General features: G+C 46.0%; 2 protein-coding genes, 1 non-coding gene and 1 pseudogene across 11 annotated transcripts; all 4 read right to left on the bottom strand.

Annotated features, from left to right (window-relative positions):
- Positions 1-1,984: 1,984 nt before the first annotated feature.
- On the bottom strand, positions 1,985-40,688 carry SLC35H1 (solute carrier family 35 member H1). Of its 6 annotated transcripts, none has more exons than XM_088481899.1 (12): positions 37,912-37,998; positions 37,079-37,108; positions 30,034-30,087; positions 13,677-13,814; positions 9,918-10,068; positions 9,358-9,421; positions 9,151-9,223; positions 6,061-6,229; positions 5,026-5,109; positions 4,661-4,836; positions 2,456-2,585; positions 1,985-2,349 (listed from the first exon to the last, which is right to left on the bottom strand). In XM_088481899.1, exons 3-12 carry the CDS (start codon positions 30,073-30,075, stop codon positions 2,258-2,260), a joined length of 1,119 nt encoding a protein of 372 aa, XP_088338025.1. In that variant the 5' UTR covers positions 30,076-30,087; positions 37,079-37,108; positions 37,912-37,998; the 3' UTR covers positions 1,985-2,257. The 6 variants fall into 6 exon arrangements, with proteins under 6 accessions (XP_088338025.1, XP_088338026.1, XP_088338027.1 ...); XM_088481904.1 differs by lacking the exons at positions 1,985-2,349; positions 4,661-4,836 and adding exons at positions 37,727-37,803; positions 40,559-40,688 and having other exon boundaries at positions 2,462-2,585; positions 37,912-38,011; XM_088481900.1 differs by lacking the exon at positions 30,034-30,087 and having other exon boundaries at positions 13,677-13,845.
- Positions 38,105-38,259, bottom strand: LOC148512625 (small Cajal body-specific RNA 16). Its single transcript, XR_015880187.1, has one exon.
- A 19,527-nt stretch (positions 40,689-60,215) lies between the features above and the next one.
- LOC148512623 (5S ribosomal RNA) lies at positions 60,216-60,333 on the bottom strand (annotated as a pseudogene).
- A 26,036-nt stretch (positions 60,334-86,369) lies between these two features.
- Positions 86,370-143,501, bottom strand: ELMO2 (engulfment and cell motility 2). 4 transcript variants are annotated; one of them, XM_088481895.1, is made up of 23 exons: positions 143,420-143,494; positions 126,842-126,975; positions 116,438-116,567; positions 113,645-113,685; positions 99,833-99,905; positions 99,673-99,723; positions 99,319-99,500; positions 98,496-98,595; positions 97,354-97,505; positions 97,173-97,251; positions 96,985-97,020; positions 96,717-96,767; positions 95,030-95,152; positions 94,447-94,581; positions 93,601-93,705; positions 93,065-93,173; positions 92,522-92,658; positions 91,823-91,986; positions 91,542-91,654; positions 91,331-91,438; positions 90,336-90,418; positions 90,177-90,254; positions 86,370-87,324 (listed from the first exon to the last, which is right to left on the bottom strand). In XM_088481895.1, the coding sequence occupies exons 3-23, from the start codon at positions 116,513-116,515 to the stop codon at positions 87,124-87,126; spliced, it is 2,199 nt and encodes a 732-aa protein (XP_088338021.1). In that variant the 5' UTR covers positions 116,516-116,567; positions 126,842-126,975; positions 143,420-143,494; the 3' UTR covers positions 86,370-87,123. The 4 variants fall into 4 exon arrangements, with proteins under 4 accessions (XP_088338021.1, XP_088338022.1, XP_088338023.1 ...); XM_088481896.1 differs by lacking the exon at positions 143,420-143,494 and adding an exon at positions 143,355-143,374; XM_088481897.1 differs by lacking the exon at positions 126,842-126,975 and having other exon boundaries at positions 143,420-143,501.
- Between the last annotated feature and the right edge of the window lie 678 nt (positions 143,502-144,179).

Here is a 144,179-nt window from a genome sequence, read left to right as displayed (position 1 = left end):
TAATGTGAGTTGCCCAGCAATGGCACCATCGTTGTCGTAGTGATTAGTGCTCATAAAATAAATTAACCTTCTCTGTAATGATGCGATAGCTTGGAAAACACTACATTCTTGCCTGTACTAGACATTTAGGCCTGAACCAGTCTATTGGCCCGTTTTACGGCATCCACAAATGCACCAAAATAACGCTCATTCTGTCTGTCCAACAGGGGACGGAATCCTGGGAAACTGTGGCGATAGTAGGGATGGACATCGGAAGCCCACCATCATATGATGGCAGTGCTTCCACCATTGAATATTTCGATGCGATGGTAACTAACCGTCGCATCAAAAGCATTCAATGGTAAAAACTATTCATATGAATAGTAAAGGGGTGGGGTTAGGGGAGGGGCTCGGACACAAATAAAAAAAACCTAAGGCAAGTCAGGCAGAGCTGACTGAGGACTAGGAGGAGGATGAGAAACACTGTCACTGCCATGCTGCTGCTGCTGTGGGCACTTAAAGCAACAAGAAAGTGAAGTGTAAAAACATTATTAAATATACTAATAACACACAGAAAAAAGGAACCTCTTACAGCACCAGCAGAGAAATCACTCCCCATCTCTGCTGTGTAAACGTTGTTAGCTGTCACTCTGTGTGTGTCTGTGAGTGACTGCTGCTGCCGGGCCAGGGCTGCACACTGATTGGCTCTCACTGTCTCAGAGAGCCAATCAGAGCTAGCAGAGAGGGGAAGGCCAGGTCGGAACCAGTGAGAGATAGCCTCCAACGATCCCAGCAGCATGAGCCAGGAATGTTATCAGAGGCAGAGACACAGCACACAGCAGCCATGGGAGGTATAACTTTTAGTATTTAAAGAAAAGAAACCACCATGGAAACACCACTGAATGATTACCATTCGATGGCAGCAAACATCGGAATGCTGCCATCGAATGGTAAAAACACTAACATTGGAAGAAAAACATCGATGTCCTTCCCTAGGCGATAACTGTGCGAATGATGAAGATTGCACAGATGGTATGAAGTGCTGCCCTAACACCTGTGGGCCAACATCCTGTAAATATATAGGTAATCCAAGTGAAGATTCTTAGCTCTCAAGCTGGCCACACATCTAAGGATTTTCTGTCCAACCTGCCGACTAGTTGATTGGTTGGAATGAAAATCTGGTAAATTTTGAAAGCAAATGACAATCAGCAAGTTGCTCCCAAACGCTGGAAAATGGACAAAAACTGTTGTTTTCTGCCATTTAGGAGCAAATTGCTAATCATCATTTACTCCCATACCTTACCAGATTTTTATTCCAACCAATCAACTAGTTGGCTGGTTGGACAGATAATCTTTAGATGTGTGACCAGCTTCAGTGTAATTCTTAGGAAACCACACTTATTTTCCCGTTTTCTTGTTCACAGATATGTCACTCTTCACGACACCTTTTGTTTCCTCCATGCCCAATTACCCTAGCATTAAATAAACGCCACTCTATACCCTGTATTCACCATATGTTGTGGGATCAGCTACATATAAGACAGGGGCCTGTGGAGTTTGAGTTCCAGCCTTGAATCAGAGTTCCGGCTGTATGTTCTGCAGTTAATGAGGAACTGGTGTGGAAAGAGATAAGACTCTGGTGAGGTACTGGAAATGCTGTGATTTACAGAAGAAATAAATCTCTGAGTTACTGGTAATGGTTGAAACCAAAGTACTTCTCAGCACATAAAAAGATCACACAGCCTGCAGGCTTAAGATAAAACGCTGACTAAAGATCTTCTTTATATACACATCCACCTCTTCCCAGATAGGCACTGCATAGGACTAGTTCATTAGTAGAAACTGCTTCACATTAACAATAAAAACAGACAAATGATCCACCTGTGACAAGAATATATGGTGCAATCTTTCTGTAGTGTGTTGGCAATGAGAAGAAATGGTAGAGCAGAATCACTATAAACCCAATATATACAGCAGAGGAACTGTGATTCTATGGCAGAAGTAGTGAGTAGAAGAGAATCTTTTAATTAGTGATGAGCAGAGAGAAGCCAGCTCTCAGGGTCACAGCACATGAAGAGCTTTGTCCATACGTAAATACATTTCACAGCCAGGCCCAGCGCCAGGGGGGCACAAGGAGGGATACATTTCGCAGCATCTGTTCCCTGCCCACTTGGAGCGAAGAAACGTGTCCCTCCTCTACATTTAGCACAAGGGAGATTCCCATTATTGTTCCATTTTCAGCTAGAGAGGTATCTCAGTTAGTCACACTATACAGCTGTCATGTTTCCTCATCCTCTTCATCTTCACCTCCCCTGAGTAACAGCTCCATGTCTGTGTTTAGTGATACTCTATGTTCTTTGTGGATCACATCTGAGAAATGAGGAAACAAGGGGGAGTAAAATTAAATGTGTACATTACTAAATATCATTCTCATCCTATGTATATGTTAAATATTTGTATATTTGCCTAGGGTTACCTCTGGAATTGGTAGTCCTTAGAGCAACATGCAAGGCAATGCCAGCGATACAGACAGCAAACCCTGACCAGTTCAGTAGGTCCATTGTATCACCCAATAAATGTGTCGCCAACAGTAGAACACAGAGCTCCTGAGGGACAAGAAAAATAAATTAAGAGTTCAGAAAATATTCTATATTTTAAATATATTATTATGACTTGGATAAACTAGTTAAGGTCCATTCACATCTTTGTGCATTTGGTGCCCTCTTCCGTTTTAACCAGATCACACTTACAGGTAACAGGGGAAGGTGCTTGAAAACGGGGAGTGGTGATCCGAACGCAGGCGTGCCAAACGGTCAAAACGGGCATTTTAAGGGTGTGCATAATTAACAAAGCAGCGTCATCGGCCACGTCACTTGGTTGTCTCTTAGCCTGAACTGTTCGCATGATTGCGGTAGGAAAATCCTACCACAAGCACTGCGAGCAGTTCAGACGCCTTTCGATGTACTCGATTAATCTAATAAATAGCGGAGATGACGTAAGATGCGAGCGGCCAGGGGGCGTCTTTACAAAATAGCGAGCGCATGTTTCGTTTGCTCGCTCAGATATAGAGGAGTCAACAGACTGCAAAGAGCGAGCGCTCAATTTAAATAGCCGGCCCCTTTTTCTGAACGAGCGAGCGCAAATAGCGTCCGGCTCTGAATCAGGCCCATTGTGCTTTCTCACTGGCACACCAGAACTGGTCACTCATGAACGAGGCAGGGTAAACACAAGATAATACAAAGGGTAAATCACTTATATTTGTTCTAAATGTAAAGGCAGAAAAGTGTTTGGAAGCTTCCACAGAGACACCTCACAGTACAAGGGAGGCATGGTTTCTCTATTACTGCCACTTTATAGCAGCTACAGCACATCCTCCATGACAGGCAAACTGTGGGCCTGATTCAGAGCCGGACGCTCTGACCAGAGCGCTCGCTCTGAATCAGGGCCCTCCTACCTAAAAATGGAGCGGCCTCCTGGCCGCTCGCATAGCTGTGGGTGACCACCCACAGCATATGCGAGCGGCCAAAAAGATGGTCGCGATGGTCAAGACCATCGCGACCGTCGGGCTTGCGACGAGACCCTGCGGTAGGGTCTCGTGGTCGCAAGCCCTGGAGTGATTTTGGCTCTATCAGAGCCAAAATCACTCCCACTGACATGACTAGTGATGTCAGTGAGGCCGGACCCAGACGCTAGGCGTTCCCATGGGAACGCCTCCGTCTGGCAGCCACGCCCCCGGCACACCCACCAAAGGGGGCGTGCTGTCAGTCACCATCGACAGCACGCCCCCTTTGGTGCGAGACCCGGAGCGACAGCTTGGCTCGCGCATGCGCACAACGGAGCTCCCTCCGTCGTGCGCATGCGCATTGGGGTAACATCGTGTGAGGTTCTAATACAACAGCCTGAGGCTGGCTCACATGGGCCCACACTGCTGCTCATCCCATGATCGAATAACAGGATTACTGATCAATGGACCTGATTCAGCAGTGCACTGCTGAATGCAGATTCCCGATGTTTGGGAATCTGCGCAAGCGCCAGACCTGTTCTGCGCATGTGCGGAATGGGTCTACGAGTCCGTTTGCAAACTGGCAGCAGACTGTCACTGATTGACAGTCTGCTGCCGTTTGGGGACGGGGAGGGGGCAGTGACAGCCTCCGTTACCATAAATAGAGGCGTGTCACCGCCATTGGGGCGAGGGAAGAGGCCAGGATCTCCGTCGGGTGACAGAGATTTCCTGGCCTCTTCCTCTAAACGCCGCGGCTGGTTGCGGGATCCTATGGGTCACCGCAGCCGTCCAATGTAACGCAGATTAACTGATGCTGCGTTGAACAAGGCAGCTCAGTTAAGTAATGCACAGGGGGCATGATGCCTCCAGTGCATTACCATATCTGCAAAGATCGCAATTGCAAAGCTGCCTGAGTGCATACATCATATATCTATAGCCTGCCTGCAGTTTCGCAATTATCATCCTTACAGAATCAGGCCCAATGTGTCCATGCACATGGTGGACTATTCAGACAAAACCTGGCTGTGGGCCACATCAGACTCGGCCTAGTGTGGTGGCATGAGATGGTAAGTGCAATTTTCCACCATGTCCAATAACGGTCCTATAGAGTTTGGAAGTATTGCTACTGGCCATCAGTGAATGAGAACATTAGAAAAAACACAGTATAGAGAATACTACCTTGAAGATGCCAGCAATAGAAAGGGTGAGACTAGATGTTTTTGACACCAATAGAAACTCAGAATATCCCAGACCAAATGCGAGCAGTCCTCCCACACTGAGGGTACCCACGAGAACAAGCAGCCCCTGAACATCCTCATAGCGAAACAGTTGCTGTGAGGTGGACACATGCAGCCCTGGAGAAAGGGGGCATATAACATGGCATTATGAAGCAAATAACTGATGTTTGTCACTGGTAATAACCATTACTGAGAATTGACATTCAATATACACAGTCCACACAAAAAAAGTGATCGCTGCAAATTACGTTTATTAAACAACATAATAATGCCTGAAAATACTACATATATATCTCATTATCTCACCTTCAATGCTAATGAAGAGTGGGAAGAGGCTGAGGAACATGGCAGGCTGTAAATGAAACATTGTGTCTATGGGATGTTGTAATCCTGGGAGAAAGATCAGTAAACAAATCGGGATTAGAAGAAATTTTCAGTTCTCACATTAGTCTGTTTTTATTTACAACTTTCTATAGGACAAACCTTCTTGAGGCAGGACATTCATATGATCCCAGAGTAAAGCTGGGTACACACCATAAGACGGTGCAACCCAGCAATGCGATGTAACAATAAATCGCATTCGCCATACAAACACTGCACAATCTGGCGTACATTGGCGTATTGTTACATGCTGCATGTTACAGCACCACGTTCCCATGCAGATGGGAAGATGTGATGAACTACCGTCGTCGGGAAAGACGAATCGGGCGTACACACTATACGATGTGTACAATATATCCGGGTCAGAACAATACATCCTTGAAGCATGTGCAATGGCAAAATATTATCGCTCCATTGGTGAAAACATCAGCATAGCTTACATCCCTGCATCAGGCTCTTAGCACATTACAGTTGCATTGGAAAATGGTAGATAAAATTAACTTGTGTGCTGGACTCCTGTATTGATCCACACCAATGAACACTTAATTTTTTTTCTACAAATTGATTGGTCTAGTGCTTCATCTTCATAAAGAACATCGTATAGTTAATATTAAACTGACCTACAAAAGAATAACGCTTTCAAGTCATAGACCTACAACAAACAAGGTATTTTTTGGCCACAGAGAAAGAAGCACTATCCTCTGTAACAGTAGCTTCTAAATTAGTAAATGATGCCAGGCAGGAAAATGCGGCTTACTGAAACTGTGGTATTCCAGCATTTTACTGTCACTATAACTGTAATACCATAGTCACAGTGTTCATAAAATGCAAAAAATCCCATAGTGCCAGTAAGCCGACACTAGAATTCCAGCAGTTACTGACATCATATGATTTCTGAGAAAGTATAGAAACTGCACAAACAATTGTTGCATAATAATTAAGGTCAAAGCCTTCACTTACCCAGCTCTGCCTTCTGCATTAGGATTTGAGTGAGGGTCCATCTGATCCCTCCTAGGCAGGAAGCAGCAAGAACCAGAGTGAAACCTCTAGCATCAAACTGTGTGGACTTGAATGTAAACATGAAGAGGCCTCCAGAAATGAGCAATACCACTATGATAAGAGCTGGTTTCTGCATAAAACAGGAATAACAACGACGGTTATATTGACAAGGACAATTTATCTCGGCAAAAAATTTACATTTTCCCAACAACAAAGAGAAAATGAAGGCTGTTTATTCATCAGTAATGATACAGTATCACAATGCTTGTTATATATAATAGAAAACCTTTTGCTGGCTTATATTAGTGAATCTCCTTACCTCCTGAAATAATTATTCAATATTATATTCTCCAAAGACGCAGCTGCTGTGCAAAAGCGTCCATCTCTGAATCAGGCTAACATGTGCTGCTGCTTCTAAAGCTGGGTACACACTAGACGAGATGTCGTCCAATCCGACATATCGGGATCATCGGCGCCAACGATGTACGCCCCCGCGGGTTTGTCAGCGATATCCTCAGTCGGCCCTACATGCTGGGCAGACGAGGAATGCTGTTAGCGAGGGCCATGCTGCCGAATGGCCCCTGCTGTCATTCCGTCACTGACCGCCGGGTACACATCGCTAAGTGTACCCAGCATTACTCACAGGTTATATGGATACAGATGCAATTAGTGACATTCAATGTATTAATGTTTCTCTTTCTTATTGCTGCCAATCATTAGTTTGAAATCCCATTAGTATTTTCCTAGTGAGAGCTTACAATAGATCTCTTACTGATCCCCATCCATATAAGATGGATTTTCCTCAACATTATCACCCCAGTTTTAATACATTGATTCTCATATAACATTACTTAATTAAGGCATTGTCCTCAGATTTGCTCTTTATCCAGAAATACAAAGTCGCCGGTCTGGATGCCTTTGGCCGGAATACCGGAGCCAGAATCCCGCCAGTAGTCGGAATCCCGGCTCCAGAATCCTGACATCCAGACGGTTCGGGTACTTATCTAATTCTGTCGGGTTTCTGACTATCAGGATGCCGCTGTCTGTGTCTGACTGCCAGGGTCCTGTACCCAACCCACTTGATGTAACTATGGTATCTCCAATTGGCAATTACACCAAGAGTAATATGTAAAGTATCAAAAGACTATGGGGTATATTTACTAAAGTGCAGGTTTTTAGAAGTGGAGATGTTGCCCATAGCAACCAATCAGATTCTACTTAACACCATCTAGAAGATAATAGATGGAATCTGATTGGTTGCTATGGGCAACATCTAAACTTCTGAAAACCAGCACTTTTAGATGACTATTTTTTTTTTTTATTAGATATTTTCTTGCTTGCTAATTTTTTTTACTTAGGGTGAGATTTAGCAAATCTTTAAAGAGGACAAATGGAGGTGGTGCCACCACAGCCAATCAGCTTCTAGCTATTATTTTATAAAATTTACTAGATAAATAATAGCTGGGAGGGAGTGCTCCGTCGGACACCCTTAATTATCACAACACAAAAAAACAATTGAATTCCCCCCTGGAGTCTGACTGCTTGCTATAGACGTGTCCTCCTTAGAATATATGATAAATATCCTCAAAGTATTTTGCAAGAGTTATGTTATACCTTGTCAGGAGATAAGGAAACTCTACAATATACCAGCAAAGGATATCGCATTCGGTCAGTGTAACGACCAGTGATATTACCATTGTCATCAGTTACATAGCCCTCTGCTGCGATGACCTTATACTAGGGGGTATGGCCGTAGCACTCCCAGCATATTGAGCAATATTGCCATTTCTTTATATCAGAAAACAAACTGATATTGGTAAATAGCACTGGAGAAGAAATGTGATATAACTTTGCATTTACAATTTGTGACAATTATTCTGGTGCAGATGGGATATCCCATAGTGACACAAAATGATATGTAATATTCCAATGGTAAAACAAGGACTACAAGGCAATAAGTAAAATGTTTATCACTAGTCAAAATACCAAACCCTATTTCTAAAGCCTCATTAAATTGCCCATGAGTTACTAGCAAAAGTACCCAGTATTGCCCGGGTTTAAATCTTCAAGTTATTATGGTAGGCATCCCAGACCAATTGCCACCCATCTATGAAATTTTCATCAAAATCCATCCAGTGGAAGGTCCAAAACAGGCTCCTGGGTCAAAGTCCTGCCCAGTGTACACCAATGGGAGGTCCGACCGGGACCTCTCCTCCTAGTATATCTTCTGGGATCCAATGTCACCACTCTGTGCAGTTTTCGTCCAAATCCGGCCAGTGGAATGCACAGAACAGGCTCCCCGGGTCTAAGTTCTGCCAAGTGTACACCAACGGGAGGACCGACCAGAACCCTAATGCCCCCTAAAACCTGTCCAGGATCCAACTGGACCACCTTGCGTTCGTTTCATCCCAAACGGTGGAGGGGTATCCAAATGCATAACCGGATGAACAGACAGACCAATTCATTTTATATATAAGATAAGGTACAACTGAATCCTTATTTCTAGCTGCAAGAAGAGACAAATTTAAGTCCTGAGCATACAAACTGCAGGGAAACCGGAATCCCATTTCTAGGGCTAAATGCTAAACATCTGGCTGAACCCAAATCTTCTTAAGCACCTGTAGTATTCATCCATATCTGACAATAAACTCTCAATTTGATGTATTGCTATTTTGCAAAGTAAAAAGGAGAGAGATGCTGTATGTAAAAGTCACATACAATATTATTATTAGAATAGTTGTTGGATTTTAATGATTAAAGGTGATGCATTGAACAAAAAGGCAGTTCCCATTGTTATTTATAAATGCTAAACTTAGAGAAAATAAATGGCATGTATGCCATAAACTATACTCTGCTATCAGTTACAATTGCATATATTTTCCTTAATTTATGTATTTATTAGCATTAGTTATTCCCATCATACTTAAAATTACCTGCCCTATAATATTCCTTAATTAAAACCGTTCATCATAAATGCTTCTGGCAGATCAATTTAGCTGTTTAAGATCTGGTACACTCCGTCCCTGCCCTGCGCCAGCCCCAACGACTCACCAGCTCCTCTAACTTGAAGAGCAGCGAAAAGAAGAGGATGAAGAGAACGGCTGAGGACTTTGTCATGGTGTACCTGGTAACCAGAAAATATAATGCAGTGTTACAAAGATATTGTCATACAACCACAAAAAAAGATTTTTGCTCTGCCGTCTACCCCCAGGTTTACTATAGATCTAGTTCATCTATTGAGACACTCTACCGACTTACAGAGACACTGTGATGTACAAGAAGCTCCAATTGGAGAGTCCAATGTCCAGAGCCGTGGCCAAAGCTGAATACAGAACACAACAGTAATTATTAAACTTCTTAATGATATTAATAAAATGCACCATTAATCAATCTCTGCTTTCAGTGACATCCCATGTACCTCGCCATTGCTGAATGGTTACCATGCGCTGCCAGCAAGGAGGGAAGAGCCATTAGTGCTGGAGGTGGAAACTGGGTCAGATTTACTCTCTCAATTACGTAGAGAAAGAGGCGTCTGTTGAACAGAAGTTATGGCTGACTGAATCAGGGATTGTCATCTATGCTGGACAAGCGGCAACAATTCAGTAACAGTGAGAACATTGGCATATTCAAATAATCCACAAAGAGATCTACAAACCCATACAAAATTAATATAGTTAAATCTCAAAAAGCTTGCAGCCTAATATTAGAACTACATCTAGCTCATCACAGCTATATACCGATAAACAACCAATCAAGACAATGAAACAGAAGGTCATCAGACAAGGTCAAAATCACAAAGGAGAATATCATGTTTGTACCTGTGGGGGCCAACTTTTTGAGGTAGTCTGACCATGGCAGGATAACTCGTGCATGGCCACTGAAACAGGTCATAAGGGCCCTACTTAATGCCGACAAGACAAAAATCATCAGGAGGTGTACTAGGGTCATAAACAGTGGGAAATGAAATTTCTGCAAAAGACCAGAGTGGGGAAACATATTATTCATTGTGCATACAGCTCAATACACTCATAAAACATTTGTATGAGAGTTTCTGATAGTATGTGTTTATTACCTATAGCATGTCATTTTACCCCCATCATAAATCATTTCAGTATAAGTCTGATATTGGGGATGTACATTTTAGCTTTGGGAATGTTGACTAACACGTTAAATTCTTTCAGTGCAGTAAATCTGATGTGTATTAATTTGCATACTAAATAGTCTTATAATTGGGTTTGGTGATATTTTCTTTCTGTGCAACTCGTAGGTCCTCAACATCAGTTCCCACAATCTAGATGCACAATGGGCAGAAAGCACTTAGGGACTAACAGAGTTGAACACGTCAGTTTTGCAGATTGATTTTCCCTATTTTTGCACTGTGTATGTTCGGGAGCCGTACACATGCATCTAGGGTCAATGCTGATTCGTCGTATTGCAACTGAATCGTATTTTCACTTGTGGCTGAAAGGGCATTATTGGCTGATAGATTACGTTTAGTGAGGGCATGTCAACAGAACTGCAGGCTCTGTAGAGCTGTGCATACAAAAAGACATGCCTGTTTTCAGGCCCCAGCGATTCATCAGTGGAAGCTGGATGCTAGGACTGGTGAGGGTTTAAACCACCTGGATTAACCAGGAAGCAGCGGTTACAGCAAAGGACTGCGAGTACCAGCAATCTTCTTCCTTCATTGTAGCTCTCTATGGATCTATGTGCCCGCCAAATGCAGGATGACAATGAAGCAGGATCACTGCTTTGCTAGCTGTCGGAGGAAGAGAAGCAACACTAACAATAAATTGAGACTGGTGTGGATTCCCAAGCATAAAAAATAGTATTGCATTGAATTGTTTTCAGCATGTGTTATATTAGAATTGTTACAGTGTGATTGATTTAAGGTAATAGGATAAGAGGTAACCTGGTAAAGCGATGACTTGTTGCAGGAGTCTTTGGCAGTTTACATTCTCCTCCTATTGGTGCAGGCAAACAGCCTGCGAGTGCCCTATATGTACTGTTAGTTGTCCCTCTTAGTACCACTTCTTTAAAATAGAAACTGTCATTACATTGGAGGTGGCATTAAAAAGAGGGTGACACACAATGGAATTGATATATTTTAATATGGAAAGAACATGCTTTGGAACTGGATACATACTTGTCGATATATAATTCGATCGACAAACGATATTCGCGAGTATATCATCAGGTATATATACCAGATATGTTTACAAACGACGTTCACAGACATATTAAGTCGGCCTTGCAGCACAGCTGATGCAGTTATATCTGAAATAAATCGTGCATACGTGTACATACACTTGCTGAAGGGGCTGCAGACACTGACATCTCAACTGGGCAGGCAAATTTAAATGCCTGCCCAGTTGTGATGTTATCCCAGACATATCGAGCACCCATTTGGAAAGTGTGTATAGCTTACCAATCGGATGGTTTGGGGGCGGATCGGTCTACTGACCAGTCAGTCATTTCAGTGTGTACCCAGCATAAGTCAGGCTTTCTGCAGTCTCACCAGTTTAAACGTGGACTCAAAACTCACCTTTTCATCACAGCCTACAATCCCTCCTACTAAATCTCCCATTCTGCTCTCCTCCCCAGTACACCATCCAACTGTTCAACCCTCCTTGTATCATGTAAGCTCACACAGGCAGCAGGGTCCTCCATCCTCAAGTTCCTTACAAGCTTTTCCCTTGCTTCTAGAGCTCCTGATCTTGTCTCCTAGTCCCTTTCGATGTTCCGGTGACTGTCTGTGTGTGGTCATCCTGCATTGGGTACAGACTCTGAGTGTTCACTGAGTGAGGAACTGCCGTCCCTTCCCAGGGACTCACCTCCACTTGCCTATTAGATACAACGAGATACCCAACCTTCGCCACTTGTCCACATCCTACCTAGTTTGTTAGTTTATTTCTTAGTTTATTGCTGTTGTTCCAAAGATACATCAACCTACATTTACAGGTTCACTGATATGTCATGTTTTATTGTTACTTTGTATATTCCCTGTATAGCGTTGCAGAAATTATGTAGCATTTTAAAAGTAAAAGAAAAGAACATGCCTTCAGTTAAGTGTGGGTGGCACTATGAAGAGGGAGCACTGTAATACAGTGGTGTAGCTACCGAGGGTGCGGCTGCTATGGGGCCCGGCCTGCCACCAGGGCCCGCCTCTCCCCTTGCACATGGTCACGCAGATTAGGGATTTAGCCACCGGGACAGTTCCCGCTGGGCTAGTGACAGGCGACCGCCCAGCAAACCCTTCAATGAATGACTGACCCTCCCTCCCCTGTCCCGCTGCCGGAGCTCTCCGATCAGGCAGCTGCACGGCTCAGTGACAGCAGCTGCCCAGCCCGCCCTTCACTAGTCTGATCCCCCTCCCCAGGGCCTCTACTCCCCCGTCCCGCGATCGGAGGAGCAGCTGCACAGCTTCCGCGCAAGTGCAGAAGCTTAGTGACGTTTAAAAAAGAAAATGGCCGACAGGGGAGCTGCTGCGCATGCCCAGCCGCAGCAGCTCCTCCCATAAGCCTCTGCGGAGCCCAGGGCCATCAGTCAACAGCCCCACCTCCAGCCCCTCCGCGTCCTGCTTCCTGCACAGGCTACCAGGCAGCAGGCTAGCTGTGCGTTGAGCTGCCAAAACATGAGGAAGCATTGGCGGCTGCCAAATAGAACTGTGCTGCGACACCAGGCAGGCTGGCACCAGCAGAAAAACTAAATAATATTTATATATAACATAATAAAGTAAGTCTAATCTGTATTATTTATATGAGATAGTCTAGCCCGGGATTGAGACCCTAGTTGTGTATAGATCCCCTTCAGTATTTGTACCTGGAAGTGACGTGGAGTGAGGGCGGAAGTGCAGTCCATTCCCATAAAGTCCACCAAAAGAAGAACCTTGTCTGCTCGCCACGCTTCCGGTTCGGTGGCTCGCCACAGTATTCCACTTTTATGTCCACGTGGATGGTAGGGAATGACGTTGGAAAGTAACTGATGACGTCAGGGTACATCTACGGAAGGGGATCTATCCACAACCCTGACGTCCCCTGTCAGACCAAGCCAGAGGCACCAGACCAGCCAGAGCTGGAGGAAGAGTGGCACATGGGGTTTGTAGTTTAACTTTAACTGCTCAGAGTGTGAGCAGTAAAAGATAAACTACAAATCCCATGAGGCCATTAAGCCAGCCAGCAGATGGGCTGCATGACGACTGCTGTGTACGCTTCAGTGGAGGAGCACGGGCTGTGCAATCAATGAGGCAGTTTAACACAAAAAGTGACAGCTGTCTGTGAAGGTAAGTGGCTGCCAGGTAGCTCTAGACTTATGTAGAGGAGCATAGACTGGTGTACAGCAGTACTCTGGGTATGTTTTCTTTGTTCATGTGGGGGCAAATGTTTTTTTTTTTTTTAACGTCTCGGTGCCAATGAGGGGAGGGGGTGAGGAAGCTTTTCAAGATTTTGCTATGTGGCCCACAAAGTTCTAGTTACGCCCCTGCTGTAATACATTTCCTCATATAAGTCACTAAATACTACTCAACTTAAATACCATGATATACATCCAAAAGTTGTCCTTCACACAATATTCCGCACCTTTAGTATCCACTTGTTGTAGAAGGTTATCCCAATGGAGAAGGAGTAATAGAAAAGCACCAGTCCCACTGTGAGAAGAATCTTCCATATTATGGCCCAGCAAGGTAAACTCATCTTCCCGGTCACTCCAATGGTTTGCTGCAATACAATGTATGCAAGCAAAATGCAACTGAGAAACACAGAGTAAAACCAAATTAGGCGATTGCGGTTACTGATCCTGTGACCTAACACCAATTACTAATATTTATGACGACATGTCATATATTATATGCATGTTTTATATAGAACATGCACCTAATGTTAGTTTGTTCTCTTTTCTGTCCTGTTATTTCTGCTTAAACAATCCTTCTTCCCTGGCATTCCAGGGCAAGCACAATACCACAAGTTTAAATGTTCATACCTGGATGCTTTGAGAATTTTGAATAAAGTGAGAGCTGTGTAGTTATGTGTCAGCACACAATAGATTATGGTGTGGCCCATTGCACCCAGACACAAGACAACAGATGATATGACTAATCTGATTGGGCAGAGGAAAGTAGAAGGACCTTACAAAATGTCTAATTTTGACAGCACTGTCCAATTGAGTAATCACATTATTACCACTATTTCCAACTGAAAAGAGGAGCTAAACAAAGAAAAACAACGTTGCAATGAGAAACATCCATCAAAAGTGTATCTATAGAAAAGGTCAAAAAAATCTTGTAGTCTAGCATCAAAAATAATTGCAACGCATGGATGGAGTGAACAGAGGGCCTGATTCAGCAAGGAACGCACGGATGCAGGTGCACGCACCCATTCACTGCGAGAATATGCTAATCAATGCATACGCACGGAGACCACAACACAAGTTGCAGACGCCCAGCCCCATACTAAGCCATCCATCTCCCTTTACTCACAGCCTGATCAGCATGCAAGATAGTGTAAACATCGGTAACATCGAGACCCATTAGCATAATAGTGGTTGACTTGACCTCACCTGCTGCAGGATTTTTCCCGCTTCCTAGGTACAGCTTACGGTATGGCTGTGTATGCCACTGCACTGCCTTAATTATGCACGCCCCTACAACAGCGTCATAACGCCTGCGTTCGCCTGACCACCCCCTACAAACGGCACTTCCTGTCAATCAATTTCAGAAGGGTCTACATACACACTGCATGTGGTTTGCGTACCATAACCCGATCGCTCTGGCTAGTTCGCGCACGCACCGTGCAAAAACATTGGCCAAGTGCATGTTCTCTCCTTTGCGTTCCTTGCTGAATCAGGCCCAGAGAGCAATAGAAATTAGTGATCTATCCTGTCCATTAGTGTTAAAATAAATTACCTGATTTTTGCCCAAGACAATGTTAAAACACCACATCAACATCTCATGTTACATGGATTACTAACATCACCTTTCCAGATAACTTACCCAAAATGTGTCCACGCTTATTTTGATGTTGCAGTCAACATTTGCAGATTTGCCCTCATTTAACACTTCATAGAAGAGTGGCAGCCCAGGAACACCCTACTAACTGAATAGTAACAGCTCATTTCATGTGATACTCTGGAGAGAAAGCTCCCCTTCTTGTGTTTACAGACATTTTATTTACTTAGATTACAGATCCTGTTCTATAACCTTTGTCTGCCAGCCTTGGAGCCTTTTAGATATGTGGACTGTGAGCCAGGGCTTGTACAGGAATATAGCTATTTTCTCATCAGTGTTTGTAACAGATGGGACGTATACAGCAATTCTCTAGGCATTAGTACATTTATTGCAGCAAATAACAATGCAGCATTATGGGTGCACGGTACCAAGGCAAAGCGTAGCCGCCCGGAACGCTGGGTACAATGGGTACTGGTATGCAGTCGGGAAGTCGGCTAACCTAATGCCGACAGCTGGCTTCCCGACTGCTTAATCCTGGCGAGGGTTAAATGACAGGTGTCTAAATCTAGACACCTGTCATTTTACCGATGTCGGGAGACCGGTGCCCGGCATCCCGATCGAAGGGACGCCGGGCACTGACAGCCGCGGGGGGGAGGGTTAGGTTTAGGGTTCCCGGGGGGGGGGATCCTGGGGTTAAGCACCCTGCCAGGTTAGGGTTAGGCACACCCGGGGGGGGATTAGGGTTAGGCACTTGTGGGGAAGGTTAGGGTTAGGCACCCCAAAGGGAGGGTTAGGGGGTAGAAATAGGTTAGTCAATACTTACCTTAGGACGATCGGGATTTCCTCCTCTGCCGGGATTCCAATCATACCGATTCCTGGGTACTAACCCCATTTCCTCCTCACATACAGATTACAGACATCCCATTCTGGAAACTAGTACCTTCTACATTGCACATTATCCTTATCCAAAACATAGCTCACTACGCCGAGCATTTGCGGGTGGATTTGGTGACAAGGAGTGTCTCTCATTTCGTCATCTTGGTAGTGGCAACAGGTGGCTTTTTAAATAAATGTGTCTCCGTATTTGTGAAGACTGTGGGAAGCAATGATGCTACTGTAACGTAGGAACCACCAGCCCATGCATCACAAGCAGAATACACCTTTAAGACTTACATTAACACATTATTTTATTAAAGTATATATACCAGACAGGTATAGTTATTCAAAGACATAGCTAAGGTAATGCTTTCAAATACAGATCAACAGAGCCAGCGCTTCTCAAACTGAGTCAAGATGCACTAACAGTCCAGGATTTAAATATTTTCCATACTCTGTCATTTTGATTTAACCATTTGTGCTCAAGCATGGATATCCTTAAAACCTAGACTTTCTGGTAGTGTGTCTTGAGGACAGTGGACCTCATTCAGAGGCGGTTGCTCGGGAGCGATCGATAGCACCCAAAGTGATGGAGAATATGCAAAAAGAGCGCTCAGTGGCAACGTTCATCGTAAGTGCGGAAACACCCACAACAATGAAAGCACACCTCCTATCTCTACGGCCTAATTCAGAGTCGGTTGCAGGCGGCAACCTACGCCAGCACGATCAACACCTGTGTGATGACTCGCTCAGTAATATATGCACGCCCTTGAAACGCCCTTTTTAAGGTCAACCACGCCTGCGTCCGCACCACCACACCCCCGTTCACAAGCACCTTCCCCTGTAACCACCCACAAACGGCACGAAATGTCAATCACAGCTACAACCTCGTGACTAACGAGCAAGAGGATTGCGGTCGGATAGACAGGCTTGCGCACGCACACTGCCATGTACACGCATGCGCAGTTGAAAAAAACATTGCTCGCTACGACCAATCGCTCCGTGTTCGACCGCCTCTGAATGAGGTCCAGAGTTTGAGAAGCAGTGCTCTGAGCTATGCCTATTTCTCCATGCTGATTTGAAACAGTAAATTTAAATAAATAGGCCAACATTTTAAATCAATTGTGGTTTACATAGGTCTAAAACTTGTGGCTTTTTGCCAATGGCATTTATGAGCTAAACCAGGTGTAGCCAACCCGGTCTTCGAGAGCTACTAACAGTTCACGTTTTTCAGACACCCAGCAGGTGCACGGTTGGGTTCATTACTCACTAAAGGCCCCCATACACGGTGCGATATGCACCTTGCGATCCGACGGCCGACATATCGGGCTGTCCCCATACATGGAGCGATCGGGTGGCTGACTGCTCGATATGCCGGCACACCCCTTCCCCCTCTCGCATAGCACTGCATGGGTTCGTACATCGCATCCCCAGATCAAGTGAACATGCAGTAAGATCTGCAGGTGCGATGTACGATCCCACGGGAGCGCACACTGGCCGATATCATGCTCACACACGGTACGATATATCAGCGATATCGTACCAATCCGTCGGATCGGCTACTATATCGCACAGTGTATGAGGGTAACCCATTTTAAAAGATCCACAGGTGGAGCTAATTATTTCACTTGCTATTCTGTGAGACCTGGAAAACATGCACTGATGGTAGCTCTCGAGGACCAGGGTTGGTTACCCCTGAGATAAACAGATAATCTTTAATGTAACTCATGTGAGCATAAGGACATCTTCTAAAAGCAGCAATGGGCAATAAGCTGGTATTAAACAATATAGTAATTTGCAAAAACGTACAGGTTATGAATTTGCAGAGAACGCTGTATGCTGCAGTTTACCCTGCTACCATGGAACCGCTCTTAAGATATTGATTTGTGGTATTATCAGAAAAAAATTATTAAAAGTTACAAATAGAAGTTGATAGAGACTACCAAACAGGAAAAAGTTGTATTTGGTGCTGTACAGTCAAACTCCATGAAACCTAAAGCTTGCATTTCATATCTTTTATCACTAGGAAGTTTTGGACACCGGGGCTTTTTCTTGCTGCTCCTACTGTGCTCTACATTGACAATGGCTAAAATGATTATTTTCTGCTGAAACAAATATATATATATATATATACACACACACACACACAAGATTAGATATCTCAAGGCATACATGGGATTTATAGCGATGGACCTCCAAATGTGGTTAGATATCATGAACCATGCAGTGATGGTCAAGAAAGTGTTAATGCATAATAAAATTTATTTTTATGCGTTAATGGTTGCCTTTGCGCACCATTGTAGTCAGCACACGTTAGGGTATAAAGAGCCTTCTGCATTGTGAAGTTTTTAAAAACAAAGTTAACATTATAAAAAACAGTCATGTGTACTACAGAATTAAAAATAGTGGGTTCTATTTTTATATGTCACCTAAATGCAGTGATGTACAGTTATTTTTTAGCTAGGACCCCAAGCGTCAGAGTGACGTTTATTCTGGATCCAAAATAAAAATTGTTCCCAATAAAAGTAATTGCATATTTGACCCTAAAAGAAAGAAAAATCACAATAGAATAATTACCATTAGATGACCATAACCTTATAAAGCAACCAGTTTCAAATACATTTTTCCTGCTTGTATCAAAGTAAAATGATACATACACACGGTCAGATTTTCCTTCAGATCTGTACAATAACGATTTTAAAAATCGTTCATATCTGAAGGAAATCTGACGTTTGTCAGATGAACGATGCGCGTTCCCGTTTGTCAGATAATAACAATATCTGACATCTGATGTGTTTGCAGTCAGATTTGGACGATTCCATTCATTTTAATACAGGCAAAATTAGTTCAAATTGTTGGTTAATCGTTCATCTGACATATCTGACCATGTGTATGCACCAAAAGTTCATTAATTAAAGTGCAGAACTGCAGCACAAAAGCAGTTGCGTTCTGTGGCACCGATTATGTATATTAGATCCTGGGGAGGAAAAGGGACGACAGTGGTTCAGTAAGAAAGGTAAAAGACTTCTCACGTGTGTAATTTTCTCTATTTCATTCTAAGTTCCCAGCAGGCCAGAGCAGGTAGAGCACTGCTTGCCCTCACAGCCATTAGACTGTCCCAACATCAGCTGTAAGATGGTGGGGCTGGCAAAAACATGGTCAAACATTGAGGTGTGTAGTTTGATCATATTTCTGCATCTAAAAGGCAAATCAGCAGCTGAAATTCATCGACCAACTTGTCGAGGTGCACAATGATAATGTCATGTCACAGAAACAGGTTTGGGTTCGCTGCACTGCTTTTGATAATAGCAGGACAGACGTTCAAGACGAGCAGCAATCAGGTTGGCCAAGCACGTCCACCACAGATGACAATTTGTGCTACATTGAAGGTCTAAGAACAGACGCATTCGAGTTAGTGATATTGCTGATGAATTGAACATCTCAGTGGGTACTGCGCACATTGTCGTTCATGAGCTACAGAAGTACATTAAAAAAAAAAAGTGTTCACGCTGGGTACTGAAGTAACGCACAGAAGTTAACAAAACCAATAGTATGGATTGTCTCTCCTGCACTTGACAAGGTACCATGAGGAGGAAGTGCAGTTCCTCCATTGTTACAGGCGATGCAATGTGGGCGTATCATGTGACATCTGATAAGCAAGCATCCATGACATGGAAACACACATCGTCCCCATCTTCAAAGAAATTCAAGACAACTCTATCAGAAAAGGTCATGGCGACTGTGTTTTGGGACCACAAAGGCGTGCTTCTTTTTGATTTCTTCACCAAGGAAGATACTAAGAATGCCGTCTGCTAATGTGACACTTTGCAACTATTTGTCCTCTGCAAGCGTCTCAAACAACCTGGGTTGCTGTGATTGCGGCACGAGAACGACAGGCCACACTCAGCCAACTGCGAGTTATTTGTTATGGCGCTACCATTGGGAGGTACTCAGGGGTGTATCTATAATTGGTGCAGGGTGTGTGGTGCACATGGCCCTCACATCCAGGGGGGGGCCCGCACCGCACATTATTTAAAACTTACCTCTCTGAGGTCCCGTGCTGGGTGTCAGCGCTGTACAAAAAGCCAGAAAAATGGCTGTCACGGCCATTCTTCCGGCGTTTTGCGCATGCACAGTAGACTACGGGCACACTCTAGTGCCCAGAGTCTACTAATGCTCCGGTAGTCGGCTGCCAGGAAGAGAGGAGGGTGCCCCGGAAGGGAAAGGCACACAGGCCCCCTTCCTCTCTAAGAGACGCCTCTGGAGGTACTGGACCATCCTCCCTAAAGCCCTGACCTGGCACAGAGTGATTTCCAGCTCTTTGGACTATTGAAGCACCTGGGTGGAAGGCAATTCACAACCAATGGTGAAGTTCAGCAAGCAGTCATGTCCTGGCTTCAGGCACTTGACATTGATTTCTTCTATGCCGGGATAGATGCCATGGTGTATCGTTGGAACAAATGCTTAGACAAGTATGGTGACTATGTATATAAATAATCTGTACATACTATTGATTAAAGGTGTATGTACGAGTTGAATACATTTACGCAATGAGAGGTCGTTACCTTATTAACTGAACCACCCTCGTAGGAAGCAGGCAAACTATATATTATGGCTTTGTACCAATAAAGCTTTACATGTAGCCCTGTCATTTGAACTGCAAATCAGCATAATGGTAGCACCATTTAAGCATATGGATCATTACTCTGACCTAGCATACCCTAATGGTGCGTACACACAGTGCAGCGGGGGGTGGGGGGTGTTGGTCGTCGGACCATCAGATAACGATTGTATCCTGATCGTACTGCATGTGTTGGATGATAGTTATCGAACATCCAACACATGCTGCAAGCGATCGCGGGTCCCTACAGTAAACAGGCTAACCTGTTCGATATCGACCAGGAATGCCTGCTTGCACGGACTACCGATGATGGTCAATAACGACCATACGTGGGCGCGCATCGACCAACGTTTGGACATTTGCAGGGGCCAGAAGCTGTCAGATTTAAACGATAACGATAGGATCGTTATCGTACAAATCTGACAGCTTATCTGAGTCCATGTAGTATGATCCACTGAAAATAATGCATGAGCTTATCAAAACACATAGATCCATTTAGTGATCATTTTAGTTGCCGTTTCCAAAAGGTTTAATGAGGTGCAGAATACAAACTTAAATTAAAGAATCCTAGTGTATAATGTGCTTCTCTGGCAATAATGTCCATTGATAGTACAGGATGGAACATGCTCTGTGCTAGTCTGGTAGATAAGGGTGTTTAGGACCCAGAGAACCTTATTACAAATGTCCCTTATGTGTAAGCAATGAAATGTAACTACCAGGCCTGATGTACTCAAGTGATTGAACTTTTTGCGTAACCCTGTTATGCAAACGGTGACCTGCAGAATATTGTTTCAACAAAGCTGCCTATTTTATCTAGTTATTTTTCTTCAATTATTCATTGTCCCGTAGAGTTTCCATCCCCCCCTTCCCCTGTGATGATATTTTGCGTATGAGTTGCAATCTGTTTCTCTGCATCTCTGAAGTGAGTAAATCAAGAAAATGTAATTTTGGTAGAATATATTGCTGCAACAGATCTTCATATGTAAAAATAAATACAAGACAACACTAGAGCAAGTCATTACAAGTTTAATGAGTTAAAAAAAAAAGAAAGTAGCACAAAGATAGATCCCTGTTCCACTCCAGCACTGCTGAAGCAAAGGCCAGGAACTCCCTCAGTGGTTTCTATCTTCACACACAATAACACCCACAAAGACATAGGTTTGTTGCAATGTCAGCCCAACATGTAAATGAATGTGAAAAACTATCCCCTTCATACAATTTCAATTCCTTTTCGACATACTATTTGTTACCAGTTATTTATATAGCACACACATATTCCAGAGCACTTTACAGAGAATATTTGGCCATTCACACAAGTCCCTGCCCCAGTGAAGCTTACAATCTATATTCCCTATCACATGCTCACACATATTCACACAAGGGATAATTTTGTTAAGGAAACTGGAGTACCCGAAGGAAAACCAAGCAAGCACAGGGAGTATATGCCCACTCGACAGAGTTAGGGCAGTAGTGGGAATTGAACCCACGACCTCAATGATGTGAGGCAGTAATGCTAACCATTACTCCATCTGTGCTTATTCAATATGGACTAGTAGGAACAGTATGCCCCATTCACTGGCACACTATGCTAAGAGACCATGGGCCTGATTCTAAGTCGCATGCAAAAGCACATAGAGCAGCGTCTATTTGCAGGTGCCTGTCTGCAACTTTATGCAAACGGCTTAGAAACTCCTTCGTCCCTTGTGTACATATGTGTGGCCAGACAAGAGATGCTCACTTTTCCTATGCAATTACGTTTGGTGTATCCTTATACACCACCATTGTTCACACCAGCCCAATAGCACAGTTTCTCAGTCTGACTACGGCCTCCTATGCTAGCTGCTGTATGTCTGGGAACGCAGCTGCTTGCATGGACATGCCTGCGACACTCCCATAATAAGCCCAATGAACAGGCCATTTCTGCATGCACTAGATGTCACATCCCAATCACCGCCGAGAACCATCGATTACTTTTCCGCCACATTTCTGATACTATTTGAATTGATTGCAACAGCAACTTTGCGCATGCACCCTGTAACACATGCGTCGTAAGGGTTCTCCATAATTTGCAGCTGCAAATAATCACTGAATGACTATTGCACTTTGCGTCATAAAGTTGCCCAGGAACGTCCACTTCACTTGTAATTAGGTAGTGGCAGCAGTGAGTGGCCTCCAGGAGTCTTGCTTACTTTTCTGGGTGCCAGACGAAGCCACTCGACATTCGGGACTCTCACAAACTTTCCAGTAGAGTAGGCACGTATGCTATGTAAGCACTGAGTTTAGTAAATCCATTATTTTGAGTCAAATGGTAAATACTGGGAACAGGTTGGGGTATAGTGGTGCTGGAAGAGTGTGGGTACTTTAAATTCCAAACAGTCGTCCAGATCCTTTCCCCGTGCCTGCCAGGCGCACTGCAGTTTGTGCACTTGTGAACAAGCCACTGGGTGAAATGCTTGTCGGCACTCACCTGCAGATACCAGTCAGTGCACATACCAGCATCCAAGGCTGGCTCTAGGGGTGTTCGACCAGTGCGGTCGAACAGGCGCGCCACCCAGAGGGCGCATCACTCCCCCACATCCCGATTTCAGCGGGACAGTAGTGTCCCGCTGTTCCACCCGTGGGCCAAAGTGGCCAGCAGGTGGTCAAATCGGGCTGTTGGGGACCCCCACCACCGCAGCTGTGCCAGACTCAGGAGTCTGAAAGGATGCTGCGCGCATGCACGCAGCCATCCATTTTATGACGGGAGAGGGCTGGGGGAAGCCCAGCTAGTTAGGCTGCCCCCCTCCAAATAACGTCACATAGAAGGCGTGACATATGGTAATAAGGCCATGCCCCCATTTTCGGTCGCAGGCGGCTTTGACAAGTGCGATGTAGAGGCGTCGTGTAAAGAGCCGGCAAAGGGTGCTCAGACCCCTGGAGCCAGCCCTGCCAGCACCAGAATACCGAGAGATTGAGTATCACTTTTCTGTTGCATCTACTACAATTTTATAAATATACTTGTTACTATATAGGAGATGCTCTGGGCTCGCTGAGACATGCACATACTATTGTCTACACCTACTTTAAAACAGGCATTGATAGAGGTGCATATATTTTTTTGGGACTCACACCCAACCCCTTCATTACATCTTATTTGGGGTATTTATATGGAGTACAGGGGTTCACTGCAAGTTTTGTACACTCCGCCATACTGGCACATGTCTGAATATCAAAATATATAGTTTTTGTTTTATTATACAATCAAAAATGGTGCATTAATTTGCTTGTTCAGGATTCTAATAGAAATTTATGTGATGCTGATATGATAAGCGACATAATGAGCAAACTTTTAAAGTGTACACTCTTTTATAATTGTTACCACAAATTTGGTAATCAGGTGCACTTTGTTTATTTCTACCATTATGATTTGAATTATCCTCAATTGGCATCTCTGTTCTACATATTACTTTTAGGTTCTGTCTTTTCAAGGGATCTCATTGGGTTGGAAGACAATAGTCTTGCACTGCATTGGTCCACTATTATCCAAAAGCACCTACCTTATCTTTCTAGTTTGAAGTGCGTCACAAGCATGCTCTCACCCCTCTGTTCACTGCAATACTTGCACACAGAAAGGCAGTAGAAACGCTCATGTATTTCACCTTACCCTTTCAGAATTACTCTCCTTACTTTTGAAAAAAGTGGTGATCAATGTACTCCTAAAGAACAATATTCTAGGTTTTATATGCCTTAGTGGGTGTTATTCATGTGCATGGTCTCTGAACTCCTTAAAGATTATATCACACACATTCCATTATTCTTAGTACAGTGCCACAATGCTCTGGCCACACACACATCTATATATCTATATATCTATATATATATATATATATATATATAGAACAAGGGTACTGTTAATAGCGCTACACCAAGAATTATCTGTGTTTAAGTCCTTTAAAATTAATTCTTCCAAAAATACACTCCCCGTGTGACAGGTGGCCGCCAATTTTCTCCTGAGAGACTGTTGTTGTATCATCTCCAATAGTAGTAGAGTATCTAAAAAAGGAGGTGAGAAAAGGCGCTCTCTGGTGTAGTATTTTAGAAATACTTGAAATACTTATCTTGAAAATTCAAATACCTTCATCAATTAAAAAACAGGCACATCAGGGGTCTTAGTGTGGAGCCAGCGTGTACTCGTTCTCAAAAAGAATCCCAGAATCGACATTAAACTTTATCAAGTGTGCCCTCGGAATTCTGAAACAATCACTTTGGTTCCGCTCTTCCCCGTACATTCAATGGTGGAACCTCCTCACACCTCCTCTCGCCCTGCCGCATCCAAAAAGGTACTTGAAATACTTATCTTGAAAATTCAAATATTTCTAAAATACTACACCAGAGAGCGCCTTTTCTCACCTCCTTTTTTAGATATATATATATATATATATATATATATATATATATATATATATATAAATTTGTCCTAGAGGGGCACTAGGTGAATATTAGCAGCAGTATTTTATTAGTTACTGAAGAATATAATGAATTTTGATAAATAAGAGTAGAAACCCAAGACTAGCAGCACAGTCAGCAAGGCTGGGTTGTTCTATTTGTTTTCAATAGAATATCATTGTTCTCAGACAAAAAAAAACCAAAAATGCCACTGTAGTTGTATAGTGAAACTGAAGACTGTGACCCTTAATGTAACCCAAACACATGAGAGCAAGCTATACAAGAATAGCCACGGGCTGTCCAGTCTCCAACATGCACAGTGAGAGCTGCCACATACAACCTCTCCCCACCAACAGCTCCCACTACAGTAACAGGAAGTGTACCAGGGAGGAGGGGGACAGCAGTGACCATTAACTAGTGATACTAATGTCAGTAGTGGAGTTGTACAGCACAGGGGATAGCTGGAGTACTAATAATGCTGGTACAGCATTGTGCATTAGTTATTGGAGAACACACTAATTACTGGAAATATTCTAACAATAGTGCAACTAATAAGTAATGCATTACTTGTTGGCAGAAGTAGTCATTTTACATGTTTGAAGCACTGACTCTACAGCAGTGGTCACTGCCCATCAACACACATTTTTAAAAACTCTACCATACAATCTCTAGTTTCAATTAAATTTGGTATAATATATGCTGCATCAGGTGGAAAGAAAACTCCCCAAATAAGTTGATAAGTACACTGGTTTTGACACTATATGCCTTTAAAGCTGCAATTTAATGAAATATTGGCTATTAACATTTTTTATACTGCATTTGCAGCTCACACAATTGAGCTAGAGAGTTGGGCAAGGTCTCATTTTAAACCTCTTTACAGGCTTTCCTGTTATATACTGCTGTGCTATGTTTCAATATAAATGAAAAACATTTCAAAATCTTGATTCTCTCACAGCCAATTTTTTATAAAATTTTGAAAAACCTCAAAACATGTTTCACACTATTGTTAATAAATCCCCAAAGTTTTATTTTGGGTTCATCTGCTACAAGAAGTTTCACTTTGGACTGTTTATTTTAACAAAGAAAATGAGAACTATATAGGCCTGTTAATTACTTTTAATGAATCTCCTTAAACAATCCATTTGCTGTATATTATGCATAATGACAGTATGTTGATACTAAAATAAAAATTTCATGATAATTTAGAAATGAATGAAAGCTTACTACAGATCATTACCATTTGGTGGTGGTGCTGCTCTGGATGGATACAACACCCATATGATAGTCAGATTTTGAAGCTGGGTATACACTAGACAATATGTTGCCCGATTCGGCAGATAGGGACAATATTTCATCCATGTCAGTAAGTGTGTATGCCCTATGACCATCTCGGTCATAGTGCTATGAACGCCGCATGTGGTTGTTCATCACATTGACAGATCGAGCCCACATGCTGCTCAATCTGTCAATTACTCCATGCTGGTGAATGACATCTTGCAGTCGTTCACCAGGTCGTGAGGTGTCAAGCGACCTCACGATAGGTCGTTCATTGAATCATGCGTCAGCCGGGTACACACATTGTCTAGAGTGTACCCAGCGTTACACCACATCAACTTTTTGACTGGGCAAAGGTTAACATTACAGGAATGCATTTTACTTTCTCAACACAAGAACATATGGAGACAGCAATATTTCTGAACAATCACTTGAAACACAGTAACAATTTCTGGGACCCTGAAATCCCATACTTACATACCTGCAGCATCCACAACAAAAATCTTTGTTAAGAAGTTTTCCTTCTCAAAAAATTAATTGAAACAGACTGACAACATCCCAAGAAAACCTCACACTTTGACATCAGACGGTATGTAACTGCTGTCTATGACAACAAATGGTGGCTCATTTATTCGGGAGAAAGATGAAAACATCAATGAAGTGAAAATGACATTTCTCCCTCTAGCTGGTCCATCACAATCTTTTTCACACCCAAGGAAGCCGGATGTTTTATGGATTTCTATTGTAGATGTTCTGTGTAAGGTGAATCTGTTAACTCCCACTGGTTGAATGTACACCCTTTCTGAAATGGAAATACTAAAACAAACTGAAAACTCCTGTAGCAGATTATCCTATCATGATCCAAAAATAATACGGGATTTATTATCAGTGTGAACAAATTGTTTTCTCACAATTTAAACAAAAAAACAAAAACAAACATACACAAAAAATATAAAAGCTTGCAAATGAGAAATGTTTTAAATTTACTTCTGTTATATATCATATGAAAGCCCATTTTAAAAAAAAAGCCAATTTTTTGTTAAAATATTGCAGCTTTAAAAAGGCATACAACTTTAAAACCAGTGTACAGCCATGGCCAAAAGTTTTGAGAATGACACACGTATTGGTTCACACAGTTTGCTGCTTGTGTTTTTAGACCTTTTTGTCAGATGTTACTATGGTATACTGAAGTAAAATTACAAGCATTTCACAAGTGTCAAAAGGTTTTATTGACAATTACATAAAGTTTATGCAAAGAGTCAATACAGTGTTGGCCCTTCTTTTTCAAAAAATCTGCAATTCACCCTTGCATGCTATCAAACAAATTATGGGCCACATACTGAATGATGGCCGCCCATTCTTGCCTAATCAATGCTTGGAGTTTGTCAATGTGTGGGCTTTTGTTTGTCCACCCGCCTTGAGGATTGACCACAAGTTCTCAATGGGATTATGGTCTGGGAAGTTTCCTGGCCATGGACCCCAAATTTTCGATGTTTTGTTCCCCAAGCCACTTAGTTATCACTTTTGCCTTATGGCAAGGTGCTCCATCATGCTGGAAAAGGCATTGCTCATCACCAAACTGTTCTCCATCCTCAAGGCGGGTGGACAAACAAAAGCCCACACATTCTGACAAACTCCAAGCATTGATTAGGCAAGAATGGGCAGCCAACATTCAGTATGTGGCACATAATTTGTTTGACAGCATGCCAGGGCGAATTGCAGGGGTCTTGAAAAAGAAGGGTCAACACTGCAAATATTGACTTTTTGCATAAACTTAATATAATTGTCAATAAAATCCTTTGATACTTGTAATTTTACTTCAGTATACCATAGTAACATCTGACAAAAAGGTCTAAAAACACTGAAGCAGCAAACTTTGTGAAAACCAATACTTGTGTCATTCTCAAAACTTTTGGCCATGGCTGTACATAGCCTAAGATTTTTACGTTTTCCTCACACCCATCAATGTGAAATTTTTTTTATTACAATATGAAATGGTCAGTTTGAAACCCTGTGTCGATTTGGTATGAAAGAACCTGTCCCAACAGATGGCACCTTGCAGCAGACAGAAAGGCCACACAGAAGCTCCCAAAACAGATAGTGCTTTTGTCAGGCTTCTACACCATGAGAATCTGCCAGAGAGGACATTTTTGAGGAATGGGACACATCCTCCCCTTTCCAGCTACACAGGGTCCTTGCTGGACTAGTTCTTCTGTTTCAGCAAAGGCTACAGCATCAAGAGAGGGGATCAGACAGTGGAGCTTCTCCAGTATGTTCCCATCCCTGAGGAAGACCAAGAATAGGAAAAAAGAAAGTGCCCGCACTTGTCAAACACCTATTATACCCCAATGTGTTCCCAGTGTCCCAATGGTATGAACAATTTTTAAATATTAAAAACAAGCATTTGAGTCTAGAGTGAATATCAAATGCATTACAGGTTGAGTCTCCCATATCCTAATATTCCGAAATACAGAATTATTTTGGCATGACAGATAATGAAACCTTTGATTTTTGATGGTTCAATGTACACAAACTTTCGCTAAGGCACAAATTAAAAATATTGTATAAAATGACCTTCAGGCTATGTGTATAAGGTATATATGAAACAGATTAATTTCATTTCTGTATACAAACTTTGTGTGAGCCACACAATTATCGAAAATATTGTATAAAATGACCTGCAGGCTGTGTATATATAACACAAATGCATTCTGTGTGTATATTTGGGTCCCATTCCTAAGATATTTCATTAGGATATGCAATTATTCCAAAATATGGAATATTCGTTATCCAACATACCCCTGGTCCCAAGCATTTTGTACTTTCTGCAGGTCATCTTACAAACTTTAAAAAAAAAAAAAAAAAATTGGCACATTACAGATACCCCAAATTTATTTTGGTTAAAGTGAAGTTTTAGGAATTTAGTGTAATCACTGTAAGGACGACTCAATGCTCCTTTTATTTGTATTAGTAGGACGGGATGTGGTTAATTTACCGCCGGCCATCGGAATACCGACCCCGGACTAAAGATAGGCCTTGAAATGTCGACACTTATCTTTAGCCCCACACCTAAATCCCGATGACCAGTATACTGAACGAGGTAAGCCAGAGACAGTTTAGGTTGTGGCTGTGTGGGGGGAGGGGGTTTAGGGTTAGGCACCCACTGGGAAGGGTTAGGCTAGGGTAAGTTAACCCCAGGGAGGTTTAGGGTTAAAGGAGGGGGGGGGGGGGTGCTTCGGGGGGAGGAGAGAGGGGGGGGCGTTAGGGTACTTACATGCCCCTGTCAGGCTTCCGGCATCGGTATGAGAACCGGCGGCTATTCAGCAGTCGGTATTTCATACATATTCACCAGGACAAACAGATGCATCATTTAAGTTTATAATGACACCTCTAGATGTTTACAAGCATTGAGTTACATAAACATGCTAGCTTGGTCACCAGGCCTTAACCTCATGTATCAAGCACCAATTGTACATAAGATTAAATCTCATGCCTTCTTACCTTTGTGGGGAGATTCAACTATACACCATGTTTAATTGGCAGGAAAATCTTACTAATTTTTTGCCCATACCACATAAAGCTGCTATCGAAATCTAGCAAGGATCTACTTGCAATGTGCGTAGACAGCACCTTGTGCTTAACTGGATCTCTCCCTTTGTTAATAATGTCTCCTTTTAGTATGGTCTCTTTTTTCCCCAAACTAAAAATACTATTAAATATGACGGGGCTACATAAAAATAAAGAAATATTAAAATTGTCCAGTATGGTTTCCAAAGATTTCCATACTGACCCCTACCTCCAATGCTAGCTGATCACAAACCATCTGTAAACTTTTCATAGGTTCTGTATACTGAGACAAAAATATGAGATATGGTAAGAACTTACCCTTGTTATCTCTATTTCTACGAAGTCCATAGGGTTCCACAGGATACCTTGGGGTATAGGTGTGACGTCAGTCGCAGGGCACCAAAGAGTTAAGCTTTCAGCCTCCCAGGATGCACTAGGTCCCCCTCCTATACCCCGCCCCCGAGCCAAGGCACCTCAGTTAGTTACCAAGCCATAGGCCGGAGGAGGAGAAGGAAGAGAGAGAACAAAGATCTGGACACATACAAGAATCACATTCTCACCAGAGGGAGACGGAAAACCGGTGACCAGAGCAAAGCCCATCTGCAGCACAGGTGCGACAGGGCGGGAGTCCTGTGGAACCCTATGGACTTCGTAGAAATAGAGATAACAAGGGTAAGTTCTTACCATATCTCATATTTTCTACTTCAGGGTCCATAGGGTATCCACAGGATACCTTGGGGATGTCCCAAAGCAGTATCCTTTAAGGGTGGGGACGCTCCTGTGCAGAAAGGAGAAACCGCCGCCCGAAGGAAGCATCCTGAGAGGCGAAGGTGTCAAACCTGTAATACCTCACGAAGGTATGGACAGAAGACCACGTAGCAGCCTTGCAGATCTGAACTGCCGAGGCACCACGTCGAGCTGCCCACGAAGGACCCACAGACCTAGTGGAATGAGCCTTCAGAGAAGGAGGGACCGGTAGGCCTTCATGAAGATAAGCTTCAGAAATAGCCATACGGATCCAGGCTGCCAAAGTTTGCTTTGAAGCAGGCCAACCCTTTTTACGGAAGCCAAAGAGGACAAACAAAGCGTCCGACTTCCTAAACGAAGAAGTGCGGTCAACATAAGTCCTTAAGGCCCGCACAACATCCAAAGAGGCCTCACCCACGGAAAGACCCGGTGAGTTAAAGGCCGGAACAACTATTTCCTCGTTAATATGAAACTGGGAAACAACTTTGGGAAGAAACTCGGGCCGAGTGCGGAGCACTGCCCTGTTCCCATAAAAAACCAAGAAAGGGGGTCTACAAGAAAGAGCCCCTAACTCAGAAACACGTCTGGCCGAAGCAATGGCCAGAAGGAAAACAGTCTTAGCTGTTAGCCATTTAAGATCCACTGAGCCCAGTGGTTCAAACGGCGGTCCTTGGAGAGCCCTCAGGACCACAGCCAAATCCCAAGGCGCCACAGGTGGAACAAAGGGCGGCTGAATGCGGAGAACACCCTGCATAAAGGTGCGCACATCCGGGATTGTAGCAATCCTACGGTGAAACCAGACAGATAGGGCCGAAACCTGTACCTTCAAAGAAGCAAGGCGAAGCCCATGATCTAGTCCCGCTTGCAGGAAGGCGAGAATCCGAGACAGACGAAACTCCCGCGGTGCATAACCTCTCGGTCGACACCACTGGAAGAACGTATGCCACACGCGATGGTATATCCTCGCGGAAGACGGTTTCCGAGCTCGTAACATGGTACGCACCACAGAGCTGGAAAACCCCCGGGACCTCAGCATGGCCGTCTCAACAGCCACGCCATCAAAGACAGCCGAGTTAGGTCCGGGTGAAGGCAAGGACCCTGAGACAGAAGGTCCGGTCGTAGCGGCAACCGCAGAGGAATGTCCACGGACAGACCCTGAAGGTCTGAGAACCAGTGCCGTCTGGGCCACGCGGGAGCTATCAACAGGAGCGTCCCTCCTTCCTGTTTGAATTTCCGGATTACCCGTGGAAGAAGGGAGACCGGAGGGAACAGGTATGCGAACCGGAACGTCCACCGGACGGACAGAGCATCCACCAGAGACGCCCCTTCGTCTCTTGTGCGAGACCCGTACACCGGCAACTTGTTGTTGTGCCGGGACGCCATGAGGTCGATTTCTGGAAGACCCCACCTGTCCACCAGTAGTTGAAAAACGTCCGGGTGCAGGGACCATTCCCCCGGATGAACGTCCTGGCGACTTAGAAAGTCCGCCTCCCAATTGAGCACTCCCGGGATGAAAACCGCTGATATGGCCGGAAGATTGCGCTCCGCCCAAACCAGGATCCGAGAGACCTCTACGAGAGCCGCCCGACTGCGAGTTCCTCCTTGCCTGTTTATGTAGGCCACGGTGGTAGCGTTGTCCGACTGGACCTGCACCGGGCGACCCTGGAGAAACCGCTGTGCCTGCTGGAGAGCATTGAAGACCGCACGGAGTTCCAAGATATTTATTGGAAGCTCCGCTTCTGTCGGCGTCCACCTGCCCTGGAACAAGTGTGGACCCGAAACTGCTCCCCAGCCCCGAAGACTGGCGTCCGTTGTCAACAGGACCCAATTTGGAACCCAGAACGGACGTCCCTTGTTGAGGTGGGTCGTCTGTAACCACCACGTAAGGGACAGGCGAACCTCCTGGGTGAGCACAATCGTCTGGGACTTCAGAGACTGAGTCAGCCCGTTCCACTTGGACAGGATCAGGTGCTGCAGAGGTCTGGAGTGAAACTGGGCGTATTCCACCATGTCGAACACCGACACCATGGAGCCCAGTAACCTCATCGCCGAGTGTAAGGACACCCGGCGGCTGTGCAGACAACTGCGCACCCTTGACTGTAAAGCAGAGATCTTGTCCTCCGTCACGAAGATCCTTTGCTGTCCCGAGTCCAATAAGGCTCCAAGATGCAGAATCCTCCGAGACGGGATTAGAGTGGACTTCTGCCAGTTGATTAGCCAGCCGTGCCGTTGCAGCAGTGCAATGGTCAGGTCCAAGTGGCGTAACAGGAGCTCTGGAGATCCTGCCACCAATAACAGGTCGTCCAAATACGGCAACATGCGGACTCCCTGCAGCCGCAGAGAAGCCGCCATGACCGCCATCACCTTGGTGAAAACACGTGGTGCTGTTGCCAGGCCAAAAGGTAACGCCCGAAACTGGAAGTGGTCGCTGCTGATTGCAAACCTGAGGAACTGTTGATGGCGCCAAAGAATAGGGACATGCAGGTAAGCGTCCTGTATGTCCAATGACACCAAGTAGTCCCCAGGTTCCAGCGCCAGAATGATGGACCGTAGGGTCTCCATCCGAAACTTCGGGACCCGCAAAGACTTGTTGAGTGCTTTGAGGTTGAGAATCGGACGATATGACCCATTGGGTTTCTGTACCAAAAATAGATTTGAATAGAAACCCTGGCCCCTCTGGGAGAATGGAACCGCCACTATAACTCCAGCCTGGAGCATAGTGTGCAATACCTTCCGCAGCTCCGTAGCCTTGTTCCGGTCTGATGGGAGACCCGTGGTGAAGAAGCGAGCCGGGGGTCTGTGCCGGAAGGAGAGGGCGTATCCGTGGGAAACCACCTCCAGAACCCAAGTGTCTGTCGTAGTAGTCGACCAACACTGGGCGAACTGTAGCAGGCGGCCTCCCACCCTGGGATCCCCCAAAGGGAGGCCCGGACCGTCAGGCCGCAGGCTTGTCATCTGGCTTGGGGGCCGGACGTCTGGTACTCCATGCCTGCTTCCGGGGCTTGACCGATTTCTTAGGGCCAGCCTGTCGAGGAAACGACTGTGGTTTGGGCCTGCCCTGGGCCCTAGATGACCGAAAGGACGATGGTCCCGAACCAGAAGGAGCAGCGGCCGACGGGAGACAGGCAGATTTGGCTGCCGCCAGCGTGGCCACAATCTTATCCAGATCCGGACCGAAGAGAACTTCTCCGGTAAACGGCAACGCTTCCAGACCTTTCTTGGAATCTGCGTCCGCCTTCCAGGATCGCAGCCACAAGGTGCGACGAGCAGCTACCGCTGCTGAAGAAATTCTAGACACCAGAGTACTAATGTCTAGAGCCGCCTCGTTGATGTAGGTGGCCGAATCACGGAGATTGCCAATCAACTCCGCCTGATCGGCCGGACAGTCGGATTCAAAAGAAGCCTCTAATGAATCCGCCCAGCGCTCCATCGCTCTGGCAACCCAGCAAATGGCCATAGCCGGCCGTGCTGCCCCCCCTGCAAGGGAATAAGCGGACTTCAGGCAGATTTCTACCTTGCGGTCCGTAGCATCCTTAAGGGAGGACATGGATGGCATCGGCAATGTGGCACTACGGACAAGACGGGTCACGTGAGAATCCACCTGTGGAGGGGATTCCCACTTCGCAAAATAATTATCCGCGAACGGATAAGCCACCGCCAGGCGTCTCTGCGGCTGGTATCTTTTGCCAGGTTGTTTCCACGCCTCCTCTAAATGGTCCACCAACTGACCCAAAAGAGGAAAGACTGTGGCATCGCCCTTCACATCTTTGAAAAAGGCATACTTAGATTTAGCCGCTGGGGGAACTTCGTCCTCAATCACCAAGGCTGTGCGGACCGCCCGAATAAGTCCAGGAATATATACTTTGGACTTAGCATCAGCGTCCTTAGTATGGAGAGGTTCCTGATCGTAAGGATCTAGAATCTCCCCATCATCAGACGTCCCTTCGTCATCCTCATAAGGAGCGGACAGAGACGCCACCGGCCTTTTATGAGACCGCATCACAGACTCCCCTTGCAACACATCCGACAAGTGCTGTACAGAACTCGTCAGGGAGTTAACCCACGCTGGCTCCTGAGAACCCGGGAGCGGGGAAATAGGGAGACTGTGGGGTACCACCAATTGTCGTGGGAACCCCTGCATGGGTGACGACACCACAGACTGCTGGGACAAACCCATCGGAGTAAACGCGGGCTGCGGAGCTAACTGGCCCACTAAAGCTGTTAACGCCTGAGCGAAACAAGCCCAGGGCGGCTCCTGTACCGGTGCTGTAACCATAATAGGCCGCGCCATGGACAAACACTGCCGGCAAAGGCCCTCCGCGCTACCCTCCCCCTCCGCTAACGGTACTTTGCACGTGGTACACTGTAGCCGGAGGGGAAAATCACTTTCAGACATGATGGCACCACGTATGTGACCTCTCTCACCAATTAAGTATTAAATAGGCGAGAGACCACCCTGCAGCACCGCACCGCAAGGGCTTTAGCAGAAAGAACAGGGACAGTAATAAAGCTGACAGTTTAGAGAAGAAAAGATTACAGGCAGCAGCGCTAGCACAGTCACATACAATGCAGAAAAATAACAATTCCTGCACTAACAGCGCTGATCACTCAACTACACAGACACAGGGCCTGGTAGGACACAGCGCTGCATACACAGACCTGACCACAGCGGAGGAGAGGTATGCGGGGGGACCCAGACCACGATGCTTCCTTCCAGCGCTTCCAGCAGCGTTCACCATGCATTCTGGAGAAGATGGCCGCCGAGGAGCAGAGAGGAGGCTGGCCTGGGGGAGGAGCGCTGCCACAGGACCAGTCGGCAGCATGCAGAGAGGGCTGTGTGCAGCGGGGGAGGCGCCGGCTGTGAGACAGGGAAGGCGCGCTCCCCTGGCATGCATTTAACCCCTGGGACGCCGCAGCGCTACCGCTCTGCTGCGGTCCGCTGTCCCAGGGGGTAGTGGAAGCGCAGGTTGGTCGCCTGGCTCCACGCTGCAGCCAGTCCCCAGGGAGCCCCCTGCCTGGGGACTTAGGACCATGTGATCAGCGGGGACCCACCGCGGGACCCCGCTGCTTACCTCTGTCCCCCTTGAATCCGGCCATGGTCCGGAGCATCTGGGGTCACCGCTAGCTGTGACCCCAGACGCCCACCAGCATCCCCGGATCAGTACCGGCGTTCTGGTACCGGCGGGGTGTAGGGAAGACAGCATGGACGTCAGGACTGACTGTCCATGCTGTTCATCCAGTTGTGCAGCCACAGCTGCATGAAGAATAAGCTTCAGGGGCTCTTCTAGCCCCCACTCCAACAGGTGCACCCGACTCCGGCCGGGCACCAAACTAAACTGGGGTGCCTTGGCTCGGGGGCGGGGTATAGGAGGGGGACCTAGTGCATCCTGGGAGGCTGAAAGCTTAACTCTTTGGTGCCCTGCGACTGACGTCACACCTATACCCCAAGGTATCCTGTGGATACCCTATGGACCCTGAAGTAGAAATATATTTCTTTATAAACATGTTATATATCCGATAGGCTGAAATAATTGTGAATTAGAGCACTGACCCTAACAGACCATATAAAGCCTAATCATTTGTTTCAAATGGCAATTACCAGTTTGTTTGTTTTTGAGCCAAATAAAGCCGGCCATACACTGTGCGATAGGCACCGCGATGGGGATCCAACGTCCGACATATCGAACAGTACCCACACACGGCGCGCTCGGGTGGCCGACTGCCAGATGTACCGGCTGCCCCTCCCCTAGCTGCATAGGATCGCACATCGCATCCCCTGATCGACTGAACATGCAGTAAGATCAGGGGGTGCAATGTACAACCCCATGGGTGCACGCTCAATTCGACATCAGACCCATACACTGTGCGATATAGCAGCCAAATCGTACCAATCTGTCGGATCGGCTGCTTTATCGCACCATGTATGTGCTGCTTTAGGGCCTAATTCAGCATTGCGCGTGCGCAGGACCAGTTATGCAAATGTGAAGAACGGATCCTGCGTGATCGCACACAGACCCTTCTATGCCTCTGACTGATTGGTAGACTGAGGCATTTAAGGGGCAGCCTATGTTCCCAGAAACGGGGGAGTGTGTCCCGTTTTCCGGGAGTGTCAAGGTCAGGGGCTGCGTCCACAGACGCAGTTTCCTGGCCTCGCAAGCCGACAAGCCAGAGTAAACAGGCTTACTCAGCTGGACGGCGGCCTGGCGCCATCCACCATTGCAGCAGATGGTCATCCCAACCTGCGACCTCAGTCGCAGTGCTGGTATCGCAAATGCAGCAGAGAGTGTCCTACAGCACCTGCTGCATTTGTATGTTTGCAAATACAGAATCGCAAAGCTGCTTGCGTGCAGCTTTGCAATTCCATCAGATACGGAATCAGCCCCTTAGATCCTATGATACAGCCCAGCGCTCACTCAAAAGCAATAAGAAAGTAAATGCCCTGGTGTCCTGTCCTACACAGATAGGTCATGTGCAAGATGCAGATTCCAAAATAAAGCTTCTCCATCAAGCTGTAGGCATACACTTACTGTTACACAACACAGTTCGTCTTTTTCCACCTGCAAGTTAGAAAAATATAAAAATAAAAGTTAAGTCTCTTAAGATTTCATATGGAACCTAAAGTTAGCAAGTGAACATATATTTATATAATACTAATTTCACAGGACTGATTTAACAGCAGCGCACCAACTGCCAACTCCATGCAGACATGTGAAAAGTCATTCGATAAAATAGTGTGATAACAGTAAATAGAATATTTAAATTGTATATTCATATGCTTGATGAAGACATTAGGAGTATGGGACAAGTTTATTTTAAGCCATTCATTGGCTTGGGGAAAAAGCATTCATCCACTAAATGTTTTAAAACATATTGCCCAGCAATACGGAGACCCGAGACCACACACACACAAGGGTTCTCTGCGCCAAGTGGGCCTGTTTATTTAGCACTCCGGTTTGAGGAAAACCAACAGGCATCAGATTCCCTTTGTAATTAGGAGTGCATAAGCTTAAAACCATGTGTTAGCAGACACTGTACAGCCGTTAGAAATCAACAACTAGAAAACACAAGACTACAGGCTCAATTCAATACAAATTAAATAGCGCCGGGAAAGAGCTCCTGGGATGCAAGCAGAAATCCGACAAAACTGCTGATGCGATGCAGTTTTCTGCCCTTACAGCATTGCGCCAGGCACTTAAGTTGGAGAATGCCGGTTCTCCTGACCAAGCACCACAGGTCCTCACACGGTATAAGGCTGGAGGAGAAAGGTATAAACCAGGATCATTTTCAAGTTTACCAGGATTTTCATCCAGCCAACTGAAGTACAAGAGGATAGCTTTGCAATATATTATACAACATGTACCTAACCACTTCCTGGCATCAGCATCATCTGGAGTGCACATTGTACATTCTCAGTCACAGTAGACATATTGGGAAGGAATCACAAATGCAGGGAGCAGAATCTGTAAGGAAAAAAAGACAAGTCAACCCCAACTAATCCTACATGAGCTGCACTGCAACATCTATTGTGCTAGAGAGATAGGCTACTCTGTGAAAACTGTGTGCAGTATCATACATGGGCATCATGCACTTGGAGAGGCCCACACCTGTTACTGCCCAGAGGGCCCTAGCGAGGGCCACCCCTGGGGGTTTTCTTTAGGTCATGGCTAGGCTGCCAGGTACACCAACCAAGAGCCTTTGCCCAGACCACATACCGCAATTACATCTACAACATGCCTCAATTCTCTGCATGGCATAGTACTAATATGTATGGAATGAAGCCACTTGCCCACATCTCTACTTATGTAGCAAATGAGGAAATTCATCAAACCTTCTAGACTGGTTGATATGGGCAACTTGTCCTCTTCTCTAATCAGCATTCATCAAGTGCATCCTATAAAATATGATAGAAGCGATGGACAGCTTCTACACAATTTAGAAGGTTTGCTACATCTCCCCCACAGTTCTTTATTACAGCTCACTTCAAGTACATAAAGCATCCAATTATACTCAGTAGCACAGATGAGTTACATTGCAGCTGAGCCATGTTCTTATTTCAGTCCAACCCTCTAGCTCTCACCTGATAGAGGGGAGATGCTACAATTAGGTGCAATGTCACAGCTGTGCAATAGAGCTGTAAAATCAGAGGCAGAGGGAACAGTGTGCATGGTGCATACACTGACAGACACCAAGGGGCTGATGTGCTCACCAGATAGGTGTATGCAGTAGCTTGCAATACCGCAGAATGCGTTATTGTGATTCACAGCAGGAACTGTTGCTTGTTAGTAGCAAATACTAACAACCCACTACATCATTCATAAACAATATACACCCATCAGCCATAAGATTAAAAACACCTGCCTAATATTCTGTAGGTCACCCTTGTGCCACTAAAACAGCTTTGACCCATTGAGAGACTCCACAATACATCTGAAGGTGTCCTGTGGTATCTGGCTCCAAGATGTTAGCAGCAGATCATTTAAGGTAAGTGGTGGGGCCTCCATGTCTCAGACTTCTTCTGCATTTGTTGGATGTGCTGGAAAAAGAAGAGTTGGGGAATTTGGACGCCAAGTCAACACCTTGTTCCTCAATCCATTCCTGAACAGTTCTTGCAGTGTGCAAGGGTGCTTTATCCTGCTGGAAAGAGGCCTCTGCCATCAGGGAATACAGTCGCCGTGAAGGGGTGTACTTGATCTGCAACAATTTTAAAGGTAGGTGGTATGTGTCAAAGTAACATCCACATGAATGCCAGGACTCAAGGTTTCCCAGCAGAACATTGAACGGAGGATCACACTGCCTCTGCTGGCTTACCTTCCTCTCAGAGTGCCCTGGTGCCATCTCTTTTCCAGGTAAAGAATGAATACGCACCTGGCCATCCACATGGTGTAGAAGAAAATACGATCAAACAAGGCCACCTTATTCCATTGCTTCATGGTCCAGGTCTGACTCTCACATGTCCATTACAGGCACTTTCGGAAATGGGCAGGGGTCAACATGGGCACTATGACTGGTCGGCAGATAGGCAGCAAGCTAGGATGTTATGACACCTTTCCATCATTGCCCGTATTGACTTTTTCAGCAATTTGTGCTGCAATAGCTCTTCTGTGTGTTCAGAACAGACAGGTTAGCCTTTGCTCCCCGCTCACATCAATGAGCTTTGAGCGTCCATGTCCCTGCCATCGGATCCCTAGTTGTCCTTCCTTAGACACTTTGGGCTATTTTACACACAATAAAACGTATGGTCTTTTTCCATTGTTTCATTTCAATGGAAGGTGCAAATACCTTAGGGCTTTCACACTGCATGAACACAGCACAGTCGCCATGTAACAGCCATGATAACCACAGTTACAGCCACGATAACCACCGACTAGTGAAAGTGACTGATCCATGGGGAAAAAAAAAAGACAAAAAACACCATGCCATCTTGGAGTTGCTCTAACCCATGTGGCATTTCCCAAATTAATTATTATTATTTCTAAACAGAGTCAGTAAAGTGATAATTCTCATGCAGTCAGAAAATGCCTATGTAGGGCACATGGCTGCATGACAAGCCGGTGACTATACAGGCAGCATATTACATCTCAGTGTACACATCACATACCCTACAGCAGTCCTCAGGATCCCACACAGGTCACATTTTCCAGGTCACCCCGCAGGGACACAGGTGCATTCATTACGCAATGACCACAGGTGGAGCTAATTATTGGACTTATGATTCTGCAAGGAGACGTGGAAAACATGCACTGTTTGGGGTTCCGACACCCGTGGACCGAGTTTCAAAACCTGTACCCTGCACTGCAGTACTAGTGAACTGCACCCCCCATCTCAGCAATACCGGAGCAGCGCAGGTCTCCGCCTCTTCTTACTATCACACAGCAGCACGGGGGGCGCATACAGCACACAGGCGGTCCCTTACCCAGCGCTAGGCACATCAGTACACGGAGGCCACTTGTTACCCGCACAGAATAAGTTCATTTCTTATATGACCACAACAGGGCCTCTCACCTTACCGGTTATGGGCTCTCTCTTGTCCGCAGCTGTGACACCAGCCGCCAACACATCATGTCCGACATAGCAATAGCACGCGTGGTAAGTGTAACCTGTGGGTGCATGACGTCAATTATTTGAATCCTATGACCCGCCCCATCTCAGCAGCTGCTCACGTTCCATGGCTGGTCACATGGTTCCGGGGGGAGGTCTCAGGCGCATTAGACGGAAGGAGGAGCCATTAGAAAATGTGTGCGCGTGGCGCCGTTTGCCTCCTGTAGGATGACGTGTAGTTATATGAGCCCGAGGGAGTCCTGTGGGGGAAGAGTATATCCCCTTCACAAGCCGTACCTGGAAGTGACGTGAGTGAGGGCGGAAGTGGAGGTTTCTGCCCACACTTTCCACGAAAATAAGAAAGTTGGCTCCTTGCGGGCTCGCCCCAAGAATATTTCCCCCTCTATGCCCATTTGGATGGTAGGGAATGACGTTGGACACTGGCAGATGATGTCATCGTACAGAAACAAAAGGGGATCTTTCAGTGTATAGATCCCCTTCAGTAGAGGTAGGGTATAGTTCCCCTTCAGATACTGTACCTGGAAGTGCCGTGAACTGAGGGCGGAAGTGCAGTTTCCTGCCCACACAGTCCAGCAAAAAAAAGAAAGTTAGCCGCTCGGCGAGCCCACTTGGATGGTAGGGAACGACGTTGGACACTGGCTGATGATGCCAGGGTCAATCTGCGGAAGGGATCTAGCTACTTCCTAGGCCACCAAGAGAAGAAGTTTGTACCCTTGCGTTGGACACTGGCTGATGACGTCAGGGTCAATCTACAGAAGGGATCTAGCTGCTTCCTAGGCCACCAAGAGAAGAAGTTTGTACCCTTGCGGGTTCTATTTGTTCGCCCGGCTTCACTCACCACAGGTTACTATTCCCACTCTATGTCCATGAGGATAGTAACTGATGACATCAGAGTACATCTACTGAAGGGGATCTATCCGCTACCGTTTAAAGTTTTGTCTAGGGTCAAGACATTCGACATCAGCTACCAGTTGAACACATTAAAATAGTCCCACTCACTACCGAGCTGTCATATACTTAGGATAGCTTAATTATTTATAGAAATCGATTTAACTGGGCTTAAGCTGGGTACACGCTTGCCGATGTGTGTACCCAGCGATGCTACGCCCGACTGTACAATATATCGGCCAGTCGGTACACACTGCACAATGTGGTGACCGACTGGCCCTACATACAGGCTTAACAGTCAACAATGAGTCAACTGATATGTTTTAAAAAAAAAATATATATATATATACATATATATATACTGTTGGCATGTGCTCCGTTTTCCTCAGTGTACAAAGGAAAAAACCACCAGATCGCACATGATTTGGCTAGCAAGTTGGGCAATGTTCTTATAGTACTGCACTCAGGTGCCGATGCAGAGTTTTGCAGAGAAATATTGCACTCTATAACAATGGACATGCTGTCTCTTACACCAAGTATAGGACAGTTAATGATGACGGCTATTTCCACACACATTTTAAGCAGTGTAATCGCATAGATGCATTGTGCGTACAACGGAGATTTACGTAAATTTGCTGTTTACGTAAATCTCAGATGTTTGCAGATCTGCTAGTAATCGCGCTGCACATGTGCAGATCTGTTTCTGCAATGTTGGTCACAGTGACCCAAATCCACAGCATGATTGACATGCTGTTGGTGTTTGTGAGTGGCGACAGGGAGCGCTTGGGAGTGTCTGGGTGTGCCGAAGCCAGTGGCACAGCTTCTCTGGCCCTGGCAGGAGATCAGAATCTGTAGTCAGCATCCCAACAGTCAGGATGCCTGGGGGTCTCAATACAGACAGCAGTATCCTGAATTTAATAAGACCATCATCTCCCCACTCTGTGCACGCGTGTGGTGGCACAAAGGGGGCACAGCTTTGCAGCCCGAACACCCAGTTTTAGTCACTCCAGAGATGCGGACTGCCCCCGGGGACCAGTCTGTGTGCAGTGCCGGCTCCCTCACTGTGTCAGGAGCCGAATGCTGCATGTAATGCTACAGTGCAGCACCCGGCTCCTGTCACTGAGGCGGAGTCTGCACTTTGGTGTCACCCCTTGGTGGGTGACTCCCGGGTGGGACCCACACCCCCCTTGTGACGCCACTGGTCAGATGGCCATCTGTAGTATTGAATGACAGTGCGGAGATAGAGGCAGTGGCCTGTCTGTGACAGGGCAGCTGTGTTAAAGTCACTTCGGTATTCGGGGGTGAATCGGATGGCTGCCGAATGGACCTGCCCACAATCTTTGTTCTTCTAGACGACTACGCTGCCACTGCCTGCCGCTGTCACAGGGCAGACAAGAGTCAACAATGAACACTGTCTCCACACAAAAATTGTTGTTAGCACTCGTTAATAGTCATAAATGGTGCAAAAGTTAATGAGGGCCAGTGAACTTAAACACTGTTTAGAGCAGAATTTAATATTAGTAATGTGTGCCAAAAACAATATAATAATTTGTTCTGAAATATGCACCGTACTGTATAATTGGTTTGAAGGTAAAACCCCAAAAAGTGTGTAATAGTAAATAAAATATTACTATTCCTACACATGGTATGCAGTCGGGAAGCCGGCGGACGTAATCCCCACAGCCGGCTTCCCGACTGCTTTATCCCGGTGAGGGTTAAATGACAGGCATCTAAATCTAGACTCCTGTCATTTTACCGAGACCGGCATCCTGATCGAAGTGATGCTGGGCGCGCCGCTGCGGACAGCAGTACGGGGGGGGGGGGGGAGAGAGTTACGTTTAGGGCTCCCGGGGGGGACTTGGGGTTAGGCACCCCCCGGGAGGTTACAGTCAAGCTAGGGGAAGGGAGGGTTAGGGTTTAGGCACTTGGGGCAAGGTTAGGGTTAGGCACCCCTAAAGAGGGTTAGGGGGGGAGGTTAGGTTGGTAAATACTTACCTGGGGACGATCAGCATTTTCACCCATGTCGGGCAGCCGCTGTCGGGATTTGACCGATACCAATCATACCGATTCCCTACACAACGTCGGGGACTCAGGGCCTGATTCATTACAGATTGCAATTGCGATCGCAGGTCCGTAATCTCACACAGGTCTGCTGTGAAAATATGCTAATGATTGCAATCGCAATGTCGTCACACTGCCAGCATAGAGACGACCACTGCCTCCCACTACCGCTATCTCACACCCGTAATACTTTGCAATCCTTCACAAACATTGGTAACAGAGTACCATTGGTCCCTCACGTAGAATTACAGCAGCCCTGACCTAGAAATTGCTAACCTCGTTGCACGCAGTGATAGCTCAAGTTGCTTATGCCATCACAGTGGCTAATTTATGCACGCCCCTGTAACAGTCTGCTTTTCGCCGACCACCCTTCCGTTACCACCCCCTAACGTTCACTTCCTGTCAATCACTCTACGATGGGTTTGCGTAGATCACAACACGATCGAAGTGGAGTCTTCGCGGACGTGCATTGCGATGCATGCGCAGTATGCAACAACCAACCATCTGCTTGCATAATCGCAATAACGCTCCGTACTGAATCAGGCCCTCAGTTTGTTCTGCAATCACTGTCCCAGAAGTGGATCCTCCACCACATCCTCAATGATATTGGCGACAGGGTCCTCCATGACAGCCAGCGAAACTGTGCCACTGATTTCTGTAAAGCAGAGGTTCTCAAACTCAGTCCTCCGAACCCTACACAGTTCACGTTTTCCAGGTCAGGTGTACAGGAGTATTCATTGCTCACTGACACATTTTAAGAGATCCACAGGTGGAGCTAATTATTCCACTTGTGATTCCGTGAGGAGACCTGGAAAACATGCAGTGTTTGGGGTCCTGAGGACCGAGTATGAGAACCTGTGCTGTAATGTCATCAAAAAGCATTAGTGGCATCAGTGGGCTGCTTTGGCTGTTCCCCGGCGTAACACTCTGAGATGATGCACAGCTGGATGATGAGATGGCAATTGGATTAGCCAGTGTTGAATTGTCAAAAACTTCACTGCACTGGTCGTAATGAATCTAGTCCATTCTAGCAGCACCACTCTTTCTGCCATTATGATCATGGACTTTGTTGTAGGGTTATCTGAGAGCCTTCAATTTATTGTTGCTGTGCCTTGTGTCTGCACTAAAGGTGTAAGTTCCGGGTCTGATCCGGATTGGAACCCTGTTCAAACCCCCAGGTCAGCCCAGAACTTTGGTACAAAAGTGGTATACCAGGGTCAAAGTCCCGGGAATTTCGACCTGGGTTGACACTTTCCCACAGAAAAACGACCCTGGATGACACTTTCCCACAGAAAAACGACCCTGGATGACACTTTCCAACAGAAAAATTAGTCTGAAAGGGGTATAGCTGAATAGAAACATCTCATTTCATGCTATACTCTGGACCGGAGCTGTCCAAGCTGTGTTTGCACAAACATTTTAACTAAGGGTGTGTGCACACCTGACAGATATATCTGCAGATGATGGTCGTTCATACACACTGAACGGCCATCATCTGCTTCTGCTTGTGCCTTTGGGTCCCGGCAACCGGTGGACGGGTCCCGCCCCCTTCTCGTGGCTGCCGCTGTGTGTGTGTGTAAGGGCGGTCTACCGACCGCCCGTACACACCTGCCAATGGACAGATATGTAGCACAGCCAATGCAATGTTCATCGACATATCGCGGGTACATACTGGCTGACAGGCAGCAGATATATTGGCCGATCAATTGATCGGCCAATATATCTGTCAGTGTGTACCCAGCATTAGATTAGAGATCTTGTTTTTCAACTTTTGTCTGTCTGCCCTGGAGCCTTTTAGATTTGTGGCCGTGAGCCAGGGCTTGTACTATATCACAGGAAAATATATATTTTCTCATCAGTGTTTGCAACAGATGGGACGTATACAGCGTTTCTCTCGCTTTGTACGTCTTATCTGTTGCACACACTGATGAGATACATAGTACATTTACTGCAACAAATAAGAATGCTGCATTATGGGTGCACTGTACCAGGACAAAGTGTCGCCGCCCAGAACTCTGGGCACAATCCCCATTTCCTCCTCCCATACAGATTACAGACATCCCACTATGGCCACTACTACCTTTGATACTGCGCCCTTTCCTTATCCGTGTCCTCTGTGACTCTATCTACTACTTCTTTGACTCTATTTATTATCTGTCGCTGAGTATCATCACCTGCGGCGCCGCAGCTCCCACACTGTACACCAGTGGCATTTCTAGTTGGGGGCACATGCCCTGGGGGGCCCGACAGAGATGGGAACCGTTAGCCAGGGCAGTACAGATGCCGGAGCTGGGATCAAATGTCAGATCCCAGCAGCGGCAGCCAGTGCTGGGAGCAGGTGTCTTCTCCCTGCGCCAGCCAAAAAGCAGTGGCGGCAGCAGCATGTGATACTTGGTGCCGGGCACGAGCTGATTGAAGCTTGCAGCCCGGCAGCCTTGATTGGGCCTGTGGCAGCAAAGGTTTCACTCAGGACAGGGCCATATAATAAGTCAAGCTAACTCATCCTTAGTATGCAGCTGCTATGCCATTCCGCCGCTTCATGGCGAAGGGGAAATGGCCCATTCGGGGGATGAGTAAGTAAAGGCATACTTACCTACCTTTATAAATCTCTTCCCGGGAGAAGTCCGGGTAAGAGAAGCAGCAGGAGGCCGATGGGGGCGGGGTCTAACGATTCACGTAATTAAGCCCCGCCCCCTCGCGGCAAAACTGCCGTGATTGGGTCAAATTTACATAGGGGGTGGGGCCAAATGCTGTGATTCGTGCAGAATCACATCTTAAGCCCCCCCCCTTCACGGAGACCCGCGATCGCCGCAGGTATTCTCCTCATTCTGCCCACTTCACTAGGAAGTGGGCAGAATGCGGGAGAAATGCCTATCCTTCCGGGGGTGCGGGGGGTTACCCGAAAAATCGGGAGCCTCCCGCGAAAACCGGGAGGGTAGGCATGTATGAGTAAAGGGAAGACTCCCCTCATCTCTCCCCAGGACCTTCTCTCTGCCATCTGTGTGGCTGGGTGTCTAATGGTGCGTACACACTGCCATCAGGAAAGACAGTACGATTACGACATTGTAATCGTACCGCTGTTCCCGATCCCCTGCAGTGCCTACACTGAACAATCAGTCGTTCAGTGCAGGCACACTCCATCATTCCTGAACACTGCCAATCTGTCGTTATCATTTACATTTTATTGCACAATTTGTGCACGATTAGTGAGCGATTGCACGATTACGATGTCGTAATCGTGCAATCTCTCAGTAATATCGCACAGTGTGTACACACCATAAGGGAAGATGGTGCTGCCCAGATGACCTCACAATCTCATCCTGCCTGCAGTTCATGTGCCTTCTCCCAGACCAGGGGGCCCATTTATCAATGATCGCTTTTGCAATGTGATCAGGGCATGCCAGTAACGCCCATGATCGCATTGCAAAAAGCAATCCTATCGGCCGGATGTATCATCGGGGACATCCAGGGACACGGGCTCTGAAAGGAGCCTGCCCCTGCGATGTCTCTGGAGAGCTGCCGGCCAGTGCAGGGGGTAGTGCGTATGCGCAGTCCCGTGGACTGCACATGCACATCCGCCATATCCGGGGAATGCTCTGGCGGATCCCTCCACCGGCTAATATGATGGTGTTAGCATCACATTCCGGATATTGGTAAATTGGTACATTTGGCAGCATCGTATTCCCCATAGAAACCTATGGGGGAGGCGGCAATGGAGGGATCACAGTCCCTCCTTAATACATACGGGGGATACTTACTTTTTGAGGTAAACCCCCCCGAAAACTGGTGTTTTCAGGGATTTTACCTCAAATACACTTTGATAAATGGGCCCCTAAGCCACTAGCCAGCCTTGCTGCTCTGCTGTGGGCCCATCCCTCAAGCCAACAGTTAGTAAAATGATGTCTGCCTGCAGAAACCTACTGCTGTCATATACTGCCTCCCTGTCACCCACTGCCTCTCAGTCTCCTACTATATCTCCCCGTCTCCCACTGCCTCACCCCTGCATCACTATCTCACCATCACCCTCTCTCTCCTGTCACCCTCTGACTCTCCCCTGCATCACTATCTCACTATCACCCTCTCCTGTCACCAGCTGCCAGATGGCACAGTCAAGCAACAAGATGCCTGCCTGGGTACAGAGAAGAATAGGCGGCAGAAGAAAAAAGTTGAGGATCAGCGGCGAGTGCTGCAGTGGTGGGAAGTAATAGAGCTAACAAAGCTCCCCACTGCAGCCTTTCCCAGCGTACAGGTAGGTGGCCTTAACCCCTCCCTAGACCACCATGTTGTCAGGCACTAGACCGTAGAGGTAATCAGGCCTTAGGACTGTGGCACTGATAGGCAGCATGCCCGTGCTCCTATAAGTGACCCTGGGCATAGGCCCAGGTCACGTAAGTTGACATAGCACAGCTACTGTGGGGCATATTGTTTACAAGGAGCACTGCTACTGTGAGGCATATTTTATATATGGAGTACTGCTACTGTGAGGCATATTGTATATAAGGAGTACTGCTACTGTGAGGCATATTTTATATATGGAGTATTGCTACTGTGAGGCATATTGTATATATGGAGTACTGCTACTGTGGGGCATAATGTATATAAGGAGTACTGCTACTGTGAGGCATATTGTATATATGGAGTACTGCTACTGTGAGGCATATTTTATATATGGAGTACTGCTACTGTGGGGCATAATGTATATAAGGAGTACTGCTACTGTGAGGCATATTGTATATATGGAGTACTGCTACTGTGAGGCATATTTTATATATGGAGTACTGCTACTGTGGGGCATAATGTATATATGGAGTACTGCTACTGTGAGGCATATTGTATATATAGAGTACTGCTACTGTGAGGCATATTGTATATATAGAGTACTGCTACTATAGGGCATAATATATATAAGGAGTACTGCTACTGTGAGGCATATTTTATATATGGAGTACTGCTACTGTGGGGCATAATGTATATAAGGAGTACTGCTACTGTGAGGCATATTGTATATATGGAGTACTGCTACTGTGGGGCATAATGTATATAAGGAGTACTGCTACTGTGAGGCATATTGTATATATGGAGTACTGCTACTGTGAGGCATATTGTATATATAGAGTACTGCTACTGTGAGGCATATTGTATATATAGAGTACTGCTACTATAGGGCATAATATATATAAGGAGTACTGCTACTGTGAGGCATATTTTATATATGGAGTACTGCTACTGTGAGGCATATTTTATATATGGAGTACTGCTACTGTGAGGCATATTGTATATATGGAGTACTGCTACTGTGGGGCATAATGTATATAAGGAGTACTGCTACTGTGAGGCATATTGTATATATGGAGTACTGCTACTGTGAGGCATATTGTATATATAGAGTACTGCTACTGTGAGGCATATTGTATATATAGAGTACTGCTACTGTGGGGCATATTGTATATATGGAGTACTGCTACTGTGAGGCATATTGTATATATGGAGTACTGCTACTGTGAGGCATATTGTATATATGGAGTACTGCTACTGTGAGGCATATTGTATATATGGAGTACTGCTACTGTGGGGCATAATGTATATAAGGAGTACTGCTACTGTGAGGCATATTGTATATATAGAGTACTGCTACTGTGAGGCATATTGTATATATAGAGTACTGCTACTATAGGGCATAATATATATAAGGAGTACTGCTACTGTGAGGCATATTTTATATATGGAGTACTGCTACTGTGAGGCATATTTTATATATGGAGTACTGCTACTGTGGGGCATAATGTATATAAGGAGTACTGCTACTGTGAGGCATATTGTATATATAGAGTACTGCTACTGTGGGGCATAATGTATATAAGGAGTACTGCTACTGTGAGGCATATTGTATATATGGAGTACTGCTACTGTGAGGCATATTGTATATATAGAGTACTGCTACTGTGAGGCATATTGTATATATAGAGTACTGCTACTGTGGGGCATATTGTATATATGGAGTACTGCTACTGTGAGGCATATTGTATATATAGAGTACTGCTACTGTGAGGCATATTGTATATATAGAGTACTGCTACTGTGGGGCATATTGTATATATGGAGTACTGCTACTGTGAGGCATATTGTATATATGGAGTACTGCTACTGTGAGGCATATTGTATATATAGAGTACTGCTACTGTGAGGCATATTGTATATATAGAGTACTGCTACTATAGGGCATAATATATATAAGGAGTACTGCTACTGTGAGGCATATTTTATATATGGAGTACTGCTACTGTGGGGCATAATGTATATAAGGAGTACTGCTACTGTGAGGCATATTGTATATATGGAGTACTGCTACTGTGGGGCATAATGTATATAAGGAGTACTGCTACTGTGAGGCATATTGTATATATGGAGTACTGCTACTGTGAGGCATATTGTATATATAGAGTACTGCTACTGTGAGGCATATTGTATATATAGAGTACTGCTACTGTGAGGCATATTGTATATATAGAGTACTGCTACTATAGGGCATAATATATATAATGAGTACTGCTACTGTGAGGCATATTTTATATATGGAGTACTGCTACTGTGAGGCATATTGTATATATAGAGTACTGCTACTGTGAGGCATATTGTATATATAGAGTACTGCTACTGTGGGGCATATTGTATATATGGAGTACTGCTACTGTGAGGCATATTGTATATATAGAGTACTGCTACTGTGAGGCATATTGTATATATAGAGTACTGCTACTGTGGGGCATATTGTATATATGGAGTACTGCTACTGTGAGGCATATTGTATATATGGAGTACTGCTACTGTGAGGCATATTGTATATATAGAGTACTGCTACTGTGAGGCATATTGTATATATAGAGTACTGCTACTGTGGGGCATATTGTATATATGGAGTACTGCTACTGTGAGGCATATTGTATATATAGAGTACTGCTACTGTGAGGCATATTGTATATATAGAGTACTGCTACTGTGGGGCATAATGTATATAAGGAGTACTGCTACTGTGAGGCATATTGTATATATAGAGTACTGCTACTGTGAGGCATATTGTATATATAGAGTACTGCTACTGTGAGGCATATTGTATATATGGAGTACTGCTACTGTGAGGCATATTGTATATATGGAGTACTGCTACTGTGAGGCATATTTTATATATGGAGTACTGCAACTGTGAGGCATATTGTATATATGGAGTACTGCTACTGTGAGGCATATTGTATATATAGAGTACTGCTACTGTGAGGCATATTGTATATATGGAGTACTGCTACTGTGAGGCATATTGTATATATAGAGTACTGCTACTGTGAGGCATATTTTATATATGGAGTACTGCAACTGTGAGGCATATTGTATATATGGAGTACTGCTACTGTGAGGCATATTTTATATATGGAGTACTGCTACTGTGAGGCATATTGTATATAAGGAGTACTGCTACTGTGAGGCATATTTTATATATGGAGTACTGCTACTGTGGGGCATATTGTATATATAGAGTACTGCTACTGTGAGGCATATTGTATATATGGAGTACTGCTACTGTGAGGCATATTGTATATATAGAGTACTGCTACTGTGAGGCATATTGTATATATAGAGTACTGCTACTGTGAGGCATATTGTATATATAGAGTACTGCTACTGTGAGGCATATTGTATATATGGAGTACTGCTACTGTGAGGCATATTGTATATATGGAGTACTGCTACTGTGAGGCATATTGTATATATAGAGTACTGCTACTGTGAGGCATATTGTATATATAGAGTACTGCTACTGTGAGGCATATTGTATATATAGAGTACTGCTACTGTGAGGCATATTGTATATAATATAGAGTACTGCTACTGTGAGGCATATTTTATATATGGAGTACTGCAACTGTGAGGCATATTGTATATATAGAGTACTGCTACTGTGAGGCATATTGTATATATAGAGTACTGCTACTGTGAGGCATATTGTATATATAGAGTACTGCTACTGTGAGGCATATTGTATATATAGAGTACTGCTACTGTGAGGCATATTTTATATATGGAGTACTGCAACTGTGAGGCATATTGTATATATGGAGTACTGCTACTGTGAGGCATATTTTATATATGGAGTACTGCTACTGTGAGGCATATTGTATATAAGGAGTACTGCTACTGTGAGGCATATTTTATATATGGAGTACTGCTACTGTGGGGCATATTGTATATATAGAGTACTGCTACTGTGAGGCATATTGTATATATGGAGTACTGCTACTGTGAGGCATATTGTATATATAGAGTACTGCTACTGTGAGGCATATTGTATATATGGAGTACTGCTACTGTGAGGCATATTGTATATATAGAGTACTGCTACTGTGAGGCATATTGTATATATAGAGTACTGCTACTGTGAGGCATATTGTATATATGGAGTACTGCTACTGTGAGGCATATTGTATATATAGAGTACTGCTACTGTGGGGCATATTGTATATAAGGAGCATTGCTACTGTGGGGCATATTGTATATAAGGAGCATTGCTACTGTGGGGCATATTGTCAGGGGCGCGGGTACTATTTACCCGGGCTTTCTGAGGGACCCGGGACTGGCGCGGCCCCCCCTACATTCTCTATTCCTCACAGCAGCCCAGCACACAGCGTGTGCTGATCTGCAGTGGGAGACTGCTGGTGGCTGCTGAGCAGCCACAGCAGACTCCTATGCCTGTGGGGGGAGCGGGCTCACAGCGACCCCCTCCCCAGCGTGCAGCGGCACTGCAAAAGTGTATTTTTTCTCTCAAAGGGGGCGTGGCCACGCCCCCTCTTCAACTGGGCCCGGCAAGGCTCTCTACGCCCCTGCATATTGTATATAAGAAGCACTGCTATTGTGGGGCATACTGTGAATAAGGGGCACTGCTACTGTGGGGCATATTATGCATAAGGGGCACTGCTACTGTGGGGCATATTGTGAATAAGGGGCATTTTTGTGTGGTGAAATGTGAATAACAAGAGATATGGTAAGAACTTACCTTTGTTATCTCTGTTTCTACGAAGTCCATAGGGTCCACAGGGTTGACCTTGGGGTTATAGCTGGAACAGGATCCATGGGCACCACACAGTTAAGCTTTTAGCTCCCAGGATGCACTTGGGTCCTCCTCTATACCCCGCCCCCGAGCCACAGGCACCTCAGTTGGTAAGCAGCCTAGGCCGGAGGAGAATATGGAACAGAGAGAAGGAAGACTGGAACACACAAGAAACCATACTCACAGCAATAGGAGACGGAAAACCGGTGACCAGCCACACAGCCCATTTGAAGCCAGGTGCGTCAGGGCGGGCGCCCTGTGGACCCTATGGACTTCGTAGAAACAGAGATAACAAAGGTAAGTTCTTACCATATCTCTTGTTTTCTACTTCAGGGTCCATAGGGGGTCCACAGGGTTGACCTTGGGGATGTCCCAAAGCAGTACAACTAAGGGCGGGGACGCTCCTGTGCTGAAAGGAGTACCCGGCGCCCAAAGGATGCATCCTGAGAGGCAAAGGTGTCAAACGCATAGAACCTCAAAAACGTTTGAATTGAAGACCAAGTGGCCGCCCTACACAGCTGAACAGCAGAAGCGCCACGTCTAGCAGCCCAAGAGGGACCCACAGAACGAGTGGAATGAGCCTTAACAGAGGCTGGCACAGGTAAGCCCTCCTGTGCATAAGCCTCACAAATAACGGAACGAAGCCAACGGGCTAACGTTTGTTTGTTGGCAGGCCAACCCCTCTTGTGAAAACCAAAGAGGATAAACAAGGAATCAGACTTCCTAACCGAAGCCGTCCGGTCTACATAAATTCTAAGCGCCCGGACCACATCTAAGGAAGTCTCACCAGCTGAAAGATCAGGGGACTGAAAAGCTGGCACAACAAGTTCCTGATTAATATGGAACTTCGAGACCACTTTGGGCAAAAACTCAGGACGAGTGCGGAGCACCGCTCTGTCCTGGTGAAAAATCAGGAAAGGAGGGCGACAGGAAAGCGCCCCCACTTCAGACACCCTCCTGGCCGAAGCAATTGCCAGGAGAAAAACCGTCTTAAATGTCAGCCACTTGAGCTCCACCGCCTCAAGAGGCTCAAACGGAGGACCCTGCAGGACCCGTAGCACCACCGCCAAGTCCCAAGGAGCCACAGGAGGCACAAAGGGAGGCTGGATCCTGAGAACACCTTGGAAAAAGGTGTGAACGTCTGGTAGTATTGCAATCCGCCGTTGAAACCACACGGACAAGGCGGACACATGAACCTTCAGAGATGCAAGGCGTAAGCCGAGATCCAATCCTGACTGAAGAAATTCCAAGATCCTAGAAACTCGGAACACCTGAGGATCATAAAGTCTGGACTCACACCACTGAAAGTAAGTGTGCCACACTCTGTGATAAATCCGTGCTGAAGCAGGCTTGCGTGCCCTGAGCATCGTACCAATAACCGAACTGGAGAAGCCCCGAGACCTCAAGACGGCTGTCTCAAGAGCCACGCCGTCAAAGACAGCCGACCCAGATCCGGGTAAAGGCAAGGCCCCTGAGACAACAGGTCCCGACGTTGAGGAAGAAGGTACGGAGCGTCGATGGAGAGGCTCCTCAGATCGGAGTACCAAGGACGTCTGGGCCACGCCGGAGCTACCAGCACGAGCATGCCGCCGTCCTGCTTGAATTTCCGCAGAACCCGAGGAAGCAGGGATATCGGAGGAAACAGATACGCCAGGTGAAACGTCCATGTCACCGACAGCGCGTCCACCAGACTTGCACCTGCGTCTCTTGTCCTTGACCCGTAAACGGGCAACTTGTGATTGTGACGGGAGGCCATCAAGTCCAGCTCCGGCAGTCCCCACCTGTCCACGAGTAGCTGAAACACCTCTGGGTGAAGCGACCATTCCCCGGGATGCACGTCGTGACGGCTGAGGAAGTCCGCCTCCCAATTGAGGACTCCGGGGATGAAGACCGCCGAGATCGCTGGAATGTGACCCTCCGCCCAAGACAGGATACGAGACACCTCCGACATCGCTGCCTGACTGCGAGTTCCGCCTTGGTGATTGATATACGCCACCGTGGTGGCGTTGTCGGACTGCACCTGTACCGCCCTTCCGTGAAGAGCGGGGCCGGACGACTGCAGGGCCTTGTATACTGCCCGCAGTTCCAGGATGTTGATGGGGAGAAGTGCTTCTTCCGCTGACCAACGACCCTGAAGCGACAAAGAGCCGGTCACTGCCCCCCAACCCCGGAGACTGGCATCCGTCGTGAGCAGGACCCAGTCCGGGATCCAAAATGGGCGCCCCTCGACCAGATGAGCTGTCTGAAGCCACCAAGCCAAAGATAGCTGAACGTCCGGAGACAACACCAGCACCTGAGAGCGGATCCGGTGAGGTAACCCGTTCCATTCTGATAGAATCAGCCCCTGCAGGGGCCGGGAATGGAACTGGGCAAATTCCACCATGTCGAATGTCGACACCATGGACCCCAGAACTCTCATAGCCGAATGGACCGACAGGCGGCAACGGCTCAGGCAACTGCGTATCCGCAGCTGTAGTGAGGCGACCTTCTCCGGAGTCAGGAAGATCCTTTGCTGACGCGAATCCAGCAGGGCTCCCAAATGAACCATCCGCTGTGATGGAATCAGAGAGGACTTTTTCCAATTTATCAACCACCCGTGTGCTTGCAGGCAAGCGATCGTCAGGTGGAGATGTTGAAGCAGTACCTCCGGGGAGCTCGCCAGCAACAGGAGGTCGTCCAGGTACGGCAGTAGCCGTACATTCTGGTTCCGAAGATGTGCGGCCATGACCGCCATAATCTTCGTGAACACCCTCGGTGCCGTGGAGAGACCAAAGGGTAGCGTCCGGAACTGATAGTGGTGTTGAAGGATAGCGAACCTCAGATACCGCTGGTGTGAAGATGCTATCGGAACATGGAGGTAGGCGTCCTGGATGTCCAGGGACACCATGTAATCCCCCGGTTCCATCGCCAGAATGATGGAACGTAACGTTTCCATCCTGAACTTGGGAACTCTGAGGAATTTGTTCAGAGACTTCAAGTTGAGGATAGGGCGATGAGAACCATTGGGTTTCTGCACCAGAAACAGAGACGAATAATACCCCGTCCCTCGTTGTGATAGAGGAACGGGAACAATGACCCCTGCTTTCAGCAAGGACTCTATAGCCTCCTGAACCTGTAACGCCTTGGTCTTGTTCTGAGAAGGACTTGTGCAGAAAAACTGGTGGGGTGGTCTGTGCCGAAAAGACAGGACGTACCCCTGGGAGACCACTTCTCGAACCCAGGCATCCGTGGTGGTATTGTGCCAGCACTGGGCAAATAGAAGAAGTCGGCCTCCCACTCTGAGGTCCCCCAGAGGGAGGCCCGTCCCATCAGGCCGCAGGTTTATCTTCCTGCTTGGAAGAAGGGCGCCGAGCACTCCAGGCTTGCTTCTTGGGTTTAGAGGCCGTCTTACTCGCAGACTGTCTCGGGAAGGACTGACCTTTCGCCTTACCCTGAACCCGAAAGGAACGAAAAGCCGAACTCCGAACCTTAGCAGGCAGTGCCGCCGAAGGGAGGAAGGCCGACTTGGATTTAGCCAGGGTGTCCACTATTTTGTCCAAGTCCGGACCAAATAGTAATTCCCCATTGAAAGGTAAGGCCTCCAGACCTTTCTTTGAATCAGAGTCTGCTCTCCAGGACCGCAACCATAAGGATCGGCGGGCAGACACCGCTGCAGCCGATACCCGCGAGGTCAGCAGACTAGCATCTAAAGAAGCTTCTCCAATGTAAGAAGCGGCGTCCCTCATTTGTCCCAACAACGCCCGCTGGACATCCGGAGCGTCGTCCGGGAAGGTATCTTCCAATGCATTGGCCCACCCCTCAATGGCCTTGGCCACCCAGGAAATGGCCATGGACGGTCGGGCCACCGCCCCGGAGAGGGAGTAAATAGACTTTAAGCAAGTCTCAACTTTCCTGTCCGTGGGATCCTTCAGCGAGGATATCGACGGTAATGGTAAGGTGGCGCCCCGAGTTAAACGGGTGACATGGGAATCCACCGCCGGTGGAGTTTCCCATTTTTTACAATGTGCCTCAGGGAAGGGGTAATTAGAAGCCAACCGCTTCTGAGGAAGGAATCTCTTACTGGGCGCCTGCCAAGCTACCGCCATATGATCCGTCAACTGATCCGACAGGGGAAACACCGCAGAAGCCACCTTAGTTTTTTTGAAACTAGGAAACTTCGACCTAGGAACCGGTGCCTCATCCTCTATAAGAAGAATAGCTCGCACCGCCCTAACTAGTGCTCGCACATTAATGGACGACTTGGTATCCATTTCCTGGACCGAGGCGTCCGAGTCCGTGTCATCAGGGACCTCCCCATCATCTGAGGAACCCTCTGAGTCCGATACCTGAGCAGCCCGTGTCATGAGTGGGCGTTTAGAAATCCTAGAAGGCATGTCAGTCTGCAACATTGACTGAAAAGCCGAGGAAGCGGCCGCCAAATTTTGCACGGAGTTGGAGAGCACATCCACCCATGGTGGAGGCGTCGCCATAGGGGCCTGAAAAGGTACCACAGGCTGCTGCGGCACAGGGGAAGCCTGTATATACATAGGCAACCCCGCATAGGGACCAACTGATTGAGACCCAGGAGGACTCCGCAATAACTGCGGGACACCCGGGGAATGGGGGATGGTCGGCTGGGGCACCGCCCTAGTAGGGAGAGCAGTCGGGACCGACAGACGGTCCGCAATAGACACCAGCACTTGAGAAAACATCGCCCACGGTGGTTCCTGCGCCAGAGAAGGTCTGGATGGACCAGGAGCCACCTGGCATCGACTACACAGGCCATCCTGTGACAAATCCTCCCTATCTACTCCTGCAGAACAGCGTCCGCAGGAGGCCAACACCGGAGCCACTGAGCGCTCAACCTCCTCGTCTGACATGACAGAATATATTATATATCTGGCACCAGGGTAGAAGTAAAACGCATTCACCGGTGTGCTGAACAACAGCCCACAATATGGCACTGAGTAGCACACAACTGTATGTGACGGACCTCACAAATACGTGATCTATATAAGTGAGGTCAGTAGAAACGCCCCTCCCCCACACACCTGCAGGGCTTGTAGGAGAAGTAAAGGGATAGGTATAAGCTGACAGTAAGCGGAAAATAAGCACAGACAGGCAGCACTAGCAAAAAGTCACATACCATGCAGGAAGATATACTCACTGCACCTTTACACTACAATCAACCTGCCCAGATTCAGTGTCTGGGAGGGCTATAGTGCTGTGTACGCTGTCCTTAATCAGGGGAGAGGTACACAGGGGGACCGGTCCGCGTGCTCCCTGAGATCTGCGCTGCCACTGGGAAAATGGCCGCTGGAGACCTCAGAGGAGGAGTGGCCGAGGAATCTGCAGCTCAGCGACGCCAGACTACGTGCTGAAAGGCGCGCTGAGCTGAGGGGAGGAGCCGCTGACAGGGAAGGCTTCCTCCCCTGGCTGGCCATAACCCCAGGGATGCTGGCTTCCCGCTTGCCGGTTATCCCTGGTGGTCTAGTGGTCCCACAGGTTATGGGGGGGCCCGCCGCCACTGCCAGCAGCCTCCGGTCTGTCCCCCGGACCGGAGGCTAAAGGACTGCATTTAAGGCATTCCGCGCGCCGCCGCTAGCCAGCGACACGCGGCTTACCTGAATCCCCGGCGACTCCGGCAGCAGTCCTGGGAGGTAGACAGAGTCCGGCTAGTACGGACCCTGTCCTCCCGCCGCGATCCCCAGATCAGTACTGGCGTCGCGGCGCCAGTCGGGGATCAGAGCGGCAGCGTGGGCGTCTGTACAGACAGCCCTTCGCTGCCGTCTGTAGTAAAAAGATTAAAAATAAATAAAATTTAACTTAAAATAAAAAGCTTCTGGGGGCTGCTCCTGCAGCCCCCCTGCGCGGTGACCGACTCCGGCCGGGCACCAGCTTACACTGAGGTGCATGTGGCTCGGGGGCGGGGTATAGAGGAGGACCCAAGTGCATCCTGGGAGCTAAAAGCTTAACTGTGTGGTGCCCATGGATCCTGTTCCAGCTATAACCCCAAGGTCAACCCTGTGGACCCCCTATGGACCCTGAAGTAGAAAGGGGGGCATTTTGTGGCATGTTGTGAATTGGGGGCATTATATTGCAGTACATATAATGTAACATGGATCTGACTTTTATAATGTAACATGAATCTGGATTTTTCAATGTATTTGATGTGGATCTGGGTTTTATAGCAATTAACCAGTTTATATATCTATACTGTAGAAGAGGTCCATCAGGCTTTTATAGATTTTCTTTAGGGGGGGGGGCTCTGTTTTTCAATTTGCCTTGGGCGCCAAAAACCCTAGTTACGTCTCTGCTGTACACAGACCTACCCCACTCTTGTCAGCCAGCAAGCTTACAACTACCGCTGTGTATTGTTACCTTTCAGCACCACAGATGCCATGCTGCTTACAGATCTGCCTTCCATCTGCCGCTGTGTTCCATACTTGCCACCCTGCATACAGACCTGCTCCAACCACTTTGCCTCAGTCAGCAAGTATATTACCTTTCATCTGCCACTGTGTATTGTCACCTAACAGCGTGGCAGCTTCCACACTGCATACCAACTTTACTTCTCATTGCAGAGTCGGCGTGTACAGCTGCGGTCTTTATTCCGTCATACCGCTGGGAAAGTGCATGCAAGTTACTTATGCTGTGTTAAGCTGGCCACACACTAGACCAACTTGTTGATTGGTTGGAATGAAAATCTGGTAATGTATGGGAGTAAATGATGATCAGCAATTTGCTCCTAAATGCCAGAAAACAGATGAAAATGGTCATTCAGACAAGTTTGTTAAATGTTTAATCTAAACTATTTGTTCAAACAACAGTTTTTGTCCATTTTCCAGCGTTTGGGAGCAAATTGCAGATTGTCGTTTGCTTTCATACGTTACCAGATTTCCATTCCAACCAATCAACTAGTTGGCTGGTTGGACAGATAATCTTTAGATGTGTGGCCAGCTTTACTCTGTGCTTAGTGATGTCCAGGTTATCAGGTTATACCAGAGGTTCCTAAACGCGGTCCTCAAAGCACCCCAACAGTTCAGCTTTTAGATCAATCCATGGTTGAGCACAGGTGGTTAAATCAAATTGACTGAGGTACTAATTAAGTCACCTGTGCTCAACCATGGATATCTCTAAAACCTGAAATGTTGGGGAGCCTTGAGGACTGCATTTGGGAACCTCTGGGTTATACAATTGTGCTGACTGACAGAGAAGTGTGCTGGTTCCAGGGCTAGGGTTCAGTGTGCAGTATATGGTCTGTACACTGAGGTGCCAGTAAACTGTATTACTAATCCTGACTCTCAGTTTCTGAGTTCCTCACTGGTTCCAGTTCCAGGTCTTCAGAGCAGTACAAGGAAAGAAAAGGAGATTCTACACAGAACTATTTTTTAAGAGTTAATTAATCATAAACCAACCATACAGCAATCACAGATTAATATCTATCATCAATAAATTAAAACATCTGAAGGCGAATTTGTAATTCATTACACACTCAAAAATTGGATGTGTTTGATTAATAGTATAAACTATAGTATTGCTTGGCCGTGTGCAGAACCACTCCCAAATATATATCTCTTAAACTACAGCACCTGGTATTCCCTGGAGGTCACCCTACCAGGTACTGACCAGGCCAAATACAGTTTAGCTTCCAAGATCAGACGAGATTGGGCAATCACGTAATGTATGGCTGTAGGTATTATAGGGAGAATTGCACAATTACCAGATCATAGCAATATATATGTAGGACTAATAAAATTAATAGTCCATTTGTTGATAAATAACAGCTTCCAAAAAAAGAATGCACAAGCAAACTTTATTTGTTCCACATGTATAATAGATAAGATAGATTTGTACCACATGTATAATAGATAAGTCAAAAAGATATCACCAGATTTATTGTACAAATAATGTTATAGATTTATAAACCCCCTTATTCAATAAAGAGGTAAACCATAAATTTTTATGCATACAATTGAAGCTGCATAGAGGACATATAAAGTTAGTCCGACAGAATATCTTGTAATAAACTATAGTAACATAATCAAACTGGGAACAGTATTTGTATATACCAACTAAATGAGGAGATATATGTCAGCAACTGACATTTATAATTGGTGTAATAAGCAAGAATAACACAACAGGTGTCTCCTCAGATCATCAGAGAATATGAAGAATTGTCACTCGCTATCACTGTAAACATTACTGAGAACAACATACATTTGTAGTTTGGTCAAAGAAATCCTTTGTGAAAAAATCATATATGCAGAATGAAAGTCACATATTCTGTGTATATACACACATATCAAATTCCGGCAGAGAAGTGCTATTATGCATACATCAATCAAACAATTGACGTAATTAGATCCACCAGTGAAAGGAAAAAAAGTAAAGAAGTAATTTATAAATCAAACTGACTGCAATATAGAAAGTGGTGATATAATAAAAAAAATATAATACACCATGTCTCTCCACTGTGAAATGAGAGAGATTGCGACGAAAATATGCTGTGAGCTGGCTTAGAAGACGGCATTCACAAAAAAGTATATAGGAGATTAAAGTCACAGCCAGTCAGTGAAAGTATCAATTGACAAGTGACAATGTAAATATGACAGAGACAGAGTTCATAATGTATAGATGGACAGAATTGACAATTGATCTCTGGTATATGTGTACAGATATTATTGAAGTTGTGATCAGCAAGTGACACTAAAGAAATCACACATAAACCGGTTATTGTATAATAAAGACAGGTCCTAGATAACAAGGGTCCTGCTGTGTCAGTATGCAAGTAAATAGCACTCTTGTATCAAAAACTCCCCACAATGTAACGGGTTCTAGGACACGGAGGTCCTGCTAGATCACTGTGCGCAAAATATAATACCACTTTCTACTTCAGGGTCCATGGGGGGTCCACAGGGTTGACCTTGGGGTATAGGTTGGGAACCAAATCCGGGCACCACGCAGTTAAAGCTTTTAGCTCCCAGGATGCACTTGGGTCCACTCTCCCTATAACCCCACCCCCAAGCCAGAGGCACCTCAGTTTAAGTTGGTGCCCGGCCGGAGTCGGGTCACCGTTTAGTGCAGTGGGGAGCTGATTAGCAGCCCCATAGCTTTATTTTTTCTAAAGGACAAAGTTTTTTATTTTTACTTTGGATTCTTCAGAGCGGCAGCGTCAGACTGTCCATAGGACGTCTAAGCTGCCGCTCCGTCACCCCGCTGGCGCTGAGACGCCAGTATAGATCTGGGGATCTCAGCGGGACCCCAGAGTCTGTACTAGCCGGACTCTGCGGGCGCCCAGGACTGCTGCCGGATCCACGGGGAGCAGGTAAGGCGCGGGTCACCGCTTGCGGTGATCCGCGCATTTGAAATGCAGTCCTGTGCCTCCGGTCTCTGGGGACAGACCGGAGGCGCCGGCGGGCCCCCCATACCCCGTGTGTCCACTAGACCACCAGGGACTTAGTGTTCGGTGTAGGGAGCCGGCGTCCCGGGGGTTAATAGTCGGCCAGGGGAGGCAGCCTTCCCTGTTACAGCGGCTCCTCCCCTCAGCTCAGCGCGCCTTTCAGTATCTATAGTCTGGCGTCGCTGAGCTGCTTCCTCCGCGGGCCACGCTTCTTCTGAGGTCTCTAGCGGCCATTTCTTTGTGGTGCAGCAGAAATCTCCGGAGATGGCAGTTGGTCCAGTCCCCCTGCGTACCTCACCATCAGGTCAGTGTACACAGCGTTGTAGCCTTCCCAGACACTGAATCTGGGTAAGTTGCATGCAGTGTAATAATGCAGTATATTATATGACATGTTTATGTATATATGTGTATATCTGCATTGTATGTGACTTATGCTAGTGCTGACTGTACTTTATTCTCTCACCTGTCAGTGTATATCTATCCCTTTTCCTTATCTGCCCTAATACAGCTGTGCTTGGGGTGGTTCTGAGACCTCACATTTATATACTTGTTAATATTTGTGAGGTTTGTCACATACTGTTGCGTGCTGCACGTTGCCATATTTTGAGTGGAACTGTGTGTTGCATACGCTGAAAATGGGTCCCTGCAGCTAATTTTTAGTATCAGTCAGGACCAGTATAGCGCTGCTTGATCGCAAGGCTTGGTCAGATATGTCTGACCAGGAGATAGAGCGTTATACTGCACCCATTTTTACTATCCTGCAAGCCATGTGCTGCAGGTGTTAGTGCGGAGGACTTAACTCTTAAAGGGTTCTGTATGTGGTGTCATCGGGTGCCGGCCCCTTTCACGACCCCCTTGGGTGGTTTGTTTCTCGGGATCCTCTTAATTGCGGATCGCCGGGCGGGCCCCATTGTTGTACCTCACTTGGGGTTACTTCACCATACTGCCCTTTTTCATCTCAGGGTATCTCGCAGTTTCTTGCACTCTTCCCCTGTGACACAGACTATCGCTCCCTGCAGGGGTTTTTCGAGTATATGAATTCTCCCTGGTGTCACAATAGTCTGTCATGCCCCTTGCAGGGATTACCACAACAGCCACCCTGGGTGGATGTCGTTTTTCTACGAAACGCAAATTGGCATGGTTGACGCCCTGTGGTTACTTCCCAGTTGGCTCTGCCGTGAACTGGATACTGTTTTGGGCTCTTTCCCTCTTACACGGGGGGAAGCCTATTTCAAGTATTATTATCCCTGCTTTAGGGCTGGTAGCAGGTCCATTCTGGTTAGAGTGAATGTTGATCTGCACCTGTATCATACACCCTCAGTATTATGTGCCGTCTGGTTCCCTTTTGCTGACTAGCGGGTGGATCGCATGGCGGGACTCTGGCTGTTGCCAGATATGAGGTATTACAACAGTGTTTGGCCTCCTGTCCCAAATTCCCTGAGTGTCATCACGAGCCCCTCCTGGGGTGGATGGGCGTGTTACTCGTCGGATTACAGACGTTACTACGCATCCCATTCCTGCGTGGTCGGATTCTTCTGATCCGTAGGTGGTAACTCTGCCTGAAATCAGTATACTCGCTTTCAGGGGTTGTTACCCATCCTACCATGGCTATAGCATGGTTGGTTAATACTATTGCATACCGAGCTGATGCATTTGTAATGTTTTTTCCCCTCCAACACGTCTGGGGTTCAAATGTATTTGGTCGCTCACATTAATATATGCAGTTGTCATAGGTGGACATGCCTATATTGGATACCAGTCTCCTAACTTTCAGAGTTCCGGCTGCGACGGTATCCTCCGTAATACCCTATGGCTGCGCTCTGGGAATGCAGAGGTGCAGATACCATCTATAGGGTAGATCTTGTTGGGTCCTGACCTTGACAGTGGCAGTACAAATTTCCCGCCTTCAGCTATGCCCACTACAGGGCCTCAGACTAAGTCTATTAAGTCTTTTTGTCCTCTGGGTCAGCCTAAAGGTCTGTTTCTTCATAGACTGTCGGCCTTTACAAGGGCCGACATATCCAGTACCGAGCAGGCCTGGACTGCCAGCCGATCCTGCTTCTGAACCTACGGATATATCGTCAGCCTGACGAGACAGGCCTACCACTGGGAGATGGCGATTTTCTCAGTTCGCCCGGTACTAGTGTCTAGTTTCCGCGGCTATGTGGGTAGGAGGGTACGCCCTCTCTTTGCTCAGGCGGCCTATTTCCATGTGATGGTACGCAGGCCCTTATTCGGACCCGAACAGGGCCTTACAAATCCAGAAACCTATACAGTTGTTGCGGTAAGCGGAGCGAATTGGGCCATCCCCACTTTCTCAGCGAGGGACTGGTTGTTCTGCTTTCTTTCTGGTGCGGTGGCTGAATGGTCCTCTTTGGCCTATTCTCTGTCTCAATTCCCTGAACCAGTTCCTAAAGCTACCTGGGCTCAGGAGGCAATCCCTATGCTCCATCATACTATGTTTGGAACCTGGGGACTTTATGGTATCACTGGATATACAGGACGCGTGCCTACGGGTACTTACAGAGACCTTGCCTCAGCATGGACTGAGGTTTGCTGTATCACAGCACTTACGATTTTTCAGGCTCTGCCTGTTGGGACTGTCCTCAGCCCCACAGAGGTTTACCAGTGTTTTGGATTTTCTGACAGTTCTTCTGTTCAGTATATCCCAATGCTCCTGTACCTGGATGGCCTCCTGCACTTAGCAGGATCACCAGGGTACTTTACAGCCGGGTCAGGTTGACTGTGGCTTCTTCAGGGTGCAGACGTTTAATCAATGGGGAAAAAGTCCTCCCTGCATCCCTCTCACCTAGGAGCCCTGCTGGATTCTCAGAATCTGAGAATTCTTCTGTTGTAAGACGGCATCTCCACTCTTCCATTAGGAGTACATGGATGTCTGCGCAGTCGACATATGTCTTTACATTCTGGGATGCATGGTCCACTATTCAGTGTCTGCCTTTGGAAGAGTGGAATGGGCTTAGTTCCATTCCAGGCCTTTCCATAATTGGCTTATCTCCAGATGGAACAAGTTTTTTCTGTCTGCTCACTGTTCAAATGATGATGCTCTCCCCGGAGGCAAGTCGGTCCCTTTTCGGGTGACTATGGCCATCTCGTCCTGGGTATTCTTTGCTAAGGACAGTGTCTGGTTCGTATCCATTTCAGTGCAGTTGGATGTCTGTCGATTCCACCCTGTCAATTAATTTGTTGGAACTTTAGCCTGTCTTGGGCCTTCACTCTGGCATAGCCCTTGTTTCCCAGTGAACCTGAAAAAGTTCAGTCCGACAGGGTCAGAACAGTGGCTTCCTTTTTAGCAATACTGTTCGTTGGGTGGCAATGTCAGGTATGTCGTACATTCGGACATTGTCTGACCATCTCGACAGTGTTAATTTCAGGTGCTCTCCATTGGGAAGCGGGAGTCCTCAGCTGTCACGAAGTGCATCCCGGGGACTAGTCTCTTCCCCAAGAGAGGTTTCATCTCCTGGTGAGCAGGGGGGGTGGCCCTCCTGAAGTTACCCTCATGGCCTTCTGACTCTATCACACTATGGTGTTACAGTCCAACTCTGGGGATTCTGAAGCAACCTTCAGTGACTCTTTGTCGGTGAAGTGGTTCTTCCAATTTGTGTACCTGTGTTCTCCGGTCTCCATTCTTCCTCGAGGGAAGTGTTTCAATCGAGACGGAGATGCTTTCCTGCTGGTGGCTCCTGATTGCCCCAGATGTCAGGGGTACTTGGTTTTTCGGAGTCTCTCTATCGATACTCCATTCCTGATGCTTCACTGCCCAGACCTGTTGTCTCAGGGTCCTGGGGTTTGCCTTGGACCTGGGTCGTTTGTCTTTGACTGCGTCCCTACAGTGGTCTTACGGCTTCCCTGGCTTTGTCATTGTTGGAATGATTAGAGCACCTGGATCAGCTTTTGCTGGGACCTACCACAAACTGTGGCAGCCATAATTCTTATGGTATTATACCTGTCGATACGATCCTCTGGTGTCCAGGATTTCCAGATATTCTGGCATTCCTTCCGGCTGGCTTGGGTTTCACCCTCGACCTGGCCTTCCTGACAGTGCGGATCTCTACACTGTCAGTATGATTAAGATATGGAATTGCTCCACTCTGGTATCCAGTTCATCCTTTGGAGTGTTTTCTGGATTATGCCTCCATTTGTCCTCCCTAGGGACTCCTTGGGAGTTAGTAGTGGTTCTTCGTTAACTCAGGGGAAAGTTAATGGAACCGCGGGTTGTGATAGCCATTACATGGTCTATTGCTTTGGCTTTCTCTCAGGGAGTTTATATCAACCAGGTGAGTGTCGGAATTGGGAGCGTTCTCATGTGGCTCCCTCTTCTGGAGGGCATCTTGTCAGGGTGTGAGTTGCTCTCACCCTGTGTTTCTTCTTAGTGATTTTTAGGTTCCATATTATTCTGGAACTTATGGTGCGGCCATTCAGTCCCCAGTCCTCTCGGCTGGTGTGGCCTCATTGACTGTGGTCCGGCCTCTGTGGATTTATGTGATCCGTTCAAGTTCCTGACGGAAATCGGACTCCTTATTGGTGGTCTGAGATTTCTGGTTTTAAACAAGAAAGGATGGCCGGCCTGTGGCCAAATGTTGGCTGGATGGCCTCGTATGTCTTCTTCAGGGGCCTACCCATGGGTAGGCCTTTCTGTTGTTGATGCTTGTTTTTCCACGGGCCATGTAACCCTCGTGGGTGGCTCACGGTGGCGCCTTGGCTGTTTTGCCTTGCTAGGTGGCCACGTGGTCTTCTGTCCACACCTTTTTAAGGTTCTGGGCATTGGTTTCCTTTGCCTCTCAAGATGCTTCCTTTTTGGCGGCGGATTCTCCTCTCAGCACAGGAGCGTCCCCTCCCTTGGTTGAACTGCTTTGGGACATCCCCAAGGTCAACCCTGTGGACCCCCTATGGACCCTGAAGTAGAAAACAAGAGATATGGTAAGAACTTACCTTTTGTTATCTGTTTCTACGAAGTCCATAGGGTCCACAGGGCGCCCGCCCTGACGCACCTGGCTTCAAATGGGCTGTGTGGCTGGTCACCGGTTTTCCGTCTCCCATTTCTGTGAGTATGGTTATCGAGTGTTCCAGTTTTCTCTCTCTTTTTCTCTCCTCCTCCGGCCTTTGGCTACTTACAAACTGAGGTGCCTCTGGCTTGGGGGTGGGGTTATAGGGAGAGTGGACCCAAGTGCATCCTGGGAACTAAAAGCTTTAACTGCGTGGTGCCCGGATTTGGTTCCCAACCTATACCCCAAGGTCAACCCTGTGGACCCTATAGACTTCGTAGAAACAGAGATAACAAAGGTACGTTCTTACCATATCTCTTGTTTTTACATCCAAATCTCTGAGGCGTCCAGCCCGTGCACCGGCTGGAAGTCCAAACGGTGTGTAACTGAGGACGCGCGTTTCGCCCGACGGAGGGCTTGTTCACCTCATTCCTATACAATTGTGCTGACTGACAGAGAAGGGTGCTGGTTCCAGGGCTAGGGTTCAGTGTGCAGTATATGGTCTGTACACTGAGGTGCCAGTAAGCTGTATTACTAATCCTGACTCTCAGTTTCTGAGTTCCTCACTGGTTCCAGTTCCAGGTCTTCAGAGCAGTACCTCAGTTGCAGCTTAGCAAGTTGACTATATTAAACTCCAATTCCTGGCCTGAGTTCCTATCTACCAGTCAGGGGTGGATTGGGAAATTAAAGTGGACCTGGAAAAAAAAATGTATAAGAGTCCTATGTGCGCTGCTGGGGGCATGCGCACCATTCCAGGAGATGATAGCCATGCCCCCAATCCCTCTCTCCAGTGAATAAGCACAGCAAGCATGTGAATGAGTATTTTCTTACCTATATGATTTCTCTGCAGCGGGAACCTCTGAAGAAATTGATCCTCCTGGACAGGCAGTTTCTTGAGTCGGTAGTCACTATTCATGCAGGAGATCACATGGTCCGAAAGCCTTCTGTGTGTAGCAATAAAGCCAATGTGATCAACATGCAACAGAGGTTCAACCAGATAGTACATAGTAACAGAAGTTTTGGGGCAGGACGAAATGGAGTTTCCTATATTGAACAATTTTAGATTAATAAAATATAATATATTTGCTCATTTGGTACCATTTGCATCAGAATATGGTTTCATTAGAATTGTTATCTTACTGAAGATTACTGTGCCCCAGTGTATTCTTCTAATGCTACCTACGGTCCTACCGTCCTATATGTGTGTCTCCAGCACCACCGCCTTGGTGTGTCTCCAGCCTATCCCTTCTCATGTGTTTCCTCAGCACTATCCCCCTGCGCCTCTCCAGTGCCACCCCCAATTCTCTCCAGCAACATCCTCCTGCATCTCACGAGCGCCATCATCCTGTGCCTCCCCAGTGGCGTCCTCCTGCCCTAGCACAGAATAGCCCTTCTTTCTCACACACAGATCATCTCCCCTTAGCACAGAATACCTCCCCTCCCCACAAACAGATCATCTCCCCACAGCAAACAATATCCACCTCCCCCACAGACAGATCATCTCCCCCTAGAACAGCAAATCCCTCCCTCCCCACAGACAGATTATCTCCCCCAGTAAAGTAGATCCCCCCCTTCCACATCATCTCCCCTTAGCACAAAATAGCCCATCCCCCACAGACAGAACATGACCCCTTAGTATAGAATAACCCCCTTCCCCCAGGCTAGTACAGAATAGCCCCCTGCCCACCAACACTCTGCTAGGGTCGGGAAATGGAGATCTATCTCAATCAGCCAGTCTTTAAAAAAAAATAATAAAAATAAATAAATAAATAGCCCCCCCAGTCCAGTTTGTCTCCACTCCTAGCTACCCCACTAGTTGAATTAACCTGGTCCCTGCCTCAGTCTCCCAGTCAGCCCGCTCCGGATTGTCCCCTCTCCACTCTGTCACTTCACAGCCTGGGGAGGGGACAGAATGAAGGGCTGGTATGCATGGGGGCATGTGACTTACCTGCTGTGGACCTGCTCCTCCTCCGCCTGGCGTGAAGCAGCATGCAGCACCGTGGGTGGGGACTAGGAAAGCCTCTTCGCATATGGGCGGGCTCCTGTACTAGCTGTGACAGACAGCCGACGGGCTGCCTCTCATACAAACACAAAGCAGGGACAGCCTGCAATGCAATTTGGGGGCGGGGCCACAGATAACAAGCAGCTCCACAGTCCAATCATTCCACCGGGATTTATCCCGCTTAAGATAACGGCCAATCCGCCCCTGCTACCCGTACTGTACTGTTCTGAGTTCCGGAGGTCACCCTTGTTCCTGGAGTATATCTCTGGTCCTACTGGCCTTCACGGGTCACTAAACGAAGGGTTACCCAGTGGACCTGGTCTATTTTCCAGTGCAGTATCCATGCTTATCACAAGTCCATGGTTCCTACACTGTCAATAGTACCTAAGCTCCTGTTCAAACCCATGAGCCAGAGTATTATTAAGCCACCTTGATTCCTGTGCACAACCTAAGGGTCCTGAGCCAGATCTACATAAAACCCAGACCGTGACACCATGGACATCGGTGCCGTTCTTGGACAGGTGCACCACGGTGAGGTAGCTAAACAGGAAAACCAGGAAATACAGGGTATATTGTGCAAAGAGGACATTGCTCATCTCCATGTTCGCCAGCCAGGGAGAGGTGCACATAGATGCTGCGGAAATATGCATAGGTGCCCCAGCCCCATGCTGCTGATAATGCTTACAGTAGCTGCAATACAAATATCTCATCTGTGATTCTCCTGCTCTTCCCAGCACACCCCAGTGGCCAGGACCCAGCCAGCTACAGGGCAGCAGGGGGGTGGGTTTGTGGTGACACTGGTGAGGGGCAGGAGTGAGAAGCAGGGGGTTGTGGTGAGATGCAGGGGGCTGTGGTAAGAACCAGTGGCAGGTGTGAGAAGTAGAGGGCCTGTGATGAAATACAGGATGCTATGGTGAAATGCAGGGGGCATGAGTCAGAAGCAGGAGGCTGTTGAGAGATGCAGTGGGTAGGAGTAGGCAGCAGGAGGCTGTGGAGAGATGCAGGGGACTGTGGTAACATGGCATTGGTTGTTATGAGATGCAGGGGGTTATGGCGAGATGATATTGCTCCCGTGCGAAGCAGGGGCGGATCGCTAGTTTTATATATAATATATATTCATTTTTGCAAGACATACATAGGATCCATAGAGGGGGACCTCCATACATGGTTAGTTATCATCATAAATCTTGCAGTGATGGCCAAGACAGTGTTAATGCATAGAGTGTTATTTATTTTTATGTTTAGCTGAAGTACCCTGCGTTGCCCGAGTTTAAATCTTCAAGCTATTAAGTTAGGCATCCCAGACCAATTGCCACCCCTTTGTCAAGTTTTCATCTAAATCCATCAAGTGGAAGGCCCAGAACAGGCTCCCCGGGTCAAAGTTCTGCGCAGTGTCCACCAACGGGAGGTCCGACCGGGACCCTAACCCCCTAAAATCTGGCCAGGATCCAACTGGACCACCTCATGTTGGTTTTATCCCAATCGGTGCAGGGATGTCCGAATGCATAACCGGACAAACAGACCAATTTTATATATAAGATGGTAGCCTACGCACATCACTGTAGCGTTAGCATGTTAATGTATGAAGAACCTGCTGCATTCTGACTTTAAATACAAAATTAATATTGTAGAAAACAGCCATGTGTACTACAGAATTTAAAATAATGGGTTCTATATTTTAATGCACTTTTCATCAGTCATCTAAATTGACGATATTAAAATGAACCTCTATATACCCGCCTGTACCTTCTAAAATCCTTCATATAAACCTCTAAGGATGACGCTAATTTGCGTACGCAGTCATACAATAGAGACTCCAGACTCAGAACATGTGGTTCCGAAGCACAAAGTATTATTCAAGTAAAAGTACAGTCAGTTACACGCTATGATCTGTGTACAGTTTAGCGCAAAGGAATTATACCGACCCAAGTACAGTATACATACGCAGCGCCTCTGGACCAGATCCCGGCATTCAGAAAGAAAACCCTCCGTCAATCAGCATTCAGCAAGAAGACTAAAAACCCAGTGTTTGAGCACACATGTTTATACCCCCCAGAATAGACAGGACAATAGAGAAGTTTCTTGCTTATGCCATTGGTTCCCAGGGGAGAAGCATATGTTACAGTGCATTTAACAGGCTGGTTCAAATAGACTCGCCCAGCCTCTAACAACTGAGGGTCTTTTCCCTACCGCCTCCCCATGCTGCATCCTAGCAGTTGTTCATAAAGTTTCTGCGGTCCATAAGTTGAGAATGCATGATGCGATTTCCACACCGATAGTACCGGAATTCTGTTGAAAGAGTATGCATCAGTACGAACCCAAACACGGCTGTCTTAACATGTATAAAACCTTAGTTATCAAATATCTTTATTTCTCAGCATTTAAACTAACTGAACCAACTTAAATCATATACTTTAAAGCTTACTAAACCTTATGTGTGAATATGTAATGTGTGAGTATTCGGGGTTTGATATAAAGACGTATTAATGTGTGTATGAGAAAGGGTGCACTTAACTCTCACTAAGTGAACATCTTAGCAGTGTGACATGCTGAGCCAGATAGTTCCACATTCCCACTCTGTCAGCAGTCCCCCCCACCTGTCCCAGGCTTCAAAAGAAAAAACTCTTTATTCTCCCAGTCTCTTGTGTGAAATGCAAATAGCCCAGCTACAATAGACAGACCTAAGATGACACTCTAGTCTTTGATACGTCATTGCAGAAGCCTGCTAATGTAGGTGTGTATTCGAGCCAGACCACCTGTAGTGAGGGCAGACACTGTCCAGGAAGCTTATTTACACAAGCTAGTTGTCACGTAGCCATTTGCTCTATTCATCTAATGCAATTTTGGCATACTATAAAGCCATTTCTGAAATATATATCCTTTATAATACGTAAAGTAATGAAATAGGCTTTTGGTGAATCGCCGTGACTTATAGCGATGGTCACAGATGTACTAAAGTGTGAGTTTATCTAAAATGGAGCTTAGGCGGCCATTTTGCAAAATTGTGTCTTGTGGCCAGTCGCAAGATGGTGTCGCTGCGATTCAATTTTAAACTGATCTTGTCTCAGCCAATAATCCAGTTTCGACAAAATGCAGTTGTGTACAATTTTTTTTTTAGCTGGGACCCAAGTGTAAGTGTGATGTTTTTTTCTGGACACTGGCGTCACAAGAGGGGTGCGGGCCGCACCCGGGGGTCACCCGCCGAGGGGTGACACCAAAATGTCAACTCCTCTTCAGTGGTGGAAGCTGGCTGCTGCACTGTAGCATTACGTGCAGCACTCAGCTCCTTACAGCGAGGGAGACGGCACTGCACACAAGAGTGGTTTCCCGATGCCACGCCCCCTTTCCCAGCACTCTGCTTCGTGGTGCGCACTGCTACCCTCCACGCACCGGGTGTCACAGCGGGGAGGGACACCACTGTTTCTGGGCCCAGAAAAGAGATTGCTCCTAATAAAATATTAATTGCACACCCTGCACCCATTATAGATACGCCTCTGGGTAGAAGAGGTGCATTCACAGGGGTGTCCTCTGCTGTTTGGGAAGATATACAGTTTTCCCCCTGCCCTGGAAACTTTTGTTTTCAGCATTGCAATAAGATACTGATAAGATGGACTTTAATATAATTATTTGCACAAAGAGGAAATCATTCAAACACGGAAAGGGTAACAAAAAAAGTGTGATGCACACATATTTCATAGATCTTGAGATGTACGGAACAGCTCAAAATAGCTTTTCTGTCCTTGTCAAGTATTTTATGTCAATTGCTCAAGTTGAGTCTGGCGTTATGTAGAAACTTCCACTTGTACTATTTATAGACTAGCTAGATAAGCATATAAAAAACCATCCTTACAGGTCTCTGAGGTATGGCCAGTAGGTATAGATAGGCTTTCAACTGTATAAATTGTATGACTTGTAAGCACTCGCCACCATTGTCTTTAAACTAGGCCATGCTAATTTATTGGATGTATTTAATGAATAAACAATCACACGTTTCTTTTTAAGATGTGTGGAAAATCTCAATTCTTCAACTGTCTGCTGGTCACAGGGGATTTAACATGACTGACTGCTATCGCAGATGGGCTATACTACACTGGTGACAGCCTCTGGGGTTCAGTTTTTGTCCCTGACTATGTGATTTAAGTGAATGATGTGTGCGACTTGATACAGCAAAGCAGCTTCCACAATGATGCAAGGAAAAGGAGAGTTATGGTAAAACTTTCCTTTGTTAACTCTTTCTTCTAAGTCCATAGGGTCCAGAGGGAAACATTGGGGTGTAGGTGGGATCGGGAGGACCGGAAACCAACAGCAAAGCTTTTCAATCTCAGGATGTTCCGGTCCTTCCCCCTATACCCCGCCCACAGTCTGAGGGTACTTCAGTTTTGTTAACAAGCCCAAGGGGATAAGAGAAGGAAGACTGGTACGCTGAGGAATCACACACTCACACAGAAAAGGAAACAAGTGACCAGGAGAAAAAAACCCATAGAAGTTACGAGAATAAGGACGGGTCCCCTGTGGATCCTATGGACATCGAAGAAAGGAGTTAAGAAGAGTTATGGTAAAACTTACCGATGTTTTCTTCATCAGGGTCCATAGGGCTCCACAGGGAGACATTGGGTATGCGCCAAAGCAGTTGTTCAAGGGCGGAAATGCTCCTGAGCTAATAGGAGAACCCTACTCCCGAAGGAAGCATCCTGAGAGGCAAATGTATCAAATGCATAAAACCTAAGAAAGGTGTGGACAGGAGACCAGGTGGCATAGCTGTTCAGCTGAGGTGCCACGCCGGGCTATCAATGAGGGATCCACAGAGTGAGTAGAATGAGCAGAAACTGTAGTGGCACAGGTAGGTCAGTCTGCGTGTAAGCCTGTGAGATAGTCATGTGAATCCATCTGGGCAGAGTCTGTTAGCTGGCCATCCCTTCTTATGGAATCCATATAGGACAAAGAGGGAGTCCAATTTCCTGATGGAAGTAGTACGGTCCAAGTACATTTTCAGAGCATGGACCACCTTCAAACGAGGCCTCATCTGCCGAGAGGTCTGGTGATTTAAAGGTCGGAACCACGATTTCCTCATTCAGGTGGAAGCGAGAAACCAGGTTGAGAAGGAAGCCTGTGCGTGTTCGAAGAAAACCCTGTCCTGATGAAATATTAAAGAGGGGGAGTGACATAAAAACTCCCCTAAATCCGATACCCTATGGGCAGATGCTATAGCCAGAGGAAAGTCTTCGCAGTGAGCCACTTGACATTAACTGATTCCAGGGGTTCGAATGGAGGTTCCTGAAGTGCTTGGAGCACCACTGACAAATCCCATGGAGCCACAGGTGGGACAAAGGGAGGTTGTATACGTAGACTTGCGGGTCATAGTTTCTTGGAGCACACCATTGGAAATATGTATGCCAAATTCTGTGGTAAATCCTGGCTGAAGCCGGTTTACGTGCTGTGAGCATGGTCTGGACCACAGAGCTGGAGAAACCATTAGCCATTAGGAGGGATGTCTCAAGAGCCAAGCTGTAAAAGACAGACGGACTACGTCCGGATGTAGACATGGATCCTGAGACAACAGGTCTACTCATAGAGGAAGTTGAAGAGGAACGTCTATGGAGAGATTTTAAAGATAAGAGTACCAATGACGTCTGGGCCAAGCCGGAGCTTTGAACAGGACTACGCCACCCCTCCTGTCGGAACTCAAGGAAGCAGGGATATTGGAGGGAAGAGCTATGCCAAATGGAAGTTCCATTTCACTGACAACGCATCTATGAAGACTGCGTCGGGGTCCTTTGTTCTGGCTCCTTAAATTGGAAGCTTGTTGTCGTGTCTTGACGCCATGAGATCCACTTCCGGAAGACCCCTTTTGTCCACTAGAAGATGAAAGACTTCTGGGTGTAGAGACCATTCTCCTGCATGCACGTGGTGACGGCTGAGGAAATCTGCTTCCCTATTGAGAATCCCCAGGATAAACACTGCGGAGATGGCTGGGAGATTGTGTTCGGCCCATGTGAGAATGCGGGACACTTCTGTCATTGCTAACTGTCTTCAAGTGCCCACTTGGTGATTGAGTTAGGCCACAGCCGTGGTAGTGTCAGACTGTACTTGTACTGGCTTGTTTTTCAGAATTTTCAGAGCCAGAGTGAGAGCTTTGTAGATGGCTCGAAGTTCCAGAATGTTGATTGGTAACACTGCCTTGACTGGGGACTATCGGCCCTGGAAGGAGTGCTGGCTGGTTACTGCGCCCCAAATTCGGAGGCTAGCATCCGTGGTGAGGATAGCCAAGACTAGGATCCAAAAGGGATGACTCTTGTTCAAACGGGAAGTCTGTAGCCATCAGGCTAGGGACAGACGAACCTCTGGGGGAAGCCCCCTCATCTGGGATTTGAGCAGATGGGGTAGCCTGTTCCACCTGGAGATGAGCAGGTGTTGTAGGGGCATGGAGAGAAACGGGGCGAACTCCTCCATGTCGAAGGTGGACACGATTGATCCCAAGGCCTGCATTGCAGAGTGAATTGACACTCAGCGATTGTGGAGCAGTATGCATAGTTTGAACTGGATTGCTGAAATCTTGTCCGCCGTTAGGAAAATTCTCTAAACTCGAGAGTCCAGGATGGCTCCCAAATGTACCATCCTTTGAGAGGGTGTTAGGGAAGATTTTTTCCAGTTGATCAGCCAACCGTGCATTTGAAGAAATGCAATGGTTACCTGCAGATGGCGGTGAAGAGTCTCTGGGGAGCTGGCCAACAGCAAGAGGTCGTCCAAGTATGGGAGCAGTCTGATCCCTTGACAACAAAGAGAGGCTGCCATAACTGCCATGATCTTGGTAAAGACACGGGGGGCCATTGAAAGGCCAAAGGGCAGAGCCTGAAATTGGTAATGTTGCTGTAGTATAGCAAACCGAACAAATTGTTGATGAGAAGGTTGAGGATAGGCCGATGAGACCCATTGGGCTTCTGAACTAAGAAAAGGGTAGAATAATAGCCCTTGTCCAGTTGTGAGGAGGAGACCCAAATTATTACTCCTGAATTCAGTAAAGACTGAATTGCTTTTTGGAGTAGCAGGGACCTGGTTGGGTCCAATGGAGGTCCTGTGCCAAAGAACTGCTGAGGGGGTCACCTCAGGAATGAGAGGGCATATCCGTGAGAGACCACTTCCTTTACCCAGGCATCCGATGTGAATTGATGATACCAAACCAGGGCGAATTGAAGAAGCCGGCCTCCCACCCTGGAGCCCCAAGGGATAGCAGCCCCCCCCCCCATCAGGCTGTACCAGACTTGGCAGGTGGACATCTAGCAGCCCAGGCCTGTTTGGCCATAGGCTTGGAGGCCTTGGCTGATGTCTGTTGCCATGGAAAGGACTGACCCTTGGCTTTTCCTTGAGGGCGAAAGGATGACGTCAGCGGCTTTGTATTATATGCAGAGGTCAGGAACGCCGTCTTGTTAGCCGCCAATGTAGTCACAATTTTATCCAATTCTGGACCTAATAGGATGTCTCCTGCATAAGGCAGAGGCTCTAGAGCCCGTTTTGATTCTGAATCTGCTTTCCAGGAACGTAGCCAAAGAATACGGCGTGCCACTACCAAAGTGGCAAATATCCTGGAGGCCAGGAGAGCCGTATCTAAAGCTGCTTCACCTAAGTAGGAAGCTGCATCTCTAATATGAGATATGTAGGAGAGCTGTTCTCTCGAAGCATCAGGGGGAAGTCTCCTCTAGGGCCTCTGCCCAACTCTCAGTGGCATTTGCCACCCAGGCCCTGGCCCTAGCAGGACGAGTAATAGCTCCTGTAAGAGAGTATATAGATTTATGACAAGCTTCTATACGTCTTATATTTTGTCTCCTTCAAGGCGGTTGCAGTATGAATGGGTAATTTTAACCAGACGTGTTACATGAGAATCCACTGTTGGGGGAACTTTCAATTGAGTACAATCAGTAGCTGGAAGCGAATAAAAGGAACTGAACCGTTTTCGAATTTGATACCTTTGACTGGGCATATTCCAAGCTTCAAGATTTTATACAACACCCAAGTGCAACCCGGTATGGCAGCCTCTAGTGGGAACACAAGGGTACCTTACACCCCTAATAGAAAACACGTGACAAAATACGATATGTGTAACCACCATGTGGCGCTATGCCGATAGGGTAAAGAGAGGTTCTAATTACTTTTTCCTTTGATGATCCCTCATGGAACAACACGATAGGAAGTACCAAAATATGTGGAGACAGAAAATATGAAATAGTACAATATCACCAACAAACGGTACATTTATTAATACATAAATCAAGATTCATATAAAACACACAATAAAAGAAATGTTTAGGCTCTATGCGGCCATCCACAATAATACACAGTAATAATATACAAGGAAAAATGTGGGCTCTATGTGGCCGTCCACAATGCTATAAAAGCTTGCTGAAAAGGAAAAGGGTCCTTGGCCCTGCGCACCAAATAGTAGATGCAATGCGCGTTGTTTGCACTGCCGACAATCCGAAAAAAGTCTGACAGTGACTCACCAGCGACTACAGGTACTTAGGCTCCAGGGTCCTTCTTCATGATAAATATGCTCTGAAGGACGGAGAAGGACCAGTTTGGTAAAAAAATAAAAGTAAATTAAATCATTAAATTAAAGCTTGGGCTGCTTAAAGCAGACCTCTGTTATACTGGTGGTCCAGCTCCTGCCGGACACCAACGAAACTGGAGTACCCTCAGGCTGTGGGCGGGGTATAGGGGGAAGGACCCAGAGCATCCTGTGATTGAAAAGCTTTGCTGTTGGTGTCCGGTCCACCAGGTACCACCAACACCCCTATGTATCCCTGTGGAGCCCTATGGACCCTGAAGAAATATATATAAATAAATAAAAAATTTTAACCACTTAACTGAGGTTTTTTTCTCCCAAAAACCGCTCCAAAATTGTCGGGTTTTTTTTGTGAGTGAATTAGGTGAGGAACATCCATTTAACTTATCCAAAATGGTTTCATAAAAAAAAATATATATATATTTTTTAGATTTGTAAAAAAAAAAAAGGTTTTTAAAGTAACTGAACATCGAAACCACCATCGGAACATCGCAACGTTCAATTTGAGACCGGATACAGGTATGTCAGGGGCGTGAGGGGGGAGGTTAACTTACTTTTCCCCAGCGGCTGCTCAGTTCTGCAGGCGCTGGGTAGGGGGTCCTGCTTTGCTGACCGATCAGCAGTGATCGGCAGCACAGCAGACAGAGGGGGAGAGGGTGCTGGCAAGCAGAGGGACCGGAAGGTCCCTCTGAGAGCAGCAGCTGTGGGGAAGATTCTCTGCCTGCAGTGGCCCTCATGTTTATCTGTTTGGATGAAATTGTATGTCTAGTACAGATAAAGAACTGCCTGGTGTGGTCAAAAAATTACGACCATGCCAGGCAAGTGGTTAAAGATATTTTCTTCAGTGTACATCAGAGTTACGAATCTATCTTAGCAGTCCAACTATTAGCATGAGTTTGTATCATCACAGACCTATTAATTTTAAGCAAAGTATCCCGGTTATGTAATAAATGTAACCCACAGGTGTAGCAGATGTGAGAACCACTATCCCTGTGAGTTCCATCCCAGCAGATTGGAGGAGTCTCTCATTATTGATCGCTCTACTACAAGAATGCCTCCATAGGCATAAAGCATTTTACATCATCTGAGTACAGCCTAAACCAATAGGGCCAAAATGTGAAAAGGTTTGGTACATAGTGGTTAATCTCCATTGATAATCATTGAGATTTCTGTTCTAGTTAAGAGGAACAAGCAAGAAAAAAGGATAACCCACTTTATATTTGTATGTAGGCAACAGAACTACGCTATACCGTAAATGAAGTACACATATTTCATACACCAAAACTATGGCAAACTAGCCAGTTCTTTCTAGTGATGTGCTAATTGGGTCAAAGACCTGATTCAGAAGTGGACACAATCAGGTCTGTGCTACATCTCCGGTCACAGTGGATGTGAGAAGATATGCAAATGCCACAGGAGCAGATATGTAAAGGGATACCCACAGGCGGCTTCAGATCACCAGAGATGCAACATCTGACCTCTGAGCAAACCTATGGTCATTCAGAATGTCTGTCACAACCGAGACAGTGGACCAGAACCACTTCATCCGAAGATACAGTCGATGCCTGTAACACCCCGCAAAATTGTCATGACACACATCTCCCCATTACCTCCCCAAACGGTCACTGGCTGACTATCAAACTGCGTCTAAATCCACACTGCGACTGCCGTTGCAAGACCATTGTGGCACATATGCAGTCCGGCTTAGACACACGTGAAGTAGACAAAACATTGGCCAGTTGCTAAAGAATCTATACTGATTCCACCTTTGAATCATGCCCAGAGTAACTATGGAAATAATAAAAAAGCCCCAACTTGTCTTGGAAAAAAAAATGAAATTCACTTGCTATGTGTTACAGTGGTCTTCAATGCTACAACACACACACGGGAGCCATATAGAACTGGACTAAAGACATATGTTATTATGTAAATGACCCTTTGCGTGAATAATCACTTTCTGCATCCTCTGTGCTGTCACATTTAGAATTTTTGGTATTTTAATTTAAAGACAGGACAGTTTGGGGAGAAATTGGTCTATTTATTAAAAGTGAATGCTATTTTAATGTCAGGGTTGGTGGCAGGGGGGATGCCTAATTATTAATTATGGGTGCTATTCATTTAACATGAGGGACTGGTTGAGGAATTAAGAGAAGTCTAGATCGTTTGCCTATTGCTAAGTTTTCCATATTTCATGTACCCATATTTTTACTAGGGGTGAGCGGGTTTGGATTTCTGAAATCCGAACCCCCCCGATCCGAGTCCGATCCGAGTCAGGCTCGACTTTTCCCGCCTGACTCGGATCTGAAATCGAGGCAAAACGTCATCATCCCGCCTTCCGAGTCTCGTGGGTTTTGGATCCTATATAAGGTACCCGCGTCGGCGCCATTTTCTCACTCGGCTGTGGACAGTGAAGAGGGAGGGTGGGAGTTAGGGCTGGCTGGGCTGTGTAGTGTAGTGCTGCTGTTGTCCACTACTTCAAAGTCCATAGGGGCTGGCTGTGTTGTGCTGTGCTGCTGTTGTTAATAGGGGCTGTGTCCACTACTTCAAAGTCCATAGGGGCTGGCTGGACTGTGTTGTGCAGTCAGTTCTCCATAGGGGCTGTGTCCACTCCAAAGTCCTGTGCAGTGTCCCAGTCCTAAAGGGGTGCTGTAGTGTTGTCCAGGGGGTGCTCTGTCCATCAGGGGTGCTCCCCCCAAGTGCTAAAAAAATAATATATTTTCTGTGTTTGTGAATTGTGTGCGCAGTAGCAGCACGTGCATCAACAAAGTAGTGCCAAGCGTGCGCCTGTGTCATAAGTAAAGGGCCGGCTGGCTTGACCGTTAAAGGGTGCTGTAACCCCCAAAGTACACTCCAGTTCAAACCAAAAAAAAAATAATTTTCTGTGTTTGTGAATTGTGTGCGCAGTAGCCGCACGTGCATCAACAAAGTAGTGCCAAGCGTGCGCCTGTGTCATAAGTAAAGGGCCGGCTGGCTTGACCGTTAAAGGGTGCTATAACCCCCAAAGTACACTCCAGTCCAAACCAAAAAAAAAAATATTTTCTGTGTTTGTGAATTGTGTGCGCAGTAGCCGCACGTGCATCAACAAAGTAGTGCCAAGCGTGCGCCTGTGTCATAAGTAAAGGGCCGGCTGGCTTGACCGTTAAAGGGTGCTGTAACCCCCAAAGTACACTCCAGTTCAAACCAAAAAAATAATATTTTTTGTGTGTTTGTGAATTGTGTGCGCAGTAGCCGCACGTGCATCAACAAAGTAGTGCCAAGCGTGCGCCTGTGTCATAAGTAAAGGGCCGGCTGGCTTGACCATTAAAGGGTGCTGTAACCCCCAAAGTACACTCCAGTTCAAACCAAAAAAATAATATTATTTGTGTGTTTGTGAATTGTGTGCGCAGTAGCCGCACGTGCATCAACAAAGTAGTGCCAAGCGTGCGCCTGTGTCCCATAAGTAAAGAGCCGGCTGGCTCATTTCTTAAAGGCTGGTGTAACCCACAAAGTGCACTACTCTCCAGCAAAAATAAAGAAATATTTTCTGTGTTTAGCCGCACGTATATATCAAATCGATATAACATAAATGGAGGACCAAACTTTCTCCGATAAAAATAAAATAGAGAAAGATCAAGAACCACTTCCTCCTAGTGCTGAAGCTGCTGCCACTAGTCATGACATAGACGATAACATGCCATCAACGTCGTTTGCCAAGGCCGATGCCCAATGTCATAATAGAGGGCACATACAATCCCAAATGACAAAGTTCAGGAAAATGACCTTGAAAAAAACATTTAAATCAGCTGAAGAGAAACGTAAACTTGCCAATATGCCATTTACGACACGGAGTGGCAAGGAACGTCTAAGGTCGATCCCTAGTATGTTCATGACTAGTGGTTCAGCTTCACATGACGATGGAAGCCCTCCTCCCACTAAAAAAATCAAAAGAGTTAAGCTGGCAAAAGCACAGCGAAGAACTGTGCTTTCTAAGAAGATATCACAAATCCCCAAGGAGAGTCCAAGTGTGGTGGTGGTTGCGATGCCTGACCTTCCCAGCACTGGACGGGAAGAGGTGGCTCTTTCCACCATTTGCACGCCCCCTGCAAGTGCTGAAAGGAGCACCCACAGTCCACTTGCTAATATGCAAATTGAAGATGTCACTGTTGAAGTACAACAGGATGAGGATACTGGTGTAGCTGGCGCTGAGGAGGAAGTTGGCGAGGAGGATTCTGAAGGTGATGTGGTTTGTTTAAATCAGGCTCCGGGGGAGACAGTTGTTGTCCGTGGGATGAAAAAGCCCATCACGGTCATGCCTGGGCAGAAGACCAAACATTCCACCTCTTTGGTCTGGCAATTTCTATCCAAATCCGGACAACAACTGTCTTGCCATATGTACCTTATGTAAAGGTGGAATAAGTAGGGGTAGGGACGTTAACCACCTAGGAACATCCTCCCTTATACGGCACCTGCAGCGCGTTCATAATAAGTTACTGTCAAGTTCAGAAACTTTGGCTAAGACCGTAAGCAGTCCAGGGACACCTAAATCCCGTTGTCCTGTTGTATCCAAGCGCCTGCAAACCACACCGTCAACTCCCTCCTCGTCAATTTCCTCCTTAGTCAGGATCGGAAGTAGTCCTGCAGGCCATGTCACTGGCATGACTGACTCTCCTATCCCGGATTCCTCCGGAGGATCCTGCATTGCTACGCCTCCTGCTGCCGCTGTTGCTGGGAGTCGTTCATCATCCCAGAGAGGAAGTAGGAACACCACTACTTTTACTAAACAATTGACCCTCCAACAGTCCTTAGCGAGGAGGATGAAGTACGACAGCAGTCATCCTGAAGCAAAACGTATAACTGAGGCCTTGACTGCTATGTTGGTGTTAGACGTGCGTCCGGTATCCGCCATTAGTGCAGTGGGATTTAGACAATTGCTGGAGGTAGTGTGTCCCCGGTTCCAAATCCCGTCTAGAAAAATGCGGTTGTACCCAATGTCCACTTAACCACGGACATGTGGACAAGTGGAACAGGGCAGACTAAGGACTATATGACTGTGACAGCCCACTGGGTAGATGTATCACCTTACGCAGCAACAGCATCACCAGTCGCAGCATCTCAGAAACGCCAGCTCGTTCCAAGGCAGGCTACGTTGTGTATCACCGGTTTCAGTAAGAGGCACACCGCCGACAACCTCTTAGAGAAACTGAGGGAAATCATCGCCCAGTGGCTTACCCCACTTAGACGCTCCTGGGGATTTGTGATATCTGACAACACCACCAATATTGTGCGGGCATTACATCTGGGCAAATTCCAGCACGTCCCATGTTTTGCTCACACAATAAACTTGGTGGTGCAGAATTTTCTGAAAAGCGACAGGGGCGTGCAGGAGACGCTTTGGGTGGCCCGAAAAATTTCAGGCCACTTTCGCCATTCAGCGACTGCGTGCCGAAGACTGGAGCGCCAGCAAACACTCTTGAACCTGCCCCGCCATCACCTGAAGCAAGAGGTTGTGACGCGGTGGAACTCAACCCTCTATATGCTTCAGAGGATGGAGGAGCAGCAAAAGGCCATTCAAGTCTATACATCCACCTATGACATAGGCAAAGGAGGGGGTATGCACCTGACTCAAGCGCAGTGGAGAATGATTTCCGTGTTGTGCAAGGTTCTCCAGCCCTTCGAACTTGCCACACATGAAGTCAGTTCAGACACTGCCAGCTTGAGTCAGGTCATTCCCCTCATCAGGCTTTTGCAGAAGCAGCTGGAGAAAGTGAAGGAGGAGCTAAGACGGAGCGATTCCGCTCGGCATGTGGGACTTGTGGATGAAGCCCTTCATTCGCTTTGCCAGGATTCCAGGGTGGTCAATCTATTGAAATCAGACCACTACATTTTGGCCACCGTGCTCGATCCTAGGTTTAAAGCCTATGTGGTGTCTCTCTTTCCGGCCGACACAAGCCTGCAGAGGTGCAAAGACCTGCTGGTGAACACACTGTCAGCTGAAGCGGAACGTGACACGTCAACAGCTCCTTCTTCATTTTCTCCCGCAACTGGGGCTGCCAGGAAAAAACTTAGGTATCCTAAGCAACCCGCTGGCGGTGATGCAGGGCTGGCAGGACCAAGTTTGGACATCTGGTCCGGACTGAAGGACCTGGCAACAATTTCTGACATGTCTACTGTCACTGCATATGATACTGTCACCATTGACAGAATGGTGGAGGATTACATCGGTGACAGCATCCAAGTAGGCATGTCAGACAGTCCATACCTGTACTGGCAGGAAAAAGAGGCAATTTGGAGGCCCCTGTACAAACTGGCTCTATTTTACCTGAGTTGCCCCCCCTCCAGTGTGTACTCTGAAAGAGTGTTTAGTGCAGCCGGGAACCTTGTCAGCGAAAGGCGTAGGAGGTTGCTTCCACAGAATGTGGAGAAGATGATGTTCATCAAAATGAATTATCAGCTCTTCCAGGGAGACCAGCCTCCAGAACGTACAGAGGGACCTGTGGTGGTGGATTCAAGTGGGGACAAGTTAATACTTTGTGAGGATGAGGATGTACACACTGAAGAGGGTGAGGAATCGGTGGATGAGGATGACATCTTGCCTCCGTAGAGCCAGTTTGTGCAGGGACACATTAATTGCCAGCTTGTTTTGTGGGGGCCCAAACGAACCAATAATTTCAGCCACAGTTGTGTGGCAGACCCTGGCGCTGAAATGATTGGTTTGTTAAAGTGTGCATGTCCTGTTTATACAACATAAGGGTGGGTGGGAGGGCCCAAGGACAATTCCATCTTGCACCTCTTTTTTTTCTTTGCATTATGTACAGTTTGGGGCCTAGTTTTTCAAACTGCCATCCTGTCTGCCACTGCAGTATCACGCCTAGATGGGTCACGTGTTTGTGCCACCCACTCGTGTCGCTTAGCATAGTCATCCAGCTACCTCGGTGCAACCTTTTGGACATAAAAACACTATTGTGAGGTGTTCAGAATAGACTGGAAATGAGTGGAAATTAAGGTTATTGAGGTTAATAATAGCATAGGAGCAGAAAAACCTACAAATTCTGTGATTTTAGCTGTTTTTATGCTTTTTTTCAAAAAAATACAGATCCAAAACACAAAACCCAGAACACGGAAGGGTGGTTTTGGCAAAACCAATCCAGATCCAAAACACGAAGAAAGATCCAGATCCAAAACACGAAAAGTGGCCGGTGCACACCCCTAATGTTTACTAAACAGGACCCAAACATTCAAGGATTTAGAAAAGCATTAATTGAACTTACTTTGTAAGGCGTTGCGGAACACTTGTGGCGCCATATAAATAAATGATAATAATAATAACTTAAAATGCTAGAACAGGTAGGAGAGAGCAGGACAATCTGCTAACTGTCCTTGTTCTGGTTAATTGATTTTGGGTGACTGTCCTGCTTTACTCAGTCAGGACTTTGGTCCCATAACCAGGACAGTTGGGAGATATCACCCCACCTAACACTCCAGTTTGTGAATTGTGTGTTGTGTGCACCTCAAAGAAGTACTTGCAAAATTGCCTGTGTTCTTGCAGTGGATCGGAAGGGGTTGGAGAATTAAGCTGGGTACACACTGGCTGAAATTGAACGGCCGATATATCGTGTTTGCGTTGGCCAGTGGTACAGACGATATGTCTGTGAACGACGTTGTCTACAGACGTATTGTGTCCAAAATTAGAAGAAAAAATAGTGTGAGACTTCAAATGTGCACTCCAGGACCTTTGTGGGAATTAACTGCTTCCGTTGATAGTGGTTAAAATACAACCTTTATTAAATGTTCAATTAAGATCACATGCAAAAATTAAACTATAGATAGTAGAAATGGTGCTGAAAGAATAGAAAAAGTGTATGAATATTTAGATTAAAAATCCATTATGCTGAATTACAGTACTGGTTATTTTAATTGCTCTGTGTTGATTCACGCTTTTGTGTGTCCCTTGGTTAGGACAGTCTGCAGAATCATATAATGTTTAATACTCAAATGTTCACTTCGAATTAATAGATATATGTTTTATGTGATTTGTCAGTATAGTTATGCAGTACTGTCTCTCCTAAACACAAGTTCATTTGTTTGTTAATACAGTATCAGAGCAAATTGTAACATTGTGAACTATATATTATTTCAATGTTACTGAGGTCCACAGATGATATTTAATGTTACTGTCTCTTTTTCAGGTTGATATTTGAAAGAGATAGAAATATAGAAGAGGGGATATTGCTTTGTGGATTTCTGTCTGTGGAAGCAGGTGGGATAATTACTGGCCCAGCAAAATAGATGACCTCAAAGATTAAAGACATCCGCAAAATATGACCGGTTGGTGGTACTTGAGGAATAGGTTTGAGTACCCCCCTACTTTAAAGGCAATTTCAATGTAACTTACACAAAATAATTACCTCATACCTCTTTTATACATTTTTGCAATAATTGTAGCCTGATATATACTTATTAAATCACAGAAGTGAAACCCATGGAATATGTCTGGAGCAGCAGTTATTGTAACTCTGGGTAATGTTCTCCCAGCCATCACATCTGTTACAACAATCCAGTAAGGCCATTAGATGAGAATCACTGAAGTCCCCTCTCAGGTTTGTTCACAGGTAGTCCCTGAGCTGTGGTGAGCAGTTTGAAAATAAGCTATATTGCAGGATTTATTATACATCAAATTCCCATTATGCGTTTGAAGTGGAACACAGGCTGGCACCTATATCGGTCAAACAGGTAGTCAGGCTTTAGGCTTCCCTTCAGATAGAAGTATAACAAACACACACATATGTAAACCACTGTCAGTCAATTATTTATTAGTAACATTACATATTATTTTGGATGTCAGCCTCCTGTACCTTATAAACGCTCTAACATTCAAATGCTCCATCCCAATGACATTTACAGTTGCAAGGGATGAGAGATGTACCACAGTTAAGGAGAAATAATATACGAGTCCTCTCGTAATCACCAACCCCTATGTAGGGGGAGGTAGAACTAGCTCTGCTGATAGAGAAACCGTTTTTGCAATAAGACAAGAAAGGCTCCCTGGTAACAGAGAATGGATTGTGCTTGTGTAGCATGGCACTGTGCACAATACTGTGACCAAGTGCTGTTCTCTATGCTCTGAATGGAGTATACGGGAACGTGCAACACTCCGATTGGAAAAGCAATCTAAACATTTAAGGCAAAGATGGAATTAAACTGATGTGCACCCTATAGGGCTATTCACGATAGTATACGCAGCCTCCTTTAGTACCTAGTAAAAAGTTAAACCTTTAAAGAAGAGAAGGAGGAAAAGGAGCAGCTGCAAGGCGTGAACTGTGACCCCGTATAGCTCATGAAGCCCTGCTCTCATTTTACAGAGCTACTACAGACATCCATCCAATGGGAAGCTCTGCTGGAGATGGGGCCTGTAGTTGAGTGGTGGGCATAGTTCTGGATTACAATAGCCCCCCTCAGGGCAGACCTTGGTTCGTTATACAGATGGTTAATGAGAGGTCTCTCCCCAGGTTAGTGGGTGTGCATGTCCTCCATGTTGTGCTGCAAATCAACCGTAATGATAGACAAAGTCATAACTACTGGGCTCTTTGGGGATAGGAGGAGGCACCTCCGGGATCTGTATGTTCTCCAGATCCAACAGGCGCAGCTTCATCTCCATACTGAGCAAAGTGTCCATGTCACTGCGGGTCAACTCACTGCTCATCTCTCTCCCCAGGAGGGCATTCACACCATCAATCCAGATGCAATACTTAGAGGAAGAGAATAAGGTAGTACACAGGTCAAATGTTTATTCAGAGTTCAAAAGAAATATACTAACAGTAAATTAATAAAAACAAGCTGTATGCACTGTAGATTTTGATATTAATAAAAACCACAGAAGTTGTAGTAGTAATACAGGGGTTGCCAACCAGTCCGAGGCAAAGAGCCAAAAAATATCTGTAGTCAATGTATGATTCTATCTGGGAGAAAACTGTTGAGAATATATCTGAACACTATTGAAGGAATAAGTATAATTTACTATTATTCCATTGTTTCCAGAGCCATCTCATGTTTCTAATTGGTTTTTATTTGTTTATATATATTTAAGAGTGTGGTGTTACGCTTTTTCACTTAGATTACTGAGGAGGCAGCAGGTTTTAAGAGCACTGACGAAATACCCTTATTTTGTATTCCAAGTTAAAGAGCCGACCAGCAATCCTGGTTTTCAATAATTTTTGAATGCCCCTTATGCAGTGCCCCCTGTAGTAGTGCCCCTTATGCAGTGCTCCATCTGTTGTGCCCCCTGTAGTTGTGCCCCATAGGCAGTACCCCCAGTACTTACCTCATCACATCACCATACCCACGCTGTCAGGGCTCCTGCTGACTGGATCTAAATAGATCCAGCACGCTCCTCAAATCGTGGGTGACGTCATCCGCGCACTGCATCACTGGCCTCTGAAGCAATCAGAGGCTTCTTTAGCCTCTGATTACTTCAGAGGCCAGCGTTCACAGTTGCGGTGGGGGTCTGCGTGGGCCCAAGCCGCATCACATCAACAAAAGAGCCGCGGGTCGGCCACCGCTGGTGAAGTAACTTCACTAGCAATAAAAAATAAACACGTATCAAAAATCAGAATAAACTACTTTATCTGAAACAATGACGACTCTGGATTCCACCGCTTTCTTTTCTGTGTCACTCAGAGCTCACAGTATTCAAAAGTGAACAAAACAAGAAAGACTGTGTAATACTATTAGATCATTCAAAGTGCCTATGTGAAATGCAAAAAAATAACACCACTAGGTGCAACCTCTCACTTCATTTTCCAGATTTTCAGGCTACCACCCATATAAAAGGTAATGTTGGACAATTTTGAAGTACTGGATAATTGTGTGACTGTTTGCATACTTTTTACAAGGCCATTCTGCAACATACTGACGTTTGGTGTAGCGCATAAGTACTATCATTGTTGTTTTACAGTAATATTCCTATTTACTTCCAGCTTGCGTAGATTTTTTTTTTTTGTATTTATTTCCTTAAACCATGCAGGTTTATGCCAAATACATATTCTGCTGTCTCATGGTTACTACTGAAAGGGAACATGGAAACCGATCTCCTTCTACAGTACACAGCATAGGTAAGAAGAGGTTCTTCAACCTTGGCCCTCCAGCTGCTATGGAACTACCCATCCCAGCATGCCTTGCCACCGTTTTGCTATAACAGCATGCTAAAACTGTGACAGGGCATCCTGGGATCTGTAGTTCCATAGCAGCTAGAGGGCCAAGGTTGAAGACCCACTCTACCCAATACCCCACTGATAAATATACAGCAGGTAGAAAGGTACACTGCATAAATAAGATATAAACAAAAGGCTACACATTGTTATGTAATACTGTTTTTTACAGTTATACACTGCTAAAATATTTAGTAAAAGTAACTTCTAAGCAGATCAGGCTTTATAAGCAAAATGTCACATTGGAGGTCTTTTGTAGTGTTCCCGCTAGGTTGTTTTAGCGGGGCGCCATGCCATGCCCAATTTCAAAAGGGCAGAATGTGCCTGCCCCCTTGGTGGTGCCCCGCTAAAACAACCTGTCATGTGCCGTCCCCACCCGCGGACCGCAGTGTCCCGCAGGTGGGAAAAATAGCAGTGCAGCAGGTGCCCGGCATCTATTCAGAGAGACAGCAGCGCTTGGGGGAAGCCAGGCATGTCCGTAAGTGCCGGGCATGCCCCCAAGAGTGATGAAAAGGGGGTACTTATTAAAGCCACGCCCGTTTTCTTGTGATCACACCCCCCTTTTTGGGCACACACAATGAGTGCCCTTTTTTTAGGTCAGGGCCCCCTACTTTTAAATTCTAAAAAAACCTGAACCCTGTAAACGTAGTTTTATTTATTTGCCTCGTATACGCACAGGTGTGCGTACAGTCTCAGCGTTTGGAACTGCCCCTGGAAAATGGCAATTGTTCTGTTTTTGCAAGAGCAGCTGGAAATGTACACAATGTAAATACTAAAAATGTCACGTCCTGCCTGCGGACACTTTCAACCACCCTTCATATATGTCAGATTCAGGTCCACATAAAAAAACTGCGGTTTTATCTAATTTAGTGTAATTAAATAAATCTATAGAATTTAATGACATCTGGACTGTATACTTTACTGTACAAGTGTTACTACTTTACATTTTCTACTTTACAATTAAATTCTCTTGGTAGGAATGTGCCTATAAATGAACTTAAATGTACAAAGCGTGCTGGTAAGGTGCAAGACGTGCCCAACTGAAAGAAAATGCTGTGTCAAACTCCATCCACCTTCATATAGATGTATGATGGCCTCTGCGGTTTTCCATCTAACAGTGACTGTTATTAAGAATGTAGCCTTTGTATAGCATTTAAATATCTTCACTCTCAAAACAAAGTGTATGTATGGGGGCTTAAAATGAGACACGAGTGCGCTTAGCCCATATTGGGCTATAGCATTTCCCCAAACCATACCCATCATCCATAAGAACAAGCAACATTTTCCACCCCTGTCGATGCCACATTTTGACTCACTAATTCCAAGGGACAATTTACACAAACACAGGTGAATGATGTTACATTATGTCACAATGTGACCAAACAAACTTTACCTCATACTTATTTGGTGCAATGAAGTTGAGAGTCTCATCTGGGTCATATAATATAGAGAAAGCTAACTCCAACACCTCCTACATAAAGGAGAGAGATATATGGTGAGGCTGCCTCGGAGAGAGAGGACTATAAAGCATTATATATACATCTACAGAAACCTTGTTCTGTTTCAGAGCGCTCTTCTCCTTCATGTGGGGGCAGTCCTTTCCTGTGAGCACAGCTTTAATATCAGCAACCGGAACTAGGAGTATAACACACAGTGTTACCAAGAACATAGAGTACACCTTGTACAATACATCTAATGCAGAATACAACATTAGCTTTGGTCTCGCCATCTGCAGTAAGCCCGATGGCCTCTAGATCTAGTTTGTACAGCAAAATGGAGACAAAAATGTTATTTCCTTTTGCAGAGAAGTTATTAAGAGATAGAGGGGCGTAGAGTGCATTTGCAGGGACACTTTTACTGTGCAGATGGGAACAGCTGTTTACATTTTGAAAAAATACTTTAACTTTGCAACAGTTCAGAGCTTGCGGTCTTTCTGATACATCCTATTCTTTACATAGGACCCATTTTGCACCTCAGATCCATGATAAAAATGCTACAAATACACACAAAGGGCTCAATGTAATAGCTTGTAATCTTCAGCCGCTGTGGGTATCTCCCTGTATTTTTTTTAAAGCGGCAATCATTTTACAGGCTAAACCAAGCTGGTTTGGCCTTTAAACAGATTGCCACTTTAGAAATACGAGGAGATACACATAAATCCTTGCAGCAGCTGAAGATCGCAAGCTATTACATTTAGTCCAACGTGTCAGACGTATATGGACAGCCCCAATATCCCCTCAGTGTGATGATTAATTCAAGCCTTAAATAAAGCAAAATAAATAGAGTAATATTGTAGGAGGCTAATTTATGGAAAGGGCTTTTAGTATTGACAGCTTGCTGGACCTTCATGTGACACTTGCACATTGCTCCTCTCATGTGCAGAGACCAAGGATGCACCTGGACGTGTCCAGCACACTGGTACAAAACCAAGGCATTTTGCTGTGCACATTCAGCGTTCTTAATAAAAGAGTCCCCTAGTGTTAAGACAGTATAAAAATAGAGGCCAATAAAATAAGGCTACAAGAAGTTGTTGTTAGGATTACTTACTCTTCTCCTGCAGGGATTCATATGGCACCTCCCCTTGTACATTGTCTTCTAGATCTCCATAGTGCAAAACTTTATGATTTAGAGCCAGGCGGCAGAACCAAAACCTCTCTAAAAGAAACAAAACCATAAGCCAAATACCCAATAAATGGTACATTTTAAATCAAGTAACATTTTAACTCAATATCTCCCTCCCCACCACCAGAGTGGTCACCTTGCCTCCTGCGGTTTCCAATCTTGCGGAAGCTGCTTCCTTCACATAAGCGGTTCAGGCGTTGCTGTTTAATTAATTCCAGAATCTCAGGTTGAATTTTCTCCCGCAGTTCACTAAATCAGCAAACAATAGATTGCAGTTATGAAAAGGGAAAATAAAAGGACATAAAATTGTTCCCCCCCCAACAGTAGGTTTTACGTGATAGCTTTAGGAGCACTATAGAAGATACATATACTCTGAAATAGGGATGACAAATAAAATACTTTCTGATAGTTACGCACACAATAGGTGGGGACTGGAAGTCGTCCTGGCTCAGCCTTTCAGACTGACGAAGTCGGAGGATTTCAGTATAACTCAAACTGCGCAGCTTGTTTTTCAGTTGCTCCAAAGAGTTGGGTTTGGAGGGGAGAGCACGGGTAATCTGCTCCTTTACCACCTGCATCACCTGAAATACAAATTGTGAGAAAAAGGACAAAGATTCATTTAACACCTGATGCTATGTGCACAAATGTACTACAACCCATTTTAGGCAACCATATGTTTGCTTTCATTTTGGAACCCGTACTAGGAAAATTACAGCAATAAAATGATTGGCAAGTGTCAGCAAATTAGTTTTAATGTATGTCCACTGTCTGGATTCAATGAAACTGCCAAGAAGAAAGACGGAGGTTCTATAAGTTCAGAAATATGTGCAAGTCACACCGATAGTAGGGTCATATAATCTTTAGAAGATTCCAGACACCAAAATATTAAAGAAAGAAATAAACTTTTGCTGTTATAATATTCCACGTAATAGAACTTTAATAAAAGGCATTACTATATTTTCCTCAAATACCCATATTATTTCCTTGTATATTGATCAGTGTTCTAGCTGGAGCTGTAATTACTTCTTTCTAGTAATGTCTTGTGAACCTTGCCTGGAGCTAAATTACATTTCACAAATATGGCATTTACCCATAGAACTGTTCAAGTCGACAAACCTTGTTAAAGTCCTCAGCAGTGGCTCGCATCTCTTTCCAGGTCTTGTTAAGCAGTTGGATGCAGATACAGAAGAATTCCTCAAATGACCTCTCATGAGTGAAGAACATAGGATGGTAATCATTACGACCTTCATTAGCTGAGTGACAAAAACACCAAAGGTTCTCAATTACCTATTATGTTAGTAGGGTATGGCAATTAGGAGTCAGCTATTATTATATACTAAAGATTATATATAAATTATATATCAGTAACATATTAAGCAACACCTAACGGAGCATTCACATCAGTTCATGCTCCAGTGGAGCTTACCGTCTAGTTTATCTACAATACAAACAGAAATAAACACGAACATTATATTTTGTGGAGTGGGATAAAAACTGGAGCACCCAGAAAAACAGTAGATAAGGCAGAAAGAATATACAAGACACCAAACAGATGGTGCCCTAGTCAGAATGGTACCAAATATTCCAGCCCTGTGATGCAGCATTGCTAACCATTGTGTCACCTGCAGATAAAGGACAAGTGAAATTTGTTTTCCTTACGTAGTTCTCCAACCTGTAGAATCTCACATAACATCTTGGTCAGTTCTATGGCACTGCGCCCAAATGGACATTCATGTTTATCTTCTCTACTGCTGTTCTCCAGCACAATCTGCAAAAGTTGTGAGTGGATGTGAGCAGATAAAGTTGCCACTGGTTTCAAATTAATAGAGGAGGTCATTTTAGTCAAAATAAAAAGTTCAAATAATAGTAAATAAATTTGCATGGAAAAAATGACAGGAGGAGAATTGAAATAACACTTTACTATCCTTAGACACTTTAGTAAAAGATACATTGTACACGTTCTTACAGAATTAAGGCTCATCCAGAGGATCTACTTAAACAACGTCTTTCATTGCAAAATCATCAGGGAAATTAAGCCTTTTTCAGACATGAGTTTTACAAAGTATATGTGGTATTCCTTCAAGGAAACAAATCAGTAGGTAGTACAAAGTACATGCCCCAAACAGCTGCAGTGAAGGGCAATGAAGAAGGGACTCACCCGTACGTATGAGAAGGGCAATGAAGAAGGGACTCACCCGTACGTATGTGTCTTGATGAAACTTTGCCAGATACAGCATGTTGTCAAGAGCCAGCATACCAGGTGGTGTCTGAATGAAATCCATAGCAGGGTTCACGTGATTCTGAAATAAAGGTAACTTTAAGCATGGCAGTTTAGCTGTTCCATCCAGGTGGTAAAATTTAAAGAGTGGAGGAAGGGGTGAGTTCACTGTACAAGCTATATCCCAAAGGCAATATGACAAAAATGTGCTATAAGGATCAGCTTTGGGACTCTTCATAATTTAATTAAATTTATGCCACATTACTTCTGGAAGGCAAAATTTAATTAGGATTTAAAGGAGTATACTATATGAAATATGCCATTACCTTGCATAGTCTAGGGTTTAACATGTAAATGTATGTGCACTTTCTGCATATTTCTATAGTAACCATGGTAACTGTCCAAGAATGTCAATTCAACATTTAGTATACTGCAGCAAAAACAGGAAGTTGCAGAGTAAATTACAATTTACCATTATGGACTTGCTAACTTAACTGCAAATACTGTTCTACGGCTACAAGGTAATTAACATTATTTACCATCATAAATCACTCAGCAAACATACAAACATATAAATGATACAAGGTTTCAATTAGTCATTGTATATGTGGATATGTGATTTTCATCCTTTTAAATTCTCCTAAATCAGTTAAGATATTATCAATTTCCTAACAATCAGGAGAACAGTTTATAGGTGACACACTTACAGTCATTTATAGAACATAAAGCATCCTGTTAGGTGATTAATAAAGTGTTATAGATTAGGGCTCTGATAATCACCTACATGTCATTAAAAAAGTTGTAACTTGACTAGTACACTCACAGTGAAGCCCAACATCTTGTAGTCTTTGCTGTACATAGCTTTGCGTTTCTCAGTACCACTACCAGACACACCGCTGCCATCAGACTCAGCATCAAATGCAATTCTTCTTAGCTCAAATATAATGTCTCTCTGAGCCTAAATAAACAGAGGAACATTAGTAGGATATAACACCAACTGGTATCATGCTGGTAAATGTTGTTAAACATAGAATAATAAAGTTAAGTACCAGGCTGCTTAGCTTCTCTGCCTTTTGTCAAACATCAGGTGTAGATACCCATGTACGCTGTGAGGCTTATAGGCGCCCCCAGTAGGCGATGGGCTGTGAAACACAACATCTTATGGGCCATCACACTCCCCATGTCCATCACCCTCTCTTTAGAGTAAAGCGGAAGATTAAAAGGGAACCCTAGCTTTGCATAATAGTCTCTGCAGACCCATGTCCGTCCTGGGGATAGGGAGGAATGGGGCCCATTGGGTGCATGCACGTTTTCAACTAAGCAAAGAAATAATTAGTCCACCATGAGTTTCATTCATGGTTATTCATTAGCAATGGTTGGGAGGCAAAGAAAGTGATTTGTGTCACCTGGTCATTGGGGTCCATTTTGGTCATCATTCGTTCCTCCAGAAGATTAAAGGTTAGCACCTGTAGCACATATAACTGATGCGCCATTTCAGTCTTAATTGGTCGGTTTCCTCTGATAATATGCTAGTAAAATGCAATAGAGGAGATACTGTAAGTTAAGTAAAACAAAAGAATTGTACAAGTAAAATATTAAAAGTTATAATGGGAAAAAAAAAAGATTAAACAGAGCTAATTATGAGGAGACCACAGGGTCACAACTAGAGATGGTGACACAATGTGAAGAAGATTTAACTTGGATAAACATGCAGCCATATGTACTTAAAGGTGCCTACACACATAGCGATGTGCTCACAATCCCACGATGTGTACGACTTCTCCCTGAACTCTACCCGGGAGCTCCCCGGCAGCCGTGGGCACGATTTGGTCTGAAAAAGCTGCCAATTTGACACACGATCTATCGTGCCTCCTAAACTATCCAGTGCATCGTGACTTGAGATCGTTAGATCTGCCCAACAGCACGGCAGATCTGAAGATGCGATGTGCGGCCTGCGGGGACGCGCATCGCATCGTGATCATGAGTGGGGACTCACGATTTGGGCATATTTTACACGATCTGTCGTTCCGATGCGTCGGAACCAGCCAGATCGGGTAAAATATCGCCATGTGTGTAGGCACCTTAAGATATCAACCTTTTTGGAGACCCGTTTCACTGAAAAGAATGTAATGCCAAAAATTATCTAAGCTATAGCAATCAGATAATTTTCAGACATGTCTAAAAGCACAGTCAGCAGTTCAATGCTGTTGGCCTGTGTGTGTGTTCATCTGCTGACCGCACTGACAGGTTTCCATCTACTCTGACTGTTCAGAACTCTATTCAAATTGGCCACCAAGTACATGGCCAAACTGGAGACAGAGGGCCTGATTCAGAGCCGGACACTCTGACCAGAGCGCTCGCTCTGAATCAGGGCCCTCCTACATGAAAATGGAGCGGCCTCTTGGACGCTCGCATAGCTGTGGGTGACCACCCACAGCTATAGCGAGCGTCCATGATGATGGTCGCGATGGTCAAGTCCATCACGACCATCGGGCTTGCGACGGAGTCCCTGCGGTAGGGTCTCGCTGCCGCAAGCCCTGGAGTGATTTTGGCTCTATCAGAGCCAAAATCACTCCCACTGACATCACTACTGATGTCAGTGGGGCTGACTTCAGACGGTAGGCGTTAGCATGGGAACGCCTCCGTCTGGCAGCCACGCCCCCGGCACGCCTACCAAAGGGGGCGTGCTGTCAATCAACATCGACAGCACGCCCCCTTTGGTGTGAGACCCGGAGCGACGGCTATCCCGTTGCTAGCCGGGTCTCGCGCATGCGCACGACGGAGCTCCCTCCGTTGTGCGCATGCGCAGTAGGGCACCATCGACCCGCTTGCAAGTGTCCTGCGCTCTCGAGCGGGTCTGAATGACCCCCAGAGTTTAGCACTCAGCCACAGGATCTGTGTGGCCAATATCAGCCACAAGACATAGAGAACCAATCTGCAAGACAGTAAGAACCAGGACTACACTGGAGCTGTATAGGGAAGAGGAAAAAAAGGGAGAAGCACAGTGTTCAACATATCTCTAGTATCAATAACTAGTCATACATCACTCACTCGGCTACCAGGACACAGGTATTACTTCCCCTTTTTACTTACATTAAGAATAATGGATCGAAGGTGCTTCTGTACAAAGGCATTTGCCATTTCCTATATAAGGAAGAACAGAAGAAAAATATGTAAGTCACACATACTAGAGAAAATATATATGCAAAAATGGAAGGTGTCAAGTTGGATAGAAGAAAAAAAAAGCTAGGAATAACTGTGGAACATCACTACAACAGCAGTAGAGGCAGAAATAGAATCCATGGATAAAGAACAGGAGGACAACAAGAACTCCCAGGCTCTGCCCTCCCATGGTACTCACACTAACAGGAACATCCATGAGATTCTGAGGCTTCTCCTGAGTGCACAGCGCACACAAACAGAAGCAGAGACAGGAGTTAAGAGCAGACAGCAAACAGCAGGACACCACGGGATAATTACACAAAAACACACACAAAGACATAGAGTTAAACTTGCAGCATGCTTGTAGGATCTATGTGGGACACCCACCTGGCGTTTGTCCTCAGGAGCTTTGAGAAACAGAGCATTGATAAGTGCGATGGCATATGTCTGGATCTCCTGGTTACAGCTGAGAGAAAGATAAGCATCACAGTGAACATTAGACTATAAAGCAGTTACCTTGTGTGGTTATGCTTTGCTTGTATTGCTGGGTGAGGAAAGGTAGACTTACACCTGCAGGTGACAAATAAGTTGGCCCACGGTGATTTCCTCAGCAATTTTAAGGTACAGAGCCTGGCTGTTTAACACCATACTTTCTAGTATAGCTAAAGACCGCTGGAGGATTGAGACGTCCACTGTTGTCTGAGACACATATCCTGCAATCTAAAGAGAGAGAGACAAGGATCTATGAGCAACCTAGGCCCTAGAAAGTTATGAAAGCTTCAAAGCCTCAAGAAGCCATTACAGAGGCTCCCTACAATGTTAGAAGCAAAAGCATGTCATTTTAATACAATTTCTCTCTCTCCACTGCTTTCAGCATCAGTTAAGGATCATTGGCACCATTTCAGACAGGGATCATTGGCACCATTTCAGACAGGGATCATTGGCACCATTTCAGACGTAAGCTGGGGCTCCTACCTGGGTTTTTGAACACAGATTGAAGCCAAATTTCAAGTAAACGCCTTTTTAGCTCACAAAAATTAGGTCATGAAAAGTGGGGGGTGACTTGGGTGCTAGGTGGAGACTGCATTGCTTTAATCATGGCCGATGACTTACGACTGTGTAGCCTAAAGTTCCTGAGTTATTGTGGTTTTTTTGCGGTTTCACACGGAAAATGAGAGCTTTATGCAGATACTTATCCTGTGCACATTGCACAGTGTTATTTCAGGAGAAGGACGCAACTGACAGATATCAGCTCGCGCACCTCCTCTTTACTCGAGTGAGCCATATTGTCTGCTCTGCCGCCTGCTGATGAGGTCATCTGCCAGCGCTCAAACAGCCAACCAGCTCTTTTCAGCGTGACCCGGGTCTAAAAACCCAAGTCACACCATACACACTATAGACAACCTGGATCAGTCCCGGGAAAACCCTGCTAGCGAGAAGAGTCGCTGACCTGGGACAGTCAACCCAGGTCGGGTCCTTTCACACTTACACAGAACCTGGGTCAACCCCGGCAAGCCCCGGTAATTTCCTGGGTCAACCCGTATATCTGAAAGGGGTACTATACTACTGATAAATTCTTAAGATCAGACAAAAACCTTCCAAAGAAAGGATTATGTTGGACTTTGTAAGAAAGGACCAAATTATTCAGCACCTTTGCCTCTAAATATTTCATAAAGGAGTCTAATGCGATAAACGTTCTATTCTGCTAACCTGTTTTATGAATGTCAGGGACACCATGTCCCAAGAGACAATACCATGGTCCATTAACTCAAGGAAGGCTGTCAGTGTGAAGGCCAGCATCTCACTGTAACTGAGGAAGAAGAAGCAGTGAATAGGGGCACACATGGACTGGGGTGTAGTACGAGGGGAAAAGAAGTGATAAAATAGACAGGAAAATGCAGATGAGCTTCATATAGCAGAAAAGAAACATATACTATATTGCAGTCATACAGTAACAGGAGAATGCAAATACAATCATGACAATTGACAATTACAAAAAAAATGTAATATGGTGAAAAATAAAAAAAAGCAATTACGTATGTGCTAAGTCATTAATGTAAAATTCAAATAAATAAAGACAAAAAAAATACAAATGGATTTCAATTAAATACATCTGTTTTCATCTTTAAAGATACTATACAACTGTTCGACAGTGCTTTTTTTGGAGGATTTTATGTTGGTGACACACCATTCTTTTTTTTGTGTTGCGTCTTTTTGTTTGAAAAAGAAAAAAAAAAAATCAGAATCTATTGGGAAGTATGGGGACATGAAAATATTGCAGAAGACAAGGAACATATAACCTATAAACAACGCTCTCTAACAAACTTTTCCAAGTGCAATACCATAAGGGCACAAGAAAAACTAAGCAACAACGTTACATTTTCTGAAAATAAAAGAAACTACTAATTTATTATATAGTAAAACAGACGCATTTCGCTCTAAATTTTGAACATCCATTTGTATTGTTTTAATGTGTGGTAAGTAGAGAAAGCTGCAGATTTTGTACAAGGCTTTGTGAAGACTTGGTACTGACTGTGACAAGAGTTTAGCGCCACCCTCAACCAGTCGAGTAAGAACAGTCACCCCTTCCATATTGATGAACTCTGTTGCAAAAGTAGTGTCTGCAGAAAGCTTTGCCAGTTCCTTCATTGCCTCTAGTCTGGAGTCCATACTGGAGCACTGAATCCTTTCCAGAAGCTGCCGTGCTGCACGGGACTGATCACAAAGTCAAGGTCAGTGTAAATGCGTGGAAACATAAATGTGTAGTTTGGAGGAAGAACAAATAATATAACAGAACGATAAAGAGCATTTTAGATTCAGTAAGAATTTATAGTTTGACAATACTAGGAGGGCATAAGTTGGAGGGACAAGGTTATTTATCACTTACCGGAGATACAGCCAGGCGTAAAATGGTTCCATTCTTTATGTCACCACGAGTCTGAAATACTATAAAGAGTCAACAAAGAGACATAGCCCCAGCACCAAAATAAATACAGACTTAAGCAACACGTCAATAACAAGCCACACAGTGGGGCGCATTTTCTTACCTGCTCAGTTATATACAATTGCGGGCCATCTGCATAACGAAATGCATAATATTCAGGGTTAGGCAAGGACCACCTGAGTGATGCAAAAAACAAGAGATATGGTAAGAATTACCTTTGTTATATCTGTTTCTACGAGGTCCATAGGGTCCACAGGGTTGACCTTGGGGTATAGCTGGATCTGGATCCACGGGCACCACGCAGTTAAAGCTTTGCTGCTCCCAGGATGCACAGGGTCCATCCTCCTATATACCCCTGGGTGGGGCAGCCACAGGCAGCCACAGGCACATCAGTTGGTAAGTAGCCAAGGCCAGAGGAGATAAAAACAGAGAAGGAAGACTGGAACACACAAGAACCATACTCACGGAAAGGGAGACGGAAAACCGATGACCAGCCACATAGCCTATATGAAGCCAGGTGCGTCAGGGTGGGTGCCCTGTGGACCTCGTAGAAACAGAGATAACAAAGGTAAGTTCTTACCATATCTCTTGTTTTCTACTTCAGGTTCCATAGGGGGTCCACAGGGTTGACGTTGGGGATGTCCCAAAGCAGTACAACTAAGGGCGGGCTGTGCTGAAAGGAGAATCGTAGAACCGTAGAAAAGTCTGTATGGAAGACCAAGTGGCCGCCTTACACAGCTGAATAGCTAGAGGCGCCACGGACAGCAGCCCACGAGGGACCCACAGACCGAGTGGAATGAGCCTTAACAGAGGCCGGAACAGGTAAACCCTCCTGTGAATAAGCCTCACAAATAACCAAACGAAGCCAACAGACCAAAGTTTGTTTGTTGGCAGGCCAACCTCTCTTGTGAAAACCAAAAAGGACAAACAAAGAATCAGACTTCCGAATGGAACTAGTCCGGTCCACATAAACTTTGAGAGCACGGACAACATCTAAGGAAGCCTCACCAGCCGAGAGATTAAGCGACTGAAACGCCAGCACAACTATTTCCTGATTAATGTGGAACTTAGAGACCACCTTAGGAAGAAAACCCGGACGGGTGCAAAGCACTGCCCTTTCCAGGTGAAAAGTTAGAAAAGGAGAATGGCAAGAAAGCGCTCCTAATTCTGACACTCCCTGGGCGAAGCAATTGCCATGAGTAAAACACAGTCTTAAGTGTCATCCACTTGAGTTCCACCAACTCTAGAAGTTCAAATGGAGGACCTTGGACTGCCCGAAGCACCACTGCCAAATCCCAAGGATCCACTGGTAGAACAAAAGGAGGTTGAATCCTGAGAACACCTTGGAAAAAGGTGCGGACATCAGGCAGAGTAGCAATCCTACGCTGGAACCACACAGAAAGTGCAGACACATGAACTTTCAATGAAGTGAGGCGTAACCCTAGGTCCAATCCAGACTGAAGGAACGCCAAAATCCTAGAAACACGAAACGATCGAGGATCGTAGTTTCTGGACTCACACGATTGAAAATAAGTACGCCACACTCTCTTGTAAATCCTGACGGAAGCAGGCTTGCGCGCCTGTAGCATTGTGCCGATTACTGAACTGGAAAAACCACGGGCCCTTAAGACGGATGTCTCAAGAGCCACGCCGTCGAGGTCAGACGACCCAGATCCGGGTAAAGGCAGGGCCCATGAGAGAACAGGTCCTACCGTTGAGGCAGAAGAAACGGAGCGTTAATGGAAAGGCCTCGAAGATCGGAGTACCAGGGATATCTGGGCCAAGTCGGTGCCACCAGCAGAAGCGTGCCGCCGTCCTGTTTGAATTTCCGAAGGACCCGAGGCAGAAAGGCTATCAGAGGGAAAAGATAATGAAATGTCCATTTCACTGACAGCGTGTCCACCAGGCTTGCGCCGGCGTCTCTTGTCCTGGACCAGTATGCAGGCAATTTGCGATTGTGACGGGAGGCCATGAGGTCCACCTCCAGCAGTGCCCACTTGTCCACGAGCAGTTGAAATACATCTGAATGAAGGGAGCATTCCCCGGGATGTACGTCATGACGGCTGAGGAAGTCCGCTTCCCAATTGAGAACTCCTGGAATGAAGACTGCCGAGATGGCCAGAAGGTGGCACTCCACCCAAGACAGGATGCGTGACACCTCCGACATTGCTGCTTGACTGCGAGTCCCCCCTTGACGGTTGATGTACGCCACTGTGGTGGCGTTGTCGGACTGAACTTGCACTGCCCTTCCGTGCAGAGCATGACCGGACAACTGGAAGGCCCTGTACACGGCCCGAAGTTCCAGTATATTGATGGGAAGAACCGCTTCTTCCGCCGTCCAGCGGTCCTGAAGTGAAATTGGAACCAACACTGCCCCCCAACCCCGGAGACTAGCATCCGTCGTGAGCAGAACCCATTACGGGATCCAAAAGGGACGGTGAGATGATGTCTGAAGCCACCAAGACATCGACAGGCGCACCTTCAGGGACAACACAAGCAACTGAGTCCTGATTCGATGTGGTAACCCATTCCATTTGGATAGAATCAGCCCCTGCAGGGGCCTGGAATGAGACTGGGCATACTCCACCATGTCGAACGTCGACACCATGGACACCAGAACTCTCATTGCCAAGTGAACAGACACTTGGGGAGTCTTTAGACAACTGCTCACTCGTAGTTGTAGGGAGGAAATCTTTTCCGGAGTCAGAAAGATCCTTTGCTGACGAGAGTCCAGAAGGGATCCCAAATTAACCATCCTCTGTGACAGAATGAGGGAGTACTTCTTCCAGTTTATCAGCCACCCTGTGCGCTTGGAGACTAGCAATCGTCAGGTGCAGATGTTGCAAAAGTACCTCCGGAGAGCATGCCAGCAATAAGAAGTCGTCCAGATATGGCAGAAGCCGTATACCCTGGCTGCGCAGATGGGCAGCCATGACAGCCATAACTTTGGTGAACACCCTTGGAGCCGTGGAAAGATCAAAGGGTAGAGCCTGAAACTGGAAGTGAAGCTGTTGTATAGCAAACCTCAGATACGGCTGGTGTGAAGGGGCTATAGGAACATAGAGGTAGGAGTCCTGGATGTCCAGGGAGACCATATAATCCCACAGTTCCATAGCCAGAATGATGGAACGCAAAGTTTCCATCCTGAAAGTTGTCACTCTGAAGAATTTGTTCAACGATTTCAGGTTGAGAATGGGTCTATGTGAGCCATTGGGTTTCGGAACCAGAAATAGAGAAGAGTAGTAACCCGTCCAGTGTTGAGAAGGAGGAACGGGAATAGCAACCCCTGCTTTCAGCCACGACTCTATGGATTCCTGGATCTGCAAGGCCTTGGTCTTGTCCTGGGAAAGACTCGTGCAGAAGAACTGTTGGGGGGGTTTGCAATGGAAGGACAGGGCATACCCCTGAGAGACCACTTCTCGTACCCAAGCATCCATGGTGGAATTGCACCAGCACTGGGCGAATTGAGGCCCGTCCCATCAGACTGAAGGCTTATCTTCTGGCTTGGAAGCAGGGCGTCTAGTGCTCCAGGCCTGCTTCTTTAGTTTAGGGGCAGTCTTGGTTGACGACTGCCCCTTGGACTTACCCTGAGTCCGAAAGGCTGCCGTCAGAGCTTTAGAAGGCGCAGCTGCTGATGGCAGAAACGCCGATTCAGACTTTGCCAAGGTATCAATAATTTTGTCCAGGTCAGGGCCAAACAAAATCTCCCCATTAAAGGGGAAGGCCTCCAGGCCTTTCTTGGAATCCGCATCCGCTCTCCAAGAATGAAGCCACAAAGGCCGTCGAGCAGAGACTGCTGCCGCCGAAACTCTGGAAGTTAGAAGACTGGCATCCAAAGACGCTTTCCCAATATAGGAAGCAGCATCCCTCACCTGACCAACCAAAGCTCTCTGAACCTCCGGAGCTTCATCAGGAAGCGTATCCTCCAGTACATTGGCCCAGACACCCAAGAAATGGCCATGGACAGACGGGCCATCACCCCAGAGAGAGAATAAATGGACTTTAAACAAGTCTCCACTTTCCTGTCCGTGGGATCCTTTAAGGATGAAATGGATGGCATTGGCAAGGTAGCACTCTTGATCAAGTGAGTAAAGTGAGAATCCACCGCTGGCGGTGTTTCCCACTTCTTGCAATGACTAGCAGGGAACGGATAACTACTGCTTAAACGTTTCTGCGGCTGGAACCTCTTACTAGGCGACTGCCAGGCCTCCGCCATATGATCAGTCAGCTGTCAGATAAAGGAAAAATAGCCGAAGTCACCTTTGCCTGTTTAAAATTTGGATACTTGGACTTAGGGGCGGGGGCGTCATCCTCTATATCAAGAATGGACCGCACAGCCCGGCACATTAATGGTAGATTTCGTCTCCACTTCCGGAGCAGGGGAATCTGAATCAGAATCCTCATGCAATTCACCTTCATCCGAGGACAAATCTGAGTCTGATAGCTGCGCAGACTGGGATGACGTAAAAGTGCGCTTTGATACCTTGTGAGGCTTGTCATTACGCAACATGGTTTAAAAAGCCGAAGAAGAGGCTGCCAAACTCTGGACAGTATTGGAGAACACATCCACCCACGGTGGGTTAGCTTGCGGAAGACCCTGGAACGGAATGACGGACTGCTGCGTCATCGGAGGAGACTAAACATACATAGGGAACCCCGCATATGGATGAACTGTCTGAGGCCCAGGGGGAGACTGCAATAATTGCAGTACACCCAGAGAAGGGCGGATGGCTGGTTGGGGTAACCCCCTATGGGGGAGCGCCAGGCGGTCCGCGATGGAGGCCAGCATCTGCAAAAATACCGCCCAAGCAGGATCCTGTCCCGAAGTTGGGGGGTTAGAGGGACCAGGTAACTGACGACATCTCACACACCCCATCCTGCGATAAATCCTCCATATTTCCCACTGCAGCGCAGCGTCTGCGGCTCCCAATTTCCTCATCAGACATGCTAACAAATAGATATATGTACCCATATATATATATATATATATATATATATATATATAGCAATACAACAGGGAAGTACTTGGTGCGCCCACAAGTATGCAGCACACAAGCCCACAAATATGGCACCGTGTAGCACACAACCGTATGTGACCGACCTCACAAATACATGAATTTATATAAAAGTGAGATCCTTGAAAAGCCCTTCCCACACACACCTGCCAGGGCTGTCGGAGAAGGAAAGGGATAGTTATAGAGTGACAATAAGAGAAAAAAGCAGATACAGTCAGCACTATCAAAAGTCACATACAGTGCAGAAAGTTAATACTCACTACACCTTGTCACTACAATCAACCGCCCAGATTCAGTGTCTGGGAGGGCTATAGTGCTGTGTACACTGACCTTTTGCCGGGGAGAGGTACACAGGGGGATCCGACCACACACTGACTGGAGAGATATGCGCTGCACACCCAAGAAAAGATGGCCGCTGGAGACCTCAGAGGAGGAGTGGCCGTAGGAGGAAGCAGCTCAGCGTCGCCAGACCTAAGCGGAAAGGCGCGCTGAGCTGAGGGGAGGAGCCGCTAAACAGGGAAGGCTCTCTCTCCTGGCTAGCATTTAACCCCCGGGACACCGGTTCCCGCAGCCGGCATCCAGTGGTCCCGCAGGGTATGCCTCCAGAGGGGGGAGCCCGCCACCACTATCTAGCGCCTCCGGTCTATCCCCAGAAACCGGAAGCATGTGACTGCATAAGGCATACCGCGGGTCAGCGCAAGCTTACCTGATCCCCGGCACTCCGGCAGCAGTCGAGGGAGAGCCCAGAGCCCGTGCTAGTACAAACTCTGGGGTCCCGCCACAATCCTCAGATCTGTACTGGCATCACGGCGCCAGCGGGGTGTAGGAGCGGCAGCTTAGACGTCCAATGGACAGTCTGAAGCTGCCTCTCTGAAGAGTCACAATAAAAATAATAAAAGAACTCTAAAAATAAGGTTAGGGGCTGCCAAGCAGCCCCCCTGCGCTAAGATGACTCGTCTCCGGCCGGGCACCAACTAAAACTGATGTGCCTGTGACAGGGTATAGAGGAGGATGGACCCAGTGCATCCTGGGAGCTTCAAAGCTTTAACTGCGTGGTGCCCGTGGATCCAGATCCAGCTATACCCCAGGGTCAACCCTGTGGACTCCCTATGGAACCTAAAGTAGAAAACAAAGGTCCTCATTCAGAGCCACTCGCTAGCGGCAGTACGCTCGTTCCGAGCGATGTTCACACATCTGCGCATGCGTACTGATCGTTATACGCATGCGCAAACCAGTCAGTGCGGCCGAAATTCATGTGCTCGCAATATAGCGAATGCCTGCTATTTTGAGTGACAGAATGAGGCGTATGTGGGTGGTAACAGGGGAAGGTGCTTGAAAATGGGGAGTGGAGATCCGAACGCAGGCGTGCTTAAAGGTCAAAACGGGCGTTTTAAGGGAGTGCATAATTAATCCAGCAGCGTCATTGACCACGTCACTTGGTTTTTTTTAACTCAGAACTGCTCGCAAAATACTGGTTGAAAAAACCAACCACAAGAATAGCGAGCAGTTCATACGCTGGTCGATGTACTCGATTAATCTAATAAATAGCGGACATGACGTATGGTGCGAGCGGCCAGGGGGCGTTTTTAACAAATAAACGAGCGTATGTTTGGCTCGCTCGTTCAGACTTAGAGGTGTGAACAGACTGCAATTTGCGAACGGATCATTTGAATAGCCACCCCTTGTTTTTGAACGAACGACTGCAAATAGCGAACGGGTCTGAATCAGGCCCAAAGTTTTTTAAATCAGTTTTGCATATACAGTATATATATTTGTTTTAACCATTTAACATAATTTTTCATGGTGAGCAATGGTTTGGAACTAAAGTCCGCTTTTAATAGATTGTGCTACCATGAAGCGAGCACAGTGCATTCACACAGTGACGAATCCGATAAACCATTACGGATGTCTTCTCATCACCATTAGCAGTCCAACAAGTGCTCTTCTTTTAGAATACAGGCAACAGATCAAATAGACCTTACATAAAGTGCAGTTTTATAGATGTAGGCCTTCTCAGAGGTAATATGCTACCTCCTTAAAGCTCCATCACCTGAAGCATTATAGCCATGAAACCCTTCCAGTAGCCAAAGGTGCTTTTGTGTGCAACTGCTTTTCCTAGGGCTCATGGGATAGTGTCAGTCTCGGTCTGAAAATCATCTGCAAGGAGACATGCTCTTGTGTTTGGAACAGACAGCAAACTAGCAAATGTTGTTCATGTAAATGACAGTAGAAGACCAAAATAAGAACCTGAAAAACAACATGTTTTAGAAGGACACAGCCAGTTTAAACTGTCATTATACAGACTTATTTATAACTCAAAACCTCTGCAATCCTTCACTCACAAACAGCTATCTAGTTACAGCTGATCTACCTTGGGGTAACTGTTTTTACAGTCTATTATACTAGAATATAAATATGTACATATAACCATAGCAAAAGGAGAGTTATGGTAAAACTTACCCTTGTTAACTCTCTTTCTTTGAAGTCCATAGGATCCACAGGGGAGGCAATGGGGAGTAGTAGGTACCTGGAGGACTGGATACCAACAGCAAAACTTTTCAATCCCAGGATGCTTTGGTCCTTCCCCCTATACCCCGCCCACAGTATGATGGCAACTCAGTTTTTAGCAAAGGTGCTAAAAAAGAAGAAAACTCAGTTTTGCTAACAAGCACAAGACAGAAGCAGGATAGGAGAGAAGGAAGAATGGTACACTGAAGAATCACACTCTCACAAAGAGAAGGAAACATTTGACCAAGAGAAGAAACCCTGTGGAAGCCAGGAGTGTCAGGGCGGGTGCCCTGTGGACTCTATGGACTTCAAAGAAAGAGTTAACAAGGGTAAGTTTTACCTTCGCTCTCATTTTCTTCTTCAGGGTCCATAGGATTCCACAGGGGAGCTGAGAGGAGAACCCTGCGCCCGAAGGAAGCATCCTGAGAGGCAAATGTATCAAAGGCATAGAACCTAAGAAAGGTGTGGAGAGATCACGTAGCCACCTTTGAAAAAAATGTTCAGCAGAGGCGCCACGCCAGGCTGCCCACTAGGGACCCACAGTCCACAGTAGGATGCGCAGATACTGTAGCTGGCACAGGAAGGTTAGTCTGCATGTAAGCCTGTGAGATAGTCATGCAAATCCATCTGGCCAGTGCCTGTTTGTTAGCTGGCCATCCATATAGGATGAAAAGGGAGTCTGATTTCCTGATGGAACTAGTACGGTCCACGTAGATCTTTAGAGCATGGACCACAGCCAAGGAGGCCTCACCTGCCGAGAAGCCTGCTGATATAAAGGCCGGAACCACAATTTCCTCATTAATATGGGAACGAGAAACCACTCTGGTAAGGAAACCCGGGCACGTTCTAAAAACAGCCCTGTCCCGATGAAAGATTAAAAAGGGTGAGTGACAGGAAAGCGCCCCTAAATCAGAGACCCTATGGGCAGATGCTATAGCCAGAAGACAGTCTTCGCAGTGAGCCATTTGACATCCACTGATTCCAAGGGTTCAAATGGAGGTTCCTGAAGTGCGTGGAGCACCACTGACAAATCCCACGGAGCCACAAGAGGGACAAAGGGAGGTTGTATACATAGCACACCCTGCAGGAAGGTGTGAACATCTGGTAGAGGAGCAATTATTAGCTAAAACCAGATCGATAGAGCAGAAACGTTCACTTTCAGAGAAGCTAGGTGGAGGCCAAGAACCAATCCAGCCTGTAGAAAGGCAAGTATTCGAGAAACCTTAAAAACGTGTCATAGTTTCTAGGGGCACACCACTGGAAATATGTATGCCAAACCCAGTAAGAAGTCCTGGCAGAGGCCTGTTTACGAGCTCTGATCATGGTCTGGACCACAGAGCCAGAAAATCCCTTAAACCTTATGAGGGATGTCTCAAGAGCCAAGTCGTTAAAGACAGACGGACCAGGTCCGGATGTAGACAGGGACCCTGAGACAACAAGTCTGGTCATAGAGGAAGTTGTAGAGGAACATCTATGGAGAAACTTTGTAGGTCGGAATACCAATAGCGTATGGGCCAAGCCGGAGCTATCAACAGGACTGTGCCCCCTTCCTGCTGAACTTTCGAAGAACTCCAGCAAGAAAGGATACTGGAGGAAGAGGTACGTCAAATGGAATATCCACTTCACCGATAACGCGTCCAGGAAGGCTGCGTTGGGGTGCTTTGTCCTGGCTCCATACACTGGTAGTTTGTGGTGGTGTCTCGAGGCCATTAGATCCACTTCTGGTAGACCCCATCTGCCCACTAGAAGCTGAAAGACTTCTAGGTGTAGAGACCACTCTCCGGCATGCACATTGTGACGGCTTAGGAAATCAGAATTGAGAATTCCTGGGATGAACACTGCGGATATGGCTGGGAGATGGCGCTCGGTCTATCTGAGAATGCGGGACACTTCTGCCATTGCTGCTCGACTTAAGAGTGCCTCCCTGGTAGGCCACTGCTGTGGCGTTGTCGGACTGTAATTTACTGGCCTGCCCTGATGGACATTCTGAGTCAGAGTGAGAGCTCTGTAGATGGCTCGCAGTTCTAGGACGTTGATTGGTAAGACCACCTCGGTCTGAGCCCAGCGACCCTGGAATGAGTGCTGGCCGGCCACTAGGCCAGAGAAAGGCGAACCTCTGGGGATAGACTCATCATCTGTGATCTGGGCAGATGAGGTAGCCCGTTCCACCTGGAGAGGAGCAGGTGCTCTAGGGGCCTGGAGTAAAACTGAGCGAACTCCACCATGTCGAAGGTGGACACCATGGATTCCAGGGTCTGCATTGCAGAGTGAATTGACACTCGGCGACTGTGTAGTAGTCTGTGCACCCTGTGCTGTAATAGTGAGATTTTTTTTCTCCTGTCAGGAAGATTCTCTGGACCTGAGAGTCCAGGAGAGCCCCCAGATGTATCATTCTTTGAGAAGGTGTCAAGGAAGACTTTTTCCAGTTATCAGCCAACCGTGCATTTGTAGAAGGCAATGGTTATCTGTAGATTGCGGTGAAGCACTTCTGGGGAGCTGGCCAACAGTAAGGAGGTCATCTAAATATGGGAGCAGTCTGACTCCCTGACGACGAAGATAGGCCGCCATAACTGCCATGATCTTGGCAATTACCTGAGGAGCCGTTGAAAGGCCAAAGGGCAGAGCCTGAAATTGGTAATGTTGATGTAGTATAGCAAACAGGAGATATTATTGATGAGAAGGCGCTATAGGTACATGTAGGTAAGCGTCCTGAATGTCCAGTGATATCACAAAGTCCCCAAGCTCAATAGCCAGAATAATAAGGCGGAGGGTTTCCATAAGAAACTTGGTAAGCCTGATAAACTTGTTCAGAGACTTGAGGTTTAGAATAGGCTGATGAGACACATTGGGCTTCTGAAGAAAAGGATAGAATAATACCCCTTCCTTTGCTGTGCGGAGGGGACCGGAATTATTACTCTTGAGAGTAGTAGGGACTGAATGGCTTTTTGGATCAGCAGGGCCTTGCCTTTGTCCACTGGAGGGCCTGTGCAAAAGAACTGCTGGGGGGTCACCCAGGAAGGATAGGAAATAACCGTGGGAGACCACTTCTCTTACCAAAGCACCTGCTGTGGTCTGACGCCAGCACTGGGCGAAATGAAGCAGTCGGTCTCCCACCCTGGGAGCGCCAAGGGAGAGGCCCGCCCCGTCAGACTGAGGGCTTGTCCTCAGATTTGGTAGGTGGACATCTAGTGGCGCAGGTCTGCTTGGTCCTAGGCTTGGAAGCCTTACTTGATGCCTGATGCCTTGAAAAAGACTGGCTTTTTGTTTTTCCTTGAGGATGAAAGGACCGAAGGGTGACGTCTGAGGTTTTGCACTATATGTAGAGGGCAGGAATGCCGTCTTAGAGCTGCTAACGTAGTCACAAGTTTGTCCAACTCTTGACCAAACAGGATATCTCCTGAATAAGGCAGAGACTCCAGAGCCTTTTTAGAGTCTGCATCTGCCTTCCATGAGCGGAGCCAAACAATACGGCGGAATACTACAGAAGTGGCAGATGCCTTGGAGGCTAGGAGAGCATTATCCATAGCTTCACAGAAATAGGAGGCTGCATCTCTAATGTGAGATATGTAAGACAGCTGTTCCATCGAGGCATCAGAGGGAAATGACTCTTCAAGGGCTTCAGACCAACTTTCAATGGCCTTTGCCACCCAGGCCGTAGCCCTAGCAGGGCGAGTAAATGCTCCTGTAAGAGAGTATATAGACTTTAGACAAGCCTCAATCCGTCTATCCATAGTCTCCTTTAAGGAGGTTGCAGTATAGAAAGGTAAGGTAGAATTTGTGACTAAACGTGTCACGTGGGAATTCACAGCTAGGGGAACTTCCCATTAAAGCAATCAGTAGCGGGAAGAGGGTAAAACAAGCTTATACACTTAGGCAGATGAAATCTTTTAGTAGGCATAGTCCACGCCTCACTCATATGATCAGATAGCTGATCGGAGTGAGGGAATTCTGGTAAAATCTCCTTTTGTCGCTTAAAAGCTCGCTGCTTTGTCTTAGGGACAGGTTCTGTATATTTTTTTCAGCTCATACAAGTGCAGGTATATTCAAATTAGAGGGGGCTTCTCATCTCCCGAAGGGGAGTCAGAATGAGAGAGGTCTGCATCCTCTGCCTCCCCAGATGATTAATCAGAATCTGAATCACCTGGGTGGACTGGGAAGATAACACAGCATGCTTAGTAGATTTACTAGTTAAGGTAGAGGTCTCCACCAGACTCTGCACTGAAGTAGAAAGCACATCTACCCACGGGGGAGGCAAAGGATTTGCAGGGAGTACCTGCTGTGGCCATCCCATAGGGGGAGCTACCACAGGGACCATTACAAGGTCTGCAATTTTTGCCAGCACCTGTGAAAAGGTAGCCCAGGGTGGGTCGTGAGGAGAGGATAACGGTGCTGATGGCCCCGAGGCAGTATAGCAAGATGCACACAGACCATCCTGAATGAGGTCCTCTGAAGTTAAGCCTGCTGAGCAGGTCTTACAAGACACCAGAGTGGGGGGAGCGGGCTGCTTGTTATTCTTGCCTCTGCATGACACACAATCTGACACAGTGCAGAGAACAACCCAAATGTATGAGCAATTTGGAAACCGTGTAGTGCGCAACAGCGATATGTAGTATGTGATAGCCCTCACAAATAAATGAAGATGTGAGGGTCAATGAACCCTTTTTATACTTCAGTATGCTAGGGTATTATTGGAAGCAAGGGAAAGGTATAAGCTGACAGTCATATGAAAAAGAAAACAGACAGCAGCGCTAGCATATGTCAGATACAATGCAGAAAATACAATATAACTGCAGTGGGAACTAAAATCAACTACACAGACCGCAGTGGCAGGTAGGCTATAGCACTGTATAACCTGGCCTTTAGGAGAGGTATACAGGGAGACTGGACCCAGCGTTCCCAGAAACCTGCAGAAAATGGCTGTCGAGAGTCTCTGAGGGGGTGGAGGGTAAGGGAGGAGCAACTCAGGAAGCAGCAAGACCGCAGTGGAATGGCGCCCTGAGCTGGGGGAGGGGCTACCCAGCAGTGCTGTCAGTAAGTGTCTAATTCGGCCCAGTAGCACCAGCAGGAGTGGTCAGTGACTACTAATGGCTGACAACTAGTAAAACCCCATAAAGCACGGTGACAAAGTAGGCCGACCCTGTCACACATATATTTTACTAAAAGGGAGGATGTAAATTAGTAGAAGATTGGACTGTGAGGTTGACGGTTATGCTGGGTACACACTGGCCGACACATATCGGCCTTTCAATTGAACTGCCGATATATATCGTGTGTGCATCGGCCAGTGTGTACAGACGATATGTTATACGTCATATACGTCAGCTGTGCAGCACAGCCGATGACCAATTACCGATATATCTGCAGATAGCACAGCTCATACTGCTGTGTGCACGGACAGACAGATGACTTGCTGCAGAGGTTGCGGGTGAATGACATCACAACAGGGCTGGCACATGTAAATGCCCACCCAGTTGTGACGTCAGGCACAACACATCGGGCCGACGTTTTGGAACTGTGGGCCTGATTCAGCAAGGATCACTATTCTGCTAAAAAGCACGCACCACAGTTGCTAATACTAGCGGTGAAGTGCAAATGTTTGCAATCGCATTGCGATCACAGCTTACCATAAGGACGCCCACTTCCCCTTACACACATCCGTATACTTGGGCAACATAGCAAAGTAATCGGTAACATCGGACCCAAACGTACAGTTATGGCAGGTCAGACCTCACTCAGGAATTGCTAACTTCAGGTCACGTTATGAGGCCTCAGGCTGCATATGAATTGCAATGGATAATTTATGCCCGCCACTGCAATGCCATCCCAACGCACTGGCACGCCTGGATTTCGCCCTCCCCCCGTCACCACCCACAAACGGCACTTCCTGTCAATCACTGTGCTCGGGGTCTGCATAGCCTCTGCAAATGCATATCCCATCGCAATTGCTAGTTCGCGCACGCTCACTGCAATGCATACTCAATGCGAATTAATCGACCGATTGTGTGCGTCTTTGCAACTGCGATCCTTGCTGAATCAGGCCCTGTTTATGCACTTACCGATAGTCAGATAGGATAGCGGATCGACCGAATGGCTGATCCATCGTCCTCATGTGTACCCACCTTTACACACTTGCTCAGTGAACCTCACTTCTGCATTGCCCAGGCATCTTTCATGAGCAGCAGTTAGGCATACACCTTGTTATGGATTTGATGGACATTCAGTAGCATTGGTTCCAAACCACCGTTTTATGCAGTGTGCATTGGGTGTGTTTCACAAATTACCTCCAATGTCTTACAAAAAAACATCACTTTATACAAGAGCCTTAATTTAATGGTGGGCAGCTTAAAAGCAAACTCTTTTATATCACTGTACACATCTTTCTGTGTTCTTACCCGTCGCACACTTCCTTGATAATCGATGCCAAAGGCCGTTTCTGTCAACACAAAATATGTTCCATGAGAAGAGAACAGGACTACAGCTAAATATGGCATACACACGTTTTCATATTTCTTTCACACACAGCTTACAAAGTTAGTATTGTGACCATACCAAATGTATGCATCATTTCCATGCCTTGTTAATTCTACGTATAATGTAAGAAATTGCCGATTGTGTAAAATTATATAATGCATTTCTAAATACAAACCACCAAGTCTTCTTGGCAGACAGAGTTCGCAATTACTAAAAAATCACATAGCCTAATATAACAAAAGTATGGAGATGGCGAGAGAGGAAAAGGACTAAATGATACGCTGAGTAGGATTCCTTGCTTTAACCTAACTGACCATGTATGCTCAGATAAGGGAAGGGTAGGACTGAATAATTTGAATGTGCTGGAGGAAATAAGAGGAAGAACAGTCAGGAGTAGAAGGGTTTTCTACCCAGTACTAGACTGGTGTAACACAAAGTGCAAACATTACAGTGTTATCGGTTAATAATTCTTGTAAAGTGTAAATATTGGATCTTAAATTAACACATTTGTGTTTTATTAATTCAGATTTACTAAAAATCCCGAAGTAGTAAAGCTGCGTATCCACTTGCCGATTAAACAGAGCGATTGAACGATTACGACATCGTAATCGCTCATTAATCGTGCATAAATCTGGCAGTATAATATCGGAAACGACCAGCGATGCGCGCTCCTGCTGGTCGTTTCCGACATCAAACGTCGCCTGAACATGACGGTCAATCTGTCGATAACGACAGATTGCCCATGTTCGGGGAGGGTGCCTGCACTAAACGACATATCATTCAGTGTAGGCACTACAAGGGATGAGGAACGACTGTACGATAACAATGTTGTAATCGTAGTGTCGTTACCCCATCGGCAAGTAGATATGCACCTTAAGAGTTTGATATTGCTACAGAAGTAGGAGAAATTGTTTTCATTTCTTTTTGTATTGAATAGAAAATGCATAGAAATTCAGGTGATAATGGGCACAACTGTGAAGCGCTCACCCTAAATATTGTAAATTACTCTGCAATCCTGCCTGGCAGACACTACGCTTTACATGAGCTAAAGCAGCATTGCCCAGAAGGCATACAGAGGATATACTTCCAGAGCAATTACCAGGTTTGCAAGGAGCAGATTCCTGAGATTTGATCTTTTTGTTATATGCTAGGTATACTTTCTCCCACTTACATCACCACAATATATCCAAACAGCATAATCACTGGATATATAATCTGCAGCCAAATATGCCCCATGACTACTGCTGTAGTGTTTCATAATTTATTATGTGCACTTCACTGTATTCTTAATTTTAATATGGCTATAATGACGATCATTGGCCTTCAAGGATTCGTTGTATATCTCATATTGAAAGCCTACTGCATTGGACAACACCTTTCCCGCTACCCAAACCCCAAATGTTCCTTCCGAGACTCTGGTCTTCAGTCATCTTAACAAGTTTAAGATTTGATATTTATATCCAGCTTTAATGAAATCCGAACCTATAGTGTTGTCTGGCACTTCTACGGCGTGGTGCTTTGAACTGTCAGAATTAACATATTTTACAGCTACCGTGTTATACACTGCTAATAATTTGCCGGCGCTTAAATCAGCCTCATTACAAGAGAGTATTTAATAGGACCTATATTTCTCCAGCTCACAGGAAGCAATTTGAGGAATCCGAATCAGGAGATTGTCCTGAGTGTCATCTCCCCCATGCTACGTTATCCCATAATCTCTGGCACTGTAGAAAGATTAGCAGATTTTGGGATACATTTCTTTATCAGCTGCATGCTGTTTTCAGACTCAGATTCCCCAAACTGGAGGAGGCCCTCCTTTTTCTTCTCCTCATGGACTACAGACGCGGTTATGGTTACAGTAGCCAAACAAATTATTTTAAAACATTGGATCTCCCCATCCTCCCCGACTATAGGTGAATGGAAATCAGTCATATTGGAGACTCTCCATCATGAATGACGAATGGCTACTTTTGATATAGAAAAGGGGGTAATAAAATTTCATTAGAGGTGGGGTGCGTGTATTGACTACTTACCCATGCAGATACAAACGTTTATGTGGAAAATATTTGAAGTTACAGAATGATTTCTGTTGTGTCAACTCACTTAACGAGAGTACTCCCAATTTTTATCTTAGTCCATCTTTTACATTCCGGAGAACGGAGTTTGATAATAGCCTTTGTAACCTTTCATTCTCCTGCCATACCCTCTGCTTCTCCCACTTCCTATAATTTTCCCCTTGTCCTATTTTTATTCGAAGTTATTACACAGCATATCTTTATTTAACTGTCTATAATATGAACATTACTATGACTGATGAGTAGATTTACTATGTTTAATTTTCTGATCCTCTTTGTTTGTTTTGTTTTATTACCTTGTTATTTTACCCTTTGTCTTTCCTTTCTTTCTTTCTGTTATTTTGTTTGTTATGAAAATCCTACAGCAATGTTATTGAGATGTATACCACAATAATGTATACATGCATGTTATGGTCTGCATATTTATTCTATTTTGTTTCGATTGTATTTTTGCTGCACAATAATAAGACTTTCTAAAAAAAAAAAAAAAAAAAAGCATATTGCATCCCTGCTCCTCCCCCATGGCTCTGGGAACTTCTGCCTTACAATCTGTATTTATGGGCTCTGGCTTATGGATGTTTAGGTAAATGCCTCACACCACTCTTTCCCTTACAGAAATCTAAGAGACAAGCAGCTCACCTGGTCAATTTCAATCAGCTGGGCATTAGCTCCAGGCCACTCAATGGCTACCTTGACAATATCCAGCGGTGGAGGCATGTCCGCCGGTGGCTTCCTTGACCAGCCTTCCCGCAGGAGCTATCAGGCAGCTCTAACAGGAGTAAAAAGAAAGAGTCAAGGAAAAAATATCACTACGTACATTCATAGAAGCAACATAAACGTAATAACACTGAATGCTCAACTATCACTAGACACAAACATGTAAAACATCTATTGCCATTTCCGTTGTAATGTAGGTACATCAAGTACTTAGCAGTACTTTCCGATTTAACAGTCAGAATTGAAAACATCTTAAACTCAGCCTGACTCAATGCAGAAGAAAATAGGGTCAAACAATGTAGATTACAGATTAAGTGAAACATGCCTATAAGACGGAATCGGACGCCCGGCATTTCACCCTCGCCGGGATATGACAGTCGGGAAGCCGGCTGCCGGTATTAAGGCAGCTGGCTTCCCGATTGTATACCTATAAGACAGGTAAAAAAAGACACAATCAAATACTATTTTTTTAAATTAACTACTCTATCCTTTTTCACTGCTTGCTCCACTTTGCAGTCTCATCGCGGCTCCCTGTTGTGTGAGGTTCCTAACCATTACCAAAGCATTAAAACGAACATATTGCATTACCTCTGCATTAATTACTGTAGGTTCCACCAGTTTTTTTTGGAAGTTTAGCAATTTAACATTGATTTCTCCAGCACAGATCAATTTCTGGGAACCACAGCTAAATAAATATTCATAGCACCTTCCATATTTTATGCTTCTAACATACTAATAAACTTCAGACAAACTAAAGCGTCAAAGCAATTAAACACATACACACACAACAGTTGTGTGTAAATGGATATAACTGCAACTCTATCCATGGCCCTAGCGCCACAGGGTACAAACTTAAATATGGCATATTTGAATATTAATTTACTAAATTTCTGATGAATTCATACTACAGATAAATAAATTAAACATAAAAACAGTGGACAAGGCATATGAAAAAGTTTGGGCACCAATCCAGTTGATTCATTTTCTATCTTTTTAAGATCATCAACCTTGATTGACTCATCAGGCCTAAAATGAATCCAGATGAAGAAAGTTCCATAGTGGAATAAATACTCTGACTCTTCTTAACTCTCTGGATTTTGTGCCTCCTCTCATCAAAAATAGGCTCCACAAAACAACTATGGAATTGAAAATAGCACATTAGAAAGACTGTAGTTAAGGCGCCCATACATCTACAACTGATTGCTGCAATTTTCTATTTTCCCAACTAAGGGGTCAGAAAATCAGGAATATCAAACATGTTGAACAATCTCGATTCCTCTATCCCGACTCGAAAATGGTCAGAATCTGCAAGTCAGGAATTTTTTACATGATGAATTTCTCAGATTTGCCAATGGATCACTCATCGATGGCTGTAGATCCGTGGATTGGAGCACTGATTGTGTCAGATTGGGGAATTGGGGTCGTAGCTGGATCTCTGACAGAGCTACTAGTAAACAGTCATTTCCACAGAAAGGGCCTGCAGAACGGCTCAGCGGACACTAGAGTAGTGTCACACAGGTCAACCTTGCTTGAAATGTCCATTATGTAAAATTTTCAATAATACTGACATCATTAGTCATAGAAACATTGTATCTGAAAACATCTAACCTCTCTAACAAGGTTATCAGAAAGCACAGCACTGTTAATACGGAATGAGGTAGAACCCCTTCCGTTTATGTATGATGACGTCATCTGCCACAGTGTCCAACGTCAATCCCTAACATCTAAGTCGGCATAGAGGGGGAATATATCCGCGTAACGAGCCCGCAAGGGGCAGACTTTCTTCTTTTCCTGAAAAGTGTGGGCAGAAACCTCCACTTCCGCCCTCACTCACGTCACTTCCAGGTACGGCTACTGAAGGGGTTTTATACTCTTCCCTGTTAATTCCACACTGCTTCCCTCTATCTTCTGTACCAAGTAGGCTCCTGATATCTCTGGCTTGTTGCATTCAGAGCCTTGTATAATTAAAGCTGGACTGCTGTATATAGAGACCCTACCCTTATCCATGCAATATCATATTCAGAGGAGTTAACCTAACCCCTTGGTATGAATTGCGTGTACTGGATGGATGGAGATCCCCCAATCTCTCTATAATGCCCACAGTCTGTTAGGAGCACCCTAGAAACTCCTGGGGAATATCTAACTTATAGTGGCAATGATGTACTTGATCTCTATTAAGTAAATGTATGTATACTCTTCATCAGATGTGGCCATACTCGTACATACATGTGTTTCCAAATCAGGAGACTCAATCAGTTCTGTGCTTGGGCTAACTGCTGGCAGCCAGAACACACCATAACTATAGCTGGACAATGACCATGTATCTGGTAAGATGCCATCATGTTTTACATTTTACAGTCTGTCCAAATCAGCATCCGATTGCTCCTAATCAGATGTGGATCAGGATTGATGGTGCCTTTATGGCTACAGACACATATTTCTGACTAATTGCCTGTCCAAATTGCAGCGTGTATGGGTATGTTAAGACTGTTAAGACTACCAGTGTTCTTTGTATAAGAATTTGTAGCTTATTGAACCCGGGTAACATAGATGTTACTATGTTACACAGTTCCAAAGAGCCAAATAAATTCTAGCTCAAAAATCTAAATGTACATCTTAACTCAAATTTTTTTAAGCATATTTAAAATTTGAAATGTGAAAATACACTCCAATGACGCAAGTGACATGCAAAAACATAAATATCTCCATTCATCCCTACAGAAAGGGGCCAAAAATATTTGAACCATATGAACATTTTTATTTTAAATTAAATGCTGGAGGACATAAGTGCCAACAGTAGTAACACATTAATAAGTGGCTTAAAAATATATGTATAAAACAGTTCCAGAGTAATAACAATGTTAAATTTCTTCCAGATTTCTTGCTGTGCATAACCCTATTGTTTCATTTTTACTTCAATTAAAAATCAACACAGAAACTAGGCAGAATAAAGGACCCAGTAAAGTGCTAAAATGCTGGAATGTATGCCTGGATGATGCAATAAGAGGAAATAATGTTGGCTTCTGTAATGCAGCAGCCATGTAAAGGTGCGTACAAACCGGGCAATATTTTGGACGATGGAACGAAATCGTTATCGTTCAGTCGTCCATTGTTCAGTTTTTGAGCAAAAACGATCAACAATAACTACCAACAATGCGCGCTCCCGCTCCCGTTGGTCTTTGACGTTCATCGCCTGAACATGCAGGCCAACCTAACTATATTGTCAGGTTGTTGCATGTTTGGGAATGAGGGAGGGAGCCCGGTACTGAACGATATAATTCAGGATATCGTTCAGTGTTTGTGCTCAGTGTCGTTAACCACACAGAGCACACCCCTGCCGGGGACACACTAGACGATGTCGCTCATGGAGCAAATCGTCTAGTGTGTACGCACCTTTAGTATGTAAAGCGAAATGCTAACAATGCCATAGTACCTTTGAGGAATACGGCCCACTTTGGCTTTAGCGGAGGCTCAACTCACTTCCCTTATATTTGTTTCATCAATGTGAACAAAGTGGACCTTATTTACTAAGTGTCCTAGCTCAGGTGTGACTGCAAATACTGGCTGATTAAAGCTAAGGGCCTAAGGCTAAAGATTTAAAGTAGTACTAAAAGTATATTGCTATATAAGTTAACAGGATGTATCTAGCATTACATTTATGATGGTCCTAGGACTTTATTAAGGATATTACATGGTTCCAGATTGTGCACATAATACTGATGGGGGAGTCAATAACAAGAGATATGGTAAGAACTTACCTTTGTTATCTCTGTTTCTACGAAGTCCATAGGGTCCACAGGGTTGACCTTGGGGTTATAGCTGGAACAGGATCCATGGGCACCACACAGTTAAGCTTTTAGCTCCCAGGATGCACTTGGGTCCTCCTCTATACCCCGCCCCCGAGCCACAGGCACCTCAGTTGGTAAGCAGCCTAGGCCGGAGGAGAATATGGAACAGAGAGAAGGAAGACTGGAACACACAAGAAACCATACTCACAGCAATAGGAGACGGAAAACCGGTGACCAGCCACACAGCCCATTTGAAGCCAGGTGCGTCAGGGCGGGCGCCCTGTGGACCCTATGGACTTCGTAGAAACAGAGATAACAAAGGTAAGTTCTTACCATATCTCCTGTTTTCTACTTCAGGGTCCATAGGGGGTCCACAGGGTTGACCTTGGGGATGTCCCAAAGCAGTTCAACTAAGGGCGGGGACGCTCCTGTGCTGAAAGGAGCACCCGGTGCCCAAAGGAAGCATCCTGAGAGGCGAAGGTGTCAAACGCATAGAACCTCAAAAACTTTTGAATAGAAGACCAAGTGGCCGCCTTACACAGCTGAACAGCAGAAGCGCCACTTCTAGAAGCCCAAGAGGGACCCACAGAACGAGTGGAATGAGCCTTAACAGAGGCTGGCACAGGTAAACCCTCTTGTGCATAAGCCTCACAAATAACGGAACGAAGCCAACGGGCTAACGTTTGTTTGTTGGCAGGCCAACCCCTCTTGTGAAAACCAAAGAGGATAAACAAGGAATCAGACTTCCTTACCGAAGCCGTCCGGTCTACATAAATTCTAAGCGCCCGGACCACATCTAAGGAAGTCTCACCAGCTGAAAGATCAGGGGACTGAAAAGCTGGCACAACAAGTTCCTGATTAATGTGGAACTTCGAGACCACTTTGGGCAAAAACTCAGGACGAGTGCGGAGCACCGCTCCGTCCTGGTGAAAAATCAGGAAAGGAGGGCGACAGGAAAGCGCCCCCAATTCAGACACCCTCCTGGCCGAAGCAATTGCCAGGAGAAAAACCGTCTTAAATGTCAGCCACTTGAGCTCCACCGCCTCAAGAGGCTCAAACGGAGAACCCTGCAGGACCCGTAGCACCACCGCCAAGTCCCAAGGAGCCACAGGAGGCACAAAGGGAGGCTGGATCCTGAGAACACCCTGGAAAAAGGTGTGAACGTCTGGTAGTATTGCAATCCGCCGTTGAAACCACACGGACAAGGCGGACACATGAACCTTCAGAGATGCAAGGCGTAAGCCGAGATCCAATCCTGACTGAAGAAATTCCAAGATCCTGGAAACTCTGAACACCTGAGGATCATAATGTCTGGACTCACACCACTGAAAGTAAGTGTGCCACACTCTGTGATAAATCCGTGCTGAAGCAGGCTTGCGTGCCCTGAGCATGGTACCAATAACCGAACTGGAGAAGCCCCGAGACCTCAAGACGGCTGTCTCAAGAGCCACGCCGTCAAAGACAGCCGACCCAGATCCGGGTAAAGGCAGGGCCCCTGAGACAACAGGTCCCGACGCTGAGGAAGAAGGTACGGAGCGTCGATGGAGAGGCTCCTGAGATCGGAGTACCAAGGACGTCTGGGCCACGCCGGAGCTACCAGCACGAGCATGCCGCCGTCCTGCTTGAATTTCCGCAGAACCCGAGGAAGCAGGGATAGCGGAGGAAACAGATACGCCAGGTGAAACGTCCATTTCACCGACAGCGCGTCCACCAGACTTGCGCCTGCGTCTCTTGTCCTTGACCCGTAAACGGGCAACTTGTGATTGTGACGGGAGGCCATCAAGTCCAGCTCCGGCAGTCCCCACCTGTCCACGAGTAGCTGAAACACCTCTGGGTGAAGCGACCATTCCCCGGGATGCACGTCGTGACGGCTGAGGAAGTCCGCCTCCCAATTGAGGACTCCGGGGATGAAGACCGCCGAGATCGCCGGAATGTGACCCTCCGCCCAAGTCAGGATACGAGACACCTCCGACATCGCTGCCTGACTGCGAGTTCCGCCTTGGTGGTTGATATACGCCACCGTGGTGGCGTTGTCGGACTGCACCTGTACCGCCCTTCCGTGAAGAGCGGGGCCGGACGACTGCAGGGCCCTGTATACTGCCCGCAGTTCCAGGATGTTGATGGGGAGAAGTGCTTCTTCCGCTGACCAACGACCCTGAAGCGACAAAGAGCCGGTCACTGCCCCCCAACCCCGGAGACTGGCATCCGTCGTGAGGAGGACCCAGTCCGGGATCCAAAATGGGCGCCCCTCGACCAGATGAGCTGTCTGAAGCCACCAAGCCAAAGATTGCCGAACGTCCGGAGACAACACCAGCACCTGAGAGCGGATCCGGTGAGGTAACCCGTTCCATTCTGATAGAATCAGCCCCTGCAGGGGCCGGGAATGGAACTGGGCAAATTCCACCATGTCGAATGTCGACACCATGGACCCCAGAACTCTCATAGCCGAATGGACCGACAGACGGCAACGGCTCAGGCAACTGTGTATCCGCAGCTGTAGGGAGGCGACCTTCTCCGGAGTCAGGAAGATCCTTTGCTGACGCGAATCCAGCAGGGCTCCCAAATGAACCATCCGCTGTGATGGAATCAGGGAGGACTTTTTCCAATTTATCAACCACCCGTGTGCTTGCAGGCAAGCGATCGTCAGGTGGAGATGTTGAAGCAGTACCTCCGGGGAGCTCGCCAGCAACAGGAGGTCGTCCAGATACGGCAGCAGCCGTACATTCTGGTTCCGAAGATGTGCGGCCATGACCGCCATAATCTTCGTGAACACCCTCGGTGCCGTGGAGAGACCAAAGGGTAGCGCCCGGAACTGATAGTGGTGTTGAAGGATAGCGAACCTCAGATACCGCTGGTGTGAAAATGCTATCGGAACATGGAGGTAGGCGTCCTGGATGTCCAGGGACACCATGTAATCCCCCGGTTCCATCGCCAGAATGATGGAACGTAACGTTTCCATCCTGAACTTGGGAACTCTGAGGAATTTGTTCAGAGACTTCAAGTTGAGGATAGGGCGATGAGAACCATTGGGTTTCTGCACCAGAAACAGAGACGAATAATACCCCGTCCCTCGTTGTGATAGAGGAATGGGAACAATGACCCCTGCTTTCAGCAAGGACTCTATAGCCTCCTGAACCTGTAACGCCTTGGTCTTGTCCTGAGAAGGACTTGTGCAGAAAAACTGGTGGGGTGGTCTGTGCCGAAAAGACAGGGCGTACCCATGGGAGACCACTTCTCGAACCCAGGCATCCATGGTGGTATTGTGCCAGCACTGGGTAAATAGAAGAAGTCGGCCTCCCACTCTGAGGTCCCCCAGAGGGAGGCCCGTCCCATCAGGCCGCAGGTTTATCTTCCTGCTTGGAAGAAGGGCGCCGAGCACTCCAGGCTTGCTTCTTGGGTTTAGAGGCAGTCTTACTCGCAGACTGTCTCGGGAAGGACTGACCTTTCGCCTTACCCTGAACCCGAAAGGAACGAAAAGCCGAACTCCGAACCTTAGCAGGCAGTGCCGCCGAAGGGAGGAAGGCCGACTTGGATTTAGCCAGGGTGTCCACTATTTTGTCCAAGTCCGGACCAAATAGTAATTCCCCATTGAAAGGTAAGGCCTCCAGACCCTTCTTTGAATCAGAGTCCGCTCTCCAGGACCGCAACCACAAGGATCGGCGGCCAGACACCGCTGCAGCCGATACCCACGAGGTCAGCAGACTAGCATCTAAAGAAGCTTCACCAATGTAAGAAGCAGCGTCCCTCATTTGTCCCAACAACGCCCGCTGGACATCCGGAGCGTCGTCTGGGAAGGTATCTTCCAATGCATTGGCCCACCCCTCAATGGCCTTGGCCACCCAGGAGATGGCCATGGACGGTCGGGCCACCGCCCCGGAGAGGGAGTAAATAGACTTTAAGCAAGTCTCAACTTTCCTGTCCGTGGGATCCTTCAGCGAGGATATCGACGGTAATGGTAAGGTGGCGCCCCGAGTTAAACGGGTGACATGGGAATCCACCGCCGGTGGAGTTTCCCATTTTTTACAATGTGCCTCAGGGAAGGGGTAATTAGAAGCCAACCGCTTCTGAGGAAGGAATCTCTTACTGGGCGCCTGCCAAGCTACCGCCATATGATCCGTCAACTGATCCGACAGGGGAAACACCGCAGAAGCCACCTTAGTTTTTTTGAAACTAGGAAACTTCGACTTAGGAACCGGTGCCTCATCCTCTATAAGAAGAATAGCTCGCACCGCCCTAACTAGTGCTCGCACATTAATGGACGACTTGGTATCCATTTTCTGGACCGAGGCGTCCGAGTCAGTGTCATCAGGGACCTCCCCATCATCTGAGGAACCCTCTGAGTCCGATACCTGAGCAGCCCGTGTCATGAGTGGGCGTTTTGAAATCCTAGAAGGCATGTCAGTCTGCAACATTGACTGAAAAGCCGAGGAAGCGGCCGCCAAATTTTGCACGGAGTTGGAGAGCACATCCACCCATGGTGGAGGAGTCGCCATAGGGGCCTGAAAAGGTACCACAGGCTGCTGCGGCACAGGGGAAGCCTGTATATACATAGGCAACCCCGCATAGGGACCTACTGATTGAGACCCAGGAGGACTCCGCAATAACTGCGGGACACCCGGGGAATGGGGGATGGTCGGCTGGGGCACCGCCCTAGTAGGGAGAGCAGTCGGGACCAACAGACGGTCCGCAATAGACACCAGCACTTGAGAAAACATCGCCCACGGTGGTTCCTGCGCCAGAGAAGGTCTGGATGGGCCAGGAGCCACCTGGCATCGACTACACAGGCCATCCTGTGACAAATCCTCCCTATCTACTCCTGCAGAACAGCGTCCGCAGGAGGCCAACACCGGAGCCACTGAGCGCTCAACCTCCTCGTCTCCTCAGGGGAGAGGTACACAGGGGGGCCGGTCCGCGTGCTCCCTGAGATCTGCGCTGCCACTGGGAAAATGGCCGCTGGAGACCTCAGAGGAGGAGTGGCCGTGTAACTGCAGCTCAGCGACGCCAGACTGCGTGCTGAAAGGTGCGCTGAGCTGAGGGGAGGAGCCGCTGACAGGGAAGGCTTCCTCCCCTGGGAACTTTGGGCCTGATTCAGAGCCGGTTGCTATTTGCGGTCGTTCGTTCCAAAAAAAGGGGTGGCTATTCAAATGAACAGTTTGCTCTTTGCGGTCTGTTCACGCCTCTATGTCTGAACGAGCGAACAAAACATGCGGTCGTAATTTTGAAAAAAACGCCCTCTGGCCGCTCGCACCATACGTCATGTCCGCTATTTATTAGATTAATCGAGTACATCGATCAGCGTATGAACTGCTCGCTATTCTTGTGGTTGGTTTTTCCTACCACTATATTGCGAGCAGTTCTGACTATAAAACAACCAGGTGACGTGGTCAATGACGCTGCTGTTTTAATTATGCACACCCATAAAACGCCCGTTTTGACCTTTAAGCGCGCCTGCGTTCTTAATTCCACTCCCCGTTTTCAAGCTCCTTCCCCTGTTACCACCCACATACGCCTCATCCTGTCACTCAAAGTAGCAGGCATTCGCTATATAGCGAACAAACGTTTTTCGGCCGCACTGACTGGTTCGCGCATGCGTATTACAAACCGTACGCATGCGCAGATGTGCGAACATCGCTCGGAACGAGCGTACTGCCGCTTACGAGCGGCTCTGAATCAGGCCCTTAGATTGTAAGCTCCACTGGGGCAGGGACATGTGAATGGCCAACTATTCTCTGTAAAGCGCTGCGGAATATGTGTGCGCTATATAAATAACTGGTAATAAATAAATAATAATCTAATTCCTTATTTACTGGGACAATCTCAGCACTAGGACTACTTGATATTATAACATACATAAATCTGTGAATAGAGATAGAGAATAAAAATAACAGTTTTTACTATAGTCCTAATGATCATTAATTTTTGTAAGTAGCACCAAATTTTTGCACTGAATAATTTGCATTTATAATAAATTAATTTACACAGGATGTCAATTTTACTTTATACTACTACCTGGACTTCAGTGCTACCATAGCCACAACATATCACTGAGAGTGCATAACCAGCAAATAACAGGTAAGATTCACCTTTATTAGTCCAAAATATAAACAAACTATGCTGTCAATAGCAGTTAAATACCGGTAAAATACCAATTAATCATGCAACATCCTTCAAAGATCAAAAATAACAATACAACAGAATAAATAGGAAAAGTATCAACAGTAAAATGTATCTTAAAATATTTAGATGTAAAAGAGCAATTACATGAAAAAAAAAAAAAAAATGTGTCTCCTGTGAATATGAATGTGATATAAGGAAACGTATTCTCATAATTGAGGATCTGAAACAATATTTAAAAAAAAAAAATCTCACTGGTCGAAGCAGAGCTGTTCATGAGAGGTTACTGTGGGAAATAAAGAATGCCCTAACATGAGTTTTGTTATAAAGGCTTCATCGGGGGACTACAAGAGGAGGGGTTCTATAGTATTGTAAAAGTGACCTGAAGTTTTAGTAATTGTGCAACCGCTATTATATCACTTACCAATAGGAGTCCTGCAGTTTCGATGTTTCACTCTCCAACCAGGGCGTTAGATGATAAAGCATGAGCTCACATCATTGTGTTATTTGACAAGCACGGAATGACGCTTCTCTGGCAGGGCTTCTAAATGTAGTTCTCTATAACCAAAATTAAATTTTGTTTTAGGAAGGGATATTTAAATAAAATGAAGGGGAGAGAGATAAAGTGGAGAAGTTGCCCACAGCAACCAATCAGCATGTAACAGTCATTTTACAGGCTGTGCTAGATAAATGCCAGAAGCTGATTGGTTGTTATGAGCAACTGCTCCACTTTAGCTCTCTCCAAGACTTGATAAAACTCCCCTAAATGTACTGGTGCTTTCAGCAAATGTTCTTGGTCAAGTGTAGTAGAACATAGTAGAAGCTAATCTGTACAGTCACAAGGGCTGGTGCAGAGTAAGTAATACCCAAGCTTGCATAGCGCACTCCATGCCTGCTTGGAAAGCAAACGTCCATATGCAGCCCCACACGGATTTTACACGTATGAAATCTTACAATAAGAGCAGCAAGTAAGTGGGAACGGATGTTCTCACGTATATGAAAAGTCCAGTAAGAGCATGTTCATGCAAATGTGGCTCATGCAGACCAGCAATTCTACACATATAAACCTGTTAGGAGGCATATCTTTTGCATCGGTTACATTGCAGGTACACGTTCACACTGATGATGACTAGCCTCAAACTAGGCGCAGCATCAGTCGCACATCAGTCTTCTGAGTAACCCTATGGTCATGTAGAATGACAGCGGGAACTGAGACGCCAAAGTCAGTTTTACTGTGTACAGGATCGCAGAGACACGCCCTGAAAATGATGACACAATTGCGTATCCATCACCACCCGCCCATTGCTGCCCACAAATGGTCACTGTTAATCACATTGCAAATAAATCCTCAGCTGCGAGCAATTTGGTGCATGAGCAGCGCCATTACCAATAATCGATCAACTGCATAAACATCAGCACTGTGTCCATCTCTGAATAAGGCCCTTTGTGTCATCAAATTAATCTGTACAAAATCACCACCTCAGACATAGATACTGGCTTTATAGAAAAGACAATGTTGCAGAAAGACCATCAAGTGAACAATCTCAGTCCTTATAGAAAAAAATGCCAATAGAGAATGGCACAGCGCTGTTATCAGACAGTTACTCATGATACTGTCAAATGTGTCCGCATGCTCTCTGCATGTCCTTACAGATGTGTCCTCATACACCTAGGTGCGAGATGCCTGGCGAGAATGAACGGCCAGGTGCAGTGTGACTCTGCTTGTACATAAATAAACCTTAGTAGTAATGCGATGCGACTAAGACACACCAGGAGACTGCACTGCTTCATTTGATACGCAATATATGTGTGTGCAACTGAGTCTATAAATGAAGCACAACGGAACTTGGAGTGGGAAAAAAGCCGAGGCCGCTGCATCGTATACAGATTCAGACTCAGTAGCACACAGATATACACGTGTCACATATGAAATGAATCAGTGCAGTCTCCTGGTGCATATTAGTCGCATTGCATTAGATGCATTTGCTAAGATAACATTTTCGGGGGAATAAGATGCAAAAAAGATTCTCTACGCAAACAGAGTAGCACGGGGCCTGGCTGGCCGAGAGAGGTTGTTTTGCACACCTGCAGCAATAGTGTATAAGGGCACATCTTTATGTGACACACAGGGCAGTTATTAAAGGTGTAAATTAGCATACCGCTTTGTTATATATGGATACAGATACAGGCGCTCAAATAGGTCATTAAGGAAACCTTTGCAGCATGGATTTGAGGTGTCCAACCTATGATTTATACAATAACCTAATAATCTAGCACTCTGGGGTATAACAGCGTCTATTCTGTTGTAAATGTACACAATGGGTGTCTATATTGCACAGACTGTAATATACTGAAAGAATTAGAATAAATCCTACAAATATAGAGGGTGTCTAAAAATTATAATATATATATATATATATATATGCGCACATACCTATATAGCGTACAAATACTGTGCAGTTTTACTTATAACTGTAATTTAGCACAACATGATTTTGCTAAGGTCCAAAAGAGCACGCACAGTACTAGTTAGATTTACTCCTAGATCAGCACTCTGAGCGAAAAAATATGTGGTTCCCAGGAACCCCTCACTTTAAAAAGTTGCGGTCCTACTCCTGTTCCTGGGTCCCAGTAGAATTTATGCTTTTGAGCTCCCCACATGCATTCACACCACCACACATGCCCTACACATACTGTACACTATGGTAAGTTACTGATATTTTCAGTACTGATAAAGCTTATACTGTAATTACATTGCCTTGATCTCACATAGCCAACAGGTGCAGTGCTGGGGGCAGAGAGGGGGGTAAAAGCAGACAACAGTTAGGACAGTACTGTGGGCGCGGGCAGGTACTGTAGCAGCTTCGGTGGTGCTGGAAGCAGGCAGCAGTTGGGTTAGAGCTGGGAGTATAGGCAGGTAAGGGAAGGCAGTGCTTGGGGTAGAGAGGGTAAGAATAGGTAGCAGTTAGGGCAATGCTGGTGACAGGCAGCAGTTTAGGCAGTGCTGTGGGCAGGCAGCATTTGGAGTAGAGGGCATGTGGCAGGGAGTGGGTAAGGGTACATAGCAGCTGGGGCAGTGCTTGGCGCAAGAAGGAGGTTAGGGGCAGGATATACTGGGGGTAGAGCAGGGCTCGACAAATTTTTGTAAAATCTAGGAGCCATCGTCAAGCTTGTCTAGACCACCTTTCAGTGCCCCTCAACGTAGTAGTAAGCCCCCTGTAATAGTGCCCCCAGTAGTAAGCCCCTTGTTAAAAGTGCCCCCAGTATTAAGCCCCTTGTAAAACGTGCCCCCAGTAGTAGGCCCCTTGTAATAGTGCCCCCAGTAGTAGGCCCCTTGTAATAGTGCACCCAGTAATCTCCTTCAAATAGTGCCCCCAGTAGTAAGCCCCCTGTATTAGTGCCCCCAGTAGTAAGCTTCCTGTAATAGTGCTCCCAGTAGTAAGCCTCCTCTAATAGTGCCCCAGTAGTAAGCCCCTTGTAATAGTGCCCCCCAGTAGTAAGCCCCTTGAAATAATGCCCCCAGTAGTAAGCTCCTTGAAATAGTGCCCCCAGTAGTAAGCCCCCTGCAATAGTGCCCCCAGTACTAAGACCCCTCTAATAGTGCCCCCAGTACTAAGCCCCCTCTAATAGTGCCCCCAGTACTAAGTCCCCTCTAATAGTGCCCCCAGTACTAAGCCCCCTCTAATAGTGCCCCCAGTACTAAGCCCCCTCTAACAGTGCCCCCAGTAGTAAGCCCCTTGTAATAGTGCCCCCAGTAGTAAGCTTCCTGTAATAGTGCTCCCAGTAGTAAGCCCCCTCTAATAGTGCCCCCAGTAGTAAGCCCCTTGTAATAGTGCCCCCAGTAGTAAGCTTCCTGTAATAGTGCTCCCAGTAGTAAGCCCCCTCTAATAGTGCCCCCAGTAGTAAGCCCCCTCTAATAGTGCCCCAGGTAGTAAGCCCCTTGTAATAGTGCCCCCAGTAGTAAGCTCCCTGTAATAGTGCTCCCAGTAGTAAGCCCTCTGTAATAGTGCCCCCAGTAGTAAGCCCCCTGTAATAGTGCCCCCAGTAGTAAAACCCCTTGTAATAGTGCCCCCAGTAGTAAAACCCCTTGTAATAGTGCCCCCAGTAGTAGGCTCCTTGTAATAGTGCCCCCAGTAGTAAGCCCCCTCTAATAGTGCCCCCAGTAGTAAGCCCCCTCTAATAGTGCCCCCAGTAGTAAGCCCCCTCTAATAGTGCTCCCAGTAGTAAGCCCCCTGTAATAGTGCCCCCAGTAGTAAGCCCCCTGTAATAGTGCCCCCAGTAGTAAGCCCCTTGAAATAGTGCCCCCAGTAGTAAGCCCCTTGAAAATGTGCCCCCAGTAGTAAGCCCCTTGAAATAGTGCCCCATTAGTAAGCCCCTTGAAATAGTGCCCCCAGTAGTAAGCCCCTTGAAATAGTGCCCCCAGTAGTAAGCCCCTTGAAATAGTGCCCCCAGTACTAAGCTCCCTCTAATAGTGCCCCCAGTAGTAAGCCCCCTCTAATAGTGCCCCCAGTAGTATGCCCCTTGAAATAGTGCCCCCAGTACTAAGCTCCCTCTAATAGTGCCCCCAGTACTAAGCCCCCTCTAATAGTGCCCCCAGTACTAAGCCCCCTCTAATAGTGCCCCCAGTACTAAGTCCCCTCTAATAGTGCCCCCAGTACTAAGCCCCCTCTAATAGTGCCCCCAGTACTAAGCACCCTCTAACAGTGCCCCCAGTAGTAAGCCCCTTGAAATAGTGCCCCCAGTACTAAGTTCCCTCTAATAGTGCCCCCAGTAGTAAGCCCCCTCTAATAGTGCCCCAGTAGTATGCCCCTTGAAATAGTGCCCCCAGTACTAAGCTCCCTCTAATAGTGCCCCCAGTACTAAGCCCCCTCTAATAGTGCCCCCAGTACTAAGCCCCCTCTTATAGTGTCCCCAGTACTAAGCCCCCTCTAATAGTGCTCCCAGTACTAAGCCCCCTCTAAGTGTGCCGCACACACACACACAAAATAAAAACCCAGATAACTTACCTTAGGCCATGATCCTGCGTTCACCGCTCTTCGGAACTATGGGAGAGACGGCATGATTGCTATTATCTGCGGCGCACACAGATCATAAAGGTCATCAATCACAGCGAGTCCTGCGGGACCTGCTCATTTTTCAAAACTGAGGGCCTGATTCAGCAAGGACAATTGCAAAGCTGCACACAGGCTATAGATATATGATGTATGCACGCAGGCAGCTTTACAATTGCGATCCTTGCAGATATGGCAATGCAGCAGGAGGCTTCACGCATCCTGTGCATTACTTATCCGAGCTGCGTTGTCCAACGCAGCATCGGATAAACTGCATAACATCGGCCGGCTAAGGTGACCCATGAGGTCATGCAGCCGGCCGCCGCAGTTTAGAGGAAGAGTCCAGGAAATCTCCGTCAGCCAACAGAGATCCTGGCCTCTTCCCTCCCCCCCAACGGTGTGCGACACGCTGTCAAACACTGACAATCTCCTGCCAGTTTACGTGCGGCCTCGCAGACCAGTTCTGCACCTGCGCAGCACGAGTCATGCGCCTGCGCATATTCCCAATCAGGAATCTGCATTCAGCAGTGCACTAGCGAGCACTGCTGAATCAGGCCCTGAGCCCCTTACTGGCTATAGCACGTAAGTGTGATCCCTGTTAATAAATCTAAATGAGGCACATAATTTCCAGCTAGGACAAACAATGAAAAAAGGACACACAATGTAGTCTTAAGGTGGGTACACACCTGAAAGATATATCTGCAAATCAAATGATCTGCAGATATATCGTTAGATGATGGTCATTCATACACTGAACAGCCATCATCTATCCGGCAGAGGCGGGTCCCGGTGGCAGGGAGGCGGGGCGGGGGCAGCCCCTCCCCACTGCTGCGTGTGTAAGGGCAGTCCGCAGACCGCCCGTACACACTTGCCGATGGACAGATATGTCTGCAGACATATCTACATATCTGTCCATCAAATCTACATATCTGCCCATCGGCTGTGCAGCACAACCAATGCGATATGTCTGTGAACGACACCAGATATATTGGCCAATATATCGGCCAGTGTGTACCCAGCATTACAGAACTGACATATCCTTCAGTAAACAATAAGGTTCTAATCAGACAAATTCTCCACTCTTTCAATACATTTAATACCAACATTAACAGAGTGTTTTGCATTTTATAGATATTCAAAAGCCTACACTTAAATCTGTTGTAAAGTCATTTTGTAAGTACAGTGTACCCCATTAGAAGTAATGGGATAAAGACACCTGTTTCTATGGTGATTCTGACTGAGCATACATATGCACCAATAATAGAAACCTTGCCTTCCTATGTGATGGATAGTGAAAACTAGCTCCACCTACTCAAAGAGGGCTTTGCACACCTACAATACGGTCAAGTAACATTTGTATACAAGGCTCATTAAAAAAATATCTATATAAGGACCCATTTCCAAATAAAGCTATTGGATTCATTAATTTATATCACAAACTTTAACCTCTAAAATAAACTCTAGGGTCACAAGGTGCAAATAAATGTTGTGTTGCCATGGTATGGTTGAAGAAAAAATTATTCTGTCAAAGATGGAGCCTATAAAAAGATTTGTTGCATTCTGCATCGGGTTCTTAAACAGAAATAGATGTGTTTAGCACAGGTAGAAGGAACTGGCCCCATAGTAAACTTTGGATAGAAGCCTGGCGATGCAGTTCCTGGCTCCTGGGTGCCTGACTATACTCTTAGAACAGCAGAGAGGAGCCCTCTTCTGAGCAGGCGCATGCTCCAGCCGCACATGCTCTTAAAAAGGTGTCTGCTCTGCTCTTTTCAAACTGGGAGGCTAGAGAGGCATTTACAGGCCACTACCGAATGTTCCAACTTCACCCCTGTATGTGCAAATTGCAGAACTTGTGTCAAGAACACATCAATTTATATACCTGGACAACCAGGTGATCTAGCAATACGATGTAACAATATATTGCATCGCCATACACACTGCACAACCTGCTGTCCACCGCTACGATATATCGTTACATGTCTAAGGTAGCTAGAATGCATTGTCTATGGCATGGTCCCATCTAATGTGCAGCACATTGTAAAATGAATTGGGTGCTTTTCATGGCAAACACTATACGATGGTCATTCCGATCCGTCGCAGACAATATTTCGTATAGTGTGTTCCCAGCTTAAAAAAAGAATATGTAATTAGCAGCAGGTTCTGATATCCGTACAGTACAATTAGAAATGGCAAGTCACAAATGTCACATGATAATTCTAAAGTGCGCACCCTGTGTGAAGTACATTAAAGAGTAGGGTCATTATCCTGAACCCCCTAAAATAGTGCTAAATAAAATAGTAGGACAGTGTAGAAGGCTTTTAGTGACCATACACAAAGTACTGGAGGCCATTAAAAGGTGTCAAATTTGGAACTTTTAGAAATAATGGAAATATTACAACCAGCAAGTGTATTTAAGTGTCCAGATTATTTAGGGTACATTATAATGTCTCTATAGAATTTGTAAAAAGTTGTAGGCCAGGAGGCCGCTCCAAAAAAAAAAAAAAAAAAGAACGCCCTGATTCAGAGCGAGCGAGCGAGCGAGCTCTGAATCAGGGCCTGTGTCCTGTCTTTTTTATATTAAAATAAGGATTTTTCCCTACTTTTCCCCTAGCCGGGAGCGGCAAACTGATATTTATGTTAACTCCCTCTAAGACCGGATTTAACGCACATTTCTTATTGTATAGCAGAACATTTTTTAAACCGCGTTAAGCAATTTTTGGACAACTCGTGCCTAATTGAACTCTCCCCTAAAAAAGTTTCCCATTTTGATTCAAATTACTACTCGCCAATAAACGGAATACCGTACAATCCAGATTTGAAGAAGTCCTCCCTTGATGGCTGTAAGGGCTATGCAAACTGATGCTGTTTAGGCATCTGCCATTAAGCAGAGGAAGCAATTATCTGTTGTCTAGGAGATTTTCTACTGAGGTGACATTCTGACTGGGCAAAGCATATTTTCAGCACGTTAGAGGAAATATTATGCTTAAAAGGCGTCGCTCCACCTGTCTTCTGGAGTATGTCGGGATCAGGTCCTAGGCAGTGGATTAAAGGGTAAATAAAAACTCAAATGAACCAAATTAAGATTTCCCACAGAAAACAAGGTTAAACAGATCCTCCTCAACTCTTGTCCAACCTGAGTTGGTAATGTGGGGAAGGTCTTTTTACCTTCTGCTTCCTGTCCCTAGCAGGCAGGTAGTTGCTGTTATGCTGGCCATACACCTGCACGATTTTGGGCCGATTGCCCGATTTTCAGTGATTCATAAGATGGATCTTGTGAAAATCGTGTATTATTTTAGTAAGACAAAATTTGATGCGCGCTCCCGCAGCTCCTATAATCGGATCTTATGATCAAATGTGCAGCCCATATGTTCCATCGTATCGTGTGCAGATTGTGCCGTTTATTTTGTTCATGCGATCCATCGTGCAACAATTCAAGTCATTTCAATGACTGTTCCCCTAATGAGCATGTGAGGCACAGGATCGGTCATACGACAGATCCTGTGCTAAGAAAAACAACAAACATGCTGCCCGGACTGCCAGGGAGCTCCGGGGAATCGAATGGAAATCATATGATGAATCGGATCTTCTGCTGATCGTGTAGGTGTATGGCCAGCACAGTGTTCTACCCAGAATTTTTTTCCAATTTTTTTTTTATCAAGAAGTAGCCGGGTGGGGGCCTTCGCAATAATAAAATGTTTTAAACCTTGACCTTATAATGATTTGAAATAATTTATATATTATTTCTCCTCTTATTATTAGAGGCCCAGTCGTCTGATTGATCTGGTCCTTTTTACACAGCTCCTAGATACTGTCCTCACTTGAAGGCTTCCAAAATGCCAAGTGGTAGGCTGTTTCTTGCCGGGTTGTGCACCCGCAAAAAACAGCCTGGGGAGAACACTGCCAGCATAAGGGTGGCGAGATAGAGAACATCAATGTTTTAAGTATACCAGTTGCAGCCATTTTATCGGCTGATATTTAAACTATTCATTTGTTTGGAAACAGGGACAATAATGAGGCAGCCTACAAGTCCGCATGGAAACAGTGAAATTATAACAGGCACTTAGGGAGATCACCATTCTCTAGCATATTAACTGGTGCCCTGGATGCAATCACATTACTATTAGTTTTGCCTACAAAGTGCCTGCTTTCCTGTATGCAGGACTGGTGGACATTTAAAACTGGGGTAGATAAAATAATGTGAAACTTAGGAGCCTTTCAATCAAATGTCAGCAGATTATAGGGAAGAAACACATTAATCAAAATTACTTTCAAAAGTTACGTGACAATAGAAATATTGTTTGGCGCATTGGTTTCCCAACTCTGCCTCAATAAGATACAAACATACAGAACCAGTATAGCATTAGGCTATGACTAGTGTTCAGGTAGTATCACAATTACCGCTGAAAGACACTGCAGATGCTCGCTCCTAATTACTATGCACTACTATTTGAAATCTCCCATTCTGATACTAGCATAAATTACATCCGACTTGTATAGTTCACCTGTCACTTCATACAACAAGCCATGCATATTTAATGGGGAGTCCGCACATCAAACTGCCATACATCTTGGAAACTTTATAGAATAGCAAAACTCCATACAAAAACAGAGCTAAAGCCAGCAAGAAGAAATAGTAACAAACAAAGCATCTATTCAATAGCTAAAACATCTCCATGCATTTAAGTGGTACATTGAAGAGATGTGTGTAAAAATAACCAACTGTTTAAAACATGAGAAAAAAAATGGAGTTTCATGGAGTACCAAGTAAATTCACACTAATGCTGCACTATATAAAAAGGAAGTTGGTAAGGTAGGACAGTAGACACAAAGGAACATATGACATAACTAGGTGCAACGTACAACATGGCTAGATCTAGACGTGACAACCGTGATTTTTTTTACAGCACACACATTTATAGAAATGTTGCAGGACTGCCAATTTTCTGACTTAATTGTCTCTACATATTTAGCTGTCACAATATTATTGATGTATTTATTTATATGTTAAATATCCCGCAAAGTGTTATCGGTAGTGAGACAGCATTAATAATGCTATTTATGAAGCTGTGGCTTGAAGCCCATTAGAAAAACAGAAGCATCAGAGTACATGCATACATTATGAACGTAGTCATCTGTTCAACACTAGTGTTTATTGCATCAGTCACTTTTACAAAAACAAGTGCCTTCTGGCTGTAATGTATTCTGACACTTTATAGGGTAAGATGCTAGACTGTGTTTTAATGAAAATTCTACCTCAAGTAACTGCACCGTTGCAGAAACTAGCCTTATCAAATGAGTTAAAGGAATAAACATTAAGTTGATTCAATACACTTTTTAGGAGAGGAGAGCTTCAGTCGCATATACTTTTTTCCTCTCCAGATCCTGAGGTTGTTTATATGGCATTAATTGAAAAATTACACAACGCTGGTAAGAGAGCTAAATGTAGGCTGACACTTTCTAAAAAAGATTGAGAGAGCTAGTCATACCCTGTAAATTGCTGCTTGGATTGCAAGTGCCAAAACATAGGGCTTGATTCAGCAGTGCACGCAATTGCACTGCTGATCGCAGATTCACGATCAGGAATCTGCGCGTGCGCAGGACCCATTCTGAGTGTGAGAATGGGTCCTGCGTATTCGTACGCAGACCCTTGAATGCCTCTGCCTGTTTGACAGACACAGGCATTTAAGGGGCGGTGCAAGGGCGGCCGGCGTTTCCGGAAACGGGGGCGTCTGCCTCGTTTTCCAGGAGTGGCCAGCCCAGGATCTGCTTTGATCAATGGTGTCCTGGCCTCGCAAGCCGGCCAGTCTGAGTAAGCTGAGGCTTACTCAACTGGACAGAAGCCTGGCGCCGTCCACCATTGTGACTATCGATGGTCGCGATGGTCATCCTGCGTGCAGCTTTACAATTGTGATCCTTGCTGAATCAGGCCCAAAGAATCACAAATAACCTTGCTATTCAGAGTTTGGTACATAGGGGTCAGATCGTAGTCCCCATTAATACTATTCGGGACTGAGCTGCAGCGCTAATTAGCCTTTTGAAGTAGATTTCTGTGAGCTCTCCCGCATTAGGCTATTAGTACATAGCAACAATTCATAAAATTATGCAGAAACTGCAGTTTATACATCATTTTATGAAAAATAAATGCTTAATAAATAAGCCCCTAAATCAGTTGAACGGGCACACATCTAAAAGATAATCTATCCAACCAGCTAACTAGTTGGCTGGTTGGTGAAATCTGTTTTGTCCGATTGTCATTTGCTCTAATACATTACCAGATTTTTTTTTCAACCAGTTAGAAAGAATCTTTTAATGTGCAGTCAGGATTACGTTATGCACCATCAGTCCCAACTCTTATTGTTCGTTTTATGTCCACTGCCAAAGCTCAGCAGGTTATAAAACAGGAAAGAAGACGGAATGTGATCCAAAGCTGGTTACACACTGGAGCGATGTGCTACTGGATGATATGGCGGCCGGCAATCCAACATAACGTATCCACGGTACACATCAGAACAATGTATTGAAGGATGGAAAGATCCCTTATTCCGTCCTTCATTACCTTGCATGGCGCCGTATGCGATATCGTCCGGTTAGGTGGGCAACACAGCTGACTGGAAGATATTGCAAATGACCGCGGAAGCATGCAGATTAGCCGTACGCACTGAACAATCCGGCCGATATGTCGTTCGGATTCGACCGTAAATTACATATTGGGCAGATATCGCTCCAGTGTATGCCCAGCTTTATTCTTTTCCTTGAACAGCCAACTTTAATATCACATAATCTCGTCCACACAACACGGAGAAGTCATAGCGCCAGTACTGGGAGACCTGAGATAGGGACTTGCAATCGGCACCATGTGGTTTCCCTCCTTCCTCCATGGGAAAGAGCAGCATGATTCCTATTTTCATTAAAGCACGGTAAGAAATGTTTAAGTATCTATGGGTCGGATTCAATTAGACGCGAAAAGCTGTAATCGGAGAAAAAGTTTCGCCTATTACCGCTTTTAGCCTGTCCGCGACTTATCTCTTAAGTCTATTTCAGGGCTTTTTCGCCTAAGCGGAAAGTCAATGCATTGTAATAGGCGAAAAAGTTTCTCCAATGAATAGCAGGTGAAAAGATGTGCAAAATCTTTATTTTGGGGGGCAAACGTGGGGAAATGACTCAGAACCATTGGGACAGCCCCCCCAAAGGACAAATCAGCCAAAAATTATACAAAAAAAAAAACTTAAGAACACCCCAAGAAATACATGTAATTTTTGGGGTGAAAATGTAAAAAGTGGGGGAACAAGCATAAAAACTAGCAAAATTTACTTCTTGGGGGGCTGCAAAGATGGGTCAGGTGTTTTTGTGATTGCAGGTGTATGCAGCAGGTGGATTTATCATGTTTTTTCAAAGTTCACTTTAGAGACATAAAAATATGCTATCACCCATTTTCAAGTACCGCAAATTTGACAGGACTACTTATTTCCACCAAAATATACTACTTTATGCCATTCTTCACCACTTTTACAAAGACGCTAATAGCTAGCAATTTACACAACTTAATTACCAAAAATAGTTTTATTACGGCTATTAGTACTCATCTATATTGATTCCCTATGTTAATATATCTTTTTCTGGGGTACAGACTGATTTCCGCAATTCTTTCAGTACTTTTCGCCTGTTCCGCATTCGCTGCTTTCTGTTTTGGAAATGAATAAGGCGAAAAGTGGGGACGCGCACGCAGCGATTTTGCCTCTGAAACAGTTGAATGCGGCAGAAAGTCAGACAGGCAAAACTTTGCCGACTTTTCGCCTGTAATTGAATACAGGCCTGTGGCTGCAAAACTGTTGTCTAGATTTGGTGATACGGAATGGCATTGAAATGCCGGCGGCTATTTAGCTGATTCAAATCCCAACAGCGGATGCCCGACAGAATCAAGATCCTGACTGGGGCAGGTAAGTACCCTATACCCTCCCCTGTCGTCCCCCCCCCAACCCTAATGCTCCCTTAGTGGTGCCTAGCCCTAACCTCCCTCCCTAGTGCCTAACCCCCCCTTACCGCTCCCTAAACCTCCTGGGGGGGTGTCTAACTCTAACCTCTCCCTGGGGGTGCCTAATCCTAATCTCCCCCCCCCCCCCCAAACCTAACTCTGCTAGACTCCCTAATCTTAACCTAACCCAACCCCTCCCCACCGCACAGCTAATGCTAAGGGCGACCCAGACTTACCTTCGTTCGAGATGGCATCCTCGGCGTTGGGATGATAGCCGCCGGTCACATGACTACATCCCGGTGATACATGTACTCTCAATCATGAGGCACATTAAAAACAACAAGCAAAAATGTCTCATGGATGGAAACCTCCCTGCAGAATTGATTTGAGCCTATTCAGCTCTACACCTAACTTTCACACTTTCAGGATACGCACTGAATTGTCACATTTGTTTGTTATAGCTAGTAACAATTTTATTAAAATCCCTGCAGATTTTATTATAGATTGGTTATTTGTTTGACTAAAATTATTATTATTATTTTTTTTACCTAATGTATTGTAACTATTACTTAGATTAAGGGTAATGTGGCCCTTTTTAAGGTGCAGTCCTTGAAGGTTATCAGATTGCCCATCGCAGACCTATATTGTTATTATGCCATGTAGCATAAAACACATCAATTTGAAGTCCTGGTAGATAAACTAAAGCAATACAATGAACCCACAGTTTGCGAGACAGTGCTGGTTGTTATTTTTCATTTATTTATTTATTTATGTTCATAACCATACTAAATCCAGTATTTGGTATAGCCACAATGGGGGGGAATTCAATTCAACGTGATGTTGAATAGCCGCAGGAGGGAGCTCCTGCAACTATTCAATACACCACACTGTTTGGGCGCGCTAAGGATTTCTTCTCGCACCCCCCTGGGGATGCGAGGAGAAATCCGACCAAAGTGCCGTGTGCACAGCTGTTCTTCTGCTTAGCGTGGCGCTAACAGCCGCGCGCCCGGCACTTTGGTCAGAGAATGCCGGTTAAACGAGCCTTAACACCCTTGTTAAGGCGCGATAACCGGCATTCTCCAACTACATAGTGCACTGAATTGAATAGCTTCGGGAGCTCGCTCCCGGCGCTATTCAATTTGCGTTGAATTGAATCGCCCCCATTGACTGCTCACAATAATTCAACACAATTTATTTGGAACCCAACAATATGCTCGACTAACTGGAATAGTCATGATATCTTTTCTTATAAGAATTACACCATTTGTATGAGCCAGCTCCTAACGGCAGCTTTTATCTATCTACTGTGAAATCAACTTTTATCCACTTCACAAGTAAAAGGCAATCTCTAACTAAGGACATTACGCACCTTGCAGGTAATACACAGGGCCTTATCCAGAGGTGGGCACAAATACGTGGAGACTGTGATTCTGTACGCAGCAGTTGTTCGAAAATATGTAAATGTTGCAGCCAAAGGGATATGTAAAGAGATTACCATCGACTTCGTCTCTGCTCCGCCGCTTGCATACAAAGACGCACCACGGGTCCACAGAGCACCACCATATGATTATCTGCCACTGTAACTGCGTACACTGATGCAGTGCCGGCTGAAACACGCCCCCAAAACAAAACAAAAAAAAACACGCCCGCAGTTGACTCGCCCCGTTACCTGGAGCCCATACACACTCACTGACTGTCAACCATCCTACATCCTCAATGTGACCGCCGTCAGTACTCCAGGGACTTATGCACAGTACAAATATAATCGCTCAATTCCACAGACATCGGCACTGCATTCACCTCTGAATCAGGCCCACCAGTCTTCAAGGACTTGAGGTCCAGCATATACACTAACTAGAATGGGTAGTAAGACTGTACATTTCTGAGACAAAAGTAGATGTAAGGAAACTGATATTACTCAGCGTGAAACCTCATTGTCCCTCTACTTAACTCTTCAAAAACCAATGCACAAACTGGCAGTAGAAAAGGTAATAGTCACATCTACATGTGTATATGTAATACAGTACCCTCAGTTATATTTCACTTCTTGGAATCCAGTGATATATATATATATATATATATATATATATATATATATATATATATATGCAAAGACACTTGATATAATCTTTAGAAACCACCAATCTGATTACTTAGCAATAGATTTGTACATCCTGCTGGTAACGGAGGTCAGTGTGGGTTGTAGAGAAGAGATAGCAGACTTGCACATTGACATATGATTGTGGTAGATAAAAGAAACACGATTTGGTGTTGGTCCAGATTGTCTTCTCCCTGCTCTGTGAAGTCTGTCACTTATATGGGGAAGCAGATCGGAATGATGTATCGGCCACATCTCGGTGGGCCTGATTCAGCAAGGATCGCTAATGCGATCATGTACGCAAGTCTGCTGCGAGGGTATGCTAATGTTTGCAATTGCAAAGCACTCGCACGGAAAACATACAGACGCCCACTTCCCCTCTCGCACATACGTAATACCTTGCAATCCAGCCAAAACATCAGTAACATCGAGTACCATCGGAGCCACTCGCACAATTACGGCAGGTCAGACCTCACTTATAAATTGCTAACTTTCCTGTACGCAGTGAACACTCAAGCTACGTATAGTATCGCAGTGGCTAATTTATGTACACCTTTGTAACATCGTTCAAACACACAGGCACACCTGCGTTCGGCTGACCACACCCCGTAACCACCCACAAACTGCACTTCCTGTCAATCACTTTACAATGAATCTGCGCGATCTCTGCACTCGCTTTCCCATTCGCAGTGAGCCACTTGGGCACGTGCACTGCGATGTATATGCATGCGCAAAAAGCAAACATCAGCCATCTGTGTACATATTAGCATCTGCGATCCTTGCTGAATCAGGCCCAGTGTGTACGCACTATCGTGCTTTCACATGTGTCGTTGATCACATCTTGTAATCTACTGTGCCTGCATGACAGATCACAAGATCTGGCGGCCAACACCATACCTCTGGATGCGACGAGGGAACGATGTAGCGGGCGGTCGTACACCAGATCGCGCAGTGTGTATGGACCGCCCGATATATTGTGCCGTCGCTGGGTACATACATCGTCTAGTCTAGTGTGTACCCAACATAACAAACTTGAAGGTAAACAATTAGATCTTTCAGAGATTTATAAATATGCAGAATGAGCATGGAAAACCTGCTGCTTTACCAGTGCACTATCACATTTTAGGAACAATCAAAATAGCATCAACAGATTGTACAGCTACATCCAGAGCCTAGCATTACAGCGTCACCATTATTAACATATTTCCCAAATCTCTACGAGTCTATGACAATAACCTAATGTACTGTATCTGCTTAATCCGCAAGGTAGTAGACAGAAGCCCAGAATGACGTGGTAATGTCAGGAAGAAAGGAAAACTGCCCCTAGTGAGTAGGTGGCCCTATATGTGCCCCCGGGTAATGTTTGTGGCTTGTCCCATAGAAGAACAATGGATAGAAGTATATGTCTAGTACAGCAGCTGGTAACTACATCACTCTGTATACATGTCTGTTCTCACTGCTGTTACAGCGCACTGCCTGAGAGGCAGGGAGATAATCCCAGTAGTTCTCTATGAATGGAGACCATTCGATTTATCCGAGGTCGCCAGGCTCATGCCCTGCAGGGGACAGTACTGCCCCAGGCAATGAATGGGTTAATATTGTTAACCCCTTGATGTGGCATCTAATTTCCTGAAATCGTCCTGGCTGTTCCAGCGACTAGCGGGATGCTGTGACTATTATACACTGGCTACACACAGGCAGGCAGCCAGGCGGAGCACAGCACACAGGGCAGCATACATGCTACAGACACTCTTTCCTCCGTTATTGGTAACTAGGCCCCTCAGCGCCCCCCGCTCCCCAGCATCTCTGCACTAACCCCACACTGGCCCTCACTAGGTTACGGGGATTTCACCCGTTCAGAAACCCCCGGGCCTCTCTCACCTCTTCCCGGTTCCGCCGCTCCCTTCAGTCCTGTTGCCGTGGTAACGCCCCGGAGGCGGGCTCAGCAAGCGTAGTGTGCCCATTGGTGTGGTTAAGCTGTCACTCAATACCTCCAGAAGGAGCGCTAAGGGCAGGTGGGCGCGGTTTGTGTGGATCCTTATGTCTCATTGGTTGCTGTAACTATCACACACACACATACAGAGTTCTCCTGGAGTCTGACTTTTATTAAAGTGACAGAGCAGCACAGACCTGCTGAGCCGTCCCACGATGCACAGCGGCAGCGGCTGCAACTTCCAGTCAGAAGAGTCAGACTTTTCAGGTCACAACAGTGGGGCGCCCTTATCATTCGGTGGCAGTGCACGAGGGTCTGGGAACATGGAGAAAGAATCATTACTGAATGGGACCAGTGCTTCTGTGTGTACTGTCACTTTACCTGGGGGGGGGGGAGGGTTTCAGCTTTTTAGAAATTCGTAAATTTCACAGTGACTACTACTAATTACTATGAAATATGTGTAGAGATATGTTTCCATGAGGTTGGGTATAGGGATGGCCATTGGTGGATCCATTGGTGATCATCAATGGCACAAAAACCATCTATGGTGAGCCATTTATGGTTTACACCCCTTGATGGCCACCGTTGCAAAAAAATGGAGATGGAGCTTAGCGGCCACCAGGGGCGGGGGTAAGCTCCATCCCGTCAATAAAAAAAAACATTGGCTCCCACTCATTCATCGATTGTGGAGAACCATTGGCTCTCTTC

Source organism: Taudactylus pleione, unplaced genomic scaffold (assembly GCF_031769625.1).
Source record: "Taudactylus pleione unplaced genomic scaffold, aTauple2 ptg000279l, whole genome shotgun sequence".
Taxonomy (NCBI): Eukaryota; Metazoa; Chordata; class Amphibia; order Anura; family Myobatrachidae; genus Taudactylus; species Taudactylus pleione.
The sequence above is the reverse complement of the archived record's forward strand: the minus strand, read 5'-3'. Positions and strand labels throughout refer to the sequence as shown.

What these genes read in the sequence shown, in the direction of transcription:
- SLC35H1 (XM_088481899.1), bottom strand. Translation starts at nt 30,075, where the DNA reads ATGAAAAGTTTACAGATGGTTTGTGATCAGCTAGCATTGGAG. An exon ending in ACAACAAGTGGATACTAAAG is followed by an intron (nt 10,069 to 13,676) that starts GTGCGGAATATT and finishes GGTCTTTTGCAG; the next exon opens with AAATTTCATTTCCCACTGTT. An exon ending in TCTTCAAGTTAGAGGAGCTG is followed by an intron (nt 6,230 to 9,150) that starts GTGAGTCGTTGG and finishes TGTTTTATGCAG; the next exon opens with AAACCAGCTCTTATCATAGT.
- ELMO2 (XM_088481897.1), bottom strand. Translation starts at nt 116,515, where the DNA reads ATGCCTCCACCGCTGGATATTGTCAAGGTAGCCATTGAGTGGCCTGGA. An exon ending in ATCAAGGAAGTGTGCGACGG is followed by an intron (nt 99,906 to 113,644) that starts GTAAGAACACAG and finishes TGCATCACTCAG; the next exon opens with GTGGTCCTTGCCTAACCCTG. An exon ending in ATCAAGACACATACGTACGG is followed by an intron (nt 93,174 to 93,600) that starts GTGAGTCCCTTC and finishes CAACTTTTGCAG; the next exon opens with ATTGTGCTGGAGAACAGCAG.